This window comes from Glycine max, chromosome 1 (genome assembly GCF_000004515.6).
Source record: "Glycine max cultivar Williams 82 chromosome 1, Glycine_max_v4.0, whole genome shotgun sequence".
Taxonomy (NCBI): Eukaryota; Viridiplantae; Streptophyta; class Magnoliopsida; order Fabales; family Fabaceae; genus Glycine; species Glycine max.
In genome coordinates, this window is record NC_016088.4 from 53513136 (window position 1) to 53655790 (window position 142655).

Here is a 142655-nt window from a genome sequence, read left to right on the forward strand (position 1 = left end):
AAAAATATAATGTTATAAAATTAATTTTATCATTATTAAATATTTGTTAATTGTTGTCTGTTATTAATATTGTAAAGAATATAAATGAAAATAAAAATAATTAATATTATATTAAAAACTAAAATAATAATTATTTTATGACTATTTTTTTTTGTTTTTTACATTATAATTATTTTTTTGTCAGAACACGATAATTATTATAGAATATAAGAAATAACTTTAATTTGTTTAACCATGATAACTTTCTTTCTTTCCTATTGGCTAAGACAAGATGTTAGATGACTACGCTTCATATATTAATAGTGAAGTGTTTTCTATTGGTTGGTCAATGATGACTAAATCTAATTCATTATATGGAAAAAATTTCACCAAGTTTTTTTTTTACAACTGTTAGACTAGTATTTGATCATCTTTCTACGTTTAAATCCAAACCTACTTTTATCAGTATTTGTATTGTTTTCCAAAATACTTTTAAAATTATTGAGAATTATCATCTTATTATTTTTACTTAATTACTTTTTTTTTCAATTGATTAATATCTAAATTTTCTCTTCCAATCCTTGTAAGAAACAAAATAAAATCATCTTATTCATTTATAATATTTATTATAAAATAACTAAGAATATTTTAGTAAAAAATAATACAAAAGATAACTTAAAAATAATCTTATATTTAGAAATGAATATAATAATTTTAAGAAATATCTCTTATTTACAATGCGATTCACTTATGGATTACATAAATACTGAGTTAAATTAAATAATTTAAATAGTTATTATCTTTGTTTCTAAATATAAGATTTTTTAAACTAATTTGCATCGTTTAAAATAATTGACTAATTTAGCTACTAATATTAAATTTGTTAAAAAATTATATTATTTTTTTAAAGATCATCCTTAAAAATTTTGGGATTCATTATCTCTCTTTTCACTTAATTACAATCTGCCTAATTAATTAATATGTGCGAATATTCTTCTCCAATCCTTATAAGAGAAAAAGGCATTTATCTTTTAAATTCATAGTATTTATTGTAAAATAAATAAGGGTATTTTGATAAACAAAAAAAATTACAAAAGATAACTTAAGAAGAGTCTTACAAAAAAAGGGATAAACAAAATTAAAAAAATTCCTATATTTAAGAACAAAATATAATGTTTATAGTGTTAACAGTAATTTAAAATTATACTGAAGTTGGTTCTTTCCGAACATTGGCATATTTTTTTATCCATGCAATAATTTAAAATATTACAAAATATAATGTTTTTGACTTTATAATTTAATTTATAATAACTTATATATATATATATATATATATATATATATATATATATATATCAATTGAGATAAATTTCTTATTTTTAAAAAAACTGACATTATATGTTAAGAATTTAATTCTTAATTATGTGAGTAAAGTAATATATGTAAAGAGAAGAGTTTCTCTTTCGTATTTTAATTTTTTGGAGAGACTAATTTTTTAACTTTGAACTGTAATGATATCTTGTAAAAAAAAGATAAATTCTCTTATTGCAGCAGTATTCACTCGTGAACCCGCACTCAAGGCGAACCTGTAGTCACGGACAAGGCACGAGGCCCATGGTGACCTATATTATATATTATTATTATTATAATGATAAAAGTAGGGTTCATTTTTTTCTTAAAATCAGTAAAGAAAATGATGTATGAAGAGAAGGTCATGCAAAAAAAAAAAAAAAAAACAACAGAAGGTATCAGAGTTCAGAGGTACCAAAATACAAACCGGAAACAACCAAAAGGATATGGTAGGGTACATTGTACATTAAAAATAGGCAACGAGTCTCTCGTGCTTGAAGTTTAAAAATGTCTAATGTAATTTGGTTTTAAAATCATTTAAAAAATAATCCTTAGTGATAAAATTTTAAAAAACATTAACAAATATATTATTCTCATTAGATTTTTAATATACTGTAATCGATTGACTGAATGAGAAGAAAGTTTCTATCTATTTTTAAATTAATTAAGGCTATGTTTGATTTTTTGTTTGGAAAGTTTCAAACTCAATTTGAAGAATAAATTCATTTTATTAACATATTTGATTACTCCAAAAATAGATTTGTACATAAAGTTTTAGCTTAAAAACTCAATTTTTTTTATAGAAAAGATTTAAGTTACTTTATAAACTCAATTTAATTTGACTCAAATTCAATGTTGCAAACTTTAATTCAATGCACTACTAAGTCGAGTTTGCAAAACCAATTGATAATGGAGTAATAAGAGGCAACTAATTAAAGAAAAAAGGTTAAATAGTTACTTTGCGTCATTAATATTCACACAATATTTCTTAATGCAATTTTGTGATAGAATCAATTTTAGATTTTTGAATTATTTTTTGTGAATCCTATAATGTCACATAGAATGTAAGGATTTTTTATTTTTTTTCTCTAGTGTTAGATTTTACTTTTGAAATGTAAGCAGCTTTTGAGGAACAACCCAACTTCATTATTAAAGATTTCCTGAACATGTATAGTAGTAGATCTAGTAAAAAAAAAATTAACTCAAAAATCCCATTAAAAATACTCTAAAAGACTAAACATAGGAACTAAATAATGTTCCTCAATTCATATGTAATGCTGCTGCCTTTGAATGTTTCTTTCAACTATACACAAGCCTAAAAACCTTTCTTTCACACGCAATGCAATTGGAAGTTGCAACTGCTTTTTGTATATAGTTTCTTCTTGGTACTAACAGAGAGGATGGTGAAATTTATTATCTGACATTATGTTTAGTAATATTTTTATCTCATTGTTACATTACATGCATATTTCTCTTCAGAGACAAATATAAATATGGCTTTTGCATTGTCCAGTCAGTTCTGCGAGAGCCTCGTGGTGACCGTACATTAGCGTACTTAATGAAGAAGCATCATCCCTTTCCCTTGTGTTGTGAGTGGAAATTGTTATGGAGACGGTGTGTGATAAGAAGAAGCTGAAGGTTATTTTCCTTCCCTTCCTATCAACAAGCCATATAATTCCCATCGTAGACATAGCCAGATTGTTCGCCATGCACGACGACGTAGATGTCACCATAATCACCAGTCACCACCCCAGCAGCTGCCGCGTTGTTCCAAGATTCCACCAATCGCGATTCGTGTCGTGGTCGTTCCATCAGGATCCACACGGTGAAATTCCCTGCTTCCCAAGTTGGCCTCCCCGACGGGGTCGAGACCTTTAACGTTAGCACTCCTCCCGACATGATCTCTAAGATTGGAAAGGGCTTGTCGTTGCTCCAGGGAGAGATCGAGCAACTGTTTCAGGATCTCAAAGCTGATTGCATTGTCACCGACATGTTCTATCCTTGGACAGCGGATGCTGCGGCCAACCTCGGTATTCCCAGATTGATGTTCCTCGGGGGAAGCTACCTCTCCCACTCTGCCCAACATTCCCTCAAAAAATACGCGCCTCACCACTTGGAGATGACACGCTTGCAGGTACCGGACTGGCTTAGAGAGCCCAACGGATACACTTATTCAGTTATTTGAGGGAGATGATTAGAGATTCAGAAAAAAAAGAGCTATGGTTCGTTGTTTGATACCTTCTATGACCTTGAGGGTACTTACCAGGAGCATTACAAGACAGTCACCGGGACCAAAACATGGAGCTTAGGACCAGTTTCCTTGTGGGTCAACCAAGATGCTTCTGATAAGGCTGGAAGAGGGTATGCAAAAGAAGAAGGTTGGTTGAAATGGCTCAAATCTAAGCCTGAGAAATCTGTTCTGTACGTGAGTTTTGGGAGCATGAGCAAGTTCCCTTCTTCCCAGCTTGTTGAAATAGCCCAAGCCCTAGAAGAATCCGGTCACAGTTTCATGTGGGTAGTTAAGAATAGGGATGAAGGGGATGATCGGTTTCTGGAAGAGTTTGAGAAGAGAGTGAAAGCAAGCAATAAAGGCTATCTAATATGGGGTTGGGCACCGCAACTGCTGATACTGGAGAATTCTGCCATTGGAGGATTGGTGACTCACTGCGGATGGAACACCATCATGGAAGGTGTGACCGCAGGGTTGCCCATGGCGACGTGGCCTCTGTTTGCGGAACAGTTCTTTAACGAGAAGCCGGTGGTTGATGTGCTGAAGATTGGAGTGGCTGTGGGAGCCAAAGAATGGAGACCGTGGAACGACTTTGGGAAAGAGGTTGTGAAAAAGGAGGACATTGGAAAGGCGATTGCTTTGCTCATGGGCAGCGGAGAGGAAAGTGCAGAAATGAGGAGAAAAGCTGTTGTTCTTGCCACTGCTGCTAAGACAGCTATACAAGTTGGAGGCTCTTCTCATACTAACATGTTGGGATTGATTCAAGAGCTCAAGTCACTCAGATTTGAAGGAAACTGCCTACCATGACTTAGCCCGTGTGAGCGATGTAGTGTTTTGCAAATAATTAATGTGTTTCATTTTTTTTTGTTGTGTGTAGTTTATGCTAGAGTAACTGAATTTGTGTTTGAATTTTCAAACTTTATCAAGGAATTCAGGCCTGTTTGATTTGCTTCTCATTCTTTTCTTTTTTTGGTAAACTAAAGATACGTATTAATAGGTACCGAGATATCACAAGAAATGTTTCTCCACCAACCAACAACACCTACAAACCTTATACAAAACAAATGAGCAGCTGAGACAAAAAGAGTTAGTGCATCGACTAACTCTTGACCAGCGATAACTTTACTTTATTTATCATTTAAAGTCTATAATGTTTTAAAAACCAAAATATAGTACAAACTCACTGGGAATCCACTCAAATTCATCAAAGACATCAAACAAGCTATTTTTTTTTTTAGTTTTTGAAAAATACTATAAACAGGTTTTTTAAAAATGGAAATCAAAGACACGTTTGAAATGCTATTTTAATTTGTTTCGATATTTATCCTAAACATTCTTTTGAGAACGAAAGGAATTTTGATTTGAAACAACCAAATAGAGGTCCAAACTTGGGTATGAGGCTATTCGTTACTCTTAAAACTTCGGAGGCAGCTCGGATACGGCAAAAATGGGAAGCAAATTATTTCTTATTCCATTCTTAAAAAATGAACTGCAGTAGCAGTAAATTGTAGCATCAATCAGTAAATCAAACATATAATTTTTGAATGTCTCCTCATGAACTTAATAGATAGATAATGATGATGACACATGACGGAAAGGCCAAGTCATTTAATTCCACGGAAATGGGCAGAATTCCATTTCCTTTTAGGATCCATACATTCAGGTATCAGCACGTAAATTTACATCATACATAAGCCAACTCTACCTCTCCACTAAACCTCACATAAACGTAATGGGAAAAAAAAGTGAAAAACATATGGTATGTAACGAGTGCAAAAGTCATTCTTACACCTTAATGGATAAGCAATATTGTGAATATTCTCCCCCGCTTCTTTTGCTTGGGGGAGGAATCAAGCAGCTTTCACAGCATATGCCACTGAAGCAAATTGCCAGAAGAAAAATCTTCATCATCACCTAGGTAGCAAAATTTTCAGTGATAATTTATGCTGCCATGGGACATGGATACAGGTGTTAAATTAAAATGACAATCAATTGGCTACTAGGTCTAGGTTTGATCTCCAGAACGGAAACAACAAATTCAGAGTAGAAAAATTCCGGGGAAGGAGTCATGATATCATATGATCCATCACAGTAAATTTATCCACTCATATAGGAATGTACCAGCGAACATCAGGCATAGCAAGTGTCGCCAACAAGTATTATTGGTTGACTTTCACATTGTTATATATTAACATGTTATCCAAGACCTGAGAGTAAGCAGAAATTGTTAAAACCATGGAGTCTGCATATTATGGCAGCCAACAATCACATAACAGTTTTAAAACAGAACAAGAAATAACTGACAACAACTAACATACTATAATAGTTCCTATATTGAGCAGATATAACACTAGACAAGAGGTGGATATTGCTTTGACTGCTGTCGGACCCTTCTCTTGTACTCAGCCGCATCCTGCAGAAAGAATTATTATATAAGGACACAAGTTTGGTAATGCAAAACTAAAATCTGAATCCCCAAGATGGCATCTGAAAAGTGGAGCCTCCCCATTCTTCATGTAATATCCCAATCGAATCACTCTAGAATTAGAGGGATCCAGAGGCTGTGCAAGTATGAAATTGTACAACTAAGAATGACTTAAAAGAATTAATTAATGCTACCTATATCAACAAGATGCATCTACTTTTTAGTAGCTCATCACTTAAGAACTTCATAGTTAAGCGTGCTTAGGTTGGAGGAATTATGGGATGAGTGACCTTTTAAAAAGTTTCTTAGAAAGTGTGTGAGTGAAGATAAAACACGCTAAAAAGTCTTGTGTTGGTTTGTGGGGTTAGCCATTGATCCTAAAAATACGCAAAACTTATTTTCGAGGTCTTGGAAAGGACTACCTATGAAGGGTTCTAACTAACGAAAAGTTGAGTGAAGTGTCACCATGTAAAATGTCGTACTGTGTGAGCCACCGAGAAGTCAACAATCAAGATGTTACACTCCACTCCCCTTCTTGGGGTAATTTTGATTCCCATCCTTGTTCGAGTTACCCCATGAGTCCCCAACATTATAAAGTAATAATACAATAAAATTCAAAAAATAATAAGTGAAGGTTCAACAAATTTAAGTTTCTTTTAATAAATTCAAAATTGTAAAAAATAGTCAATGCATGAAATTATATTAAGGAAAAGATTATAAATACATTCATACACTAATTATTAAGAAAAGGATTAAAAATCATTTGTGTATATAAAATTAAGGATGGTTTTATCATTTGGGGAACCTAAGGCAGGGAGCATGGTCCCCAATTCCCTATCCACAAATGGGGCAATCCCGTAGGGATCCCCAAAGGAAGGGAAAAGTTGTCATCCACCCAATTGGGCAATAAAGACCACCATGTCTCAGTACCTATTATTCATATTGCACTATGTTCAATGACCAATGATGAACAACGAGAGTGAGTATATTAACAACTCCTAGGGAGCAGGCACTGCATATACAGAAACTTTGAAAAGTATATTACTTACTGCCACACCCCACTTTGCCTTGATTAATTATGCTAGCTGTTCTTTACTCTTTGAAAACGACTATAGTTATGAAATTTCCAATGAAAAAGTGTAGGATTTTTCAGGTTAGCTACCTGGATGAATAGATGATAACCCTCAGTCTGGGCAGGGTCAGCAGGATTTGGTTGATCAAGCAGGTCCTGGATGCCCACAAGAATTTGCTTCACTGTTATAGCTGGTCTCCATCCCTAAATGTAAAAGAATGATTCTATAAATACATCCACTCGGAAGCATGTAAAATCACATTACTAGTTTCAAGAAGTCTTGCAATTATCAAAAGAATATACTTACACTATCTTCATTAAGTATAGACAAGCAAACAGTTCCAGATGGATACACATTGGGGTGAAAGAAACCTTGAGGGAATTTGCACTTGGGAGGCTTGCTAGGGTAATCTTCACTGAAGTGCATTGTCAGTGGGAAATATCCACCCTCCCAATCAGTCTGCAACATATGACATGCAGAAAAATTACCATGAAGTAAATAACAATGTCCACTATTGAACAATTCACTCATTCATTTGCAAATCTAATACAAGGCATGAAGTCAGAGAACATGGCTCACTGAAATAAGCTCATAGTGATAGAATATTTGAGTAATTTCTATGACCTTAATTATGTTAAATGCAAAAGGTCAATCATAAGCACCTAGATGGCATTGGTTTTCCCTCCTTTCCCCCTTGTTTCCTGGGTGTATGGTTCTCATCCCAACCAGAAAAATTAATTTTAAATATCGTTTGCTGTAAAAAACTAACATATGTCAAAAGGCTCCTTGCTATCCTAAGGTATAGGGAGGTTAATTATACACAGCCTTGGTATCACACGCAAAGAGGTTGGCTTCTAGATTTCAACCCATGGCCAACTAGTCACCAAGGAACAACTTTACGATTGCACAAGGGAGCAACATTACTGTTCTACGTATTGAACTAATCCTTTGAATTTTTAACAGTCTTCATATAAACACTGGTATAAAAAATAAGGTTCATGCACAATGCACTAGCATAAAATTTAAAGTTTTAGTAAAAGTTATTACATTACTTGATTCTATACTTTCAGTCCTAGAGATTCTTTAGTAGTAATCGCATTTTCTACGGTAGTTGTAATTGGGTTTGATTTTGTTAGATAGGTGTTGATGCGTTTTATAAGTCGAAGCTTCCCTTGTGGATATAATCATAATGAAGAGGAAATAATTAAGCAAACATTAAGGCAGAGATAGCAGATGGTGAAGGGGGTTGGAAGGGGCTGTGGCAACAAAATAGCCTAAAGGAAGAGACACAGCACTCATGAGAGTGGCACTATCACACTGCAATTCTTGATATTCCAGCAACAATGAACTGCTCCGCTATGGTGGCCCATGTAGATGCCTCTCCGCTGTTATAGCACACTATTTAAATCCCTGGAGTCATATTGGAAGTAAGGGATTTAGGTGTGGGATTGACGAGGCATCGGGCACTCCATCTACAATGGCTAGATTTTGTAGTGTGGTTCTCTCAAGGTTCTTATCATGTACCTTCAAAGTTATTTATATAATATATAAGGCTTATGCCTGAAACATCACACAACTAGAACAGTTTCAAACAACTTTACCATCCTCAAACTATGTGACCGCAAAATTATAATTCTGCGGTGCCATACCATCAGTAACAGTAATAAGAAAAAAGCATCTGCCATCACATATAAGGCTCTAAAGCACACAAAACTCTTGGAGGGCAAACATCCAAAACTAACCAAATCGATTCTGTATTTACACCTGGAATCATTGGTCGTGCTGTATATTTATAAATTGACCAATAGCAAAGATCAATCCCTCTAGTTTACTTCAAATCCCTGTCATCCTCCCCAACCCCCAATCGCCAAATAGAAAATCAATAATACAGAGATATTTAAGCATCGAAGATGAAAGCGAGTGTAGACAGAAAAGAGATATGAAGAGAAAAAGAACGCACCCCAGCCTTGCCAGGAATAGTGCAATGCCAGACCATCAAATTAACGGTGGCATCAGGGAGAGTCTCGGGCTTGGCAACGAAACCCTAAATTGAGAGCAACAAGCATGGATTGTAACGAAAGAAGAAAATGAAATTGATGAAATAAAAGCAGAGAAAAAAGAGAAGGAGGGAGGGAGTGATACGAACATGAGGGTGGTTTTTGCGCCATGACTTTCGCTCCTCGGCAAGACGTCCACGGGCGATACCAGACATCTCTCTTTCTCTGGATTCTCCGCTCCTAAAATTTGAACAAGCAGAGCAGAGAGCAAATGATGAATTGACTCGTTTTCCTCACTTTATGTTCAATGACTTACCTCTCTGTAGAGGATTCAAAAACTACCTTCCCTATCTCGCGTGAGAATCACGCCATCACGTTGGAGAGTACACTACTATTTTATTTTATTTTATTAGAGAATAAATTTTTTTAAAAAAAAACATTAAGAGAAAAAAATGAGGCAATTTTTTAATAATAAAAAAAATCAAAGTAGAAAATGTTGGTGTTGTCTATTTTTACTTTAAAATTTAAATAAAAAGTAACACAGACAATCGCATTATCAATTTCAATCTTAAAAAAATATATATAGATACACATTGTTAATTTCCATGTCAAGAAAAAAAATTATTTAATAAATCAAACATGATTTCTACCTTTTTTAAAAAAAATTAAATTTTAATAAGTCCACTATGAAGATATCAATTTTTTGGGTTTGCTAGGTGCACCACACATATTGCTTGTGCATCCAACATTAAAATAAAATTTTAAAAATATCCATAAATGTTTTTTGTTTTTATAGATTATATAATTTGTATAATTCATACAAATTGCGTTATTTGTATGTATTTTTTTTAATTTTTTAATAAATTATTATTTTAATATTAAATATTTTTTTATTTATAAAAAGTATATAAATTAAATAATTCTTATGAATTATATCAAAATTAATTATCACAAAATTTATTATTTAAATTTATATGCGCATTAAATATATATATAAAAATTTTAGTATTATATATAATAATATTATTTATTTTATAACATAATTAGATTATTAACCTAAAAGTTAGGCTTATGAATTAGTTGATCTGTATTCCTTTTATAAAAGGACAAAATGAAAAAATTACAAGGGTACCGACAATTTGGCTGGGTGCAGCAATGTCCCAATTTCTGGCTCAACGTCCTCTAGTCTAAGACCCAAGAGACCTGGGGCTGCACTCTAGTCTCGTGGATCAACTCTCAACTTGGAGTGGGCAAACCAACATTTTGCAAACCACAATTCAACCCGGCTAAGCCAGAGAACTGTTTCACTATACATGGACAACGTTATATTCTCTCTCTTCTTTTTTTAATAAAGACTACACTATTGTTAATTTGTCTTATACTGAGATTGAGATTTTTATTTTTCCCCTTACATCTATTGTGAAAATAAAGAGGGAGAGGAAGGAAGAGGGTAAAAGTAATTATTTTGATAGCATAAATAAAAATTTGTGGGGCCCACAAAATATCCATGCTAAACTGCATCAAAATTGGTGGCGCCCACATGCCATAAATAGATTACGTCACTCAGCTGTTCCCCCCTTTTTTTTTACCCTATGAACTTAGTTTTGTTACACTATGGTCGATTTTGTTATACTATCCGTGCGATGGATGGATCGTATAATTTTTTTTATTTGATATATTGGAGGTTTTAAGTATTATAAAAAAAAACATATGATGGCTAGAGAGGGAGAAAATATTTTAAATACCTTCAAATAGATAATAGTTTTTTTATTTAAAAAATGTTTTATGAACATCTATTATATTATAAGACACTTAGAGATAGCAAAAAAAAAAGAATAAAATATATAAATGAATGAAATAATCCTAAAAACTAAAAGAATATATGTTGATTTTAAATTTGTAACAACATGGATATTTAATAATGCATAAAAATAAAGTACTATAACATGAATTAAAAAATATACAGGTATAATTTTAGAGTTCATGGTTAGGTTATTATAGAACAATACAATATGGTTCAGGATTTTTTTATAAGCAAAATACATTTTTAAGAATTGGTTAGATTAATATATTGAAACTAATATTCTTTCATAGTTACTTTATTTTTGACTTTTGCTAAACAATATAAGAAGCAAGTTGTAGATAGTATAAAAAAAATAGGAATGTGAAACAATTTAATTTTATCAATTTGTTTGTGATCCCTTTCAAGGAGTGTAATTCTATTTCTCTAAGTATGGGAGCAAATAAAACATTAAAACTTATGTTAGAAATTCTATTTTTAGATACTCTAGTACCACGACTTTAGAGTTTTCTCTCCTCTTAGAAACAACAAAAAGTAAGGTGTAAAAAGAAAATGAAAATAATAGATAAGAAGCAAGTTATATGTAGTATAAAAAAAAGTATAAAAAAGTAAAAATGTGAAACTGATTTAATTTTATTAATTTGATGTTATTTTTAAAGAGTATAATTCTAATTCTCAAAGCATGGGAACAAATAAAACATTGAAACTAATGTTAGAAATTCATAAGCCATGAATCAGATGAACCATAAATAAATAAAATATTTTTAAAAATGAATATGACTAAACCTTAACATGTGACTACCAAAAGCAAAGTGGATAAAATTAAAACTATGGATTCTTAAATATAGAGATAAACAGAAAGAAGAAAAAAAGAGAGCGAAGAGGTTAGGAGTTAGTATTAGTAAGTTATATTTAAGAAATTATAACTTTAATATGGTAGTCTACATCTAATGGTAGGCTGACAATGAATAAATTTAATATGATAGGGTATAACTATTGTGGAGGTATTGGAAGAAACAAATGTCTTGTACATAAAATGAATTTATATATATTAAGATTATTTAAAACAATAATAATAGCAAATAGTAAATACTAATACTAATAAATAAGTCATTTATTTAATATTAATTTCTCTTCCTTTTTTTTTTACCAAAAAATTTTATTTAAGTATTTTCCGTTACTTCATTATATTCTTGTATATTTATCCTACTTTTATTTTCTCTCTCTAATTCAATTTCACTTCTTCCCTTTCCTTTCTTACAACCAAACAAGACAATAAATAAGTTTTCCATATGCCCTAAAGCTTTAGATATAATGATATAAGAAGACCAAAAGGTCCAACACAATTAATAAATAGTTAAGTTTTTCAAACAGACTACTAGGAGCTCAATTTTTGACTATGTGAATGAAAAAAGCTTTGCCGATAAAAGATAAAATTTCCTTTAGTGATCCTTACCTCTAGAAAAGAATTAGTTTTTGGCTATCTATTATGAATTATCCTTAGCGAACAAAATAATATAACAATATGTTTGATTGTACTTAATATTTTCATTATTTTATAATATTTGCTATAATATAATACACATTAGTATATTGTATGAGAATTCACAAAAATAAAAAAGTATATTAATACGATGATATAATGTTGTATTTATTAGTATAAGAATAATATGTAACGTTATTTATTATCGTTAAGAAGGGAAACAAAAATCCCCAAAGAAAATATTTTAAAAAAACTCAAATTATATCTTTTTTTATAATTAATCATGTCATTAATATAAAATATTTATCAATTTTATTGATGATTAATTTTTAAAAAAATATAATTGATCATTTTTAATAGACTCTTCCTTCTAACTTTGTTTTTCTACTTACAAGATTTTAACTTAATATCTTTTTTTAAAAAAAGGAATTGTTGGTCAAGATTATGTATAAATATATGATATTAATCGTTAATTTTTGCAATAAATTAATTATTAAGATACTACATTTACTTTTGCTTTAACATGTAATTAATTTTAAGGCAGGCAAATTCTTTTTTGCTTTAATATTTTCGTGGTCAGTAGTGGTCAATGATGCTTTTTCTCTGACTTCCGACAAGTCTAATATAGGTTTTCATTTTTCTTGGTCATGGCTAGTTTACCCTTTTAAATCTTTGGTACAACTTCTTATTTTTCGTTGAGGCCTTGGGATTGTTCACTTAAAAATTTACAACTCACTGGACCCAGTGAATGTGAAACCTTGATTTTCCCCAAGGCCCAACACCCAATAATTTTTCTTATCGAGCCGCATTGTTTTCAACGTTTAGAAACAACGCACCCTCTTTTGTGGCTCAGAAATTTGGCCAACACAAATAAAGCACAAGGAAAAATGCAATATTTTTGTACAACTATACCTATTTTTGGTGTATTTAACCAAGTTATTTCTTCTGTACTTACAATCAGGGGTTGTGTGATATGGATAAATTATTAGGTTATTTTAAACCATGATCATGGATGACAATGGTTCTTATTAGTAATATATACATGATACATAATTAAGTTTTGTTTACAAAAATAAACTAAAACAGTTTTAACTCATTTTTAAAATAATTTTATATTTATTTTTAAACTCAAGAAAAAGAAATTTGTAAATTTATTTTTTATATTTAATAATCACTCATTCTATTATTATTATCACTATCACTAACACTCTTTTTATTATCACCATTATCATCCTTACTTTTGTCACCATTCCTATCAATATTACTATTACTATTATCAATCATTACTATAGACATGATCATTATAAATTATTATTATAGTTGTTATTATTATCACCTCACAAAAATATCCTTAAACTAATTTTAATAAGATACACTTTTAAAATAAGTTTATTTTAAAACTAAAATTAGTTTAAAAAAACTAAAACTAAAACTAAATTTAAAAACTAAAAACTGATTTTTTTTAAAAAAAAAATGAACAACTAGGTATCATTCTAAACGATCGACCTTAGATTTTAGGTGGCATAACTTAACTTAAAAACTAACTCATAAAGAAAGACTTATCTCCCACTTAGATACATTAATGTCCATAATAACTACATCCTTTAAGTAGAAATTTGCACTTTTTAAGAAAGTTGTATCTTGAAAATTAATCTTGCACTCTCGGCAACTTGAGGAATAGTCATAACAAGTGAGAAGTAGTTGCTAAAGTAGAATACTCCAAGAAAGAAGTACACATTTTTCTTTTCTTTTCTTCGGATTCTCACTATCATCAATTTATGTTATTATCAGCTGCGCCTAGCTGGAAGTTCTGCTTCCCCCAATCTGAATTATGAGTACTTTTTTCTTTGAAGTCGTTGCATAACGATACTCACAACTCACAAGTATTTGAAGGAGAGGAAACGTTCCAGCTGGTACTTAGTCCCCTTCATAGGTAGCTACTTGTTTAATAAGTTGCCAATATTCTAAAGGGGTTACTTAGAAACCATAGCTTAAATGAAGAAGGAAAAGCGACCTCCGGTTTGCAATTAGATACTGGGTCACTACAGCTATCGGCTACACCTTCTTTCTTATCTTAAGTCCAACCACCCCAGCACTGCTCTATTCCCATCTTCATCCATATTTGGTTCAGCACAAACCATCCTTCATAAATTAAACAATACATATATTAGGAATTAACTAATGCAAAATACCAACCACATAATAATGATGGATATAAGCAAAACCAAATTCAACACAACTAAAACAACTACTATTCGCTTTCATTATAACATTGTTTTCAATTGTAGAACTTGATAGGAAGGATATGGTCATTGTAGGGTCACTCTCAATAATATTTTCCCTTCCCATTGCTTACAGTCTCTCTTCTTGTAATTTAAATCAAACCTTCTACCCCAATTCTCTCTCAGAGCTCAGAATCTGCAGCTCTACCACTTCTTCCAAAACCCCTCCATTATGAAGAACGCTAACAGCAACACAAAACTAATCCTTCTCCACCCTTATATCCAAAAACAAGGAAGCTCCAATCGCCTATGGCTTTTAGCCTTCATATCCTTCTTTACATTAGCCTTCCTTGCCACCCTTATTTACACAAGAGACACAACCTCATCTTCCTCTACCACTACCTCTTCCACCCCATTATCTAGTTTCGCTAACACCCCTTTACCATCCACTGTAATCAACACCCTCCTCCACTATGCCTCCAAATCCAACGACACCTTCCACATGCCCCACTCAGACCTAAAAACCATCTCTGACGTGCTCCGAAAGTGTCCCTCACCATGCAACTTCCTCATCTTCGGCCTCACCCATGAGACCCTCCTTTGGAAAGCCCTCAACCACAACGGAAGAACCGTCTTCATCGATGAAAACCGGTACTACGCCGCGTACTTCGAAGAAAAACACCCTGAAATCGATGCCTATGACGTGCAATACACGACCAAAAGGAGCGAGTTGAAGGAGCTGATAGCTTCGACGAAAGAACAGGTGGGAAACGAGTGCAGGCCAGTGCAGAATCTTCTGTTTTCTGAGTGCAAGTTAGGGCTCAATGACCTTCCAAACCATGTTTATGAAGTGGATTGGGATGTGATATTGGTGGATGGACCGAGGGGGGATTGGCCGGAAGCTCCCGGAAGAATGTCTCCGATCTTCACCGCTGGCGTTCTTGCCCGGAGCAAGAAGGGTGGGAACCCCAAGACGCATGTGTTTGTGCATGACTTCTCAGGGAAAGTGGAGAAGGTTTCTGGGAATGAGTTTTTGTGCAAGGAAAATTTGGTCGAGGCTACTCATAGTTTGGGACACTATGTGCTGGAAAAAATGGACGATAGTAGCGTTCAGTATTGTAAGAATCATTCATCAGGATCTGCTTAGTTGGTGTCTTCAATGTTACTATATATATATATCGTCCATCTGGGTATTTAATATAGTTTCCCTGTTTACTTATTGGTTGGAGCATGTAAAAGATAATTCTTTCTTTCTTCTTTAATTTTTTTCGTTTTTCGTTTTCTGGCACCGAAAATTGTAATTTCTTCAAGGAATTCATGCTTCCAAATTTCAGTTGAGGATGTTTATTATAATGTACATTTAAGGTGGATAAATGTAGTAGATTATGCGAATAAGAAAACGGAGCTGGTTTATTATAATGTACGCCTATATATATATATATATATATATAGGCGTATCATCAGCGCCACGAATTAAGCTGGTAGAATACTTTAATTTGCTAGTGGGTGGTGAATAATTAATACGTCAGATTAAGGAGTTGGAGTAGAACGCATTAACTAATTGATGCACCACTTGAAATACGAATTTTCGTGCTTAAACTGGAATGCTGCTCCAGAAGAAAACGGCTCACACGGGGCATTAAAGTTGTCCCTCTTACATGACTGTTTTCTTTTTCTTAACCTTGGATTGATCACACTAGAAGAACTCTACTTAATTCAGAGTTTCATCCGAATAAATAAAATTTAATTAAGAATTATTTTTATTTTAAATTAAACTTAATTATTACTCGAATTAACTTTAATACACTCATGTCTAATTACTTGATTGATGGTTGTTGTGACTATTCTTACAAGAGTCTTTGTCACAAAGTGTCGTTAAAATAAGAGTATTGGTTCTTTCCATAATTTAACTTTCATGAACCTTTGAACTTTGAACATCATCCCACCCTTCTTTAATTTGGAGTGAAAGCTACTACTGTGGTCCTCAGTTTCTTAGATCTCTAGCTCTTACTATGCAGCTGGATGCATGTGGTGAGACTTTTTTGTTCAGTCTTCTCCGCTAAGAAAAGAAAAAAAATGCTAATAACATACTTCTTGTTTCTCAAAATAATAATCTTCTAATTTAGTTACACAGATAAAAATAAATAAAAATTTTATAAAAATATTCTTATATCATTATTAATTATAAATTGTATTGTCTACCATTAAAATTATAAGGAATATAATGAAAAAACATAATTAATGTTACATTAAAAAGTTAAAATAATAAGTATTTTGGAATATTTTTTTTCTATTACACCACAATTATAATAGAACAAATGAATTACTTTTTATTATTATTTGGCAAAATTACAAAATTGATTCCCCATTTTATCTCCAATTACAGATTTGGTCCCCCTATAATTTAATTCACAAATTTAGTCTCTCAATTTTATAAATCCCTGCAAAATTGGTCCTAGAAGCCCGATTTGGACGTTGATCGTTAACCTCAGACGTTGACTGTCACGTGTCAATGACACGTATTAACGTCTAAGTGGTTCCCTGTAAAGACTTCATTTTTTGTAGGTAAAATTGCACTTTTGGTCCCCCAGTTTTACTCCAATTTCGATTTTGGTCCCCTTATAATTTAATTCACACATTTAGTCCCCCAGTTTTATAAATCCCTTTATAAATTATTCCTGCAAAATTAATCTTTTGAATGGTTTAGCTACTGGTGCTAGAGAGACATGGTAGGTCTTAATAAATCTCGCACTTTTTTTTCATCGCAAGTTTTTCACTCAATTAGAACCCAGAGAAAAATCACTTTTTGTCTCTCTCCCACTTTCGGAATTGTTCAACTTGGGAAAGTGGCGCATGAATCTCAATCTGGGTCTGAAATTTTCATATCTCTTACTTTAACAGGTTCTGTAATAATTCCCCATTTTTTTTTTCTTTTTTTGCTCCCCATGTAGTATTATGTGTATAGGACTGCTTAAGTGGCCTATGTATGACAATTGTATTTTTGTTTGAAATTTAAAATACAGTTTCTTCAATACTGAAATTTGACTGAATTTATAAAAGGATTTATAAAACTAAGGGACAAAATGTGTGAATTAAATTATAAGGGGACCAATATCGAAATTGGAGTAAAACTGGGAGACTAAAAGTATAACTTTACCTACAAAAAATGAAGCCTTTACAGGAAACCACTCAGACGTTGACACGTGACATTGACATGTGGCAATCAACCATCTGAGGTTAACGGTCAACGTTCAAATCGGGCTTTCTGGACCAATTTTGCAGGGATTTATAAAATTGAGGGACCAAATTTATGAATTAAATTATAGGGGAACCAAATCCGAAATTGAAGATAAACTGAAGAACCAAAGTGTAACTTTACGTTATTATTTCAAAGAAGTTATTATTTCAAAGAAGTAAAACTTGCATTATTTTGTGAGTATCGAAAAAATTTAATTCATAATAGAAAATGTGTTTTAAAAATCTGTTAAAGGTGCTACTGCCATTTCCACTACTAATTATTAGTCATTTTGGAGAAATCTATAGAATATGGATAATTTTCGTGAGTATAAGGATGTAGGAAATTCATCATGTGCTTTAGCTAGCATTATATCAATCTCACCGGAAGAATTTGAAGGTAAAAAATGAGGATTCATTTTGGATAATGTGACTTACGATCCGTTCAGGACAAATTCAAATTATTTGACTCCTTTGTGTATATTTTTCTCTGTACCTTGCCCTCTAATAAAAAAAATTACTCTTGAATGAAAAATTAACAGGTAAGAAATAAAATATTGCTTTTCGACTCTACATCATTCATCTGTTGGAAAGATAAAAAAGAGGTTAGAAAACAAGGAATTTCCATTTCCATCCGTCATATTTAGGCAAATGAAACAGGCATTCTGAAAAACGACAATTGATGGTAATGATTTATTATTACCAATGGGCCTTACATTGCTGTTTGGTACTTTGTTGTTGTTTTTCTGTTACTTATTTTCATAATGTCTTTGGATCAAAACCAATCCAGTGGACCTCACGCTTATGGCTCATTTTACGTGTATCCTGTTTAGTGTATAATATATGTTGCTTAACATGCTTGTTGACATTGATTGATTAGTGATTAATTAGGATGACAAGTATATTTAACGGAGAAACCAATATTTATGGTTTTTAACTTGTTAGTATTTTTTTAAGAAGGTATTTGATAAAATTAGCATATAAGTTAGTGGAAGCTTGTAATCTACATGCAGTATAAGTTAAGAGTTACATGATGAAACTTTATAAGATTACTGATTGAATTAAAAATGTTTGATAAGATTGATTAATAAACTGGTTCAATAATATAAAATGACAATAAAAAAAGGATTTTCAAATAAATTAGTAAGGGATAAAAATGAAAAAAAACTAATAACTTATAACTTAAATTAATTTTACTTTTTATTAATTATATTTTGTTTTACATAGAATTTTTTTTCTTCTATTGACCTATGAGTCTCATATAAAGAGAAGTAAAAACCTATAAATCAAGTCTATAATAAGAACAAATCAAGCTTAAACTTTACATTTTATAAGCAATCAAAGTCTCATATCTATTTAAGCAAAGCCTTATTAGTCTAACCTATTTGTATCCATGCCTACCTATCACATGACCAGAATTTAAACCTAACAATGTTTTTGACTTGGACTGCGAGAAAGTATGGGAAGAAAACAAAAGACAAAATTATTGAGGAGGAGGCCACATGCATGTAAATGGTGAAACAAAATGGATGAATGAGCAAAGAAGGCTTGAAGCTATAGGCTCCACAAACCTAACGTTAAGGCAGAGGCAAAGGAAAGAAAGCAAATAAACAAATTAACAAACGAGGTAGGACCCTTCAGTGTTAGAACTTATCAACTGATTCAATTCCACACCCACCCATTTTGACTTTGACATAGGTTTTCCCACATAGGATTTCTGGATCACGAACCCCTCTCATCAAGTGTACTAAATTTCTAGCCAACCTTTATCCTAGAAGCCAAAAACGGTCCAAACAAAATTGCATTAAAAACCCTATTCATCGCTCTTTCCCTCTCCTATACCTATCACTCACCTCACCTTCATTCACTCACCATAATTTGCCGTCCCAACTACTCTCTTTTAGTCAACTGTCTTTAACACGACATGTCCGTCCTCTTCTTTGACTCCGTTTCTTTCATTGAAACTCTCCCATTAATGTTGAGAGAGATTATGATTTATGAGCATCCAAGATAAGCACCACATGTAAAGCAATCAAAAAGAAAAGAAAATAAAAAGGAATAAAGCCCCACTTCCTTCTTTTTCTCTCTTTAGATTTGAATTAAATAAAATCCGTTACCAAATTCGCCTTCTTCACCTTTAAAAAAAAGAAAAGAAAAGAAAATTCTAGTCGTGAATCGTGATGGATTCAGATTCAGAGTCGGTCCAAGTCTTTGAAGAGAGAAAAGATAAAGGAATCCAATATTGTATAGAAGATATCTGAACATGGAAACACCCCCATCAATTAATCTCCTTCGAGATAAAGCTCTGCTCGATTAAAAATTTCAATTGTACAAGCCATGAATGACATGATCAGAACATACTTTGTGATGGGAAAACGATGATTAATTAGTTAAGAGGATTCTAGGATGAGATTAGTAGCTTCGGCTGCAGAGAGTGTATGATTGTGCTCTCCTTCATAGGTGACTACCAACATAGATGGATCATCCAGAGCCCTCTCTACGTGTTTGCGCGCTGGACACCCTCTAACACTGCTGCACTTGTAATAACCTCTGCAAATTAATAATTCCAAAAACAACTCAATTCAGTGATTCATTACTACTACCATTTACTCCACCCATTCAAAATTAACTCCAAAACATCACATAAAAATAGAAAACACTCAAGGGAAAGGACAGAAAAAAGAAAAGAAAAGAAAAAAGCATGCCAGGATCTTTCTAAATTTAGCCCATACGGGAAAGAGAAAAAAGGAAACAAATTAGATGATTCAATTTAGTAAAACAAAATAAAAAATATGGGTCCATTTTGAAATTTGAAATTGAATGGTCAACGAGCAAGTTAACATATACAAAGATAAAATTATAGGTACTAGATGTGAAGGTGCTTATGATATAATTATAATGTTAAGTTGTTATGTACCTTGGATGGGGGGATCCTTTAATGGGTTTCTGTCCGTATTTCCTCCAAGAATAATCGTCTGGTGGAATATCAGCCATCTTCAAGCTTATTGCCGGTACCCTCACCACCCTCTTCTGCCTCATTTTTCTGCTGCAACAAACCAATCCAAATCAGAATACATCAGAACCACACACAACAAATATATATACATATATATATTTGACAAATTTTAAGGATAAGAAAAAGAGATTCACACACACACATATATATATATATACCTCTTCTTTGAACAATGGCATCGGCTAGAGGAACTGCCACACTTAGCAGAACCCAAGTTCTCAGAGCTACACTTCCTCTTCAACGAAGAGGACGAAAGAGGAGGCTTTCCGGCGGAGGAGACCTGAGAGAGATTCGTGATCTGAAAAGCCGTGGCCGGCGACGGCGACGACGAGCACGGTTGTTTAGTGTCGGTATCGCCAGCGGTGAGGGAGGAGACAAACGAATTTGAATAGGAGAAATTAATGGTCTTGGAAGAGTCCTTTCTCTCAATTTTGGGGATCAGAGAGTGGTCAGTGACAGAGTGAGTGTGAAGGGTGGGTGGCGGGATCTGCTGCAGCGGCGTAGCACGGTAGACTCTCGGTTCCGAAGGTGGAGGTGAAGCCACAGGCACAGGCACAGGCACAGGGGCTCTTCTAAAACGCGCGTGACCGGTTCTGGTGCGGCCCAGAAGCGAAATGACCTTCTTGAACTTAGAAACCGCGACGTCAGCGACAGCTGTGTAGTCGGTGTCGATGTTTTCCATGGAAGACTTTGAGGTTGTCTGGTATTGTTGTTGAGTATGCGACAGCAACTTGATGAGTTTCTCGACGCTCTCTAGCCCCGACGCAGCTTCACGAACCGCATTATCCTCCGCGAAAGTGTCGTTCCTGTACCCCATCATGAATTCCACGGCCATACTTGCTGAGAAAAGAAAGAGGAGGAGGTGTTAAAGAAAATAAAGAGGAGGGTCATAGGGTATTACCCCGGTCAAATGATGCAAAAGAAAATAAATATAAAAACAAGATAGTGCAGTGGCTTGTTTGGTCCACTAGGTGAATGCACTGTCACGCTAGCTAACCCTTTCCGTCAAAGTGTATGTAACACACTGAACAGGGTATTTTGGTCTCTCTCTGAACGGAGAAAATGCTTTTTTTTTTTCCGATGAGAAAAAGCATCTGGAGGTAGTGGGAGATATTGACTTTTTCTGAGTCGTGGGTCCCAAGGAGGGTTATTATTGATCTCAGCGACGTTGGGGCTTTAAAATTAGGTCAAAACCATTGTTTTAGCCGTTTGATATAGCATTTCAATTACATCAATTGTGTGAAGAAAAAAAAAAAAAAAAAGAAGTTTGTGGATCCGTTGGTTGCCAGCTTATGATCCAGTTGACTTGGATTGACACCTTACTGTGGATTCTTAATTTTTTTCTTCTTAAATTGTTTTATTTTCCCGTCATTTTGTCCCCTCTGCTTTCTCTCCACCTCTCATTCGTCAATCTTCTAGATTTTTTATTCCATTTATTTATTCTCGATGTCTTTTTCTTCAATCGGTGCTAGCTAAATTCTTTTTTTTTTTTTTTGGATAGAGATAGCTAATTTCTAAATCGCCATTATAATGCAATAAAAAGACTTCATGATAAACTTAAGGAATAAACAATTAATTTAATTAGTTAAGTATTACTTACTCTTTCTCTTTAATAATCTCTGAAACAATAATATTATATAATTTATTCCGTACATATTGAATGTCTATTAATTTAATTCTTAAACTAATAAATTTTATCAATATTTAGGGACCAGTTTAAAAGGTTCAGAGAGAAAATTAATACTGTAATATGCTAAATGTTCACTTGTATTTTTATTTATTTATCTTAGTTAATTAGAGTCTTTAGCTCTTATCTTAAATATTAATTACAAGTTTGGGTGTTTTATAAAATTATGGAACTATATTTCAATTTGAAGGTTAGTTATACTTAAATTTTGTATTCTTCTCTGGGATGTGTTATGCGATAAATTATTAGGCATGCTTCTCAGGTGCCAATGAGTTGGAAGAAAATCGATTTTGATTACATGATAAAGATAAATCTACTCTTTATTGTTGTAGGAAATTTACGTATTTTATGTGATTTTTATCCTCCATCGTGATTTTAAAAAGTATCCAAATACGTACTTATAATTCTAAATCGTCATGTGTTTTAACCGGTCTCTATACAATATGTAGTTAAAATTTTGAATTCACAATAAAAAAATTAATGACACTCAAATATTTATTATGTGAAAAATTAGTTAGAATCATGATCTAGACTATGTAATAATTTTCCATGTCAGAAGAGAATCAAATCTAAAATCTCTTTACAAGTTCAACGTATTCATTTTGCTTATATAGGTGATACTCTAAAGATACTATTAATTAAGAAATTAAAATAATTTTGTATTAAAAATATTAATGATATACTTTATCATTTTCTTGATATATTTCTAACATAAATTTTAATATAAATAATTTAACATTAGTTGTGTAATCAATGTACTGAGAACCTGTTAACAAACACCTAAATTTAATACTTCTGTAGATATCACTGAACAGTGTTACGTATTCCATTATCACCGAAATAGAAGAACGGTCAAAAGTACCTTTCATACTTACTATCATTTATTACCTGTATAAATCAATATGATCTCAGAAGTACTATTTTTTATTATTTTTGGTGAACATCTCAGAAGTACTATTATGTTTGAACTTTGAACTTAAAATATAAATAAGAAAAATATACTTGAACGCTTATATTTTGAGAAAGATAGGAAAAGAAGAAAAAAATACTTAATTTCAACTTAATAGATGGGGACTTTCAATATATTTTATCTCTTAACAAGTTTTGGTTTACACATATTTCTCATGATACCATATACTCTTTCAGGAATTTCTCATTTTTGTTGTCCACCTTGGATGAAGGAAGATCAACCACTAATAACGCCACTTTGGTGCGGCGGTGGTACGTATCTTTATCATTCATTTTAATTATTTGTGATAAATTTAGATGAAAAAATTGTTAAAAACTATTATAATTAAATAATTAGGAAAAGAAATAAAATGTACAATCCATTATAACTATTTGATAATTTTGGATTAAAAAACATGAAATGGTGTATATTAAGCAAAGAAGTTAAAATTAAAAATTAGTACACATTTATATAAAATAAAATTGTTATAAAATATAAAAAATTTATCTTATTTAAAAAATAAAAAATGCGAACAGCCAAACAATAGTACATGTTTTTCCGCTGATAATAACGTTTACTTGGTTAAATAAGGACAATATCAACGTACCACAAGAGGAAGAGGTAGTTAAGTGCATGTTTGGATCTGCTTTTTTATGATCCACGTTTTTATATATGTTTACTGTTCATGTCAAATTGGTCATACAAACATGAAAGCAAGCACTAGTTGCTTCAATTTGACACATGTCAATGGTAGAGAGACCGTTACCAAATACGCAGTAAATAATAGTGGTACGTGATTTTATTTTATTTTTGCTGAATATAATTTTTTGGTTGAATAATGGTACGTGATTTGTAGTTACTGTATCTACGGTTATAGCAGGCTGTGAACAACTGTATCCACTGTATCTCTATCCGTGATTAAAGGCCGTTGTTATTCAAAATAAATAGTAAATAAATTTCACATGGATTAGCGTTAGAAATCAAGATATTGAAATTAGACTTGTCTCGATTTAAACAACAACATTATACAAAAGGAACAGGTGATTAAAATTTTTGCAAGATTGTGCAAAAACACCACATGTGCCACTGGCGAAAGAAAAGTCTGCCAAAGTCAACAGACGAAAATTTTGACATTTTCTTCACAGGCGAAAGGAATATGACATTCGTCATGTGGTCTTTTTTTTATTATTATTATTTGTTATCTATCGTTATTTTTAAATAATAAAATAAAAAACATATTTGTTAATATACATTTTTAAGAAATACGTATTGACATAATAATCTCTTTTTACAAAATGCAATATATTTATAAATAAATTAAAAGTCTATTCAATATCATAAATTTTGACAGGTATTGTTCTGGTGAACCGTGAACAATAAGGATCAGGATACCTTCAAGTTTCAATTGGATGAGTGGGTCATTTGTTTGGTGAATGGTGATTGTGAAACTCCTGTGACGTTCCACAAGGAGTGAGTGATTATCTTTCAATACAATCAAATGAGTTATTTGTTTGTTATTTTTTAAGTGATCTTTTGTAATAATTATTTTTTTATTAAAATATCTTTAATTATTTTATATTAAATTATACAAATTCATTTTCTCTCTTACGAGGATTATAGAAAATGACTAGCATACATTAATTAATCATGTAAAAAATAATTAAATGAAAAGAATAAGATAACGAGTCTTAATAATTTTAAGGAAGATTTTGAAAGAAAAATAATATAAATTGTTAATAATTTTAATGTTATCAACTAAATTAATTAATTTTTTAAAAAAAACTAGTTAGTTAAAATAATCTTATATTTAATAACTGTTGAAATATTATAAAATTCAATTAAACAACTTTATATCATTTTTGGTCTTATGTGTTAAGTAGTTGAAAATCTATAATGAAGTATTGAGAGTGGTAGTATAACTAACCATCATCTATGTTTTGATCTGTATAAAAGGAATTGTGTTGTAACACATATGAGAAAATCTCCAATAATACACTATACTCTTATTAGTCTTTCTTTCTCCCCAAGGATGTTCAAACCATATGACTGGTTATAGGGATTGGTAGATTGAGTTTGATCCAAGCAAGAAGACTCAGATCAAACTTGCTGATAGCAGATCACTAATGGCAGAAGGCATGGGAAAATTTGTAATTCGGAGAAAAAATAGCAAGGCTTCAATGATTGAGGAAGTTTTGTTTGTACTAGGTATGAAGTGTAACCTGATGGGTATTGGTCAGTTGATAGAAAAAGGGTTTTTAGTAGTGATGAAGGAGAGTGACTTGCAATTGTTTGACTCAAGGCAAAGGTTGATATTGAAGTCTCCACTGTCCAGAAACAGGACCTTCCAAACATCAATCAAACCTGCACAAGTGGAGTACCTAGCCGCTAGAACTAATGAAGGTTAGCTCTGGCATATCAGGTTTGTTAACCTAAACTTTAGAAGTTTGAGTCAGTTACATAATGATGAAATGGTGATAGGTCTTCCTAGAATCACAACACCTGATAAATCATGTGAATCATGCATACTTGGTAAACAAGCAAGGTCAAGTTTCAATTCCTACTTACCTATGAGAGCTACAAGTTTATTACATGTTGTTTATTATGATATTTGTGGACCTTTTAAGACTCATTAATTAGGGAGAAACCTGTACTTTGTGACATTTGTGGATGAGTACAATAGAATGATGTGGCTCTACATGATCAAGTGCAAGAGTGATGTGTTTGAGATTCTTTAGAAGTTCAAAACTATGGCTGAAAGACAAAGTGAGAAGAAATTGAAGATCCTTGGGACAGATGGTGGAGAAGAATAAACATCCAAAGAAGTTGAACTTTTTTGTTAGAAAATAGGCATTCAATATGAAGTGACTACACCTTATGCTCCTGATAACTCCGAAATATGAGTTAATATGATAGTCAATTTTGGCTAATAAATGTGTAATTTTTTTTACTTTATTATTGTTTTTAATGAAATAATGAAGAAATTAACATCTTTGCTATTTTTGATCGGTAGAAGTCAATAGAAGAAGAATTCAAGTGCTTTAAAAGGAAATTAAGGCAAAAAGTGGAAGAAAAAGCCTTGAAGAAAAAAGTGAAGATGCAGACAGCTCACTTAGCGCGTGCCCGCGCTTAGCGCACAACTCAAACTTAGCACGCGAAAAAGCCCACAACGAAGTCCAAATGAATGCTTAGTGCGAGAATTCGCGCTAAGCGCGAAGTCAACATGAAAATTAAGCTACCTAAAGCCTATATAAGGAGGAAGAAGCAAAAGACAAAGACACATCGAGTCTCAGAGCTCTCCAGTGAAGAAATCCAAAATCTGAGTCTCTCCTTTAGGGGAAACCTTCTTTTCTTAGTCATTCCCTTTTTTCTTGCTATTAGTCATCCAAACCCTTCTTCTATTAGTCTCTAAAGTGTAAAGCCTCTCATAGCTATGAAAGGCTAAACCCTCTCTGTTGGGAGCCTAGCCGCCAATGCCCTTGTAATGTAACTGCTCATTTTATCTATTAATGCAATTTCAATTTCTATTGTCTCTTTTTTGCTTTTCATTTCTATTGTGTGGTTTGACCATCAATGCATTTGTTTTTAGGGGTTATACATTGAAAAATGATAATATCTAAAGAACTAAGAAAGAGCATCTCATTAATGCATTAATAGGGATAAAGTCACTTTGTTATGCATATCGTGTAACTTCTTTTTCGTACTAAATAGCAGTACTGATAAGATAATGTGAAGCACGTCTTTTCTACCATCTATATGGATCTACTTTTTGTAGCTTGTAGATGAAAATGTAATGTGTGAACGTACAATAATAAAATTAAATTCTAACTTAATAATTGATAAATAAAATGGAGAGATATATATATATATTAACTGAGGTAAAAGTGTACATAGTTAGTCCTAGGGTGTTCATCAGTTGGACGGGGTTGGTTTTAACTAAATCCATTATTATCGGATTAAAATTTTACATCTTGGGTTAGTTTGTTAAATTTTTATCATAGATTCAATTTGATTATAAACATGTTGAATTGGGTTGATTAATTTGGTCTAAATATTTAAATAATATTTTTAGAACAATAATTTGTTGTTGTTTAAAGTTTCTTAAGTATATAATGATTAAAAATACTTAAAAGAAATTAAATTAATAAAATATTTGATTGATATAATTAATAATTTTAATGTTAATATAATATTTTTGTTTTAAATAGAAATAAAATATAACATTAACATGTGAAAATATAAATAAAATTGAAATAGAAAAAATAAAAAAACTTAAAAATAAAAAATCACGAGCGACTTAATTTAATAATTTAATAAATGATGTAAACTAAAAACTACTAATATGTTTTGTATTAATAATTAACTTATATATATAATAAATTAAATTATATGATATAGTTTAGATTGAGTTCAAAAAATAAAATTTATCATCAAATCCGTTCATGATTAGATCTTAATTAAATTAGGTGAAATTTGATTAAACTTTAAAAATTCAACGTGATTAAATCGCGGTTAATTTGGATTAATAAACACCCCTAGTTGACCCAGAAACCATCTGATCCTTCTTTTCGACGAGAAAAAAGTTTGTTAGCGGAATAATTGCACCAAATCAGATACATTTTAGACTTGAGGCACAGCTTATCAACTTATCTGATTTTTTTAAAATAAAAAGTAATTGTAATTAGAATTTTTTCTAAAAATTAATTACAATCATTATGTAAATTTAAAAAACTAAAATAAACTATTATTCGTGGTTTTAAGAAATAAAAAATAATAGCTTCAGGGTAATCTAAAACAATTATTTTCCAAAACCACTTTTTAAATAGACATTTTCAAGTAAACATTTTATTGTGAAACAAGATAAATAGTTAGTAGTACATGTCAGCTAACTATTTTATTAGTGGAAGAATTACTGTGCCGTTGGATGATTAGAGCCCACACATTATATATATATATATATATATATATATATATATATATATATAATTTTGATAATATTATATTATTCTATTTTAACTAAAATAAAAATTCTTTTACATAAATCATATATAAAACTTATACTAATTCAAAATCATTTACTGTCTTATTTATATATTAAAATTGACATAATATAAATATTTAAAAATATACTAAAATATAAATTATTTGATTATTTATTTATTTTTCAATTTTAATAAAATTTAGCATATATATATATACTAAATACACATCTAATAAGATGGCTGCATGAACAGACAGTATTCTATACTATCGTTGGCTTCACGTAGTGAGTATCACTGACCCACTTTTGTTTGAAGTACTATCAAAATAATTATACGAAACAATACTTGAAAAAGTGATAATAATAATTAATAACTAAGAAGAATTATTAAATTGTACGTAAAATTGTGGATTCAAGGTGGCAAGATGCACGAGGCACGTATTCTCTCTATTTTGGATTGTGGGCAACAAGCGGAGGCCCATTTTGGCCCACGGGCCGTTACTAAACTTACCCAACAAACAACAACAAACCAATAGTCCGGACTCCGGAATAAGCTGGCTTAGGTAGTTTTTTTTTAATTGTAATTTTAATCTTCCTAATTTTTTAAATCCATAATTTTGGTTTTCTAATTTTTAATTATAAAATTTGATATCCTTAGTTTTATGAATTAACTACTTTGATTCATCTGTTAGATTATTATCTAATAATTATAATTACTAGAGTTATTAAGTTAATTATAAAAATAAGTTTTTTTTAGTAATTAATGATTTTTAATTCTTAAATTTGGTAAAATAAAATTTAATAGACTAATAGTAGTTAAATCAAAATATTTGTAATTTTGTATTCGAACCTTTGTTTGGATAAAATTATATTTAATTGAAAAACTAAAAAATCATTACAAAAATGTAAGTTAAAAAACAGATTCTTAGCATCAGTTCTTACGTGATTTTGGTCTGTTCTTCACTATCTTTTAATTGATTTCTTTCTGTCAATTTCTTTAATTTTTACAATTGATTCTAGGTCCAATTGTCAATTGATCAAATTAAACAAGTTTAGTGTAACTTTAAAAAAAGGTTCGGTAGTCTATTTGTATATGGACGTGTGTGCCTGTTTTGGTTGAGTCCATGTATAGATGTGTTATGTGTATGAAACAGGGAATTGATATTCTCACGTTACGTTTTCAAAAGTAGAGGAAATAAATAAAAGTTTCTTTCTTGTGGTTTTTCTCTCACTTCTTCTTTCTTCTTTTTCCATTCTTTTTACCTTGTTTTCTTTTTCTTCAAGATCTCTCTCTTCATCTCTTTTTTCCCTTCCCCTCTCATACCTCTTCTTCTCCCTCTCCTTCTTTCTCAACCCTTGTACCTTGCTCTCTCCCATTCAGTATTCTTGACAAGTTTTTTTTCTTCATTTTTTTATACAAAACAAAAATATGATTTCATTTATTTTAGTTTGAGAATCACAACAGGACCGTATTTCAATTATGTGTTTTTTAAAAAACACCACAATAAAAGTATGATTTGAGATTCTCAACCTAGAATTCAATGAAATCACATTTTTATTGTATTATTAAAAAAAAAACAACTCAATGAAACTATAATTTCATTGTATTTGATGAATAACACAACAGAGCTATATTTTTGTTGCGGTGTTTTTTAAAACAAAAAAAAATCATAAAGGAAATATAATTTTGTTTTGTTATTGGATGAATAACATAACATAGTTGAATTTTCATTATTCACTGAAGGGTGAAAGTAAAATAACATAATAGAATCATGATTATGATATATTATTTGGGGGAGGAATCAAATAATTCAATTGAATTATGATTATGTTGTGTTAACTCGAATGTAAAAAAAATTACACAACAAGAGTCATGTTTTCATTGTGTTATTGGGATGAAAAAAAATTAACAACAAAAATAAGATTCCATTTGGAGAAGTACTTCCATTGTAGTTGATTATCAAGTTGCTTTTGAAAAAAAAAATCAATTATTTAGTAAGTTAAAAAGTTGAATTGAATTCATCGGTTGTATTGGATGCAATAATGGCAAGGGGGTAATGGAGTGAACGTGTAATTGGAGTTTGGGTGAATGTGCGCTTATAAGGATAATTTAGGATTTTAAAGAGAGAAGGGAAGTGTTTAAGTAAAGAGGGAAGTGAAAATAACAGTTATCTTGTTCTAAGGTCCATTGAGACCCCTTTGTTTGATATTCACATAGTTTGTTTTCTTAATGTGATTTTTGTATTAAAATATTTTTAATAAAAATTAATTTGGTCAAAATATTTAACATGGACAATTTTTGTTGAATACCACACTCAATTTTAAACTAAATTATCAATTTTAAAAAAATACTTGAACACAAATAAATTTTTAATAAATTAATGTGCAGATCCCTAAATTGTTTGACAATCTTTAATTAGATATTTGAACTAATTTTCTATTAAATTAACTTTAAACTTGTATTTATTTTTAAAGGATATATTTAATAATATTGAAGGTATACACAGAAGTTATCGCAAAATTTTAATAATGTAATATATATATATATATATATATATATATATATATATATATATATATATATATATATATATATTGACAAATTATTTGAAAATTATTTTTTCTTATTTTTAATGTAAAACTAGTTATTCAATATAACTTTGTTTATTATTTATTTTTTATAAAATACCTTGCTAACATTGTGTTTTACCTCAGTATTTGTGCTCATTTTTAATATCATTTTATATTGTGTGGATTATTAAAGTGAAATTATAATTTTAATTTAAAAAACACTATAAACATTTATCCGTTTCTGGCACTTAAATTTTGATCAATCTTTTCTTTCCTCTACTTGGTTAGAGGGAAACAAATTAAAGTGATGAAAAATAAATAAATTTAAAACTAAAGAAAAAAAATTAGAAAGAAGAAAAACGTACTAAAACTAAAACTTATTTTTTAGGGTAATTTTTTGTCTCATTTTTTTTCTTATTTTTTTGTCAATTAAATTAAATAAAAAAAAGCATTTTTATTTCTTTTTCTTTCCTTTCTATTTTTTTTTTCTGATTCAAAGACACCACAATTAAAGGAACATATTACGGCATAAATCAGCTCTTGGGTAGCCAGAACAGAGCCTAATACATGCATTAATGGTGGAATGTAGCAATCAAGCGAGGCAACAGTCTCTATACCTAATAAGAAAACATCACAAAGCACGTCTCAGTCATTAGAGTTCCGGGTTTTATTTATATCACGAGTATGAAGAATTTCTTTGTTTGCAAGCATGTGGCGCTGGCAACCAATGATTTTGACATATCACAACTTACCAACCGCATTTCTTCTTTCATCTTCGAATTTTGAAAGCAAATTAAACGTCATCATTGCATGTTTATGTAACTACCAATTTACCTAGAGAAAAAAAAAAAACCCAGATGTTTTCTGCAGTAAAAATATTTGTTCCTTGTGCAAACATTTCAATGGTGCTGGTAATGATAAGTTGGAGGAATTTGGAAGCGAAGACGACCATATTTTATTGTAGTATATGCATAGCTAGCCACATTCTCAAGGAACCCTTTGGTCATATATTGGTTTGGATGCATTTTGTGACTGAAGCAACTCACCAACCCATTTCGCTTTTGCACTCTCTACCTAATATCATAGGCATGGCAAAGAGAAAAACTCTTGTTATTTGCAGCAAATAATTTAGTACACCACAAAACTTTTTTGTAGGTGATGCATGAGTAAAACCTGTCATCTAGGCGAATGGATATGTATCACTGTCGCTCTCATCAAGAATTGACACAAAAATTGCCGTAGTAAAAGGCCAGTATAAAGAAGTTTGTAAAGGTCTTATGAGTAGTTGATGATTTTACAGCCAGAGATAGAGATAGAGAAGGAAGTTTGAACAAGGTCAAATAGTGTCAATTATTTGTAATAGCATTAGAAGGAAAAGTTAGGCGTATCGAATAATTATTGGAGGTTTCAGAACGGACAAAGCATACCAACATGGAAAACATAGAGAGACACGACATAATCGTTTCAATTTAAATATCTAACCGCAATAGCTTTAGGAGATTTTGACAGTTTACTGCTTTTCTTCCCAATTCAATTAGCACTTTAGTATAATCATATCACTCCTAATTATAGAAAACGATTACAATTTACATGTATATCGTGAATTAGGAAAAAAGCAAAAAAAATACGGAAATTTCCACAACAGTTGTAAATTGTAATTGTAAGAAATGGAAATTAAGTAAAAGCGTAGGAAAGTGTTGGACACAAATTAAGCAAGAAAACAAATGAGATCAAAGAAAAGAAAAGACAAGACAAAAAGTTCCAAATGTTTTGGTTCGAAGAAAAAAAGGAAATAAAAAGCAACTAAGTAACTTCGATATCGTCACATGTTAGTATTATTTTTTATCTAGAAAACGAAAATCCGATCATTTATAGGATGGAAGGAAATCAAATTACAAAGACTCACTTATAACGTTGACCTTAGTATTCCGCTATTCATGACCTTCATAGCGTATATGTCTCTTGACGCAATTAATATTATTATTTATTAGCCGTAAATGCGGAATTACCAAAGAAAGAGTGTATTGTATATTTCTGTGTTTTTGAATTATCCGTAAACCCAAAGAAATGTTGGATGATTAAATCACAGCACCAGCAACCTAAAGCTACTACCACCAGCTCCAATCTTTCTCTTCAAATTCAAAACTCTATCTATCATGCTACGAACTACATACAATTCTCAAATCAAAATTCAAACATATAATAGTAGTATCAGGCATTAGCACACTTCAACTCACAAACCTTACGCACATTTTTTGAAACAGAAAATGAAGCTCTCCGCGTTGCAGCAGACTTATCTCACGCGCCGGGCGAACAGCTTCAGAGGATCGGCGCAGTTGGATTCGTCCGGCGACGGCTCTGTGAAGTCGCCGGCGGCGATTTTCTGGCTGGTAATCCACGGCGTCTGCTGCCTCATCAGCTTGGTTCTCGGCTTCCGCTTCTCGCGCCTCGTCTTCTTCTTCCTCTTCTCCACCAGCCTCTACACCGCGCCTTTCCGGCGCGGTTCGGAAATCGCGGCTCCGCGTGAGGTGCCTCCGGCGGTGAACCGGACGGCGACGTCGGTGGCGAGCACGGCGAGCCGCGTGGTGGTCGGGCGGCACGGGATCCGAATCCGGCCGTGGCCGCATCCGGATCCCGTGGAGGTGATGAAGGCGCACCGCATAATCGAGAGAGTCCAGAGAGAGCAGAGGGCTCTGTTCGGAGTGAAAAACCCTAGGACGGTGATCGCTGTGACGCCGACGCACGTGCGCACGTTCCAGACGCTGCACTTGACCGGTGTGATGCACACGCTGATGCTGGTGCCGTACGATCTGGTTTGGATCGTGGTGGAGGCCGGTGGAGTCACAAACGAAACCGCTTCGATTATTGCCAAGTCAGGCCTCAGAACAATCCACGTTGGCTTTTCTCAACGATTGCCGAATTCGTGGGAAGCTAGACATAAACTCGAGTCTCGGATGCGACTTCATGCTTTGAGGTTAACTTTTTTACTACCTCCTTTTTACTCGATTATTATTATGCTTAGTGTAGAAGATTTATGGAGTACTGTTTCTGTTAGTGCGCAAGACATAATCACAGAATACAGTGAAAATGCTTCATGATGACTTGCTTACGTTTCGTTAATTTTGAACAGAATTGTGAGAAAAGAGAAGCTGGATGGAGTTGTGGTGTTTGCTGATGATAGTAATATGCATAGTATGGAGTTGTTTGATGAGGCGCAAAATGTGAAATGGATTGGGGCTGTTTCGGTTGGAATATTGCTTCATTCGGATGAATCTTCGTATATGGTTCAAAGTGAGGAGGAGGGTGCTTCTATGCCTGTCCAAGGTCCTGCTTGCAATGCTACGGATAAGTTGGTTGGGTGGCATACTTTCAATTCGTTGCGGTATACAGGGAGGAGTGCGGTTTATATTGACGACAGGGCGCCTGTGCTGCCCAGAAAGCTTGAGTGGTCTGGATTTGTGTTGAATTCCTGGTTGGTTTGGAAGGATGCGGATGGTAAGCCAGAGTGGGTTAAGGATCTTGATGAATTGGATGGGGTTGATGAAGAGATAGAGAGTCCATTGTCCTTGCTCAAGAGCACCTCTGTGGTAGAGCCGCTTGGGAATTGTGGACGGCAAGTTTTGCTTTGGTGGCTGCGGGTTGAAGCTCGCACGGACAGTAAATTTCCTTCTCGGTCAGTCCTCTCCTTAATTTTCAAAATTTTCATTTGTGACGGCCTTAAATTTCATTTTTCCAAGTGATGTCTGACTTTTGTTATAATTTGTTGCCTGATATTTGGGATATTTAAAAAATTTGAATATTAGCAAGATTTAAATGTGTTTGATACAACTGCAAACCCAAAGAACACTCACCAATTACCAGTTCTGTGGTTAATGTGAACCTATATTGTTGTAGTCCACAGAACTATCCTATTAGGAATAGCTGCATCTTGCATTGATATTTGTGCATCGTGTGATGTGGACTTATTTTCTAGGATGATTTGTAGTTTTCCGGCTTAATTTAGTTCAAATGAATCGCCAACTAAGATTATCTAGATCAAACTTAGCTAAGCAGAATGTAGCTTAGAAAGTAAACTGCTGCCAACTTGGTGCAGAATTTTATAGATAGAACCAAAATGATCTTGAGGAGGTTGGAGTGCAAGGAAGCCAAAATCTCTAATTGTTTGTTTGGTTAATATGTCTAATTGGATATAATGGTGCTAGGGACATCACTGGCACCCTAGCTCAGGATTCATTGAAGTCCTTGTGTTACAAACGAGATCAATGATAATAACTTGATCATAAATTAATGCTTAGTTGGCCTGTTCAATAGCTCCTCTACAACAGGTGCCTTTATCTCCCTGAAGTGGTGGTTTTCATTTCCATTTAAATGTCAGAAGTTACATATGTCATGCCAGTTTCTGTCATTAGATGGTCTTGCTAGAATAAAGGCCAAATAACACCAAACTGTACGTGCGGGTGTGTTAGATTGAAATTGTTGGTTAATGTCTAATAGCTTGATCACTTGTCAATGACATCCCAAGGATTTGTTGTGAATGTTTTGATCGAGATCTTTGCATCCTTATCAATAAAATATCTTGTTACATTTTAAGAAGTTTCCAAAGGTTAAATTTAAGAGCTGGAAAAGGGACATTGGGACCTTACTTTCACCATTAGCTCAATCTCATAACATTTCAGGACATCCCAGGCAAGCAATTAGGTGTGTTGTTTAAGGTTGCCACCTGTTTTCCTTGGCTTCTTTTCTTTATCAACTTTTGCTAACTGCAAATTTTCTGGCTTCTGAAATTTGTAGTTTGGGATAGCTTTCTGTTTTTATTTACTGTTTTAAAAAATAATTACAAAAATGTATCATTGTTGTTTTCACTGTTACAGAAAACATGGTAAAAATAACACGGCATTATGTAATTATCAAGAAACAAAAACAGAAAATGTATTGCCAAACCAGTTCGACCAAAAATTTTCTCCGGAAGTCATGGAGTTAATATTGGCTCATATCAGGCAGATTTTTGTGCTTGTAATTTGTGATGTGGCATCAATAGAGAGTTCATGAATTCATGTATCCTGAAAACTATTATTAGGACATTTATATCCATATGACCATATCCCTGACTATATGATTCTATTATTTTATGCAGATGGATAATTGATCCTCCTTTGGACATCACTATCCCATCAAAACGCACACCATGGCCAGATGCTCCTCCTGAGCTCCCATTCAATGAAAAAATTTTAACTGGCACACAAGAGCAGACAAACAAGCCCTCTACAAGGACCAAATCACCCAGATCCCGGCGCAGTAGAAGCAAGAGAAAGCATGACACCAAAGTGATAGGTGTGCAAGTCTCAACACATTCCGAACAAAACTGAGATGATTTTAGTATTTCTGAGGAATTTGCTGCCCTGTGGATACTTGACTGCTGCGGGCCTTCAGCAACAAGAATTTGGATTGCTCAAACGGGAAAGAAAGCTGACGCATTACTGCTACATACGTCGGTGGCATAACTTTTATGGGAGCCTGGCCAGCAATGTGCATCCGAGTCTGATTTCACCCATTTTTTTTAATTGATTTTTCTTGTCTTCTTTTTATTGGAGTTCGTTCGTTCGAATGAAAGTTTGAAAGGTAATATCAACTTGGTTTTGCAATGCAGCACTTGCTGCGTTTCAGGAAGCCTGTATTCAATTTTATTCCATGTTAATACATATTCTTCTCGATAGGATTATACAATTGTCATGTATTCTTGCACAGACACTTTTCCTTACTTACAGAATAACAATGTCCCCAAGTTCTTGATCTAACAATGACATTCACCCAGCCCTTAAAGGGAAAAGAGGAAAATTTTAAGAAAAAGACTGATATATGTAATTGACTAAAAGCTATTTTTTCAAAAAGATTTTATTTTGTAAAGTATGGCAACATAACTATTCTACTCTTAAAAATGAAGATTTTATTTTGTAATATAAAATTACTTAAACTAGTAAGCTTCTTGTAAGTTGTACACTATTTTTAAAATTTTAATGAAATTTTAAAATACAAAAAAAATTAACATATGCAAAATATACAAATATGAGATTGCATATTTTAAGAAAGTAAAGAGGATGTTAAGATAAACTTTTATTGTTAATAATGAAGTGATAATTTTAAAAATAAATAATTTATATTTAAACATGTCATTTTCATAATTATTAATTTGATATGATGTAGTTTAAGGTTTAGACTCAAATGTAATTTTGGTCATTTTATTTTAAAATAAAGATATTTAATTTTTTTTAATTTAGTTTATTATATTCACAATATTTAAACTTGAGACCTTAATAAGAAAATTAAGTTCAATATTAATTAATTTAATGACTTGTTGATATAAAAAATATTATATGAAATTTAGTTAGTATGTATTGATAGTATAAAGATATTTTTAGACTATCAATCAATTATAAATTTGACATTGATAAATTTTTTGATTTTTATGTTAATTATCTTAAAATTTAGAATATCATAAATTATGTTTGATTTATTGAAAAACTGTACGCTGACAATATACTACAGTTTACTACAATTAAACTCGTACGTTTGTGGGTCAGGTGTTTTGATAAAAGTTAAATAAATATTAAAATAAAGGTAGAGATTGTTTATTTTAGGTCGTTATCCTTCTGTAATTCTGTTTGGTACTATTATTTCGGCCCAACTCCAGAAAGGCACAAGAGTGAAGGGCCCATTGACTATTATAACCAGTATTTTAGTATATTTTACTTGCAATGCATATGATAAAGGTTTATTTTATTTAATTAAAATTTATAATAAATAAATAATTTTACATATATAATTATATTATAATAAATAATTAGTTTTAAATATATAAATTATATTATAATTAAAATTTGTAATAAAGATGTTTTTAAATATATAAAATATATTTGAGATTTATGATAAACAATTTATATTCCAAATCATTTATTAAAATTAAATTTGTACAGATAACATTTCTTTAATGAAATTATGCGTGTTTATATTCACATATTTCTTTAATTATTTTACAAATCATTAAACTTTGACGGGTAGAGATTGACCTTCTGTTGGAATGTTATAGTTGGAACTTGGATGCATAAGGTCACGTGAAATGACGCAAAACAACCAAAAATAAGAAAAGAAAAAGGCTTGTATTTTTTTGTTCCAACAAGGTTAGCGCATGCTAGTTTCCAAGATAAAGGTTCGTGGATTGAAGCTTATGATAAAGTACATCCATGGAGATAAAATTCTTAGAAATTATGTCTCTGAAGAGCAAGATGAAATAAGTGAAGAACTAATATCTTCATTTCGAGCACAGAATCAACTATTTGTTGCTTGTGTTGTATTGACCCTTGATCAAGTGCTTGTGTTGTACTATTGACTAGACAAGGTTTGGATATCTTGCTAGGTCCAATTTTTTATTCGAATTATTTAATTTTAAATAAATTAGTTCAGTTTTAACTTTTCAGCTCTTCTAATTAATACGATGGACTCAGAATATACTGAGTGAAATTTTATTTACACAAGTTTGAAAGAAAAAAGAAAACCCTTACACAAAGAGACTGTTTCTGGATTCGAACCCATGACCAACAAGTCACCAAGACACAACTTTACCGCTGCACCAGGACTCGCTCTCTAGGTCTATCAATTTACTTAACAAACATTTTTTTTCTCAAAAAAATAAACTAACAAAGAAATCAACCAGATGAATTTAGTAAGAGCCTAAGCTGGTTATCATATCGGTGACCCGCTAAGAACTTGGTAAGAGTAGTATTAGCTCATCAGAAATAAATAGAGCACTTGCACAATATCATTGTATCCTTTTCAAATCAATCAATTCCATTATGAGTTACTTTTATGGTATTCCTCTCTTGTTCGTTGAGTTCTATGATTTCATACATGCTACATCAAAAGGATAGTCAAAGATAAAAAGGATAGTGCTATATAAAAATAGAAAAAAGAAAAGAAAAAAAGGATAGAGGAAATATAGAAGGGAGATTGTTTGTTGTGAGTAGACATTAACCTTTTTTATTTTCCCTTCATAGTATTTCAACAAGGGCTACAGTTAGCACTACAAGAAGCTGGCGAGTGCTTTCTTAATTATGGTAATGACCACAGCAAATACACTCTTATCATTCATAAACCTTAATTAAAGGGAAGTGGGGTTAGTTATCATGTTTCATGTGATTTAATTAATTGGCAATATATTATGCAAAAGTCTAAATTATTTTCCTTTTTTTTTAAACATGATATTGTCAACGTTAGAAAGAATAGATGTTCTAACTTCCAATTTGATGAGCCTACGCTTCTGCTTTCCTCCCTGACCTTAAGGTATTTTCATTTAATTTCATCAATAGTTCACGCTGGAGATTGTTAGCTATTGACCAAGATCTTTTAATTTTCTTAGAAAAAAGTCACATGTCTAAAAATTAAAGCAGAAAGTGCTTTGAAATGAAAATAAAAGAACCTGACCAGATTAAAAGAAGAACACACATTTTAAGTTTTAGAGCTGAGGTGATTTGCTCATCCTGGCATTGATAATTATGCTCATATTTAAAGTACTAGTTTTTTGCTGTAAAGGTGAGCATGCGGTTGAAGCAATCAAAGTTTGCTTGCTTTTTTGAGGTAACATTATATTTTAAGCTATATTGGATAGCAATTTAAGATCTGTCTCCTCTCTCACTTACTTATAGACAATCAGGAAGCATGTAGTGCTTTCGAGTAATTTTATTTGCTTTGCAAAAAATTTTAATAGATTACAACACTCTCATAAATAAAATTAATCACATCACAAAAAGATCATGAAAACACAACAAAGATTACATCATATTAAAAATAATAACAAATACAAGAATTTAACATAATTCAACACCTTTTGTCTACAACCACGGAACTATCCCAAAATATTTCACTATCACATAAATGGTTACAAGATTGTAACCTATCCCAAAATAGTGTATCACTCTACAAAATTCGAGTATTACAAGAAATGATAGCACTTTTACACAAAGATATTTTTCTCTCAACAAAGTGACTTTGTTTCACAATCTTTCTTCTCACACACTTTTTCTTCATATGTTGGATTTCTTCACTAATTCTCTTCTCTATTTATAGTGAAGATTGACACCAACTATAATAAATAAGCTCTCTTAGAAGTTGAAATAATTTTTTTTTTCCAATGTATCTATTTAACTAAAGTTCATTTAGTAAAATGCAATATTTCACTTTACATTTAAATCACTTTTACCTTAGTGATAAAAATTTAATTATCAATGTGCATGCATTAAGAAAAAAGATGGAATAAAAACATTCTAAGCTTTTTAATTTATTTAATGAATAGGTATATTAGTAAGAAGATTTTGTATAAAGATTTAGAATTGTATATTCATTGTTTCAGTTGTAATGTCATTTAAATGAATAGTTAAGATTTTAAGATTGGGACGTGCTCCAATTCTTGATCAACAGGGTGACGCATCGCAAATTTTGATTTCTTTCACGTTTCCTCCACTTTTGTGCCTGGCCATCAGCCTCACCCCCACCTTACTTCTTTCATACAACTTTGCCAAGAAGTGATTTTTCACATTTTGTAACATAATTGACGTGATTTTTAGTTTTCTAACGGGTTTTCAAACAGATATTTAGTGTATGTTTGGATATGTGTTTATAAAATTAATTTTGAAAACATAATTTTATATAATTTATTTTAAGTGAATATGAGTATGTACTAGCATAATTTTTGTTTGGACAGTAGATATTAAAAAATTGATTTTATCAACAATATTGTTAAGAAGTTTGTAATTAAAATTGATTTTGGATGTATAATTACTAAAATGTGTTTTGTCTTATCATTCATTGAGACATTATTAACTTCAAATCGGAGTATATTTGGAATAAATTATGACTTTAAGTCAAGCCTGATGCAAAAGTTACTTTTAAATGTTACAGTGAGACTTGAGTTTAAAATTTAAAATCATGTTAGCAATACACATCCAAACATCTTGATGAATGCAAAAGATTATGTTTGACTTTGACTCATCCTAAACCAAGTCATGCCTTTCAAATGCTAGTTCAAACATGTTTTAAGTGATCAGTTTTTTTTATCAGTATATTTAGTGATCCATTATTGCTTCATTTGTTCTTCTTCATTATCGATATACTTAATATCTTAATCTATATTTAAATTATTTTTTAACATTTTCATATAGACATAATTGAAAAATTATTAATTTTTTTAATTTCCAAATAAAAACAATTTTCTTTAAAAAAATAATATAAAACAAGCAGGGGCAATGAGGAGACAATCCTTGCATTAATATTACAGATGTGCATTGTGCAGAATTGCTATTATTCACGTGGTTGGCGTATCGCGATTCAATCCCGGAAGCTCTGTTTCATTATACAATAAGATTACACAATAATAATTTATATAACACTCTTTTTTACATCTCTTTGTATCGTGTTCCTCATTATACTTTATATTTTTTATTTCTCTTTATTTATAAAAGAAGTTGTATGAAATTATTGTATAAATAAATTTTCTCTTTGAATAATGTTATGGGCTGACAATATGATTTAGAAAGTTAATCTACCAACAAATAGTAATTAAGGCTTCGTGTAAACAAGCAGTAAAGTTGAAAAGGTAAAAGCGACCATATCATATCTAAAGTTTTAAGTGCATCAAATACCACAGTTTATCATAATTCTGAACATGTTCAAGCCACTTTTATCCATTGTCTGATGCTATACGCATATTTTAAGGTAAGGGTCTTTTCCAAAATAATTTGGCGTGCTACAGATTATATATAAAGAATAAGAATAAAGATTAGAATATAACACTAGCGCGGTTGGAAGTTGGAAGTTATCAGGAAAGTGATGATATTAGACAAAAGGGTCCCATATGAGCTGCACAATTTGTTAGAGTCAATTATAACATCCTATTAAGAAATGTGAATGTCATTTCAGGCCATAATTCACAATAGACTCGACACCTTTAATCACAAACTATACAGTTGCATTTGTTTATGAATTGGGCAGCACCATTCAGGCAATTGACAAGAAACAGAACAACATTCCCTTGAAGAAAATGGTAGCTGTATTCAACAAAGAGCTTTTGAGCTGGTACCTCATCACCCTTAAACTCAAAGAAACCTTAGAATCTGGGATACCGTCTTCTCCTAATTCGGGTAACCGATCAACTGAGTTTCCCCAGCAGCAGCAGGAACCTACAGAAGCATTTATAAAATATTTATAACTATACTTGTATTAATTTTCCTTAAAAAACTCACCAACATCTGAATGGGTGGTAACCATCAAGGAAAAACTAGATGAAGCGGGTCAAGAGGATGTGGCAAGTTCATGGTCCAAGCTATCAATCTACAAAATCCCTCACTACCTTAGAGATGGTAGTGGCGATGACAAATCTTTTGCACCCCAGATTGTGTCCATAGGTCCTTACCATCATGGCAAAAAACGCCTTCGCCAAATGGATCGCCATAAATGGCGTTCCCTTAACCATGTCCTCAAGCGTACCAAGCATGACATTAGGCTCTATCTCAATTCCATGAAGGAGATTGAAGAAAGAGCTCGCTCCTGTTATGAAGGACCAATCAGTCTAAGCAGCAATGAGTTTGCGGAAATGCTTGTCCTTGATGGTTGTTTTGTGCTGGAGCTATTCAGAGGAGCCACCGAGGGGTTCAAGCAACTTGGATATTCCAGGAATGATCCTGTTTTCGCAATGCGTGGATCAATGCACTCTATTCAGAGAGATATGATCATGTTAGAAAACCAGCTTCCCTTGTTTGTTCTAGACAGACTTCTGGGAACTCAATTGGGAAAACCAGACCTGAAAGGACTAGTTGCAAGTCTATCACTCAGGTTCTTCGACCCTTTAATGCCAACAGACGAACCGTTGACAAAAAGTGACAGGAACAAATTGGAATCATCTCTTGGAGGCACTAACACCTTTGACCCTTTGTCTGATCAAGAAGGTCTTCACTGCTTGGATGTGTTCAGGAGAAGTCTTTTGCGCTCAGGACCTCAACCAGTACCTAGAATATGGATCAAACGCCGGTCAAATGCTCAAAGAGTTGCCGACAAACGGAGGCAGCAACTGATACATTGCGTCACAGAGCTTAAAGAGGCTGGAATCAAGTTCAAGAAGAGAAAGACCGATCGCTTCTGGGACATCAAATTTAAGGATGGCAAACTGCGAATACCACGGCTCTTGATCCACGACGGTACCAAGTCTTTGTTCCTCAACCTGATTGCCTTTGAGCAGTGTCATCTTGATTGCAGCAATGACATTACATCCTATGTTATCTTCATGGACAACTTGATTAACTCCCCAGAGGATGTGGGGTACCTTCATTATCGTGGCATAATTGAGCATTGGCTTGGTAGTGATGCTGAAGTTGCAGACCTTTTCAACCGCTTATGCCAAGAGGTTGTGTTTGACATCAATAACAGTTACCTTTCCCCATTGTCTGAGGATGTGAATCGGTACTACAACCATAGATGGAATACTTGGTGTGCAAGCTTGAGACACAATTACTTCAGTAATCCTTGGGCCATTATCTCTTTGGTTGCTGCTGTTGTCTTGTTACTACTTACTCTTGCACAGACCTATTACGGTATATATGGATATTACAGACCAGCCAGGTAACTTACCTGCAGGGTCTTGCATTTCCTACTTATCAACATATTTTCTAGTATTGACCCTTTTCAAGTCTTGAGATATTGATGTGTTTGCGTTGGTTTCAATAATCAAGCCTAGAAAAGAGCTTGCAAGGCTGGAATTTGATTAATTCATTTATTTAGGCACAGAAGGTATTGGTATTGGCTAGATGCTATTGCTGTAGTTCAACTTCCTTTTGTAATGCAAATGATTGCATAACAAATTTGGCTTGATTGCATTAACAATCTTTCCTTTCATATTCTGAAAGAGATTTAAATTGTAAAGAAGAAAACAAAATCCTCTTAATCTTAGGACGGGAGTAAATTAGTTTTGAACTGTAATATGTACAAATTTAAAAGATTCTGTTAAAATAGAAGTGAATGTGAATGATGAACCTTCGTTTTTATTTAACCTTTCGTTATACATTTGTCTTATAAAACAATTTATATATAAAAAAAAAAGTACATTAAATAGGAATTTCGTTTCTGTAGTAACTACGGTAAAGAATTGAAGACCAAAAGTAAGCCAAGGCAATACTAAAGCCAAATGACAGCCACTCAAACATCCAATGTCTTGGATACCAAAAAATTAGCATTCTCGTGAGTGAAGCATTCATTTTAACAAAATCTTTTTTTTAGGGAATATAGGTTGTCCAGTTCTAATGTCAAGGCAGGTTATAACACTATCAAAATGTTAGTATTTGACCTACAAAATATATCGCAGGAAAGAAATGCTTTTTGTTATTTCAGACATTGTAAAAGGTTCATTTTGAAGTATAGTCCAATTCACTTGGAATAAAAATGCATTTAAAAGTGTGTTATTCACCTTGCACTGGGGTATGGGATACAGTCAAAGTCCAATGAATTACCAAATAACAATCACACCTCAAAAAACTAGACGGTGGTCGCACTATAAATAACAATTCACCTTGCATTAGATTATGGGAAAATGTACATAATAAAATTTTCCGTTGTTTCTAATGAGAGATGCACATCAAGATCAACGGAAAAATTTCCTGAACAAATGGAATAGCAAGAAACCCTATTGCAAAGGAAAAAAGTCCCATGAGGCCATGACCAACCAGACCAAGTGATCACTTAATCAAAATAGTCATTGCGCAAATACATCATGAACCAAGTAAAAAAAAAGTTTATTCCCGCCAAACAAAGTTGGCCTTACACGTAAATCGGTTCAGTTTAAATGAACAATAGACAGATACTTAGTCTAAAAAATATTACTTGAGCTTGAAGACATTCTGCGATAGAGTTTTGACCCGTGAAAACCCTTGTGAAGAAGAGAGGCTTTAATATCTCGATGGAATGTCAGTCATAAATCCCAAAAGTGTGGAGAAATCTCATTCAGAAAATAAATAAATAAAGGTCCAGACATTCCAAATGAACTCGTCACAACAATACCAAGAAAACCTCAAGGAGGTAATAGTATTATATGGGCAAATCTATATAAAAAAAAATTAAGTTCATGAGAATCACATGATTAAAATGAAGAAAAAAAAAATACAATGGAAAAGACAGATCGTTAATACCCCCATTGCAAATAATGAAGGGGATTCCTTCTGCACAGGCTTCTTAAAATTCTCGTTATTTAACTATGAATTTAACAATAAGAGTTTGGCATTTGCCCACCTATTTAGAAAAAAGAAAATAAAGAAAAATGATTTTACTAGAAGGGGGATGTAAAGAGAGAGCCCTCAACATCTCCCCAAAGCTAAAGCTTCTACCACTACCAGGGCATAGAAACAATGATGATGTCCAAACAGTTGCTCAATTGGGAATTGAACATCCAGATGTATACGCCCATACTAGACCTCAAAGAATCTTCTTCAGCCAATGATATCAAGCCACATGCGGGGTTGTGACTTAAAAAATGTGGCAAATAAAGTTCAATTAAGCTGAAAATTTCAGTCCATGGTCGGGCTTGTGCCTTCTGCTGCTCTCTTTCCATCATAGCGCTAAAAGTAAAACAGAAAATTTAAGCTTACTATTAGCAACAAGGATGTAATCCTGATAAAAACACCATTAATGAATTAATAACCAACATTTGTCACAACATTGTGAATGGAAAAAAATATATTAAACCTACCAGTTTCCCAAATGAGAATGGTACATATTTGTATTTGATCATGTGTGATATTTGTCTCCTCATTGTAAGTGTGAATAGAACCACCCAGTAGAAAAGGAGTATTGGCCAGAATACTGGAACATCAAATGCACTAAAGAAAGTCATCACAAATGCAATGCAAAAAGCCTTTGTGATCGAGTACCTGCCCACAAAGAAAAATTAAGCAGCTTTTAGTAAAAACAACCATCTGAACATCAAATGTGCTTTCTAAGTGAACAAGAAATATACTTCCACAACTTAAAGCAATAAAACCAAACAGAATATTCTTGTCTAAAATGACTCCTACTTAATATAGTGGAAATACAATACAAGAAGGGTGAGGCACTGAGAAAGAGCCTAACTGAGAAACTTATGGGAATAGATTCTACTTGTCAATATCTTTTTTGGAGCTCGTAATAGTCACAGATATAACATAGATGCTATTATGACCTGTGGAGGGGTTGGCATTTTGAATATGCATAATCCATAATTTGCTTGAACGAAAATCCAGATTCTTCTCAGGATAGGAGCAGACAGATCAAGTAGTCAATCAGTCCATTCCACATGGATATCATAACCCTATAAGTTCTTTTTTTTTTGACAGAACAGAACTGCGTAAATAAATAACAAAACATTACTAACTCCACAAATGGGAATTCCAACAAAGCACGTCATCAAAGCTCATAAATGAAGATTGATCTCCTCTGAAGCCAAATCATAGACTTAGAATTGAAAACAGCAATATAATATAAAATCTAATACAATATTGGTTTTCAAAGTCCATAAAAGTCACAGGTATAACACGGAAGCCAGTAGGATCTGCTGAGTGTGGCATTTTCAATATCCATATTTTGTTACTAACGAAAATCTAGACTCTTCTCAGTGCAGGAACCAACAGATCAAGCACAATACAATAGTCTATCATAACCCTATAATGTCTTTTTTTTTTTACAGAACACAACTTATTAAATAACAAAAGAATTATGAGCATCAATTTGGATAAAGTAAATCAAACTTCTCCTCATGTAACCTTTCCATAAGCCCAGGCTAACTCGATTGTGATACATGCAATTTATGCAAGAAGTAGAATTCATTTTTCCTTCTATATTAATTTTCCTAAAAATTCTTACGCAATTCGAAATCAAATTCGGACTCACAATAGAAAACAGTAAAATATAATATAATAAAACTACGTGGTGGATTACGAAACCCTAGAAGTAGAAGGGGGAATTAGGGAAAGGGAAATTCGTACCAGAACTTGAACTCGGGGAGGCGTCGAACGAAAGGGCGGAACTCGTCGGATCCTCGGGTGGGGAGGGTGGGGCCGTCGCTAATCTCGGGATCGACCTGAGGGGAGAGGAAGCCGATGAGGAGGTTGAGGATGTAAATGCCGAGGGCGTAGGAGACGATGTAGAAGCCTTGGACCAAGTACACGCGGAGCACGTACACGGCGGCAACCACCAGGCACCCGATCCACCGCCGGAGAACGTGCGGCGTCGTTTTGTCCAGCATGTGCTGGTACTGCTGCGACACCGCGAATTTCCACCGCGATATGACGGCTTCCGGGGAATGATCGTCGCCGGCTCCTACGTCCATCGCTGCCTGTGCCTACCTGGGTGAGTGGGTAGTTTTGACTTTTCGGTAGGAGAAATGTGGAAACTACGATGGAAGGGTTAGATGATGAGATTAGAAAATGGTACTAACACAATACAAACAAGCCTAACAACACAACGCTCCTCTTTTCGGCTCTCTTGTCCTTCTCAAGATCTCGCTCCGGTTCGCATCTTATTGAACCGGGTCAAAGGATTTAAGAATGAATCCATGTAATGCACGATTTAAATCTTTTAAAAACAAAAACAAAATACAATAAAAAAAAACAAAAAAAGTGCAAATTATTCCGCTGTTTGACACGTGATAACGGTGAGACTGTTTATATATATATATATATATATATATATATATATATATATATATATATATATATATATATATATATATATATATATTAGTAAAAACAAGTGAAAAAGACAAAATGATAGAATAAAATGTTTAAATTTTTTAAAAACAAAAATAAAATACATTTAGAAAAACAAAAAAGAATAAATTACCTGACCATTGACACGTGGTGAGAACTTGATAATTTATATATATATATATATATATATATAACATATCATACCATTACATAACATAATATTAAAATAATATTTTCTTAATAAATTATTTTTATGATGATGAAGTTATACAATTTTGTTTTTCTATCATTACATAAACGTCTTAAATATTGTTACATTGTCATCAAGCACACCAATCAGTATAATATTTCACAATTTAAGTACAAGTTCATCTTCACATAGACTTATTTATACTAAACTATTAGTGCAAATCGTGATGTTATTTTTAAGGTAAAAGTTCATAAATTAAAATTTGAGTTCTAAAGTAAAAAGTTAAAGTCAAGATAAAATTGAAGCGAGCAAAAGATAAAAGAGTTGGTATGCAACATTTACAAACAATAACATCAACAAAAGTTTTTCTTTGTTATCTAGTTATTGATACGAAATGTCCATTAACTTTGTTGAAGTTAATTTGTGTCGAATAACCTGGCTGAGTACTTTTAATAAGATTCTTTTCTTTTAATCATGTTTTTCATTCACAAAATCGAATCTAGTATCAGTCGAACCAATGACTTGTTGGTAACAACAAACAATAAATGGTTTTGGTGATACTAGACAAACAACTGCAACTCAATAACATAAATGATGTTTCTCCACTTAATGAAAACCTTGGTGTTATGTCAATCCACTTAAGTCCTCTAACCTTGATTCTGTAAGTGAAAAAATGTAACTTTCATGATTGTCGACTTTTCGGCGGCTTACACTCTACGACACTTCACTCAACTTCTTTGTTGGTCAAAACCCTCTATAGATAGTCTTTTTTGAGACCTCGACAACCTTTTTCGGTTGCTTTTAGGATCAATGACAGCCCCCATAAATCAACAAGAGACTTTCAACATATTTTATCCTCACTCACACACTTTGTGGAAAACTTTCCAGAAGGTCACCCCATCCTATAATTGCTCCAAATCAAGCACGTTTAACTGTGGAATTCTTAAGTGATGAGTTACCAAAAGTATATACATCTTGTTGGTTTAGGTAGTATCAAATAATTCATTTAAGTCATCTTCAACTATACACTCTCACATCTGCACTATCTTTGGATCTCTTTCATTTTAGTGTGATTTGTTTGGGGTGTTACATGCCCGTCAGTTTCTGCCTGGTTCATCCTCAAATCACATCGTACTGGAAGAGAAGTCGACTCTGATATCATTTGTAACATCCGTGATTGTTGACTTCTCAATGACTCACATTATACGATAGTTCACTCAATTTTCTCATTGGTCAAAACCTTTCATCGGTTAGAACCCTCCATAGATAGTCTTTTTAGAGACCTTTACAATATTCTCCACTTGCTTTCAAGATCAATGAGTATCCCCACAAATCAACACGTGACTTTTTAGCTTATTTTATCCTCACTCACACGCTTTCTAGGAATCTTCCTAGATGGTCACCAATCCCATAATTGCTCCAAGCTAAACATGCTTAATTTTGGAATTCTTAAGTGACAAGCTATTGAAAAGTAGAAGTATCTTGTTTGTATAGATAATATCAATTAATTTCATTAAATCATCATCGACTGTACAATCCATACCTACACAACTTTTGGATCCCTCTCATTTCGGTGTGATTCATTCAGAATGTTACAAAAAGGGCTAAATCACTTAATTCTATTTCTAATTCCTTAGCAAGTGAAGTTAAATGACTTGTTTAAAGAACATGGATCATTACAAGGCTAACAAACATCACCCTATTCATGGATGAGACACTCATTAGACAATTCTCAAATCTCATTTTTCAATGACAATAAAAACGCATAAATAGTATAATGGGTGATTAAGCCAATAACAAGCATAAAAAATAGAGAAATAAAATTAGCATTAGATAATCATTAAATAACTCCACTGTCATGAGAAGCCACCAAAATTATAAAGGAAAGCACGAGAATGGAAGAAAAATAGTGTAGGAATGAAGATTTGTAGTAAGTGAGAGCTTCAGTCGCAAAACACACAACCCTTGTTTGATTACGCAATGACCATAGTGAAAAAATGTTTTAAATAGGTGGATAATTTTTATGTTTTGTCTTTTCTGCACAAAAGAAAATTGGCTTAGTGAACAACAATTCACTAAGAGTGCGTTTGGATAGAGAATTTTGACTGAGGAAAGTAATTTATCAGAGAATTTAAATTTTTGTAATCTAAAATTCATAGTTTGGATATTTTTTTATGAAGAATTTAAATTTTTGGAATTTTAAAATAGATTTTTAAACAACTAAAAATGTGAAATTTTAATTTCCTTCTAAAAGGTGAGAAATTGAAATTCTCTTCTTGATAGAAGAATCTTCTAAAATGTTCGTGTATTTCCTTTATAACCTTTATCCTCTCTTCCACCTGAAAAGTTCTCGAAATCCCGTTCTCGAGCTCGCGACTCTTCCCTCACACCGATGATCCTCTTCTTCAAGAAATACTGTCTGAGCTCGTGAAGCATTGATCGAATGTGGGCGTAGGGGGACACATAGAACTACACCTGCTAGTCAGGGAAGCAACTGTCACTATCCATCATGTGGCAGAGGTGTATGCCGATGCGGAGGGCCTGGGTCATGCCTTGCGCCGTTGACTGAATGTTGTGGTCGGGTGTGGTGGGCTACACCGTTGTATATTGATTCTCCTGCGACTTCCTATGTCGCATTGGTGTTCTTCTCTTTAGAAGCACACCAACCAGATTTTCTCTTTTCTTTGGCTTCATTTTCTTTTACCCTCACAATTTTTTTTTATCCAAACACAAAATTTTGAAAATAAAAGAATTTCAATTGAAGTATTTAAAATTCTTAGAATTTAAAATTTTTCAGAATTTTAAATTTTCTCATCCAAACACACTCTAAGTGAATTACACTTTAATTCAATTTTTTTCCTTTGACAAATAAGACATGGCATCTTTAAATGCAATCTCACTAAGTGAACATATATTCCGGCTTAGCTTTCAACTTGTCACATGTCCCCTTTGGAACAAGCTTCCTCGCCAAGCGACCATTCCAACTTAGTATATGAACATTCTTCAACTTCAACCCTTTAGCTTTTCTTTAAGGTGCATTAGGACTATGCAAAAACACATAAAAACCTAATAAAATTTCCTAAATTTAACTACATGCAGTTTAACTCCTAAAAGAAGTAAATTCTAGCTAAATGGGACAAACATGACAGTTATTATGAAGAAAGTGAGATAATTATTGCAAAAATTAAGTGCTAACATGAGTATGCACAATAATTATCAATTGTCTAAAACATATTACACTAACACTCTCTATAAATTACAATCATCATCCTCAAAAATATTTATGCAAGGGAATTCTTTTAACAGTTAAAAAAATAAGTGTTTATATAATTTTACAAAATTCTAAGATGATTAGTGTAATTTACTATATATTTCTTAATCATGATATTAGTATAAATTTTTTATAAAAATTTTTAATTTTTTTAAAAACATATGACTCGCCATTTTTAGTGAGACATCTAGTTCCACTTTTAATCATGTTTTTTTAATCTATAAGACTTCAACATCGATTTTAGTAACTTAAAATGATTAATTTTGTCTCATATGTGAGGTTATTAAAACATGTAATGATGATTAACTTTGTTTAATAATTAGTCCATCGTGTTATCACATAATTAAAATATCTAATAATAATTAATCATTCATAACCACAACAAGTGAACAATAAAAAAATACTCAATTTGAAACTCAAACAAACAAGAACCTTCTTTTAACTTAAATAGGCACTTTGAGGGATACTATTTTTTCTTTGAGTAAATTATATTTGTATCTCGTATGTTTTTCTAAAATTGCACTCAACATTCTTTCCTTTTTTTTTACATTACTTTTATCTTCATTCTGTTAATGTCGTTAATTAACGTCATTTGAAATATGTGAGTAGATGAAATTGTTCTTACATCTTTGTTACACTCGCACCCACACACATGATGAGTGCAGTGTGAGGAAGAAGATGATGGTATTTTAGACATAAATTTTAATTAAACGTCATGTTATTAACTTGTGCCTACTTTCTGCTAAATTATTTAACGGTGTTTATAAGGGAGGAGGTCTTATTGTAATACGAATTAAATAATTAATTTTTTTTTTATAGGATGAAAAAAAGAATGGATATCAAATACAATTTGAAAAAAAAACATAGGAGGTATAAGTGCAATTTACTCTTTTATTTTCTCAAATTACAAAATTTAAGATCATCTATATGCTTCTTAAATTATACATAACCAACACATTATTTTTTTTTTCTAAATTGCAAATTGATTCCTCTTTAATTTTTTATACATGGTTTTATTTTCTCTTTTTTTTCATGATTTTATTTTTCACATTTTAAAAAATTTAAAATCTACAATTTTAGTCAAATATTTAATTTTATATTTATTTTTTATATTTTAATTAATTAAATTATTTTTTAATGGTGCCTTAAACCAATATGTATTTTTTTATTTACCTTCATTATGGAAAAAATAATGTTAAGTTTAATCATTTAAGATTAATTGGAACATAATAAAAAAATCAAATGTATGTAAAATTATGGTTTTGTTAAATTTAGAGAGTAAAATCGAAAAAAATAAGAGAATTTAACAAATTTTTTTTCTTTATCACTCCTAATCTTAGTTCGATGATAAAATCGTGAATTGTGAAATAAGTAATAACGGTCTACCAGATGATATGAATCTTTCATTTTCCACCGACGAGCTATTTATTTCATTCTCCCATGGGATTTCCAATGTCAAATTTCCGATGACTCCAATCAACCTGCATTGATCTAAATCCCAAACTTGCAAATCACGTGTTTCTCCTTCGCAAAACCATTGTTCCTTGCGAAACAGACCGAATAGTGTGCATCGCCACCGATTCACATCACAGGTAAGTGATCCACTTCTCTTGCATTTTTCATTCTTTGTATTTACGATGTGAACATGCTTATTCATTGTTTACACATTACAATTATTGCTCGTGTTCAATCGCAAATCTGCTCAATCTGTATCAGTGAAGCTTCCATTTTCAGATCCCTCTGTTTATATTCCCGACGCCAACGTTTTTGGACTGTTTTAATTCAATATATGTTATAATCCAGTTAATTTATGAGAGAATGGTTTCGATTCTGCAATTAATTAGCTTGTGTGAAGTAGATGTTTCAAATTTAGGTGTTCTTTTGGCATTATCATATATTAATTTTACCACCAACATTCTATGGTGTATATTTATTTTATTTAGTTAATTTGTTGTTAGCTGCTTAAAGTTAAACTGCTCATGAATTAGATTGGTTTTCCATTCTGCAGAACTGCATTTGAGTGACTCATGGAACCAGCTTCAGCTGATTCTTCATCTCAACCTACTCCTCCAGCTTCTAATACTGAAGAACAACACTCAACCAAAGTGTCTGGACAACCTGGCAATGCACATGATTCGCAATTGTCGTCACCCACTTCTGGCATATCATCCTGGGCAAGAAATCTGAAATTCCCACAGGCCCTTGGGCTTGGAGCACAACAGAACTCCCAGACCGAAAATGCTGGCATGTCAGCTTTTGCTCGCCTGACTGGAGGGCTTGGATTGCGAACGCCATCAAATGAAACTGCTCCAGTCAAGTCAGGAGCCGAGCAATCTAACTTGATTGAATCCGTCACCAAAGGGTTGGTGGACTCTTCCAAGAGTGCAGTAAAGGCAGTGCAGGTCAAAGCACGCCATATTGTCTCTCAAAATAAACGTAGATACCAGGTCAGTTGAGTACCAAATTTTACACCTGGCTTGGTTTTACCTCTTCTATGTCCATACCATGGGATAAATTGTATAACTGATGTATGTTATCATGTCCAAATCTGCTGGTTAAGGCACTTGCAGTTGTGTGAAGTGTGAACTCAAGTTCAATACCTGCATGGTTTGTTTTTGTCACCTGTTCCTCTCGAATAAGTTGATTAACAAAATGAACCCTTATAGTTAGTTATTTACTTGTTTTCTGTTGATATGTTTTCTGCATCAGGGTTATGTCATCATTTATCTGCATTGGCAGCAAATTTAGTTTAAAATTGGTTATAATTATATGAATAGGTACACGACCTGAATGATACTACTAATGCTGCTGCCAACCATGTTATTCCCTGCTATATTGCATTTATGAAATATCTCACATGTATCAGTTACAACAAATCTTATAACATCATTATTTTTTTTTTTTGCTTGTTAATCTTTGCACTTCTTTTCCTAAAAATATACTGATGGGTAAGCTATGAGTCATTCATTAAAAACATTTAAAAAGAAAAAAAAAATTTATGTGGTTTCTTCCTTTTGGCATGTTCTTATTTTGTTACATTATACAAGAGGATATGATGATCGTTTTGTATTTTGTATTTTGCAAGTGATATACCTAATTGTTAAAACCACATATCCTCTTGGCTACTGTATAATAGTTGTGGACAATTTTGATAGCTATTCAAAATGGTAATACACTAATACCCAAAAATGTTCCTTAACAGCATGCATCCCATCAAGTTAAATATGCTGGATTTTGATCTCAACCTCATCACTTCACAATGCTTTTATCAATCAAATAGTTCACACAATCTACCAAAACTTTAGGCATGTTCTGTGTTTTCAGTTCACAAATGGATAAGAAACAAGCTCTAGAAAAACATCTTATAGGAGTTTATGAAATTATGTACAAAAACTATTGTTGCAAAAATTTTAGAAGAGCATGTACTCAAAATATTGTATTTTCCAAGTATCTTCCTGGAATCTTAGGTTTATTACCTCCTATAAAAGAGTTGTTCTGTCTCCTAACATTCTTAATAAGAAAAATATGTTGATTTTCCCACCATGCAAAAAGCATCATGACAAAAATGGTCACTATCTCGAATTTGTCTGTTGAAGAATCTAATTGGCATTGACTGCTTAGTTAATGCATCATACTCTTGTGTATCTGATGCTCTCTCTGGTACAAGTTGACATAGTTTACCCTTTTTTTTTTTAAAGAATTGACTCACCTTCCTTGTTGATTTCATTTTTTCTTGTACTTTAATATTTCAACTCTTATTCTCTGTAACAGGAAGGTGGATTTGATTTGGACATGACATACATCACTGAAAATATAATTGCTATGGGATTTCCGGGTGGTGATTTTAGCTCTGGAATTTTTGGATACATTGAGGTATACTTATAGACAGTCAGTTTGTCTCATGTTTAAGCCAAGCTCAGTCATCATTCAATTTTGTTTTAAGGGGGAGCTGTGTTGCAGGGGTTCTATCGCAATCACATGGATGAAGTGATCAAGTTTTTTGAAACGCATCATAAGGTAACATAATATCTATTGCAGTCCTGGGATCCTATTTTCTTCTCATCCTGTAGCACTCGAGAGAAATTGGGAGCATATGAGACTTGAGTTCTGTGTTGGAAGTATGGGATTCTCATATATGGAAGTATGAGACTTTGGGCTCTCTAACTGCAGTGGCTAACTTGTTGTGTAGATCTCCCGAGGTTCTTATCAAAAGGATGGTCAAAGAAATCTAGAACAGAAACAAAGAGTACTTATCTTCTGGTTAACAGCTAAGGAATATAGAAGAAAACAATTTATAAGAAAATGTGAACTATCCCCTGTTAAACCCATTAAAATTAAATCCCTTCATATATCATAGAATCCCTTAGTTAAAAAATCCTAACCCGCAGAATAGATAACATCCAATCTATCTAAAGTAAAATAAAAAGAAACTGAAAGGTATTCGTAAAGTATAAGCTTCATTGCATTTTTAGTTCCCGTGCTTTAGTCTATGTGTGGTTTTGGTCCTCTTAATTTTAATTGCTCCTGTTTAGTCGTCATATTTTCCTATTTGTTCAAATTAATTTTTGTTTCATTTTATAAATTTTATTTTTTATTGTTATTTAAATATTTTATACATTTTTTCTTTGCTAATTTATACGAATTATTGATATGCCATATCTCTATTACATTTCTATTATTTATTGGATAACATTTTGAGGTGAGGAACTTACTTTGAACTATTACGAAACTAACAGGGCCAAATGCGAGCAATTAAAATTAGGAGGACTAAAATCGCTTATAGGCTAAAGAATGGGAACAAAAAGTGTAACTATGCCAAACATATAAAATAACACTGCTACAACACTTGGATTAATGGTATCATATACAACACTCATCTACAGTAGCCCAAACAGCAACCCAACATTTAATTATAATTGACAGTGATCTTGAACTCTTCTGCTAGATGTAAAGAGGTACTTTGAGTACCTGAAGATCTTGAAATTCTCCCAAGCTCCAACTTCCTCTATGAATTTGAGCAATTACTATCCACTTTTCTTGTTTCACTAAATGGTTTGCTAGGACAATTAATTTCTCCTAGTATCTTGATATACCGAGTGTTGTTGACAATTTATCTATGATCTTCTGACAATTTTGTTCTCTTGAAACCTTGATGTGCAGGGAAAATACAAAGTATACAATCTTTGTTCAGAAAGGTTATATGACGGATCATTATTCCAGGGGAAGGTGCGATTTTCATCTTTATTTTCATTTCAGAAATCTATTTGATATAGTGGTATAGATGGGCAATAATTTTGACGGTTACCTATCATTTACCTTTCTAGTCTACTGGACACAGCACTTGTCCTTTATATTCAGTGCACTTGTTCTTTATGTTCAACTTCAAGTTGAAAATTGGAGTCAACTTGCCAGGATGATTTGCAGTGTAGCTACTGTAGAGTTTGGTAGAAAAATTTGAGCAAAAAAAAAGTTTGTTATTTTTACTTGTTTTAAATGAATATGATGGTAACTCTTGCTCCAAAACACTCGGAAAGACAGGGAAATAGCATTTTCTTTCCTCTTAAATTATCCCATGGGGCCCTGGTAAAGATAAATGATAAGGCAAAAAAATAGAAGTATTCTAAATTTTATACTTTTACAAATAGACATCCTAAACTTTAATTTGGTCTCAATTAATCCTTAGACTTCATGTATTAAATTAATATATCTTTCTGTTACTGCTATTAAATTATAAGGAAACTAATCCTAACCTTTAATATTTTTTAATCTAAACCATTCAATAATTTTAAATTAAGAAATCATAAAATATTTTCATAGGAATTTTATGAAATGATTAGGAAAAATAGACAAAACCATGATGGTATGCTAGTTGTTCCTCTTGTTGGACCCCCCCAACCTCTCCTTTGCTCAAACAATACAAGACTACATTCCAATGAGAACTCCTTTTATTGGGAAAAGCTTGGAGATATGACAAGGTAATAATGGTAACATAAAATAGGAGCCCAGGACTGTATATGTTTCTAGGTTGTCTAACTTTGATGGTCGATATCAGTTATAGTAGGACAATACCTTGCATATCCTCATCACAAGTATTCAGAAGATCCTATTGACAAATTTTCCATTGTCATTCCTAGGAACCCTTACAATATTTTAGAGTGTATGAAAACATCACATAGGAACATACAAATATTGGATATAAATGTGGAGAGATAATTATTTTACCTTTTAATTGCAGTTTGGTTTGGCAGATGTCCAAAATAGAATTAAGGAATGGACCACAATATTTTAATCAAATTATTGTAATATTCTTGTTTGTCCCATTAACCTATTGGGATTGTTTTCAGGTTGCAACTTTCCCATTTAGTGATCATAATTGCCCTCCTATTCAACTTATAGCATCATTTTGTCAAAGTGCATATTCATGGTTGAAGGAGGATATTCAAAATGTCGTGGTTGTTCATTGTAAAGCTGGTATGGGGAGGACTGGACTGATGATATGTAGTCTTCTTTTGTTTCTTAAGGCAAGTTATGATAATCAACTTCAAAGACTTTGGAATGTCAGTTGTGCACTTTTGTCTTTGAATTTTGCAATTTTTGACTGTCAATATCTTTTTGCAGTTCTTCCCAACTGCAGAGGAAGCCATTGATTACTTTAACCATAAAAGATGTGTAGATGGAAAGGCTTTAGTCCTCCCTAGTCAGATTGTCAGTCATTAATTTTGGTTTATTGTTTTATTTAAAGATGTAATATTCTGGACATATTCTTCTAAAATAATTTATTTCTGTAATTTTTTAGAGATATGTAAAATACTTTGAACGGACTTTAACACACTTCAATGGAGAAGTCCAACCAGGACGAAGGTAAGATGTAATTTTGTCACAATGTACCAAAATTGAAAAAGGATCCTATAAATTTGGACTTTGACAGGTGCATGCTAAGAGGGTTTCGGCTTCACAAATGCCCTTATTGGGTTAGACCATCTATTACAATTTCTGATCATACGGGTAAGTAGCAAAGGTTATTGCTTTCTCTTCATGTCGTTTGAATTTCAGTAATATTCTAAGTTATGTAGGAAAATACTCCATAAAAAGGTCTTTTCCCTTCTATATCTATAGTGTGAATTTCAACACATGGTTTTTGAGCAAAACTAAAATTAAAAGCACTTACATTCCAAGTTTTGCATGGGGAGAAAAGGAAAAATGTATAATGGTCCAACTATAAAAATAAAAATTGTATGCAGTCAACAAATGTTGTAACTGATAAAGGAGTAAATGGAAGAATGGACATAAAATGAGATGACAGCTAAAAAGAAGTCCTCAATATTCTCTCATTTAAGTATAGCTCAAGAAATTTGAGCATTCATCTGGGGGTCTGGTTCAGAACTTCAGATATACTACTATGTACCTTCAATAGGGTTGCACTTTTTAACCTGAAAGTGCCTGCATCTTTCCCAATTGAATTTAAACCAAATTAATCGATATGCATTTCTACTTCTGCAAGATTCTAGTCTGTACTGTACTTTTTCATGCAACTGATATTTTAATCTACAAAGCCTGACATTTTAACTTATTCTCAGGAATTCTTTTTACCACAAGAAAGCATCCCAAAACAAAGGATCTAATGGTACACACTATTTTTTAGGCCATCTTTTCTGAGTATTGATTCTTTCCTAAAGCCTCAATGCTAATATATGGATTTGAATTTGATTACTGAATTTACTTTCTAAACTCATTTGCAGCCAGAAGATTTCTGGATCAGTGTACCAAAGAAAGGAATTGTGGTTTTTGCCCTACCAGGAGAGCCTGGTCTAGCAGAGTTGGTAGGAGACTTCAAAATTCAGTTTCAAGATCGACAGGGAGATTTCTACTGGTTTGTTCAGAACACCTATTTCTTTTGGTCACCCTTTATTTCTGCTTTTCAATCACTTATCAGAATCATTATGATTGTATTGTGGCTTATATAGTGATTTTATCAGAATCTTTTTGATACGAAGGCCTAAATGTTGTATGATGAAGAATAGTTTCATTCCCTTTTCCACTATACATTAAAGATTTGTTCTCTTCAAAATTGTGTATAGTATGAAACAGTTTGTTTACATAGATTAGCAGCTTTCTTGATGTACCACTTTCTTCTTGGCAGTTGGATGAATACAACGATGACAGAAAACCGAAAATTTTTGGATGGTTCAGATTTTGATGGTTTCGACAAGGTAAAATATGCACTTTTTTTCAATGTTATTTTGCATGCGGGTAAATCTTATTATCTTACGGTGATTCTACCCCAAGGTACCTCTATTGGTTTATTCTCTGAACCTGACGATAATTTAAACTTATGATTGCACCCTTCAGAGAAAGATCCCTGCTCCAGGATTCAAGGTGGAAGTTGTGATGATAGACTATAATGGCACCCTGCCTGCAAATACAAAATCAAATCCTGCCAGCAAAGGATCTGATGGAAACACAAGCAATGCCCTACCTGGTCCAAAGTCTACTACATCTAATTCAAGTGAGAGTAAAGTCCCTAGAAACGGAGATGATGATGTATTCTCAGACAGCGACGAAGAGGAGACCCGGGATACACAAAGCAATAAAGCTGCAGCTGAGTACAAATTTATGGCACCTCATCAAGTATCTGAGGCAACAAATGACCATGTAGGGATGTTGACACAGAAATCGGATCAGTTGTCACTGCAGCATGAGGAATGCAAGCAAAACGATGCTTCTGAAGAATCACCTACAGATAAACTTCATAAAAATCATACAGGCAATAAGAGTACAAACATGGGATCTGTAGGGGCAAGTGACATCAAGGCAATCGCAGCAGATGCTTCAGTTTTTTCCTTTGGAGATGAAGATTTTGACAGTGATTGAGAGGATGTGGGATGAACTATTGATTGATTTCAATACTACTCAGGAAAGACATTAGGCATTACGGAATTCATTGGTTTGCCCCCAATTTGTTGTCAAAAGGACTATTCTGTATTTTATTATTTAAACTCTGTATATTTTAAAGGTTACATTTTTACATGATTTTTTCAAGTATTCTACATGATATGCTTCACCATCCTCAACGGCCTATGGAGAATTCTAAAAATCATTGTGAGTTGAATCAAAAGGTAGCAAATACAAGAGACCGACATTTCTTTACAAAATGACAATGCTATTGCTGGGTAACAAATCCAACACCGAATATGTGTTTGATTTTACTTTATTATTATTATTATTATTATCAATTTGTTGATATCAAACGAGTCTAATACAGTTAGTTAAATGCGTGAATTATTATAAATCTCTTACTATTTGTCAAACATAAAACTTAAATTCTTTTGCTGGCTGCTAACAGAAACAGATGAAAGTAACACATTTTCCTATCTCAAGTAACTAGTTGTGCATTTTGAGTTAATGATTTATATATTGGTATTATTATTAATAGATTTTCACCATCAGATGCAATTTTAATTAAAATTAAAGGTTAAAATTAGAGTTGCATAATAATAATGTTAATATAAACTTTTATTAAGGGAGTTATTGAGATAAAACTTTAATACTACATTAATTAAAGAATACCACTCCAAATGCTACAGCTGAGTATTGTTTCTGTACCCTGTGAGTTAATGAAGCATTTTAATGTTTCCCAACTTCCGGTGATTATATTTTGTTTCTATCTAAATCGTACCGTATAAAGTTTGCAGACCCAACTTATGGCCTGTTTCTGTACCATGAGTTAATGAAGCATTTTAATGTTCATTCAATTAAAAGTGGTTCCCAACTTCCTGTGATTATATTGGCTACGTACATACAATACACACGCCAACAGTAGTAGTAACAAGTATATCAAGAGGGAACGAGATTTTCTGCAGTTTTTATCTTCTGTTTTTTTTTTTTTTTGTCAACTCTGCAGTTTTTGTTTTATCAAAAACTGCACTAATAGGAAATAAAACAGACTTTTTACTAAGGTGATATAACCAGAAATGCTGACAAATCAATGAGGGTGACCGACAAATCTAGTCAACAAAAGAAATGCTGCTGCTATCAGCTACTCAGGCAAAAACAAAAAGTCACATAGCAACCCTGCAAAGAACAGGCAATCGACATGAGAACTATTATAGATATATTGGGGAATGCGAACATGGCAAGACTGTGTTTGCGCTTTCTTACTAACATCATCCAAAACTGCTACTGGAGACATTATCACTGTTAGACCACCTTCTGAAGGCACCCGGTACTAAATTTCTACCAGCCAAAAACCCAAACCTTGATCTTAACATTGTCATTCGGTTGTTATTATTACTTGAAGAAGCCTCAGCCTCGGCCACGGTAGTTTGGTTGATGATGTTTGGTAGAAACTCTACCGTATTATCCTGAGCTCCCCCAACCCCATCACTTGCACCCCCATCCAAAGCTTCAAATTCACTATCATCATAATTAAACGCCAAAGAAACCCTCTGTTCTCTCACCCACTCTACCCCTTTACCAGTAATCCTTTTGCACTTCTTCACCTTAAGCTTAACCAAATTGGGACACCCCGAAGCTAGAGCCCCAATCCCAGCATTAGACACAGGGCACCCTTTAATGCAAAGCTTCCTGAGTGCAACACACTTATCAGCAATGCACTCAATCTCCGCATCACCAACGGTTCCAATCCCACAAAGGGCCAACCTCTCCAGATTCCCGCAATTAGACGCAATCGCCGCCAAGCTCGAAAAAGTGGGATAAACACCGATCAACACAAGCTCCTGCAAGTTAAGACAGTGTTTGGCAATCGCAACCAACCCATCATCACCAATCCTATTAGTCCTCCACCCATCAATGTGAACCTTCCTCAATAACTTACACCTCTCAGCAACCGCACAAAGCCCCACGTCGGAGCACTCAGCGGTCTTCACAACGTGCAAAGTGTCCAACCCTAAACATTTAGACACGGCAACAAGCCCTACATCGGTAACCTGAAGCTTCTCCAAGTGAACCTCAACCAACCCATTGTTGGAACATCCAACCCTAACCAGAGTCTCATCCCAATCCCCCGTGCACCCAATAACCTTCAACGTTCGAAGCTTCTTCGAACCAATCAAAAGCGGCGCAAAGCTTTGCCCGTTAACGAGCTCCTTCAGGCATATAGATTTCAACGAAGCCGCGGCACCAACCGCCATGTCGCCGATGTGGTGGACCCCACGTAGCCGCTTTAGCGTTAGATCTTCCAAAGTAAAGCATCGATCGAGCACCGCCGCGATTCCCTTCGCGCCGAACATGCACGACGCGCACGATAGCTTCTTCAGCGCCTTGCAGTTGTCGCCTACGCCGGCCATTCCGAGTTCCGTTATGTCACGGCACCCGCGCAGCTTCAGGCGCGTGAGGTTCCTGCACCGCAGCGAGATCAGAACCAAAGCCTCGTCGTTTATGCTCGCGCACTTTCGGTCGCATCGTAGAGCGAGTTTCGTGACCGAGTCGAAGCGGTTAAATAGGGAAGGGACGAAGTCTAGTAATTCCGGCTGTGCGTTCAGGGAGAGCCGGTGCCGCCTCTGGCCGTCGACAAGGCGCCACCGGAGGCATACCAGAGAGCACCGTTTCCGATCGGCGGTGTTCAGGAAATGAAAGATTGCGGCCAAGCAATCGTCGGAGAGACGCAGGGTGTAATCGGTGGAATCAGAATCGGTGTTTGGGTGTAACTGAGCAATTTGGAGGCGGTTGAGGTCCGGCGGAGGCGCGGCGGAGGTGGACGGTGACTGTCCCATGGAGAAGGGAGGGTTTGTGCAGGAAGTGGCGGAGAGGTATGGAAGGATTTTAAAACGTAAAAGAAAGCAGCGCGTGGAACTTAAGGGTGGAGGCGCGTGTGTTACTCGCGCAACCACAGGGGCGTGGCCGGGATTTGCGTATGGATTCATGCATCAGAGTCAGCCCAAGTACGTGATAATGGGCTTGCGTGTCCGTGTCATCTTGGACCTGGCCCCTTCTACTTTGCTTTTTTTCTTCTTCTTTCCACTTTTCTATTTTTCTCTCTCTTTAATATGCACCAGGGAGTGTCACTTTACATTTTTAAAAAAAATAAAAAGAAGAGAAAAAGATAGAAAATGGAGGTTGATTAAATAGAAAATAAGAGTACGCAGTTAATTCAATTCCATATGGTTTACAATTCAACGTTTCAGGTCAGTTTTCTTTTTCTATTTCCATTAAAATACATGGACCTTTAAATTTCTAGTAGACTTTCTCGTGATGTTTCCGTCTTGTGAAATGTGAGTTTTCGGAAATTTCACAGGTCTTACTTTTACCCAACAAGTCTATATCTGTTCCGCCACATTAGTAAAGTTGAAACAGAATAAAGGGAAGTAAAATGAAATACTAGTACCTTAGTTACGTAGAACAGAGCGATTGGAGGTTGTTGCTCCAATATGATTGACTCGTAAAACCTCTCTTCTGCAAGAAAATGTGCACATCAGTTGCCTTCCCTCCGATAACACAATCAATCATGAAAAGTTGATAAATATAAAATTATTTGTTGTTACTGAGTCACTCACTGAATTTAACAAAAAGTTATATTATTTACATCACATTTTTTTTAAAGGAATAAACTCATATTATTTTATTATTGATAATGTCAACAATACAATGTAGGACATAATGATAAATGTATGGACTATCATTAGTAATAGCCACTCTAGCAAGAGTATAAGCAGCTGCATTAGCTTGCCTTCTAATCAACTCAATTCTAAAATGAGGGAATTGAGATAGGATGGTTTTACAATCACTTATGGTTAAACCAGCTTCAGAGCGATCCTGCCAGTGGTCGTGAATCGTGTCAACAACGTTCTTGCAATCCACTTCAAAAACTACGTGGGACATATAATATATTCAAATCAGCAACCCATTGCACTGCATCCAATAATCCCAGTATAACATTCTTTTACAACACTAGCAAAAATAAGTATAACAAAAGTAATAATGAGCTAGTATAAAGCAAAAACCGGTATTATTATTAGGTAAAATTGTAAATTTGGTCATCCTATTTGTTTCAGAATTCGATTTTGATTCTTTTATAATTTAATTTACAAATTTAGTCCCACATTTTTTTTCAATCTCGTTATTTCAGTTCTCAACCCCAAAATTGAACATTGAATGTTAATTGCTTACACTAAATGTCGTGTGTCGCGCTTTTATTGAACATTAACAGCCATGTATTGTAATTTTATTGGAGATTGATATTAATTAGGTGCACGAAATTATCGTGACGGTTAATGTCTAATCTGTGCAGGTATTCAGCTATCTCATTTGGCTTTTGCATATGATATTATGCTTCTATCTAAAGGAGATATCCCTTCCGTGTCAACTATGTTTGCCACGCTTCAGCACTTCTATAGGGTTTCAGGGCTTTTCATCAGCTCTGATAAATCTGCCATATATTCAGTCGGTATTAGGCCTCATGAGCTTTCTCATATTCAACAGCTTACTGGATTTAACTTGGGTGACTTCCCTTTTAGATACTTGGGTGTTCCCCTTTTATCATCTAGATTAAATGTATGTCACTATGCTCCCTTACTTTCCAAGATTACTGGCCTGATTTAGGGATGGAGCAGGAAGTCTTTATCTTATGCAGGTAAACTAGAGTTGATCAGACAGTTATTCAAGGAATTGTGAATTTCTAGATGGGGATTTTTCCTTTGCCTCAATCTGTTCTGGACCGGATCAACGCTTCGTGTCGTAATTTTCTGTGGGGCAAAGCGGATATTGACAAAAACAAACCCTTGGTTGTTTGGTCAGTAGTTTGTTCTCCGAAAAAAGAAGGGGGTTTTGGCTCCTTTTCGCATGCGTTTCACTTCTTTGTAGTGCATACTGACTCTTTAATTAGGGGCAGATCCACATCAGGTGTTCAAGGAAAATTTTGTTGTCTGGCTATAGCAATTACAGTCTACTGCATCTGACTGTCTATGAACAAACTGATTTTTAAGATTATCAATTTTATGTAGTAGAAGTTATTAGTAATATTAAGTTTCTTTTGTATAGACAAGCGCACATGTTGTATTTGTTTTAGCATCTTGATATAGACCTTCTTGTATTATGGAGATTTTTTATTTTCTCTAACTGCAAGGTATGTCCCATTTATTGTTGTATCATTTTAAGTTTAATATAATTTACATTTTTCAAAAAAAATACGATATATATGACCATCAACATGCAAGGTCGAAGTTAGGGACTAAAATAAGAAATTTGGGGCTACACATTATTGGCGAGTGGAATGAAAATAATGGTCACTTATTGTTCTTTCATTTGCATCCAAATGATCCAACACAGCACGAGAACTTTTGAAGCTCCTTTGGTGACTCATATCATATATAGCAAAATCATCCATTTCACATCATGGTTTACACTTGGCCGGATGTTTAATTGTCACATTCAACTTAGCTTAAACAAAATATTTGCCTTTTAATAACTTTTTATAAGAGTTTTTAAATCACATAATCATCATTTTCAAAAGTCAACTTAAAGTAAATAAATTTATGTTAACTTATAGCACCGTGCAGCTAATGGTATGTTTGATTTAGGGGAAAAATTAAAAGAAAGAAAATAAAAGAAATAGAAAATGAAATGATTGTATAGGTTAGTTTCCCATTTCTCATATATATAACGAAAAATGGAAAATTATTTGGTTTATTTTTTATTTTTTTGGAGATGGAAATTCTTAATTTTTTCAAATTAAATTACACTTGTAATAAATAAATAAGTAAACATTTCAGCTTTTTAATTCATGTTATTAGTCTTTAGATTATAGGTTTTAATGTAAGTGATTTTTTAAGAAGTAAATGGGATTTTTTTTTCTTAAAGTAAAAAGCTATTATTTTTCAAATAGGAATAATTTAGATAACTACACTAAAAAAAGAAAAAAAAAATATTTATTTTATTAATATAAATACTTATTTCAATAAATAAGTTTAAAGAAAAAGACGATTAAAAAAAAACAGCACTAACAATTATCAAAAACATTTTAAGGAATTAGGAAAGGCGGGAAGAATGTGACAGACAGGAAGCAAAAGGAGAAGGTGGGTGGAAAAGAAAAAGACAGAGCATAGATTTATTTGTTTGTTTTGGGTACTGACTCTGAGTATGTAAATGGCTTCCTCTCTATCATAAACCAATTATCTCTATTCTCTTCCCTTCTTTTCTTTGAACCACCAACACCATGCCTCAACCACATTCTCCCTCTTTCCTCCTCTGTCAACAACACTACTCTTTCTCTTTCCAACAACATTCTCAAACTCTCACCCCACCTTCACCTTTCACTTTTCCCGACAACCACCAACACGACCACCTTCTCTCTCTACTCTCCAAACAGCGCGCCACGCATTCCTCTTTCTCCCCTCGCCACGACGTCGTTCGTTGGATTTCCACAGTCTCCGACTTCCACGCCTTCGCTCCTCTCACCACCGTTCTCGCCGTTAACTACTTCGACAGGTTCGTCACCACCCTAAGGTTTCAGAGCGAACAAAAACCATGGATGACTCACCTGGCAGCACTTGCTTGCGTCTCTCTCGCCGCCAAAGTGGAGGAGACACGAGTGCCACTTCTTTTTGACTTCCAAGTACGTTTTCCAATATCGCTCTTTGCTAGTGTCCCATGTTGTTTGTTTCTCGTGTTTCAACGTGGAAGCTTCCTTTTTTTTTCGAATTTTGATTAGGTGGGGGAATCGAAATTCTTGTTTGAAGCAAAGACTATACAGAAAATGGAGCTCCTAGTGTTGTCCACTCTCGAATGGAAAATGAACCCTGTCACCCCAATTTCTTTCTTCCAACACTTCCTCGCTAGGCTTGGTTTAAAGCGCCACTTGCATTCGGAGTTTCTGTGTAGGTGCCAACGTCTTCTTCTCTCTGTCATTGCGGGTAAGTAATAGACTAATAGTAATGTTAATAAATGAGATACATATAAAACAAGACATTCATATTAAAGTGAAATTTACCGGGTTCGATTTTTTTATATTTTTATTTTTCAGATTCAAGGGTTATGAGTTATCTTCCTTCTACACTGGCTGCTGCTATAATGATCCACATTATTAAAGAGATTGAACCATTGAATGCTACGGAGTACCAAAATCAGCTTCCTGGTTTACTTAAAACTAGTGAGGTGTGTCACTTTAGCTTCAATTGTTCAAATCTGCCACGGATTTTATTGGCTAATTGGAAGATTTTGGTGGCTATATGTTACAGGAACAAGTGAATGAGTGCTACAAACTGATTCTGGGACTTTACGTTTGCAGCAACGGCATTCACAATTTGAGGCGCAAGCGTTTGTCCGAACCTAGTAGTAGCCCAGATGGGGTCATTGATGCATCTTTCAGTTGTGACAGTTCAAATGATTCATGGACAGTTGCATCACCTTCAGTTGAGCCAGTGTTTAAGAGGAGAAAACCTCAGGACCAGCAGATGCGGTTGCCTTCAGTGAATCGAGTGGTTATTGATGTTCTAAATACTCCTCGTTAATAACATATCTTAGTGTTCCTTAAAGAACAAAACTTATATACAGTTTCTTATTGCTGATTTTCAATCAGAATTGAAGTTTCACCTAGGTAGTCTCCTACCAGTGTAACCTCTAAATTTGATTGAACAACAACACCTACAGTATCTAAGGAACTGCATTTAAGTTTTGTCCATCCTTAAAACATGGTAGGTTTATTTGGAACCGCATGAAGATATCCGGGAGTTATGTTATGGAGGTGAACTGCATTATGTTCTTAGTTTTAAGGTAGCTGGGTGAACATTTGAAAATGAACAAGGCAGAGAGACTCCATTCCTTCACTTTGTTGTTTAAGTGGAACAAGGATCTGATACCGAGTAGAAACATGAATGTAGTTTTACCTGTGTTAAGTGTCCAGTGCAAGTTCTGTTACACGCCAATAAGCACAGTCAAGAGATTTCCTTTGTTTCTTTGTTATCTTCCAATCTCCCCCTGTTAGTACAGAACAGGAGCTACACATGGAGGTTAACAGATAAACAAAGATGGGCGTAATGTCTTTACTCTTTAGTGATGCATTAGATAAATAAATGAAACTCTTGTAAGTGGTCAAACTAGACCCGATATCAAGTCTTATTTGTATTCCTCCGGGAGATACTCATGGTTTCTACAATGAATACGTATGGGGAACCCTATTTTCCCTATAGCATACCAAATTTACCAATCTATTTATGCTTTCAGTTATCTCAATATGCGGGAATCATTTCCTTTTTCTGAATTAGATACTAAGCCTATGCTCTGAATTGAAAAGCTTTGATTGCAACTCCTTGGTCAGCGCTTTTTGTTGGCTTGGTCGAAATTCATATATGGACAACACTAACCATTGGAATGGATATAGTATAATTTGGTTCCATTTGAGTCATCCCGATTTCTGGACATTTGGACTGATTTTTTCGTTACTAAACTGGGCTCTCAGTTCTACATTCTATATCGTGAATATATAGCTATTTTCTTGTCAATTATTGGAGGAAAAAATTACAATTCAAAATGTATGGATGTTTCAATAGTCATATCAAACTTCTTTTTTTCCTGTTTGACATTAAGTATGAAAATGGGACTTTTAACAACTTTCATTTCTACATTCTATTTCATGAATATATAGCTCTTTTCTAGTTAACTACTGGAGGAAAAAGTTACAATTCAAACTGTATGAATGTTTCAACAGTCAGATCCAACTTCCCCCCCCCCCCCCCCCCCCCCTGTTTGACATTAAGTATGAACATGGGACTTTAAGCAATTAAGTGTCTGTGGTTGCATATTTAATGCAATGTTTGCTGTCACTACCATATTAAAGTAGTAACTGCAAATGCAAAGTCCATATTATGAACACTATGTCTGTTGTCTTATCAAGAGTTATTTTCTTCTGGTTAACTAAAAATTGGTTGTTGAAATTTAATCATGCCTGTTTTGAGCACTTGTTACTATAAGGTAAATAGATCAAAATAGAAAATGCATTTTGCACGCTATGTATAGGAAAAGAGTGAATTGAATAATCAATAATTATGAAGATGAACTTTATAGCTGCTACGAGCAAGACCTATAGGTTATGGGTGAAACGTGTTGGAGAAATTTTTGGAAAGATGAATTCTCTCTCTCTCTCTCTCTCTCTCTGAGCTTTTAGGAGTTGTGTCTGACTTTTATGTTTGAAAAGTGATAGAGCTATGCAGTGATAATATAGGTATTGCATTGCACAGAACAAGAGAAAGCATGCACGCAAAAAAAGGTAAAATGATCAAGGGAAGACCGGTCATCAGAGGAAGAAATATTTGAAAATGACAAACTTTTGACATAGGGGGAGAGGGCGTGGCTTTGTTACCCCTGCGGTGCCGTTTCTTTACCTTTTTTAACTGAGTTATGGTCACTGGTCAATTATATGTTGCGGTTGCATCATGCCATAGTTATGATGGTTTTTAATCCACGGCATAAGATTTTCAAAGTGACAGCTATATCGCGGCCGAACAATAATTCTAGGAGACATGATGAATCTGTTTCAGATTGAAATTTGGCAATTGCAATACATGCAGTGTTTTCTTAAACTTTGGAGAAGCTAGGAAACCATAAACTTAGGTTGTCTTGATCAATCGATAACATAATTTCCTTAGGGTGCAGGGTTCATACTTAATAGTTTCGTAAATAGAGTTCTTTTTTTCAGATTTGTTACCATACCAGAAACAAGAAGATTGTGACATGGTTGTACTCTATTTGGGAGCTACTATAGTATAATTTTGTATATAGTCTATTAACTTGTTTATGTTATGTCATTCTCGCGGCTTAGTAGTAAAGTTGTATGGTGTAGGGACCACAGGTATGACCGTGGCTTGCGAAATTAAAAAGATTCTGATGTACCAAGAGACAGAAGATGTGCACAATGATATCAAATTAAAGTTGCTACCTAGCATCAAAAGCTAATAAGGAGCCAGCATGCTCTTCATGCAAATAATATTAGGTGCGTTGTGATTTTGGTAAAAAGTGCCAAATTTATGTAAACCAATTTTGTTTGCGCAGTCATAATCTACCTCTTTTAGGGCATTTGCCGTCTTAGCTTTGCATGCTATTTGTAGTAGATGTGTAGTCTAGCGGCTTAATTATCAGGCTAAGCTATAGGGAAATGAACACGGCAAGAATCACTTTTACAGCAAGCTATTAGTTTGCTTATATAAAGTAAATTATCAAAATCTACACGGTAACCATGTCACCTTTAAGTTATTATTACCATTTTCCATATAAATCTTTACAAATAAGAAATAAAGTAAGAGTATGATGACATTTTTACAATTATTTTTAAAATAAAATGAAAACAGTTCATATTTTCGTAAATCAAACAAATTTTTAACTGAAAATTGAAAGGCCAACAGGATCTTGTTCTTAATATTAGTCTCTGTTAGATCAATTATGTAAAGGCTAAAGTTATCACAATCTAATTATAATGTTTGGGTAAATAATTTAATTAAACACTTAGTTAATAAGCTTATCACATGATCAGAGCTTGTATTGTAAGTTTCACAAGGAATCTTCGTGAAATATAGGCTAAAAAAGTGTATATGATGTTAGTCATTAATAATTTTCAAGATGCTTTTTTTAGGGACCACAAAAATCTTAAGTTAAACGAAGACACGTCATGAATGATTTGTTACATCTTTAACAAACCCTAGCACACAAGAGCCCCGCTAGCTGCGAAGCCTAAATAATGCAAATGTCCTTCTATCGCGCTGATATTGAGTTTTTGTTAAAATAGTGAAGGCTAGCTATTAGGTAAAAACACGTGAATGATTTCATATTATCCTTAACAAAAATACGATGTTCAAGCTAAAGTCGTGTTATTTATATTTCATTCCAAATTTATGCATGGGACTGTTGTTGAAATCTATATATTTCGTTGGCAAGGCTTTCCGCCAGAGAAACTCTGTAAGAGACAAACAAAATAAATATAAGTTTCTTGTTTTTTTCTTAATTACATTGTCATAATTTTTCATGCTTGCCTTTTACACTAGAGTAGTATACATTTGCTGCTCTATACATACATGAACCATTTAATAATAAAGAAGTACTAGCGGCACACTCCTCTTATCACATATTTTTCTATTGATTAAAAGTTATTAAAAACTAAAGAAATGAGGAGAGAGACATTAAATGAGAGGTAACACCCACATAAATTTATGATTTTCAATAATTAATAAAAAATAATGTGTTCAAAATAGCATGTTAAAGAATATACTGGTAACATTTCTCTTAATATTATTAAATACTGAAAGCGGGGTGTAACGTGTACATAATACTCCTCAGAGTTTATATACTTATATCATAGTTATTGATATTTTTATAGATGGTTCAAACTTCAAATAACAGATACCACTCATTTATGCCTATAAACAAACGAGATATTGTACATAATATATATAACAGTCTCAGTATTCAATCGAAGATCAGAAACGCAATCAGAGCTTGGTTCATCTTGTCTTGTTAGTTATGTGACTAGATAACCAATCTAGCCCCTCATAGAGTCCTTGGCCGGACGTAGCACAAGTTGGCTGGATGTACCTTCATCAACCAAAAAATAGCTAGAATAAGTTAGACATTAATTATTTTCACGACGTTAATACTTATTTGTCGAGATATAAGGTAAATAGCTCATTGAGGGTATCTTGAACTCAAAATCTCAAATCAAGATTGTTATGTGTTTTAATTATAAATCAATGTCTTAGGTGACACTTGGTCTGACTGTTTTTAATTTTATTTTTAAAGAAAATAAAATAAAAGATTGAAAATACGTTTGTTTAAAATTAAAAAAACATTTTCTTTAAAAAATATTTTACAAAATAGACTTAAAATCGAAAATAACATTTTAATGTTTCTAGTCTTTATTGAAGAAGTAAAAACACCATTACACCTTAAAATATTTTATTTTCGATACATATTGAAGAAGTAAAAACATATTAATGTTTTTAGTCTTTATTGAAGGAGTAAAAACAAAAATAAACACTGAAATGTGACATACCAGCGACGCAGGCGGAGTGAATGTAAACCGAGTTTATCTGTAATTTCCGCAACACTTAAAGCATTTGGAAGATCTTGCTTATTGGCAAATACCAATACTGTAGCGTCACGAAGTTCATCCTGCAATGCTCATGATTATCAAGATGATTGCAACATTATTTTACCTTTATGTCGAAAGCCAAAGCTTTATTTTTTTTCAATTTGGAGTGCACAGTGGATAAAAATTTAACCATGATTCAAAGTCTATGGATATTAAAAAATTACTAAATATGAAAAATTACTAACCTCACTCAACATTCTATGTAACTCATCCCTGGCTTCTAAAATTCTTTCCCTATCGTTACTATCTACCACAAAGATAAGACCTTGTGTATTCTGGAAGTAGTGTCTCCACAATGGTCGAATCTGCACAGAATTTGGCATATAATCAGATTAAAGTAGTTTGAGTAGCATCTGCATGAATGTTATCATATACTAATGTACCCATATATAATACTCTAGCAAATAAATCTGTAAAGCAACGGATTTCAAATGGAGCTCAAATACTTAACAAGCAGACACTCAAAGCTTCATCCCTAATTAATAAATTAAGATGTGGCCAGAAAATCACAAATACCTTGTCCTGTCCTCCAACATCCCAGACGGTGAAGCTGACATTTTTGTACTCAACAGTCTCCACATTGAAGCCTAATCCATCGAAGGTATATGTACAAAATTTCAATCATTTTCATTTGGCACTCGTATTGTACAAAATAATCATATTGGAATCATTAAAATTAAAAGATAACTATATATATATAGGTTTTTTAAATAATCATGTGACCACTAACTGTACAAGTACAAGATTAGAGTCCTAATCTGCGTAGAAGACACATGATAATATAACTAGTACGAATTCAAGTAGCACCACGCAGAACTTCCAAAATTCAATACATTTAATGCCGAGAGAGTTAGGAACTGCTTATAAACGAAAACGATGGTTTAAAGAACGCATGGAAAAACACGGTGACAAGTTGGAACCTATTGTGGGTATTGTAGTGACGATTTCTCCAAGTTTCAGTTTGTAGAGTATTGTTGTTTTCCCAGCAGCATCAAGACCCACCATCAGAATCCTCATTTCTTTCCTTGCATAAAACAATCTCAATAGCCGTGACACCGTCAAACCCATTGTTGCCTCTGGTTCAACCAATATTTAAGCTGAAAAAACAACCTAAAAGTAAAACCGTGGAAAATGAAAAAGAAAATTTACTTGTTTTTTCATACCAAAAAATAGAAACCTTGGAATTCTTTTCTGGTTTTTCTTTTTTCAAACTGTGATGAAAGAAGAGGAAGCTATGACTACCTGAAAAAATGTAATTTTTTTGTTGAGAAGCAGGGGAAACTTAAAACTGAATCTGTTGTTGGTACATGTAACCAGAAAATAACACCAGGCATCAATACTGCACTAATAGAAAGTGAGAATAGGATTCACATGTTGATTGCTGAGAGAATAAAATGATTGATGGGCATGCCATTTGAAAACATGGGCAATAAAAAGGGAATTAGAGGGTTATAAGATTGATTTGGTGATAAAAGTAAAAAAAGATAGAAGAAAAAAGTATTTTTTTTTTATAAAATATTAACAATTAACTACTAACATTTGTTCATGAAAAAATAAAAAGGAAATTATGATTTTCTCACACTCCTCCATGCAAAAGTGATCATGTGATGTGATATGAATTTTCTTGTCCCTTATGTAAGATTCGGATCGCACGGTACAGAAGTTACATTAGCGTCAAACCAAAGCAATCGAATATGTAGCAAAACAATTTTCACTTCATGCTGCGGAGACGCAAAGCAAAAGCACAACCCACTACTTTTTTAATACCTGTTTTGTTAATTTGGATATTTTATGGCGAAGTTAAGGGAGATGAAAGAAGGAATTTGAAGAATCAGCCTTTTCTATTACAAAAGTAAAAACAAGGATTTATGCGATCAATTCGATGATTAATACATCATTGACACTGGTTTGTCCATGTCTTTGTGCCTATAGGACAACTAGCAATAGCAATATAAGAAAATTACATTATTGGCAAAACCTATATGTCCTTGGCTAAACAAATTGATCAAAGAACATAATAAAATTACATTATTTTTTGGAGATGGCATCCTTCGCTGACTGTAGAGTGGATGCAACAGCAGCAGCAGCACCAGCAAGTACACCACCACTGGTGTTGGTGGAATGGGGCTGGTGAATTACCTGCACGTTCCTCTCTTCTTGCCTTTGCCCTGCTGAAGATCGATAATCCACAGTTTCCACCTTCTTTTCCATGCCATTTTGTGCATTCACAATCTCATTCTGACACAAGAGTTCATACAGATTCACTAATAAATAAATAACAATGTAGGGAAATGAATGGCTGGAGTTACACTTACCTTCTTAGCCTGTTCGTTCATGTTAACCAAGCAAGTTAGAAAATGTGATTACTTCCCCTGAGCCTGAGGTGATTTGTAATCGAAATTAGACAGTATAATCAAGCTCTTTTTCTAGTTTTTCTCTCTACCCGGCAAACACGAAATTTACGTGTTTTTAAGGAGAGTCGAGGATTATAGACCAAGTCTAGGAGAAATGACGACAACGTAGGCGGAGGAAAAGGGCCTCTAATAACCACACACCCCGCATGTCACCGCATCACATGCCCTCCCATTCCAAGTAATAATAAACATTTGGGATAATTTTAACACTTTGAGGGATTAAATATGTTTTTATCATCAGAAAATCCATTACATTAAATTTTATTTTTCTTGGTTTTGTTCCGCTAATTTTTAAACTAGACGAAATTGGTTTACATCAAGGACTAAAACTAAGTTTTTTTAAAATAAAATATCCATTTTGACTAAATATTAATGACCAAAACCATATAGTTTCAATAATGCAAGAACTAAGGCTAATTTTGACCAAATTTTCATGGACCAAAAACACATTTCACTGTAATAATAAAGATTACAGGAATTCTTCAAGAAAATCATATTAAAAAATTGTTTTTTGTTTTTGAACACTTGCTCGATATAGAAAAAAAATTGACAAATGCATCAGTGGCCAGCCTTATTCTCTGTATTTTTAAAACCGTAGTTTTGTTCCTTGAAGATTTGATCAAAATTAGTAGTCGTCTTTTAACACTTATTTAAAAAAAAAAAAAGATATGGTTTTGGTCTTGGTCTTGATGCCAAATCATGTTTTCAACTCATAAATTAATTAGGAGTCCGATATGTAATTTTCCCTGAACTGTAAATGATTTGGTCATCACATGAAAAAAACGCAGAAAATGGAATAGTGCTAATCATCAAAGCACAAGCCAGAAATTACATGACTGGAATCAGAAACATGACTTCAATCCAGGAATTAATTACAAATTCCGATATGTAATTATCCCTGAATTGTAAATGATTTGATTTGATTTTATCATCACATAATTAAAAATGCTGAAAATGAAATAAATCAAAGCACTAGCAGCAAATTCTATAAAGGCAAAACATATCTGGTTACATTTTTCTGGGCTGATACTGATACTTTATAACAGAATAGTCTCCCTAAAAACCCCTAATCATTATGAATATCGCGGTCAATTCACACATGAAACAGGAATTACTGTGACCAAAAACAGTTTTAACAAGTTGCTAATTGAATTAACAACAGAACGTGATCCCTAACAAGTCATAAGAGGTGACTCGCTACAATGAACATCTGAAACATCAGAAAGCCTCTGTCTGGGAGACAACGTTGCAAGCCCAGCAACATCAAAATCAATATTGGCAATATTCTTTCTCTTGTGAGTTTCTGAACTGCTCTTCTCCTCCGAAACCTCAGCAATGGGGCTCAATCCCTCTATTTCCTTACGACCAACAGAAATCATAGCTTGAGCTTCAGCCACAGCCGTTCCATTGTCATCTGTAGCATATAATATCTTCTGTATCGCAGCAACAATCTGACACACAAACAACCAATCAAATCGCATAAGATCAATACCTAATACTAATAGATACTAATAGTATTACCAATTAATGGGTTTCACTAATCAAATTAAATCAAAGTAAAAACTCTGAAAGCATAGTACCGGTGAGTGTTCTATCTCAGGAGTCTGGCACAGTATCTCAATATCTCTCAGCTTTGCAAAGTAGAAATCCCGTTCCTTCTCAAGGCTATCAATCGACAACTTCAACTCTGTTATCTGCATCAACTTCAACTGTAAGAGCAATATACTTCCATTATTCATTTGATAATTCTTTCGACGGGAAAACAAAAATACCTTTTCTTCATAGGCAGGGTTTCCGGCAGAAGGTGCTGCTCTCGCAACCTTTGCAGCTTGATTTGTAGGGTTAGCATTAGAAACCTCATTTCTTCGAGAATTATGAGAAGACTGAGGTCTCTGTGCAGTAGAACCCTTCGTTGAGGCTTGCGAGTTTGCAGATTTCTTGCTCGTTTCTCTTCCACCTTTGCTAACCTCTCTCCTCTCCAGAGGATTATAACTACAACCATTCAGCATCCAATATTTAATCAAAAAATTACTCATCACCAATATCAAATTCATAAAATTACACTACAGAATTCAAAGGTCACAAGATTTTCTTTATGACGTTTGAATTTCAATCTTAAACCCTAACTTCCAACCGAAAACAACTATTCAACGCGAAAAAGTCAATTTCAGAGAATTTTAAAACAAAGAGAAATCTACAACGACAAATGTATGCGAATGAAATGAAATTAAATTAGGATTAATAATATTACTTGTGCTGAAGGCCGGAATTGACAGAATCGCAGTATCGTTTCATCCATTGCATGAACTCGAGGTTATCCAGTGGCCTTCCTTTCACCAGCTTGCTGACCTCGATGTGCTGAGAAACACAACGAGCAATTCAGTAATTGAATTCAAGATCGTCCAAAATTAAAATACAGAGGGAGAGTGTTACCTTGGTGATTTTGAGTTTATTGAAGACATCTTGAAGGACCTTGTAGTTCTGAATCATCTCATACTCGCTCTTGGCGTCGAAATTGACCTTGTGCATAGGCACGATCCCTGGATGAGCGGCATCGAGAAGCTGGCAGTGAACCGCGCCGGAACATGCCTGAGAGTATAACGATCCAAGAAAATAGAAGATCTAGTAAGAAATCAACGATCGGAAATTAAACCTAAATGGAGAAATAGGATCGAAATAACCTCTTCGACTTTGGAGAGATTGAGTTGCAGAGTTGAGTTGATCCAAGAAAGAATCTCAGATCTGCCGACGAAGTAAGCCGCATCCATGATCCCAATGTTGGTCGCCATTTCCTTCTTGCTCTGTCGTTTCTTCTTCTTCGCCTTCTGGATTCTCTGATAACGGGTCTCTCACAAAGAAAAAGGGTTCGCAAATATATGGAGACGGGAGCGGGAGTATTTCAAATTCAAAATCTCTTGTTTGGGGATTAACGTGTGAAAATTGTCTTAATAAGGAATCGTCGCAACGTTCGGCTAAGTGGAATGTGATACTAATTCTTTGGGTTGGGCTTCCCTTAGGCATTCATGTAGCGCAGTGGGCTTTGCAGATAAAAATGTAAACTGGGGCTTTGATATCTGACATCTGACATATTAATAAAAATAGAAACAGAAATGCTTTAAAAAGTTTTTGAGTTACGTAAGTTAACGTTTTTTATTTATTTTTAGTTCCTTGATTTATTTTTTTAATTTTAGTCCTTGTAAGTAAATATATTTTTTAATTTTGATTCTTGTAACATATTTTATTTATTTTTAGTTTCTGTAAATTTATTTTTTTTAAAAAAAAATTAGTTCCTATAAGTGTATACTTATGAAAATTATGAATGAAAAAATTAATTTTAAAAAAATACAAACTTCAGATACTAAAAATGAGAAAAAAAAAACTTACATGAATTAAAATTAAAAAAAATGTTAACTTATAGAGATAAAAAAACATATTGAAGCTAAATAGAAATATACACAACACATCAAGTATTCGCCCCTAATTATCTAGCCATTCTTTTTTTACCTTAATTAAAAAATGAATAAATCAGTATTCAGATTCTAATAAAAAAAATAAAATGAAAAATTATTTAAATTAACGAAGAAACTTTTTTATAATTTGAATATAGTTCTTCTTAATAAAAAAAATATTTTATTCTTTTCCTTAGTATCTACAATTTGGTGGGATCAAAATTATTTTAATTATTTTTTATGATTTTAATTAATATTTCAAAGTATTAGTTAACAATTAAGTGTTTATATTATTTTTTGAATTTAATTTTTCTGTGGTGGTAGGTCAAATATCAGAGTGATTCTTCAGCTAAATAAATTATTATCACTTATGAATATAACAAAACTTTACATCATTGTATCAATCCTTTAGATTTTTTAGTTCAATTTATACATATTAAGTGACATTTAATGAGAAACCACCACTTACTTGGATTTTAAGATTATTATTGTAAAAGTTAATAAACTTATTTTGTGATTAGATAATAATGTAAAATTTTAATCCAAAATTTGGATATAGCTAACGCTTTATTGTTTCCTTGGCAGGACATGTATAAATGTATGTTAAATTACTTCAAAAAAGTATTAGGCTACGTTTTTAATTAGGTCTATGAAGTTTTCTTTTCAATTGGGTTGTTGATTTTTTTTAAAAAAAAAATAGAGGGTTCTTCAACTTGTATGTGCTTTTAATTGGTAATTCTTTTAACTGTATTCTTCATTCAAAATCGAAATTTTATTTTGGTAACTCGTCTAATAAAAATTAACATTAGAAATCAGTATTGATTATAAGAGAGAAGCTTCTAATTATAGTTAAAAAGTAAAGAAAATATTGTACTTAAGTTTTACCAATAAAATAAAATAATATAAATTTGATTCTTAGGATATGTGTCAGCACGGCTAGCTTCGTGACTAATAATCATATTAGATTGTTGAATGTCACGCTGCTTCGGCGGTTATGATGATTGAGTTAATGGGAAATGAACAGTCCCTTAAAAGTTAAAACCATTTCTTGCTACAATCTATCTCCACTTGTTTCACTTTCGCCATATGGATATTGATTTGATATGCATAGATGCAAGCTTAAACGGATGTTATTCATCCAATAGATCAACTTGGCAGACTTTTTTATATATATTTTTGAACATGGGTGCAATCTAATTGGTTCTAGTATATATGAGTGGAACATAGATTACACAGCATTGCTTCCTTGTTTTTGTTAGTTAAAACCCTCTGAAAACGACACTAGCACCCAGCATTGCTTCCTTGTTTTGTTTGGTACATTATTTCTTATTCGCTTTTTGTCTATACTTATACGTGTTCTGGGTATTTTTATATTTTAATAAATTTTGTTCATGCAAATGTCCCATAAGACTAAATTATGAGTTACAACAAGAATCTCCTGTTCCACACCAAACAAGAGAGGAGCATCCGAGTCCGTGCATTTAAGAATGAAATTTAACACGTTTTTTCAGTCATATATTTTCGGTCAAACGTTCTTGAAACTTTTAAAAAACATGTAAATTGATTTTTTCTTCTTCTTAAATTTGAAGAACATGGTGATTTTTTAAAAATGAATGAATGAATCCACATATTTTGATCAATATTTAACTTTAAAGTCTAAGGAACAAATTAATTTCATCAATATGAAAATATAAGAATTTTGATCATGTTGGGTTGTAGGCATAGAGAGAGACTAAAAATTTATTCTCCTCCCCACAGAAATATTAACATTAATTAATAACAAAAAAATTATGTCGTTATTAAAAATTTGTCACTAAACATTTGTCATTAAACTTTTGTGACGCTAATATCAATGACGAAAAGGGAATTTTTGTTACTAAATTTTGTGAATAATACATTAATTTCTTGTATAATTGATTCGTTGACTACGCTAAAAATTAAAATGGAGGCACATCTTTATGTCAGAATAGATGTTTGGAGCATTTTAAAGATTATAATTCCACGAGAGCTAAAGTTTAGGCGGGTTAACATTCACTTTACATTTTGAAGCATTTTAAAGATTATAATTCCATGGTGAATAACTTTACATTTTGATAGATTGAATAAGATGTTAATTGGATCATTCAAGCAAGTTTTTAGGCTCCAGTGTTGTGGTTAAAAAAAATGTGGAGAATAGAGGAAATTCAACTAAAGTTATCTAATCATGATTTTTTATAATAAAGTGAATCAATATTTCATATATATAATATAATAAAAAAATGTCATGTTTTTGTTTTCTTTTGTATCTCTTAACTTGAAAGAAATTACTTCCTAGAAAGAGAAAACGGCGTACAGGACATGAAATTGAGGTTGAGTTGGTGAGGTCTTTTATTTTATTTTTTTTCAAGTCAAACTTTCCATTCGAGAGGAAAACGAGGTCAGAGGCCTTACATCATCAGCTAAAATGGATAGCAATTGGTAAGTTTGTGAGCTTCAATTGAGGCTGAAGTTGAATTTGCATGAGATACGTTAGCTGGTGTACTACACAACCTTAAGTCCGATTGTTATACTCAACTAGTAGCTAGTTTTCAGTTTTCTTGCTTTCCTGAAGAGACAGCGTTATGTATCTGGTGCTTTTGTCATGTTTGATGCTGATGTATTGGAGGTTTCCAATATTATTTGTAATAAGCAAGAAAAGAAATTTCACATTCTCCACTATCGATCAACTTGGGATCTTCTGCATTTATTTCCTAACTTATTCGTTGTTATAGAGTATAGACTCGTTTTTAGATGAATTGGATGCAAGTTTCGCGGCCCATGGTTTTTTTTCCACCTAAGATCGTATCCAGCCTATCTGATTAACTGAAATTCTTCAGATGTATTTTTTTTTTCCTTAGACTTTCTCGATTAAAAAGTCAAATTAAATCTCAATTTATTTAAACTAAGTCAGGTGAGATAAAAACTCTTTCCAAGTACGTTATTTCAATGAATTTCATTTGTTTTTTAAAAAAATCATATACTATAAAAATATTTACTATGTATTTTATTTATGAGCAACTAAAATATTCATTAGCGGAAGAGTGGACATGGACAGGGTTAGGCTAGATCATATCTAAGCCTGGTATGATCTATTTAATATTTTTATGGCCCAAGCGTGAACTTGTTACAAGTCTATTTTTTGGCCGTAGTTCGGCCTTTATATACGTCTGTATGTATCGTTGACCCATTTAAAAGCTTGTTTCATTAAGAGGTGTAAAAAAAATAATCATTCTAAAAGTTTTCATTAAAATATACAAGACAACTTTAAACAACAAGATGGATCTAAAATTAAATTTATCTACAAACATTACACATGATAAACTACCAAAATCTTTAAAGCTCTTGTTCTTATTACTCATTTATACTTATAGGAATTAACTCATTTCAAACATTAAAATGATTTAAATAATCAACCCACTAAAATAATTTTATAATTTTATTAAAATAATTTTAATATTATATCTCAGATTAATAATAATATATTTATTAAAAATATTGTTGTTAAATGAATCAGATGGTCAAGCTTAATAAATTTTTCGTTAAGACTCCTGACCTAATTTATTTAATTAAAAAGATTTTTAAAATTTGTTTAATATTTTAAACCAATTGAGTCAAACCAAACCTTAAATAGATTGGGCCATAGGCTCCAACAAACTACCCGCCTCACTTTCACCCTTAATTAAGAAGATATGGGTACAAGCAATTCTCATCCTAAAAAAAAAATCCTCTCCTCTTCAACCCAATTTAAGAAACATAAAACATAAAAAAGTTTTTTCAAATAACTGTTTGTTTGTGTACACTCCCCTGACTTTATACAGAGATAATTCATGGGTAAAGATAACACTAATTCATCGATGAGTAAGACTTAAAATAAAATTAAAAAAGATACATTTTACTTTAAATGTGATAGTGATATAATAAATCTTTTTTTGTCAAGATACATGAATTTTTCATTAGCGTATGAGATCTCTTTAGTTTATAAAAATTAATAATAGATAAATTTTCATTAATGGACTCAAAGTTTAAATTTTAGTTGTTTTAGTTTTGAACCGGTCCTGTATACACAAACACTTTATTTACTGTGTATTATTATAGAATCAAATAAAATAAACGTGGTATTGAATAAAAGTATAAATATTTATTACTCAACAATTATAAAACATTCTTTTTGTCTAACCTACAACACTATGTAAAAATAAAAATATTTATCAATTTAGCATAATCCCATGGACATCTCTGAATAAAAAAAATCCCATCGACTGCTTCTGTTAAAAAACAGAGAAAAACGGCAAGCCTGATTGGACATGTACCAGTCTAATATCGTGTTTCATCATCTCTAAAATTAGTTGAGGTGTGTGTGCCAAACATAAGAAAAGTTCTATTTTAAAAAAAACATAAGAAAAGTTATACTAACTCTTAACATTGTATATTATACTGTTTTGCTATGAGTGTTAAAATGGTTCGACTTTGATTAACCCAATATAAAATATGGCTGAACTAGTAAAATTTAGATTCAAAATTATATCGGTTGAACCCAAACCAGTCTAGTTCGAAAATTTAATTACTGACCAAACACAAGCTAGTACTTCATGTAAGTTGTTGTTCTTGATATTTAATGTGCTCAGAGCGAAATTATAGATATAGATCCTTTATATATAAATGTTCTATAATATAAATATATATTATATTAAAAATTATATATTTTTCATATAAAATATTTTTTCTACTTACAAATACATAAAACAGAAAATGTTACATGCAAATAAGTGTTTAAATATATATTCTATAATATAAAAATATATTTTTTTATAAATTAAAATTTTGTTAAGCCAATTACACCATCACCATCATTATCGATCATAATTATTATTGTTATCATTATTTTTTACGTTACTATTATATTATTCATATCATCATAATAATATAATAGTGATCATAAAAAATCATAACAATAGTCATGACACGAAATGATAATTATAATAATGATGATAATTATACAACTAAAAAACTACATGATATTTCGTTGCATGAACAGCTCCTTTTTGTTTTTAGCTATGGCATGTTTAAGATATACATAAATGACTTCTAATAATGTAAAATTTTGATCACGTGATAATTATAAGAATAACACCTAATTTACAGAATTGAATAGTTGAATTAATAAGATTTACTTCTAACAATAGAAAGTTATTAGAAGTAAACAAACATATATTTTCTAAGGTGACTCCTTGAAGCAGCATGGTGGGGGAATGAATATAAACAAGAAACAACTTAACAGTTAGTAGTCATTATCAAGAATATTAAACTGAACAACACATAAAAAAAGGACTCCAATAATTTATGTTGGGAATCACAGGGTCCCAGGAGCAAGAAAATGAGGAGGGATGAGCCAGCCTATCTATTAACTAATATAGGCATTTAGAATTAGACCCTACATTCCGAACAGATCAAAACAGGTAGACTACGAAGACCCTAAACTTTATCTTCCCATTCACATTCGGCTACCCATGTCCCACGCGACCAAACCTAACGTCCAACAATTCAAAGTTTAAATTTTTTACCATTACTCAGTTGGACGGCTTCTTTAATTGGGTTGTTGCCATCAATTTGTTTGATTGCTAGGAGTGTTCTGTAAGTGGAAGGAAAAAAAAATTACACTATAACTCATCTTTGGTATGATCTGTAAAGTAAGTCATCATTATCAAAGTTAAAAGCTTACTACATGGTGATTTTTAATTGGATTGCAGTATTAAAAAACTTTCATATATAGTATGATAATCTAAGGGAATTTTTTTTTTTTAGCACGAATGTTATATTCGTGTAACCGCACGAACGTTCATGTGTAACAAATCCTGTGTTACGTGTTTCCAATTTTTTTAATTAATATTGATTATAAAAAAAATAAGCACCATTTTTTTTTTTGTTTTCGTGCAATTCGTGCCTGATAATTTTCTACGTAGCAATGCTCATAATCTAATAAAATGATATACTAATGTTATCTTTAGGACTTGTTAATTGTCTAAGCTCCTAGTACTTGTTGGAGCCCAAATGGCCCATTTAATATATTCTACGCATAAATGCATTTTTTTGTTTATGTAATTTACTGTTTTTTTTCATTTTAATCCTTGTAAAATATGTTTATTTTATTTTTCGTTTTTTAAGTACTTATGTTTTCTAAAGTAATTTGAATAGTAAAAAATGTTATTTGAAATGTTTCAAGAACGAAAAAAATTACATCTTGCAAGGATAACCAAAAAAAAATTAAAAACAAAAATAAAAGAACACTAAATTACAAAAACAAAAAACATATTTAAACTTACATTTTATAACTGTAAAATGTCGATCTGATAGAACCGTTCAAGTCATTGAAAAGGGAAAAGAAAAGAAAGAGAATAAATTTAGAACTCATGGAAGTGAAGTATATTGAATTGAGTTAGTACTTAGTTCATTGATGGCAACTTTGAATGAACTAAATAGGTAGAAATTAAATAACACACTATTATAGAGGGGTTTGGATATGGTTTGTTTCCAAAAGAACAGCTTTAATTTGGTAATCATGATATTCGAACTTAGAATATTGTCATACAAACTCTTATGACTACTTTTTGTTGATGTATGTGGGTAGTGGTTGTTTTAACAGTTTAGATAAAACTGAATAATGACCAACTAAGTTCCCAAAATTGAAAGGATGGAGACCCCCCACCAAACCACACCACCTAAGACAGGGAAGACTGGGCTCCACCCTTTGACAAAAAATCCATATTATTGGAGGAGCATGATGTCTCTACATTCTACACTAAATATGTTTCTTTAACAGTTTTATTAAAATTAATTTTTAGAGATTTAAAAATTATGAATAATTTTATTTAAAATATTAATTACATGACAATATAATAGATATATTTTTTTCGTAAATTTTTTTACCACTTATGAATGTTTTAAAATGATGAGTTTTTATAAGTTAATGTCAATCCTGCATAGACTTTAGTCAGATTCAGTTTTCTTAACTACATTAGGAATTGCATTTAATGCATATTTAATTATTTATATTTTATAAGCTAGAAAATTATTAGATAATTTTGATCATTATTTATTTAATATTCTGATTAATCTTTACGTGACACATATTTAAGTTTTTATGTAAGAAAAAATAATTAATAACAATTAACTATATGCCATATAAATATTGATAAAAATATAAATTTAATAATAATTTAAGATCACTTAATAATTTGTCTGAATTTCAGGGTGTTCTTTATTTTTTTATGTTCCTTTATTTTCTTTGGTTATGCGTCTATAATTAGCTCCACATCCACTAACATGTGTGCCGTATCAAAAATGATATCTTCATTTTAATATCCACCGTTTTAGTTCGATGGTGTCCGTGATGGTCCCTCTTCTTTGAGTAATGATTGTATATTTGAGGGTTTAATTTTCATCTCCTGCATCCGGTTGCATCTTTCATCCACAAGAATAAAAAATCTTGAGAAAAAATTTTGGTCTTTAGCAACAGATTTCTTCAAGTCCAGGCTTTGTATCACGGCACAGTTAATTTTTTTTAAGGCAAACACTTAAATTTTTTTTTGAGATATGAAAATATGTTATAAATGAAAAAGTAAGAAAGGAGGCTGGTATGGCTTGCTGCTTAATTAGATTCTACTTGATTTTAAGAGAGAGAAAATAACCTCTTATTTTGAGAAATGAAGTGATGGAAGAAAAATATCAAGTGGCTAGTAATTGACAAAAGTAAACACTGAATATTATTTAGTGTATGTAGATCTATAGTATTATCGCTGCAAAGTGCATTACATCAATCATAGTAAGGTTTTACTAATCATAAACTTCATATAATAATTTAAAGAACAAGACTATTGATGTGTTTGGAAGCGAGTAGAGAAATAAGAGTGAAAAGAAATTTTATACTTTTTTTTAATTTATATTTTTATATTCTATTTAATTTTTAAAAAATGTATTTCTATTTTTTATATTTTTTTCTCTAACCCAAATACATCCTATATATGTTGGTGCCCTTAATGCTTTTTTATTTAAACTTTAATTTTTATTTTAGTGAGTCTCGTATTAAAAAAATTAAGATTAAATTCCAACATATGTTATTAAAATAAAAATTTATTTGTAATCAAAATATAACATTACCAATACTTATAATATTGTTATTAGTTTAATTTAATAAATTAATTATTGAAGAAAAATTCGATCAAAATGTGATTAATTTACTGAAAAGGGCTTGATGGTGTTTTATTGGCATGTTTTTGGGGGAGTCAAAGGCAATTATTTGCGTTTGTGATAATAATATGTGCCGAGTTGCCAATTGTTTAAGGGGAGACACAAAAATGATTTTCCTTTTAATAAACAAAGAGAGCCTTACTCCTTAAGCAGGAGAAAAGTGGAAAAGTAAACGTGGTAAAATATCAGAAGCAAAAGGAGATTCCCGACATCAAGATTGAAGGCGATACTACAACAAAACGATGCCGGATGAGGGCACAGTGGGCTTTTACGACGATAGATAGATAGCGGGAATCATGGGATATGAATACGAGGGTGTCAGCCTCAGTGTCACTTATCATCAGACTATTCTACTCTTCAACTCCCCAAACAAAATAATAAAAATATTTGCATAAGGAAACAAGTTATTGGCTTTGCGATATAGCTGGCAAGGTGGCCCATGACGTTGCCAATATCATTGACGGTTCGAAAGCGGACAGAGAAACAGTTTCCACCATAAAAAGCCAATTAAGCTCTCATCACGTATGCCCAGACAACTTCAACAACAAATAATAATAGTAGCCTAAAATCTATAAAATGGCATCTTATGATATTATGAGATATGTGTTAATTTTATATCTCAGTCTTAACATAGTCTTAACATAGGAGTACGCACATTTTATAAACCCATAAGTTATCTCTAATATCTTATTATTTAAATATATTGTAACATTTTTATTTCTTGACAATTGATTAATTATCTATAAAATCATACATTATCTATAAGGTACAATTATTTATTAACTTTTATCTCTAAACTATATATTATCTCTAATATTATTTATAAGCTATCAACTATTATCTACAAATAAGGATCTAGAACTTTATTCCACTCCTATAACATTGTTGTGCATTCACACTACACACACTTACTTGTATGCCCTCTTATATATTTTTGTTTATTTTCTTAACTCATATACTTATTTGAACGTCAGAGTCTTTTATTTTACATATCTCTCTTTTATTCTCCTAAGAAAGATTACTCTCAACCAATGTGCGAAATTCAAAAGTTCACCTTAATCATGTTTATCCTAACATGTGCTAGTTCTAGATTTTAGTAAGTACAAGTAGTAAATGGCAAACCATTACCTTACTTGAGGCTCATAAACATATTGGTGTTGACTTGTAAAGCGAACTGAAGTATGTCCATAGACTTGTAAATTTAAACCAACCCCACCCCTACCAGATTACTAGGAGTGTGATGTGATTGCAAAGTAGTTAAATATTTTGTTTTAATATTTTTTGGTCTGATCAAAGTCTTTGTATTTTCATATGATATCATGGTTTTAAATTGCGGTATAATTGCACCAATAATATTGTTAATGCAGGGTGCTGATAGCCACATCAGCCCACAATTGTGGTGTGGTTTTAAATCACATGACAAGCCGTAACTCATAATGCATTTGCAACGTAGTTGGGAACCATATTGGAGCCGTTACGGAACGCCATTGTATTCTACTTTTTTGTAAATAAAATTTAGCTTTTAATCTTCAAAGTGTCTAAAGTCGAACAATATGCCAATATACAATGTCAGGGGAGATCTTAAAATGAACAAAAAGTTATGTTGTCTTATAAATAAAGGCAAAATTGCACTTTTGATCCCCAAATTTTACTTCAATTTCACATTTGGTCCCCCGATAATTTAATTCACAATTTTGGTCCTCCTATTTTATAAATTCCTGCAATTTTGGTCTTGGACGCCCCAAATAGACGTTGACCGTTAACCTCAAACATTGACTGCCATGTGTCAACGCCTAAGAGATTCCCTGGAAAGGCTTTCATTTTTTTTACCTGGTATTGAACTTCTATTCCTTAGTGGTATTTTTTTTTTATTCTCAAAGAAACCCTAAAAGCAAATCCCCAATTGCAAGGGCCGTCATTCTCAGCACTCTCTCTCCGCCTCCTCTCCCCTTCCACCTCCTACCCCCACCTCTCTCCCCTCGCCTCATAGCTTTACACAGGAATCAGCCAAGCCCCATGGTTCACCTGGAACCCCACCACCGTCGCCAAACTCGCCGCCCTCCTCCACAGTCTCGACCACCACTCCCAATCCGAATCCCTCATTTCCGACGCCAGCTCCAGGTTACAGCCACGCCAATGCGACCTCGTTCTTTTCTATGGCAAACTCATCGATTCACACTCCAAGCAAAACTCCCACATCGCCTTCAACGCCGCTTTTGGTTACCTCTATAACCTTGTTTGCACTTCCTCCTCCCTTCACGTGAAACGCATGACCTACCAGTACATGGTGAGCGGCTTATGTTTAATGGATAGACCTTGTGAGGCCGAGGATTTGGTTCTTGGGCTTTAACCTTCGGGCTTCATTGTAAGGGTGTGGGGTATAAGGGTTAGGGTCTGTTAAGCTGTGACTCTATTTTGTATTCATTGTTGTTCTTGTGTTCATAGTTGTTGGTGGGTATAAGGGTTAGGGTCGCGAGCGAAATTAGTGAAGGTGGCTTGGTGCGTGCTGGTGGGGGTTAGAATGAGTTTTTTGGTTTTTAATAATATTTAAAATAAATTAAAGATAATTAATTAGGGTTAGGGATTTGCTTTTATGGTTTCTTTCAGTAAAAAAAATTACCATTGAGGGTAAAAAATCATAAACTGTTTCACGTGTCTATTAGACGTTGACACATCACAGTCAATGTTACTGCTTAACGGTCAACGTCCAATTGAAGCTTTTAGGGATCAACATTACATGATTTTATAAAAAGGGAGACCAAATTTGTGAATTAAATTATCGGGGGACAAAATGCAAAATTGAAATAAAAGTGGGGGACCAAAAATGTAATTTTGCCATAAATAAAAGATACACCAATATTAAAAAAATTATAAAATTATATTTTTACATTAAGTGCAAACAGATAATAATTTCGCGTTGTAATAGTCACAATCCGCATCACACTGGCTGTAATGCAGCAACCGCAATTTAGAAGCATGTTTTATATTAATAAATTTGTTCACCAGAATAAAAAATATATATATATTTAATTTCTTTTAACTTGAAAATATGATAGATTTTTAGGGGGAAAAGACTATATTCGCATAAATTTAAAATTTTGAGGATCAAATTTATCCCTTAGAAGATATAGAAACATGTGATCACAATCAACTGAAACTGTGAAGATTAAAAACATATATTTTTCTATTAGATATTTAAAAGTTTTGATTTAATAATATTAATCATATAAAATGTAAAATATAAATAAATAAAATAAAGTATTTTAATTTTAATTGCTTAAAATAAATTTCAAAAATCAATGTTGACGAAGTTTTTAAAAATATTTAATCTTTATATTTAACTTAATAGTACGATATAACCAATAAACTCTAACACATTTAATAAACTAATAGGTTTGTCACTAAGGCCATGTTAGTTGAAAAGAAAGAAAATCAATAAGATTAAAGAATGTGATATTTTCTAATAAAAATATTTTTCTCTTTCCATTTTATTTATTATTTAAATTTAAAAAACTCCTCTCCCAAATTATTTTTTCCTCTGGACCTAATAGAACAGAAATAGTATATCAATTAAGGTTTAGAATTTTTTTAATGCCAGCAAGGTTTAGGTTTTGTTCATATGAAAATATTTTAATTAAAGAGGTAACTGGCAGTCTGAAAATTTCGTTATATATATATATATAGTCTTGATATTAATTAATAATTATTTAATTTTGGGACCGTTCCATTGTCTGAGGTTGCACTATCAATTCAGGTACATACGTGGCATGGATGAGGGAGGAACACATACTTGGGGGAGCCATCGTAACAACTGTCGTCCTTGTCCGTTAGGCAATAGTCACTGACCCTGACACCAATACCGTTGTTTTTCACGTGCCATAAATATTATTCATCATATACTTTTATTAGAATACGAGTTCCTATTTTTATTTTTATATATCATTTTTCTTATTTTATATTTACAAAAAAATTCATTATATAGGTAAACATGAAGAGATGTGAGAAAGATATGGAAAACTAATGATCCATTTGCTTTGACCGAAAATCGACATTAGAAGGAGACAATCGCAGGAAAAGTACCTTTATTCGAATTGAGTTTTGTCTTTGGTAATATTCTTATTTACCCCCAATAAAATTTTTTTAGTAAAGATTTTTTGGGTTATATTATTGTTAATATCAACATTTTTCAATTACTAAAAAATTATCTTTGATGAAATATTAAGAAATAGTTTTTTAATAGATTATTTTGACTAAGTGTTAAAATATAATTTTTTGGTTAATTGTATGATGACAGAAGAAATAAAGATTTAGAAGATAAAAGTCATGGACAATGAAAATTGAAGATAAAATCATTAATTATAGAGATTGAAGACTAAAGTTATTCATGGTGAAAATTTAATGAAAGTTTACCGCGGTTAGAGATAGTTATTATCTATACTCTATAGATATAAAACTTGTATATTGTAACAAGGGTTGAAACATGTAACACTGACATATCCTTTCAAGCCCACACGACTTTTACATGTTAAGGGGTTAAGACAATATTTTCAACCAATATTTCAATTTGAGTTTTTATTTTCCTTTAAATCCTTTTATTTTTTTCAATCTTTATTTCTTCTAAAAATCTTACTTTTTTTTTATCTATATTTCTTCTCAAAACTTTTATTATTTAAATCCCTACTTCTTATTATTATCAAAAAATTTGTTAGAATTATTATCAAAATACTATTATAATTATCATTGGAGTTAATGTTATCAAAATTCTCTACTCTTTAGTTTATATTTTGTCGTGATTCATATTTGATATTGATAAAAGTTTAATATATGGAACCATTGCGAATGACTTATTAGGAGGTAAAAAGGCCTCCAAAATAAAAAATTATTTTCTTCCTCAAATATGCTATGAAATTATGTTTGTTAATGAAAATAAATACAAATTGTTAACAATTATATATCAATAAAACAAAATAATGAATTAAGAAGTGTATGAGTTTCACTGGTATAACATTCCACCAAAACTTCAAGAGAAAGGAGGGTTGATGTAGAAAAGATATCAAAATAGTCTTACTTTTATTTTTTTATTAGAAATATCTATGTCATTTTATATACATATTTTTTTCTTTCACTTTCTACATAATTAAATGAAATGATATATATATATATATATATATATATATATATATATATATATATATATATATATATATATCATTTCCTCTTCCATATTAAACAACTTAAAAAAGTCACTTCATTTATCACAAATAAAGTAATGAGTGATTTCTAGCAGTTAAAGAATAAATAGGTCTAAAAAAGGAAACAAAACTTGAGTATTGCCTTTATTAAATGTATATATAAATAAAAAAATAGTAATTAAAAATATTAGTTTTTTAATTTTATTTGAAAATAAAATTTAACATTTTAAACTACTCTTCATACTAATTGGTAAAATATTTTAATATTACGAAAATTCATTCTAAATAGAATATTTTGTGTTTCCATTTTGAAAGCCACGTAATTGATATAACAAGATTAAAAGAAGTACTTACAAGTAAAATCTGAAGTAAACAAAAAATATTTTAACTAGCATTAATTCCATTTAATAGGATAAAATTGGTTAAAAATTCTTTACATTTTAAACCATTATGTCAGAGTTCAAGTTTTCTTATATTTAAATAAAAAATATGTTGTAAATTTATACAGATATTAAAAGAAATGTTTCCAATACTTATGGCACAAAAAATATTTCCATTACTGTATACTTTTTTTAAAACTTCTCTCCCCTTTAACTGATACAAACTAAACCCTAAACCCTGTTATTGTATTTAAACCGCTCTCTTCAATTATTTATTTTTCTCGCTATTTTTTTTTTACCATTCTCATTAAACTTTTCTAATATTAAAAAATAAAATATAGAAAGACAGACACTGCGACTAGCAACAAATAAGGCTTTGTTAGAGATGCTTACCTTAAAATTGGGCGGATGAAATTCGTGGGCCTTCCCGTCCGCTCAGCTTACATTGTGGCAGATTCAATCAACCATTTCCTGCTTTTGACAAAAAAAAAGAATAACTAAAATCTACTAATATATAAGGATGTTCATAATCCAATTAAATTATTTGCAAACCATCACATCGATAAAAAAAACTAAAAATAATGTAAACTGAAAATCACAAAAACAAAAATAAAAACAAATAAATCGTATATATTTTTGTGGTTTAGTTCGATTTTTAGATTTTGTTAAATTGTGTATTATTATATTAATTTTCACTGTGATGATAAATAGTAAGTATTAAATAATTTATTTTTTCCTTTGTTTTATAATCAAAATGTATATTTTAGTTTCATATATTATAAAAGATGTACTAATATTATTATAAAATAGTATTAAATATCAAGTAATATACAAAATATTATTATGTAAAAAAAAATAGTTGATGATATAATTTTACATTAATGCTAAATATAAGTGAAAATAATAATTTCAACTAAAAATGTTAAACAAATTTTAATAAAAAAATAAAATTTATTTTTAAAATAATATAACATGATAATTATATAAATTTAGTCGATAGATTTTAAATTATGATAATAGATAAGAAATCAAAAATCACTTAAGTGAACCAAACAAAATCCAAACAGATTGGTTTGGTTTGGTGTTACATTTAATTCAAATCAAGCTGAATCATATCTTTATTTATTTTTTGTTCCAATAAATTTTTTATCTAAATATTAAATCAAATCATACCAAACACTCCTAAGTGTAATATCTAAATAAAATTATAGTTTGATATAATTATAAATTATTGTTGGAAAAATAGATTATGCAATGAGAATATAAAATATTTTTACATCATCTTTCAATTATAACTCATAATGAATGATAAGTTTGATAATATTTATAATAATTATTTTAAAACTCATATGAATAATAATTTGTAATTGGATAATATTATAAAATTATTTTATTCCTGTAAGTACATAACCATTGTCAAGAGAGGAACAAATCTCAGATACACATTGAACACCAAAACATTAAATTTTTGTAGTGAAATTGTGTATGTTATACAATTTTATGTTTTTTTATATCATGTTAATCACAATTTTTTTTTACAAAAAGTACTTCCTCTAATTTTTCATATAAGAGATAAATAATTGTGTTTTTATAATTTTAAGAAATGTATACACATTTTCATATGCATCAATTACTATTTTTCTTGTATATCCATAATAATTTGTTGTGACGTTTATTGATAAGACAAACGCTCATTCTCTATGCAAGTAACTCTATTTATTAACATATTTACAATATATCTTAGACTTGTCAGTGGAAAGAAATATCTTTTAATTTATCAGTATTGTGATTAACTATAATTATCATTTAAATCATTTAATTTTATGGGTATTTATATAATAAAAATTAATTTATGACATTATTAATTAAAATTGGAAATCTGACTATTTTTATTTATCTTGATGAATTATTTATTTATTTTATTATATAAAAGATAAAAGTGAGTATTTCATTTTCTAAAATATAAAATAATTTGTATTCTTATATTTTTATAGAAGAAATTAATTCATAACAGGTATTTTAAATTTATATTTAATAATAATAATAATGGTACATTAGTTGTTGAAAATAAAGAAATACTCCATTTTTTAACAACAACAAAATAATTATAATAAAATGTTTTGTAAATATTTGAAGAAATTGAATTTAGATTTTTTTTTTACATTTATATCTTTATATAATATCAAATTACAACTACTTTGGTCCCAAAATAAGTTTTAAAAATTTGATAAAAAAAATTTAAATAAGTTTTATTTTAGGTTTTTAATGTAATATTAATAATAAGACTAGTTACTTAATTTTTAAAATTACTATTATTTTCATCTATTTATTATTTTTGTAGTCTCTATAAGATCATTTAAGACCAAACTTGTTTTGAGATGAAGAGAAACAAGTAAATTATACACTAAGATGAGCACTTCACACCATTTCATGTATTGAATTTTGATTCAAAATGTTTACCTGAGAACACCTCAGTAAAATATTTCATTTTGAGGTCTTAAAAATATTTTTTGGTGAATTCTAAAGTATCACATTACACTCAAAATCTCTTCATTTTTTTACTCTAATAGTGTATCTCATTTTGAGATCCTAAACCATTTTTTTTTAAGTACCACAAAGGACCCACCTTCTGAAATTTATTTACAATTTATTTTAAAATAATTAATTATATGTTTTTTAATTTTAAAAAATTAATTCAAAAATTCAAAGTTTATTAATAATTAGAAGGTTTATTTATTAATTTAATTTAAACTTACAATAATACATAAAATTGATTAAAAAATAAAAACATTGACACTGAGCAACAAAAATTAAATTTCATCAATATTGTGATCGAAACATTCACAAATGTGCTTCATCAAGTTTGATTGAAGTTGTTGATAAACTCCTCTTTTATGAATATAACATCTTGTCTCCAAGTATGCAACAAAGTGACAATGAACATCACAAGATACATCAATATTTTCAAATCTCTTCGTTGACATGCTTATAATCACCATCAATGTTACAATTGTTGGTATCTCGATCGTTTTCAACAATCATGTTATACAATATAATACATGTTAAGATTATGTTCCTCATGGTACCTATTTTTCAATTACGTGATGATCCACATATAATTACAAAATGAGATTTGAGCACATCAAATACTCTCTACATGTAGAGAAATGATACTTGTACCACAACTTATACAACAAAGAGGGAGACAAGGGAAGAAAGGTAAGAGAAGAGATGAAATTTTGAAATGTAATAAATGAAATGGTAGAGAGAGATAAACACGTAAAATGATGTTATATAAATTGTTATAAAAATTATTGTACATGTATCATATCTCTTATAATTGTTATGCGTAATCAAATAGTAGAAGAAAGGATCACATAAGAAATTACATTGTTGTCATCATCATCATCAAATAGGCAAACATACTATGTTAAACATGGTTTAACAATTGAAGTATAATAAACAAGTTTAAGCACCGCACCTACAAAACCTAAAAATTCAAAAACTAAAACTATTGTAGCATAGTTTAAAATTTTTAAATGTTCACAAATAGTCAAATGAGTAGTGCAACTAAAACTTCAACTATATATAAAATAATTTGAACAATTTAAAAAACAAAATAGATGTTCCATAACCAACTAGGAGTTGAATCATAATTTTGTGAGAGTGACTGAGTGAAATCGTGAGAACGGAAAAAAAAAGAGACAATCTCACTCTTAGTCACTAAGTTTGGTAATAATAATAAAATTGATTTTTTAAACTTAAAAACATATAATAATAATTTAATACAAATTAAGGGGTGAATGAGTGTGGTTAGTGGTAAGCGAATCCTAAGGTTAAAACCCGTGATCTAATCCAAAATTCAACGGATTTGAATGAGGTTGGTAAAGTTTAACCAAAACACAATAAAACACTCAACTCAACTCAAAATTCTCGTGTTATCAAAATTCTTGTGTTAGTTTGAGCCAATTTGAGTTTGTGGGTGAGTCATACCCGCAAACACCTCTAACAACAATACATGCAATCTCTTGAGTCATGATCATCCATCCATCAGTGTGACCTTTTCTCATGAAATCGTGAATAACTAGTGAATTATCCTCCTTTTGCATTACGCATCTCGTTTTAGATTGCATTTTGTTATTCTTTGACTCTCTAACAAAGGTAATTCAATTAATTATTTTATACTAAATTATAATTAGGAAATATATTTTTAGTCTTTATATTTTTGTTGAATTTTGTTTTTAATTCTTGAATTTTATAGTTTATATAATCTAATTTAGATGTTGAACTTTATAAAAAAACGTGTTTTTAGTTATTGTGCTTACTCCTCAATTTATGCATGTGTTGTTTACTCCAAGTTATGAGGAGTGATTAAAATCATATATATTTTTTTATAAAGTTTAGGAATTAAATTCTACTATATGAAAGTTTGAGAACTAAAAATAAGATTCAATAAAAATTTAAGAACTAAAATTTATATTTTACCAGTTATAATTTTTTGATCTTTTAATTTCTATCTGCATTTTTTATCTTTGAATTTTTGTTTGCAATTTTGGCTACGGTATATTGTGAAGAATCTGTAATTTTAGTTCAATTCTTAATTTTTTTTTTTCATGTTTATCTGTTTTTATTTTTTTGTTACCTTAACAAGCATGATAGGTGTAAGGTTCAATTGTGGAAAAATAAAATAAAAAATAAAATGTATGTAAAATGGAGAAGTAAACAAAAATAATGAATTTTTTTTAAAATAAAGGGGCAAAAGTTGTGAAAAAGAGAAGTCTAAAATCGTGAACTAAGAAGTAAAGGGATCTAAAATTGAAATTTAACATATTTTTAATATATTTTTTTAGTATAACTTTGTAGTGTTTCTTTTAATTATAAAATGGTGTGTCTATTTCTATTATTAGGATTATATCAAATTTTCTTATTTAGTCTACACTAAAAGCACACAGACGTCATTAATAGGTGCAGCATGTCCTAGAGAATACCAAACTTACACTTAGAGGTAAGAATAGGTCAAATCATTGGACCTATTTAAAATATTGTTTGACCTGACGTGTTTAATAAAAAAGTTAGAGTAACACTTAAAAAAAACTTGTTTAATTAAGCAGACTAGGCATGAGAATATGATAACTTCACTCATTGTTCTATTGGCTCGCACAAGTTTTGATTTGATCGTTGGAGTTGGTGTCATTATTGGAATTATCTATCAAGGATCATCACAAATCTTCCTGTCTCTGGCCAGAACTTTATTCCTTATAATATAAACACCACACAACAATTTCACTTAATTATTTTCAATCATAGTTATTTCTTTTTTACTTATTTGGAAAAAGTAGAGAAGACAATTGCAAGGCGTTATCCCTCAAGGCGAGGGTAGATAAATGAGGGAAAGGATTATACCAAGTACAAAAAAGGAATAGGATGACTAGCTCCAATGTTGGCAAGTAGGGGTGAAAATAATCTGTTTAGATTTTGCATAAATAGTTTTGGCCTATTATAAAAATTTAAGGATTGGATGTGGCCTATTATTCTATTTAAATGTCTTTTTATTGTAAATATTTTATTTTATTTTATTTATGATATAAGATTATTAATTTATTAAATATTAAATATAAAATATAATCCTTCAGAAAAAATATAATAGATACATATACTAATTTTTTATTATATTTAAATGAATAAATAGACCAACTTATTAGACTTAATATGATTTTTTTATAATTTCAAGCCTAATTTATTTGGCTAAATGAAAAGATGTATATATTCCTATCATTGAGTTAATCATAAATTTTTTAGCTTATATTTATTTTTGTTCTTATTTTATTAATTTCCATTTGAATATATAATAATACAGTCAAATGTTATAACCATATTCCTATAACTATAAGCGTAGGCACGGATACTTAATTAGTTTGAAATAATGGTAGAGGATTTGGGGCGGAGGAAACTCAACTAATAGAAATATCACGAAGACGGGGCATTTTGGTATTTTTGTGCAGTATAACTTGTTGTATTGCCTCTTCAAGGGGCGCAGGTACCACGTGTGTCTGCTTTGCTCGATGCTCAAGCACGTGATCAAGTTCTAACCACGTGTAAAAGGATTAACAAATAAAATCACTGGAGCAGTGGAGTGTGATCTGTGAAGATGAATCAATGATGTCTTCTTTTTCCCCTTTTTTAACGTTTCTAAAAGTGACTCAGTTAATATCACTAAATAATTTAATTGATTGGTAGAAAATTATTTTAATTTAATTAAAGATTTCAAATTTAAATTCTGAAGAAGAATTATTTTTAGTAAAAGATATCCCTGAACTGTGATCTAGAAAAAAAGTGATTGGATTAATAGTTAATATCCTTAATTACAGCAGTCCCCACTCAACGGTTTCAATGCTGCCAAAGTACAATTCTTCGTATTCGCTTTTCTTATTTTAGGAAAAGAATGCTTTGTTTGCTGAGTTAAAAACGGTTCTGGCTTTTCCTTTAAAATTATATAATTTTGATGATTTTTAAAATTAAATCTTATTAATAAATATTAATATAAGTATGTTATTTTCATGAAGCAACACAGGAATAGTCAGAAAAGCCAAATTCGTTAAAAACCTGTTGGGCAATCCATCTCGCGGTTACTGTCTCAGTTTTCCTTGGGTGAATACAGCTGCAAAGCAAAATACAGATATAATAAAATTATGGTTACTGTGATCAATGATGACCCAACCATTTCATTTATGACTCCACTTCTAATTCTACCGCCCCCTACATCTCCCTATTGGGATTTTCTTGACCACTTAAAACGACAGATTTGGTATATCATAGTTATTAACTCATGCTATTTCCGCATACCACACATGTACTCTAGTAAATTTGAATTATAATTTTTACGGATTAAGAATTCTACGTGTGATTAGAATATGTACTACCTTTGGTTTAGTTTTTTTGTGTACGAAAGAGTCTTTTTGTGTGTACATGAAAGAGTTATTTGGGAGTGTAGAGTTCAATGTAGAGAGACAAATAAAAGAAGAGGATCACGCGGTGGTGGATAGTATATGTACGACGTACGAGTAACAGAAATGGATACGGATCTGTTTGGTCATAATAATGAAATCTTTCGTTTCCCATTTGAATACCTGATCCTATCCGACAATCTTCTCTCTCGCCCTTTCCCCATACCTTTCTTTAATCCATCCCCTAATCTTCCACTTTCCGATAATCAATTAATTAACATTTTCTAACTGACAAATACGTGGGCTTCATAATATAAAAAAATACCGGTTCAACAATTTGCAAGGATTGAAAATTTTTTAATTATACATTTGGGGGGGTGAAGGGCATAATATATGGATTGGGAGAAGGGCAGAAAAAGAATTGAGGAAAACGAGAGGAAAGTGGCCAGGCTTGGGGGAGTGTGTGAGAGAGAACCGGTTCCGTACAGAGATGCAGGTGTTGTTTAAAAAGGAGAAAATGCAAGTGACCGGCACGTGTGAGGAGATAGAACAGGCCGTTATTGGATGATATGGTGGTGGGGGTGGCAGGTATAGAATACAGGCTGGACTGACAGAAAAGCAGTAATGATTCGCCTTCTGATTCGGCGACCAATCTTGTCGTTTTTTGCCAGCTCAGCCTTGCGGTGGGGCCCTGATACTATTTTTCCCTAGAAAAGGACGAAACTTAAAAATCCCACACGAAATGCTCTACAGCCTGGAGCCCTCAGTCAAACTGAAACCAAAGCAGAAGGAACTTCACCCAACCGTTATCATAGTTATCTCATTCTTTGTTTCCCCCGCTTTTATATTTTATTTTATTTATTCTCTAAAATGTAGTAACTTCTAAAACCGTTCTATTCATATAATCTATATTTAACGGCTACAATAAGCTAAATGCGTAAATACAGAGATTTTCTGGCCGCAGGAAATTCAAATCCCTATTCTATCAAAATTAATTTTATTAAATTAACCGAAAACATGGGCTACCTGTAAAATTTGATTTCGGATATTTTTAACCGGGAATTAATCTGATTTCCGGAGTATTAGGCTATATTTTATTATACATGATATCACGTGATGTATAAGAAAACCCTAAAAAGAATGTCTTGAGGTGTTGTAATAATATCTTTGAGTATTCACCCAAAAAAAGGTCCTGAGTAGGTAATTACGCAATAAAATCTGGAAGTAATTGATGTGGGCAGTATATATTTGAGTTTTTATAATAAATTTAAATTTTGACTCTTTTATGATAAAAAAAATCATTTAATTTTTCATATAAGTTATAAAAAAGACAGATAAAAATAGGGTGAAAAAACTGCTAGTCCTCCATAAATAATAAAACTCTAGTTGAAATAACAAAAATAATGCAATAATAGAAGTGAATGGTAGAGGTGAAGGGCTCTCCTCCCCAGGCAAAGGTGGAAGGTATAATTAAGTGGAGCGTTGTGTGTGTAATAGACGCGCTCCTGGAGTTGAATGGGGAAATAATTTGCGTGTCTTTTTAATTGAGTTTCTTTCGATTGTAAATTTGAAAGGATATAAAAAAGAAAGAAAAGAAAAACTGAAGAAGGGAGGTGAGTTGTGTAAATGGGAGCAGCTGAGAAGTGACGCGTGTCCTATGACAGCTGTATCCCAAATCCCAAGCCAACCGCTTCCCTGGAAGAAGCGGTACCGATTGCCCATAACGCTCGCTGACAAGTCCAAAACCTAACTTGCCAAACCGGTGTCCTCACACCCTCTCCCTCTCAGATATAAGCGAGCAAACCATTCCAATGCTCCACACCACTACGCCACAGGAGGAGCTTCCTGTTTCCATTTCCTCTCACAAAAATCACTTATTATGAACACACGAAAAGACATGGACCGGATCAAAGGCCCATGGAGCCCGGAGGAGGACGAGGCTCTGCAGAAGCTGGTGGAGAAACACGGGCCCAGGAACTGGTCCCTCATCAGCAAGTCCATCCCGGGCCGCTCCGGCAAGTCCTGCAGGCTCCGCTGGTGCAACCAGCTGTCCCCCCAGGTGGAGCACCGGGCCTTCACCCACGAAGAGGACGACACCATTATCCGGGCCCATGCCCGCTTCGGCAACAAGTGGGCCACCATAGCCCGCCTCCTCCACGGCAGAACTGACAACGCCATCAAAAACCACTGGAACTCCACCTTGAAGCGCAAGTGCACTTCAACCATGATTGACGACGACAACACTCCCCCGCTCAAAAGATCCCTCAGTGCCGGCGCTGCTATTCCAGTCTCCACTGGACTCTACATGAACCCTCCCACTCCTGGTAGCCCCTCTGGATCAGATGTGAGTGAGTCCAGCGTACTGGTTGCATCCTCCTCACATGTTTTCCGACCCGTGCCTAGAACAGGCGCGGTTCTACCACCCGTAGAAACAACAACGACTTTGTCTTCCAATGACCCTCCAACTTCACTTTCCCTATCCCTCCCCGGTGTTGACTCATCCGAAGTTTCCAATCGAACAACTGAGCCGATTCATGCCGCACCTCCTCCGCCGCCACAGCCACAGCCACAGCCGTTGAATACTATCCCTTTGCTCCCAATGATGACGGTGCCCTCGGTTTCTCCGACGGGGATGGCGCCGTTTAATTTTAGCGCAGAGTTTCTGGCGGTGATGCAGGAAATGATAAGGAAGGAGGTGAGGAGTTATATGGAGTTGCACAATCAGAAGAATGGGATGTGTTTTCAGGCTGCGGTGAATGATGGGTTTAGGAACGCTTCGGTGAAGCGTATTGGAATTAGCAGGGTTGATTCGTAAATATTATCATCGAAGAATGGAACAACACAAGTAGAGATGAGGAAAAAAACTAAGAACCTGTTTTTTTCCCTGTTTTTTTTTAATCAATGTTCTTAGGCAATAATTTTGGTTGATGTACAGCGAGACAGAACTCTCGATCCCTAAAGAGGCTGAATGGAAATTGGAACGAAAGAGGGAGATAGATGTTACCCATTAGATAAAATCTGAAATCTCTGTTGTAACTTTTTTTATCCTCTCTATTGGTCCTGTTCTCTTTTGAAAACAAAAAGAAAAAATAATCTTGGAATAAACAAATTCCTCCAAATCTCCTTGTAATAATAAATCTATTTTCTTCTTTCTAAACATAAATTTCAATCTCGAATTGGTTCGGATTAAAAGAAATTTAGGCTCATGATGTTTCACGCTGCAGGGTAACTGACTAGCAGAATTTGAAAGTAGATAAAACAGATTAGCGAAGGGAATATTACTGATTTGGTGCTGGTTTCAGTTTTTATGCAGTTTCTGTGTCGGGACCCAAAATAGACGGATTTAATTTTAGTGTTTTTATTCGTGACTTGAGCTTTTATTCGTTGAATGAGTAAAAAATTGAACAAATACAAATATAAATCTTCGTCAATACAAGAATAGTCCTTAATCCCTTGTTATGCTGATGATTAAAGATAAAAAAAAAAAAAAGTGATGGTTCAGCGAGGAACAATTTAGTAGAGCGTGGCCCCCATGTGTTTTGAGAGATAAGATTGAGTTGGTGGTACAGTGCTTAGAACAGCCGGAGAAGAAATCTTTCTCATGCATCAAGCGTTGAAATATTGGGTTATAAAGCTCATCATTGCTGCTTTCAAATGTATTAGTAGTTGAAAGACTCGTTGTAACGGAAGGGGGTTATAAAATTCAAGTGACCCAGGAACAGGAACATAAACAAATAAATTAATAAGGGATGATGCGCTAATGCATTTAGTTATAACGGTTTCGAAGAATGTAGAAGCCGGACCAGTATATTCAGTATATATTCAAAGTATATACAATTGCTAAGGCCATTCTAAACCACTAGTTTCTTTCATGATTTGCAATTCCATTCCATTTTAAAATTCAAGCAAATTAATGACATTGATATCCAATTTAGTGTAAAATTTCATATCTCCATTGCCGTCTACAGGGATCGTGATACAGGAAAAGAGTGAAACTGACTCTCCCAACCATGAGCAAAGAATACTGTGCCTGATGTTGCCATGGCATGGGTAGTTTACAACTAACGGAATAACGGACAGACAATCTAATTGTTTAACGTCCAAGGTAAACCACCCGTTTCAAAAGTTTCAAACATGTATAAAATTATTTTAGTTTAATTCAATCCTAAGTATGCAATAATATTAAAAAAAATTACATATGATCTAAAAAAAGATATTGTTTTGGATATTAAAATTTTATTTGTTGTCAAAAACACTAATGTACCATCAAATTCACAAAGTAATTAGTGTGAGATTATTCAACTTAAATAATAATCTCATGTTTGAATTCCGAGTATGTATTTTTATTTTATTTTTTTATAAAATTTAGCGAAACTTGAGTAACTTTAAACTAAACGTAGACTAAGTTACAAGTACCCATTGTGAAACTGCCTTATTATTATTACTAGAGGTAGGTCCAACATTTCGCTCTCTTATTATGGCAAAGAATTAACGAAAGCAAAAGATAGTTGCTGAGACATCATATGCTGAATTTTATTACAACATTGGGAAAAAAAATGTTGTGCAATACTAGAAAATTAAATTAAGAATTAGTTTATATTACAATAATAATTAGATAACTGTTCTGGATTTTCGGGGAAAAGATGATATTGCCAATATGCAAGCTAGTTGGTACTTGTTAGAGAATACAAGAAATGAGGTAGACCAAGATTCAGATCATCACGTGTTCAGAAAAAAAGAAAGTAATCCTGCATTTTGTAACAGAGTACTGTCGGTAAGCAATGAAATTTCGTTTGTGATTTGGAATAAACTAAAAAACTGATTGTTGTTTTTAAAAATTTCAAAACACCTAAAAAAAATCTCAAATGGGAACTAAATAAATGGCTAGGAGCTGAAGGTGTGCCTTTTTTGGGTTCACTCATTTTCTAAAATATAGACATTGCATCGGTTTAAGGTCATTAGTGATTACTATGGACACCTCTAAATTTGCTATTAAAAACCACCATTTTTCAGAAATCTATTTTTTTTTATAACAATAATGACCATGAAATTTTATATCTTGAATCACAATGGAAACAAGTTTTTATTGTGTATTTTAATCAAACTTTATTAAAATATAGAACAGAAGTATCTTTTCATTGTTTTGTGAGGACTTTTATTTATAAATGGGATTCGGAGATAAGTATCAAGGAGTTTAGAGTAATTCATGTATCCTGCTCACCCAAATAAGTTAGAATCTATTAGTTTGTGAGGAGTGTCAAATATCAGGAGTATCTTTGTTAAAAATAATTTTCCTAAAAGCTGAGGGGTTTTAATAGCAATTTGGAAGCGCCAATAGTAATGCCTTGGTGTCATTGTTCTATAACCTAATGTCTCTTTTGAACTGGGCTGGGCCCGTATTGAGTGATATCCCCTAAGTTCAGCCTATGAAACAAACCTCTAAAGAAAGTCTCACGAAAAAATCTCGTATTCGTGACCCAATGTCAAAATCGTAAAATACGAGACGGGTTTGAATCACTGTTGATTTTTCAACTGCACGAAATCAAAATCTAAACCCTTAATTTCACATTTTATAATTAAAGTTTAATATATATGATGAAAATATATTTGATGAACCTTAAGACTATGGGTATACCTGCACTAATTCCTAAATTCTCATTTATCTTCTTCCAAGTCTGCTTTAGATATAGTAATTATTAATACCTTTTGCATTATTGACCAAGTAAAGGCTTTAAGCCAAAAAGGTGGAACATATCATTGCAATTAGAGGGAAATCGAAAAATAGAGTAGTGAAGAAAGAGGCTGCATCATCAAAAATTAAGATTAGAAAGAAATTGAAAAGTGGAAAAACAGAAAAGAAGGGTGTACCGTGTTGAATTGACGTAATAATACGTGAAAGCAGAGATTAGAGGGATCAAATTAAAAGAGGGGAAGAAGGTCACGTGATTCACTCACTTTAAGTGAAATTATTAGAACCTTCAAGGGCATTTCTTAAAGGAGAAGTTTTTGGTTTTCTGAAATAAACTTAGTTTCACATGTTTCTTATGTATTTTAAATAAATAACATTTCTAAAATCAAATGTTTAATCAGTTTTACACAAAAATTTTATCATGAGAATCTTATTTTTTCTTTTATTACAGTAAAAATCTCATATCATTCTTCATAAAATTCTTTAATGTGATAAATAATTGATAAAAAAATATATAACTATTGGATTATTAAGAAATTTATCTAAACATTTTTAATGATGAATCAAATAATTTTTATTTATTTCTATCAAACATGATTTATGGACTTAAATTTCTCATGAAACGTTCCCCTTAGATTAAAATATATTCGAGGAATGAGAATGAGAGTAATTCTCAAGTGTAATTTGATCTTCCTCTTATACAATTCCTATTTATTTGTATATAAATGCATTTATTATTTTAAATAAATAAATAATTAGCAGGATAAATAACTAAATTTAAGTGAGAAAAAAAAGTTAGAGATATCGTTGTCATAGTTCAAACATTTTAAAATTATAAAGGTTTTGCGTTCAGTAAACAAAAAGTGAGATCAAACTAGTTATAGTTGACTATTAATTTTTGAGAAAATATTCATTTTAATAAGATAGTAATCAAAATAATCTTATTAGATTAATTATTATCAATATATACTGATAGGATAATCAATTAATTTTTTATAATCTTTATATTTTAGGACTTTTTAATAAAATATTATTTTTAATATTTTCACTTTGTATTATATTTTAGAATGAAAGTTAGTTACAATGTTATAAGCTAGGTTATGAGTCAAGGACAATCTCTTAAGTATACTCGTGGTATTGATCTTCTTTGGCTTAAACTAATTTTAGTTTATTTAAATTTTTATTTTATTTTTCAAGTATAAATACTTACGAATAAGTTTGTCTAAACGGACCTTAAAAATTTACATATTAAATTAATAAATAATTCATTAATTTAGTCTCAAATTAAATATTACTTCCTTTTCTTAAAATAATAAATTTATATAAATAATTTCTCAAATATTGAACATTCATTAATTTATTTACTAAGTTGATATATTTTACTAACATTCAGGGTGAAATTTAAAAGATTTTTCAATTCTTAAAGTACTACTTAACATGATTTACAATACTTTGAGAATTATTAATATAAATTTTTATTCAAGGGTTATTTGAGAGAGAGGGCAATATTTGAGAGATAGAATTGATGATTAATTTTAAATTTAACTGCATTGGTTTTCATTGTTGATTTTCTTATTTGTGGAATTAATTTTGTGACTTTTTTTTTAAGATTCACCTCAATGATGAATCTTTTGTTAAATAATATACAAAATTCTGATAACTTTTATTGCAAGTAAAATAAAGTTTTGGGGAGAAATATATGTTCCTCTCTTTCTGTCAAAGAAAGTGAGATTTTGAAATATGATTAGAGATCACCAATTCAGGATTCTAGTTCTCCCGAACTTGGATGCACCATTTTGTCATCCCTCAATTATGACAAGTGAAAACGGAATAAATAAGCGCACAAACTATAGATTGCTATACAAAAGTATGTTTTCACGCCATAGTTTTGGAAGAAGAAATAGATAAAAAATAGGAAGCAAAGAAAGAAAATAACAACTGTGATGAATGAACAAAAATAAAATAGAAATATATGTGGGTGTAAAAATTTAAGGTTGTGTGTTATGATTAGAGGAATAAAAAAGTTTATATTTTATTTTTGACAAAAAAAATTATATTTTATAGAATATATTTAATGAACTTAATTACACTTCAATTTTGCTAATATATTTGTGATTTTAAAACTAAAAAATTACTTGTATTTAATTTTAATAAGGTTTTCACTCTAAATTTTGTATTTCTGTTCAATAGCTAATACGTATGTATGTATCATATAAATAGTTTATACGAATGTAATCAAAATATGACGTGGCGTTGATTTACATAGGTTAACAAAGAATATATATATAATATTTCAATAAGTTAAAAAAAAAACAAAAATAATGCCAAAAACAATACATTGAAGTCAGTTGCGTTTTAAATTTAATTATTTAAATATTTGTATATACGAATGTATCATCTATTGCATTTTTTTGTTAGCTATTTTTATCTGTAAAGCTCTCAATATGGATCAATCAACATTGAAGATGTAAAAAATGTGTCTGGTTAATTTGTCCAAATTTCTTATAGGCGACACTTTTGGCTTGGGTCGTTGCCTTTTCTAGCTAAACAAAATTGACATTTTTTCAACAAAAAAAAAGGTTTAACAATTAGTAATATTTCAAATAAGATTGTTTTAAGAAAGTGCTGAAAGAAAATATATATGAAATAAAAGACATGAAAATTTAAATATTAAAAATTGGGATCTGAATAAATTTGCATTAATTCTGGTGAATATCTGAAACTCTATTCATCCAATTTATTATAAATAAAAAAAATTAAATGTATTTTTGGTATTTATAATATGTTGTATTTTTTAAAATATTTTTTTGTCCTTATAAGATTGTTTTTTAAATGATCTTTGAAAAATTATTTCTTTTTTTTATGTTTATTATTTTGTTTGAAGTTTCTAATATATCTTTTTTTTTTTTTCATTTTTATCTCTACAATATCTAGTTCCCTATCAATTAGATTTTTTTTTTAATATCTCATGGAGACTAAAAGCAAACACTCTTTATATTACAAGGACACAAATGAAAAAAAAAATATTACAAGGACTAAAATAAAAAATTAATTATAAGATTATTTTTAAAAAATACAATATATTTATTTGTTTATCATGGTATTTTTATCCACACTATTTGAATCCAAAATATTATTTAAGAAAAACAAATTCAATATCTCTGACGAATGATTTATTGGTAACTAAAAAGATATTTGAATAGATTGTACATTTTTATTTTATTTTACCCGATACCTCTATTCTTTGGAGACCTTAAAAAACCTCTTAATTTTTTAAAACATTATAATGACAATCCTTACACATTATATGAACTTTCTTTAATAATTTGAAAAAACATACATGCTATATCATTATAAAGTGGTTATCGTAAACGTAAAAAATATAATAATAGCATGTGCAATCCGAAATAATTTGAAAAAACATACATGATATATCATTATAAAGTGGTTATCGTAAACGTAAAAAATATAATAATAGCATGTGCAATCCGAAAAAAACCCTGCAAAGATGTTAGTGTAACTTACTCAATGTATTTAAACCTAAAATATGCATCACTAAAAAAAAAAAAAATCACACTTAAATATTTAAAGACATGAGAGCCGGTGAAATTTGATCTACAACTTGGCATCCACGTGAGAAAAATAACTGAGAATCTTGCAATCTTTCTTGATAGTTGGGGGAATGTGAACCCAAATACAAATACTCTGCTTACTAATGACCCAAGCACAATGATTCCACGTTCACTTTTGCATCTGGTACTCACTCAGTCACTTTCCACCCTAAACATTTGCACTAAAATCTTGGAACGCAATATCCTCTTTGTTTCCCAGACAAGTAGAAATATTCTGCTGTCAAACTTTAGGTATTGTCAAAGGTTAAAGTTAGGGGCACCGGAGACTTCTATAATAATCCAATTAAGGGTTTGAAAAAAGTTGAATTAATTAAAATAATTTTTGGGCCACTTAAAAAGCTTTTAAATCTAACAAGTAGACCATCACTTATTTATTTACAATTAATTTTATTTGTTTATTGAAAAGATTTTACAACAAAGCTTTTAAATAGATTTTCAATTTTTCCATTATTTTTTTATGAGTGTCGATTTTTTTATTTTTTTTGACGATGAGTGTTGATTTGTTGATATTCCAAATAGTGTAATGTTTACTTAACACGCACATTTTCTTTTTTTTCTATCTCATTCTTCTTGTTATTCCATCACACCGTCAATTTTATTAATTATTTGATATGTCTTCGATCTTTTCCTATCTCTTCTTGAATATCTAAACTCTTGAATGTCAATGAATAATTTTTCTTTTTCTATTCAAAAACTCTTCATCCACCCAAACATCCCTTAATAGGTCCCACCCCAACAAAGCCCTCAACCGTTCATTAAGTGTAAAAGTAAAGACCATTGGTTCGGCTTGGTCGTTCGAGATGCCAAAAGTAATATTTTGGGCCCCACGGGCCCTTTATTTGGGTATAAACACGCATGGCACATACGAATAGGGTTGAAGGCAACAGAAGAAGAATAATGAGACGCTCTATTTCACTTGTAGTGGTCCTCATGGTGCTGGCTGTGACAATGCCAAGCCTTGTAAATTGTAGATTCCTTGCATCACAAGAAAAGGCTACTCATGAACCCGTGAAAGAGAAGGCAAGCACTCAGGATAATATAAGCACCCGAGTTTTGATTAGTAGCAAAATCAACACGATGTCTTCAGGGCCAAGCAGAAGAGGTTCAGGTCATTAACATTATGTGTTTCATCAGTTAATGATTGCTGGAGTTAATTTCCTTACCCATTTACATTACAGATCAGCTTGTACATTTAAATGATGAAAACTGTGTAAAATTTGTCTATATGATATTTGGATGTTGATATTTTCTCAGAGCAAAAATATGAAGTACATATCCTCGATTCTTTTAAATTTTTCTTTTTTGGAAAGGACCCTCAATTCTCTTTTTTGCACATAAAATAACTTGTAAGCTTGTAATAAATAAATAAAAACAAAGCACTTCACAAGTCTTCACTTAAAACGGAACAAGGAATTAAAGAATGCCCAAGCTTGATTACACACACTCCCTAATTGTTTTGTTTGTTGTTCCTATAATTAGATCATGTCTTACAAAAAGGAGATCTAATTTAAGAGCATTTAAATACAAAAGTGTCATCTCTTACTTTTTATCTCTAGTATGTGTTATATAATAACATCATATTTATGTCTAATTATTTGACATTCGAATTAATAAACTTTAAATACAAAGAAATTTAAAGTGGTATGGACGATCACACCACAGAAATATGTAATCCTTTAACTTCAAATCAGTAAGCATGAAAAAATCTAAAATAACAAGATTGGTTAGTATACTGAAAAGATACTATTATAATCGTTAAAGTGAACTAATCAATATTTATAAATACGAGTTTTCATTTTAGAACATATCTTATTATATTTTATCTTTGTGATAAGTGTGACTTTATCATTATTTAATATATTAAAACTTTAAAGTTAATCAATATTATTTTACATTATTATCTCCACAATATACTATTCTAATTTTTTATATGGAAAAAATTTCTCTAAAATCTTAGCTATTTATACTTCTAAATTAATTCCATTTAAGTTGTAACAAAATAGTTCAATTTGCTCGTTTGTTCTAGCTAAGGATTCCTTGGAAGCATAAGATTTGTATCAATGGCTGATCTCACCCGCAGAACACTTCCAGAAAGACTAGCCAAACAAATAGACATTAAGCAGAGTTTTTGGTCAATTAATTGAAAGTTCATACTATGTAATCACACTCAGTAAAGATATAAATACATAAGTGTCTGCTGAAGTAAGGAGAGGTTTGGATATATCGTTGGAATCAGGAAACCGACCGTGGATGGTACAAAATTCATTTGTGCCTAAGTTCATATATGCATACTTTTAGGAAGCAGGAACCAAGCTCTCAACATGCCACTGTGAGAACACGCATCAACAACCCAAACGTAGGAGCAACCCACCCAAGCACTTGCTGGGTTACATCTAACTGAATCTGTTAGAAGCGCTGAGTTGGCAGGTCCTTATTGGTGGAAGGAACCATGCTGTCTCCTGCTTGTGTCCATCTTCTTTGTCGCCCCATGCATTCTGTTATTTCATTTCGTGTATTCCTTATCTCAGCATTCTTGTATGATGCTTATAAATACCACCTAGTATGTAGGAGATGAATAAAAAAATCTTTTTTCTCTCTTTCTTTCTTTCTTTGGGAGGTGCTAGTCCTCAAATTCTAACATTATCCTTTGCTGTGTTCATAACACATACATACTTCAAGAAAGCTTTAAACGACTCATTGTAAATCATAAATTCTGTAGAATTCTCTGTCTTATTAATTTCTGTGTGATATAAAAGCTCTTCGACCACAATATATACATTCTTGCACATTTTTTTTTAATTTATCACTCTATTTATTTTTTCTGTCGTTAACTTTTCATTTCTTTCTTTTATATTTTTCTTAAATTTTTTACATTTCAAATTTCATTTTTTATCGTTATTTTATAAATTTTTGAACTAAATAAAATCAATGGTGCATTAATTTTCAATAGATTAGAAAATACATATTCTATATCATATTAATGTGAAGAAAAAAAGAAACAAAATTGAACTATATCACGTTTGTTGCTAAATCGTAATTTTGGAGAATGGAGAGGAGAGCATTGTTAAATGTCAGCTGGAATTCATGAAACTGATAAAAGGCAACTTTTGAAGAGAATAGAGGGATTCATCATTTATGGATGAAAATAAAATCATAAAAATATAACTAATTAAGTAAATAAAAACAAACTGGGAATTTAATATTCTTTTATAAAGAAAATTTGCAATTGCTACGGGATTAACATGACGACACTCATGCATGTCAATGTGTTTGTATGAGAGCATTTTTGAGGCCCATTCAAAGCACGACAACATTCTGCTGCAAAACCGCGGCTGCAAGCAAGGCCCATGATTTCATTTTCCTGCTATCCATATCATATTATTGTGTCACTGTCTTCATTCACCAATCCCATTGTCCTTTCTGCCCCCACTCTCTCTCTCTCTCCATGTATAAATACTATATCCTTTCGTCTGGTTATTAGATGATTTTAATTAATTAATATTTTTAAAAAATAATTAATTTAATTAACCACATTAAATTTATTAATTATTTATATCATTAGTTTTTATTTATTTATTTTTCTCATCAATATTTAGAAAGAAAATAATTAAGTAAAAATATATTAAAAAATAATTAATTCATTTAAAAATAAAAAAAATCTTATAAAAAACGAGAAACAAATTTGCGAAAATAATGATATAATTAAGAACAGAGTGTGTAGTAGTTACCGGCCAATTACGCGTTCTGTTCTGTTCGGTAGAGAGAGAGAGAGAGAGGAAAGGGAAAGTGAAACGACATGATGGTGGGACAGTTGACGGCGACGAAGCCGAGCCGGAGCGATGAGGTTTTGGATGCTGAGGAGCAACTGAGAATCGCTAATGAGATCAGAGCCCAATTCGATGCCTTGGAACCCAAGCGACCCATCAAGCCCAACAGAAGCGAACCCGACGCCGTTTTGCAATACCCCGTCGCAGCCGCTTCTGTCAACAATATACCTGAGCTTCACAAGTTTCAATCCCTTCAATCTCCCTCTCATGTCTATACTATCTCAACTACTTGGTTTTAAAAAAATAAGAATTATTTTTGTTGTGCTGCTCTGATAACCGTTAAAACTGGCAGGCTATAATTTCATCGGCGGGGTTTGTGGATGCACAGGATGAGTTTGTGGAGACGCAGTACTATAAAGAATTGGCATCCATTGACAAACAGCATCACACGGTTCGTGATCATTCCCTTTCTGATTTATTATTATTAATTAATTGAATCAAATTGGACTCTCTGATTTTCATTTTGTGTTTTTTTCTTTTCCTTTGCGGTTTTGTTTTTTGGGTGATTGAACGAACAGACAGGGAGTGGGTTCATAAAGGCGGCGAGAGAAGGAGGGGAAGGTGAATATGAGATTCAGTTGCCCAATAATCATGTTAATGCTGCTGAAACCCAACCCAGGTCCTATAAAAGCAACCCTGCCACTAACGATTGGGTTCCTAACTCTGATGAACATCAGGTAAAGAGAAAAGAGATTTCAATAGATACTAGTATATACTATGTATGTATAATGTTAAACTAAATAGCCTTATGTTCTATTATGTTGCAAGTTTTAACAGGTTTTTGTCTCCTCCAAGCCAAATAGGAGCGAGAGTACTTGAAGATATGCTAGGTGAAAAATTGGAAATGGGTTATCTTGTACCAGCTTTTTCTTATTACTGTTTATGTCTATTTGGTGTTTACAAATTACGGGAGGTGGGGTGGGGTGGTACAACTGTTGTTGTATAATACTATAGTCTAGAAGAGAAAGTAGTTTCAGAATGCTACAATTTCCCGTGATATGATTTCCTTCTCAACACCTAACCTAAATCACCTTTCTTCTACATTGTTCTATTTCATTTTCACAACTTCTATATGATTAAATAATCGGTTAGATAATTTCTTAAATTCAAGCCCTACCAATATACAGACGCAAATTTATATATACAACACAAAGAAATCATTGATGTAGTTGAGTAGTTGACCTTTACCAATAGTAATATTCATCTCCGGTGCCAACTATATAGGTGAAGTGGCCCCTCGAAGTCGAAGGAAGAACCCTGTGTTAGGCTAGTCTTTTCTTTTTTCTTTTCGTTTTTTTCTGACGCGAAATTATGGAATTCAATTAACTTGTATTGTGATAAGTTAAAATAAAAACCGTCTTTGGAAGCTTTTTAAAAGCTGTTATTTTAGCATTTGAAAAACATTAAAATTACTTTTCTTGATTTTGTTTTTTCAAAGATTATATAATCATAAAAAAAGTTTTGAATATATTCTTTGGAAAAGGAATATTTTTCCTTAAAGAAAAAAAAAACATAAACTCACAAAGCTAGTGCTATGATGCTTTCTCACCACCGTAATGAGCTGGAATGCAAACGTGAATCCGATATGCTGCTTTTATTTTGCTATGGTCAAATATATGCTATCGAATCAATCAGTCCATGTCTATTTTTTTTTATATTATTGTTAAAAATATACCCAACAAAGCACAAAAAGATGTGCAGAATTGGGAATAAAAGGCTAATACATAGTTTGATATCATTATATATATATATATATATATATATATATATATATATATATATATACACTAATGTTTACAAAAATTATGTATAAAAAGTCGACTCGAGTCCTTTTTCATTGAAAATTTACGCATACTAACAATGCTCACATATTAATACAAATTCACACTTCAACGTGATTATCTGATCGTTCATATAACAGTTGAGATAAAATCAGAAAATCTTGCTGATGATTGGACGCGTTTTGCATTGAGCCTCCAATGGAATGACATTGGCAGAAGAGTTCCCCGTCCATTAGCAAGTACAATTAAAATAAACTAATTTTATTTTCTAGTTTTAAGTTAGAGAGAGACCCTTCTACTTCTACACACATCGATCTATGTCAAACTAACGAACAACGTATTACTATTTTGTATTAAACAATCACATACTTTTTTAAAATCACAATCCTTACAATTGAAATTAAAGATAATGTATTCTCTACTAATTGATTTTCCCTGCATAATTTGTTATCCATAAAAAAATTGCACAAGTCTCTTTTATTAAAACACATAAACATTATTTTTAAAGGTGTCCAAATCTAAATTGATTTAAAATAAAAATAAAAAACCGCTCAAAAAAATAAAAAACTCGATCAAATCGATTCTTTTTTTATTTGTTTGAATGATTTTTTTCTCAAATCAATAGGTTTGATTTGGTTTATGTTTTTTAAACCAAATTAAACTACAACATTTATATTATTTTAGTGTTATGTGTATATCAATTAGTTTCATAGTGCTATGTATATAAAATTTATATAATATATATCATTTTGTTTTTTCATACAACTTTTATAAGATATGTTTGGTTTATAATAAAAGAAAATTTAAAATTTTTATTGTACAAGATTTAAAAGTTTCATAGAGTGCTATAATTTTTTTTTCATATAATTTAATTTAAAAGATGAAAAGAAAGTATATAAAATTTAATGATATAATATTTTAGAAAAAATTCCAAAAATCAAACTGAACCAAATCATAATACAAAATCTTGGTTTGTTTTGGTTTAAATTGTATTTTAAATAAAAATCAAATTAAATCAGATTGCATATATTTAATTTTATAAGTTCAATTCGAATAACTCTTCCGATGGAAAATTGAATCAATCACAAACACTACTTCTATTTTTCTACCGATAAAAAAAAAGCTCATACACACTAAAAAAGCTTGTAAGTTTCTAAAGTATAAATATAAAATAAGTACTATAAATAAACAAGCTGTCATACTCATAATGCTTCTAATTAATTCAACATGATAATTTGAATGTTGACAGTTGACAGAAAATAAAAAAATCTTGTTGATGATTGAACGAGCTTTGCATTGGGCCTCCAATGGAATGACCTTCAGCCAAGTCAACTTGTTCCTCGCCAATCCTTTTCCACTCGAAGCATTGAATCTATGAACCTAAAGTGAACCCCAAAGTTCTTTGAGCCATGCCTCCACCCGGACACGCCCTCCTCGATCCCCAACCCAAAAGGTATTAGCTTGTGGGTGTCAACTGGACCATTCTCAAACCTCTCGTGCTTAAAACTCGTTGGCTCAATCCACAACTCTGGGTCTCTATGAATAGTCCATGCATTCACAAATAACATCGTGTTATGTGACACTTCATAACCTCCCACCGTGCAATCTTCAAATGAGAAATGGGGCAACAGCAACGGCGCTGGTGGATGCAATCGCAAAGTTTCAGAGATTATATTATGAAGGTATTGTAATTTGGTAACATCAGCTTCCTCTATCAAACGCTCTTGCCCAATTTGTGTGTCCAATTCAATCCTTGCTTTCTCCAACACTTCTGGATTATTCAACAAATTTGACATCGCCCACTCTAACGCTATAGCAGAAGTCTCCATTCCCGCCACAATCAAAACCTGCAAAACAATAATAACGCCTCACTTTTTTATTTACAATCAAATGTTATGTATCCTGCAAACGAATCAATCTAAGAGGAAATTAATCCCATACCATAATAAGGCCTTTGATAATTTCGTCAGTGTAATACTCAGGCTGTGAGTCTTGTAAAGAAAGCAAATGGTCTATCATGTTAGTATTTGAATTTTCTTCGTTCTTATTCCGATGCTCGTCAATGAGTCCTTGAAATAGCGCGTTCATCCTCTCCCCGGATTTTCGTAACTTCTTGCGGCCACCACAAAATCTCTGTGGTGCGATCCCAAACCGAACTGCGCCACCTCGTTCATGATGTCTCTAAACTTGTTAGCCTCCTCAGCGATGGTCACATCGTTTTCCTCGCCATAATAGCGTTTACCGCACACCATTCTCATGATAATGTTAAACGTCAGATCCTGGAATATGGACCTGAATTCCACTTTATTAGAAGCCCTTGCCAGATTTCGGAGCAGGTTGAGGGTCTCGTCGTTTCGGATTTCCAAAAAGGAGTTGAGGCGGTGAGTGGAGAGGATCTCGGGTGAGCTGATACGTCGCAGGTTGCGCCACTGGTCGCGGTAGGATGCTACCAAAAGAATGGTGTTGTTGTAGCCAAGGTACTTGGTCTTGATGGAGGGGAAACGATTCGCGAATACGATGTCGTTTGTGGTGAAACATTCTTCGGCGGCGGACGCAGATGAAACGACGAGCACTGGTTGGGAGCCGAACCGGAGAGAGAAAATAGGGCCGTATTTGTGTGAGGGGGCGTGCAAGATGCGGTGAAGTGGCTGTTTCAGCTGGTGGAGGTTGCCGATCACCGGAAGAGACGGTGGACTTGGTGGTGGGTTTTTATCTCTTTTTCTGAAGAATAATAGTTTTAAAATAATAAGAAAAAGAAGGAGGTAAAGGATGTTGAAAATGTTGTCTTCCATCATTTTCATATTTAGCAAAGTTTGGCAAGAAGTACAAGTTAGAACATATAGATAGATACATATACTCCTATCATATGTATATACCTGTCCGTGGGGATTGTGCATGTTAGTTTCCTTTATTGGCTAACTAATCATTTTGTTTTGTGTCTACTTTCGAAATATTTGACGTGTCTAAAGTCATGATATTTAATGGTCGTAAAGTTTGCCAATCGTGTTCACATGGAACATACATTGTGAATCACATCTTCCATTGCATCTGCATGGTGCGTCCTCGTTCACTTGTAAATTCAACTGAAAACTATCGCGGTTTAATGCAGATTCGAACGCCGAACCAAAGATACTCATATACTCTCAACAATTCAATCTTGATCCAACATTATAAACAACTCCTGGACCAAAAAATTAGCACAACTTCAACTCTGACTACAGATGATAACTAACCAACAAAATCCACTTACATTATAAATACTCCAGTGCAATTAAACGTCGACAGTTGAGAGAAAATCACCAGTGACCAATTCAACTCTTGCAAAAGTTCTATATATCAATTACAACTAACCAATAACCAATTCAAACTTTCATGTTTTTAAAAATGATGTTGGATACAATAGCTGCACATCACCGATATCATGTTATGAAGAACACCTTAATTTTTGTGCAACAAGTTGCAATGTTGTGTAGGCAAACTAGTACCGCCTCATGCAGCTATACCCTATATGGGGCAATACCCCTATCCAAGTAGCAATATTCTAGGGTACAGAATCTAGCTATGGACCACTCTTTTGGCCTTTGAAGTTGTTCCCGATGTTGGAAGAAGAAGAAGATTTTATTTCATTTGGCACACCAAATACAAGAGTATGATCCCCTATTTATACTAAAATAGAGTGACTACTCACATAATTTGTTTATTCAAGAATACTAAATGCTCACATAATTGCTTATTCAAGACTTTGTAACTCACAACCTTACAACTTTCATCTTCCATAATTTAAGGTTCATAACCTTGTTATTATTATTTTTCTAATTAATATCTAACACCCGATGCATAATTCAGAGCAATTGAAGCCCATTCCTCTTGGATTCCCTAAAAAAACATAATATTGATTAATTATATTGAGACAAACCATTTGTTCATATAACTATGCAACTGACACACAAGAAAAACAAAAACTGCACAATTTTAGCATCTTGGTTAAAAATCTCAGTCGTTACCAAAAGGAAACTAAGTTCAGTATATATGCAGAGAGAACATAAGGAAGGAGAATCAGATTTGGTTATACACACTAATGCACGTGTAGAGTACCAGACAATGAGGGCAAGATAATGGAGAAAAATAATAGCTGCTGAAGCGTGCACGGAAGATGGGAGGAGAAAATAGTTTGCCTTTTGTCCGTGGTTGAAGTGGACTTGATTCACATGGTGCAAAGTGTCGCATGGGGTACAGCAAAGCAAATGCACAGCTGGAGGGAGCATATAGCTTAACACATTTCCTTCCGTGCGTTCTTTCTTTTCCTCTAGCAAGCGACTTCTTTCTTCTTTTGATATTTCTCACTGCCTTATTAGTGGTGTTATTTGCAAAACAAAATTGAATATGTTTCGGGTTCTCCTGTTCCATGTTTATATTTTCCTAATTATTGTCATACAACTCATAAATTAGCATGATATTCCCTCGTAAGCATGGAGCAAATGTTCATAAATATTTGTTTTATAATTTGAAATTTATAAAAATATATTACTCATTAATTTTATTTTTATAAAATAAATTATTTGTTTTAGAATGATATGTAAAGTTAGATTTTTTATTTTTTCTTGAGATTTTGCTTTTAGTTGATTTTGTTGTTGAATAAAGGAGTTTATATATATATATATATATATATATATATATATATATATATATATATATATATATATATATATATATTATTTTTTGAGGTAAGTTGGAATAAGGAGGGTGATAAGATCGCTGCCTGTTTAGCCAATAATACAGTTTGTGTTTTGGATTTCTGAATGTAAGATCCTGAGAAGCACCACTTTTGATAAGATCGGTGGAAGTGTATTTCCCCTATTTTGGTTGGATAGGTTTCCCATGGTTCTTGGATCCTGCTGTGATTTCTTGCTATGAATCATTAGTAAGAGGTAGCTTGCAGGAGTATATTCTTGATTAAAACAATGTATAGATTTAGTTGTACTACATCGTTAAAAACCATACTACCGGCAACATCCTCTGCCAGCTGCTTGGTTGTACCTGGGTATTCTCTCTATTATTGACTACGAAGGTGTCCAAATAACTTTTTACATGGTTTATTTGAGTTTATCTTGTTACATAATTATTTAAATTAACATTTTGAAGTGTTTAGTTAAACATTAGAAAGGAGCTTATGACTTTCGTATTATCTCTTTTGTTAATAAATTTCATGGTGAAATTTATCTAAAAAAGTTTATAAAGTTAAGTTTTTTTGACAAGTTATTATATGATAAAATATTATTGATTAAATGTTAAGTTGTTTAATTATGTACTCCCTATCTTATTTTGTAATGCAGTCAATGCTATTCAGCCTTTGGCGAAAAGCATTGAGTGTAACACTTAACACATCTTTCATATTAGCTGAAATTAATTTGGAAATGAGACTTAGCAAACGGCCGGAGGATGAGATTCACATAATTCATAGAATTTAGACGAATTTTATCTAATAAAAAATGATGTGAGTCGTGAGTGTCAAAATTTCATATAATATAAGATGTAAATTGTGATGTAAAATATAAGTAAATAACTACTATTACATTACGTAGTTTTGAAAGTTAAGATTGTGAAATGGTTTATTTACATCATTGAGATAATAATAATGTCTGAAGTATTTAATATTTACCCCTATTGTGTTATATATTCAAAAATAATGAAAACATTTTAGTGCGTTTCATTAGGAGACAAATCAAAGACGTTTATTTCTCAGTAAGTAAGAGTGTCTAGATTTTTTACTAGTCATGTTTGAGTGCATCTTATTATTGATCTTATTTTAGGTAAAATGATATGAGATTATTTTCTCTAAAAAAAATAATGAAAACGTTCAACATAAAACTGGATTAATTACCACAAATCTTGTAATTTAATCGATGATTGTTTCACAGAAATCTTCCATAACTTTCGAAACTTAACTCTACCATTGCTAATATCGTTTCATATCATTGAGCAAAATCCATAGCAAGCAAGAAAAAAGTGAGCAAGACTAGGTTCAAACAAGTTGTCTCCCACATTCTTTTGGGCATGGCTGCTGCAATGAAGAAATACCACTTTGTTATACTCTTAAAGGATGGGGAAGATCTTCAAACTACACAAAAAACTTGAAATGTGACTCACTATTGATCCAGGAATTCCTCCCACAGCAGATTCTTGGGTAAATGCATTGGGCTTCAATTTTTCCAGGGAAAGATTTGCATACAAGACCAGGGGTTAATTTTGGAAATGGATTGTTTACGATTTGATTAAACATGATTTGCATGATCAGCGAATAGATAGATTAACTTATTTTTAAATTTCTGATTTCTGTTTACTCTCAAATCAGCAGTTATTACAATTTGGTTATGCACGATCTACGAATAAATAGATCAATTTGATTTTTAAACTTGATATTTCTCTTAACCCAAAAGTTGTTAAGCCTTGCTGCTAATAGAGCATATATGCTTGTCAACATGTCAAGCTATCGCTGGCCGGGACTTCAGCCGACCTGGTAGACCCGGACCAGGTAATAATTTCTCAAATAGAAGGGTGTGAAGAAGGGGAGTCTCGGAGTGAATAAAATAAAATAAAAATCTGAGGGGTACTTTAGGAATTTAGCTTTATTATAAATTTAAAGGAGTGGTAAGCTGAGATATGTGGGTTGCATAAAGAAAGGCCCTCTACTTAAACACATGGTGTCCAAAAGGGCCTTTGCACAATCTCTGGGCCAGAGTCCAATCCAATGTGGGCTGGGTGCTCTGACAAGTGACAACAACCATACTAGGTTTAGCTTCTTCGTCACACGCTGCCTAAACCCCTAATTGGTGGGTTCCATCTGTGCGCAGAGCAAAACCAAAAACATGGCGTGGCGCTGCGGATCTCTCTCTCGGTCGGTGCTCTCGGCCGCGAGAACCATTCCAACTCGTTCCTCCATTTCTCCACTCTCGCCTTCCCTTCGCTCTCATCTTCTCCACTCTCGCCGCCCCCTCAATACACTCCCTAGGTAAGGTAACTTGTGTTTATTTATTCCCTTTCTTACCTATTTTTCATAATCATTCATTTTTTTATTATCTAAATCTATTTTTTTTTCTCTCACAAGGACTGTGGGAATTCTCGTGTGCACGCATTCGCTGATGCCTCTGCACAGCGCTGACGCCTCCGCTCGTCTCACTTCTCACATTTCCGTCGAATCGCGCGCTTGCTGCGAATTGTCTCAGGGTACTCAAATTCCTATTTCTTACACTTAATGTGGCATTCTTTCTGTCATTATTATGATGTGTTTTCATTGTTATATTTATTTAAATGTTTTTGTGTGTTCAACAGGTACTTGAATAGACTTTACAATCAGCATCAGTTGTGATTACGTTTGGCATGATGTGAAAATGGTGGCTAATGCTTTGTAGCAGGAGGCTTGTGGAGGTTTGGTAGTGCATTTGAGAAAGATAAATATTATAAGCAGTTGTGATTATAAGTGTTTTTATCTTTTTTATAAAAGATAAACAAGTATATCTATTCTTCTTCTGTTAGAATCTTTTCAGGCTAATTGAACGTCATCAACATTGTTTTTCTTTGTATCAGATAATAATAGCAGTGTTCAAGACTTAAAGTTATGTTGAAATTAAGTGTTGTATAGGTGTTAGCTGGTAGCATGGATGCTCTTTTGTTCAAGTAGTTTAATTGCACTGGTTTTGTTTTGTTCTTGCATAAAATTAGACTGTTTTATAATGCTAGTTGAATCAGTGTTTCTGCTTAATATTATGAGGTTGTCTCCTACTTAAAAATCCATTCTACGTTAATAGTATAATAGTGTTATACCCAACCATATATCTTGGGACCCTATGCAGCATGGTTAGTGGAGGTTGCATCTGTACTGTAACCTCTTGGTTTATCCAAGCAGGAGTTAATTCAATGCATTTTTAACTACTACAGTTTTGCTTCCTTTTCTGCAATACCCAGTTCCAATTATGATATTGAGTTGATGATAGGACTAATCTCAATTTCTCAATTTGTGCATTGAGCGATTACGTAGTTACTAGTTAAAGACATATTTGGGTTGGGTTTCTCTAAATGATTACAATTAGAGACAATTTCTGAACACCTAGTTTTCGGTAATTTCGTTGCTTTCTATAAATGACTGCATTGTTATTAGTTAGAGGCATTTTTGGTTTAGGTAGCGGTGCTCCCTCAACTTATTGGTGACACTGTCAATTTAGTCTTATCTTTTATTAAAGTTGATTGGTGTCATGAGTGACATTAATCGAATACTAGCGATATGGATAAGGCATAGGTCACGAGAGAATAAAAACTCGTGTTATTTAACTGCAGTCTCTAACAGGTACAACAAAATTTGATGTAGCTTCACTTAAGCTTGCCATATATCTTTGAGCACGAGTGTTAGGACCAACCATGTTTTTGTACTGCTACCTTAGAGAACAGTGCACTAGCATGTAGCTAGAGCTGTTGAAAAAATTATGAATTGAACCACACTGTAAACTGTACCACAGTCGGAGCCCAAAATGCCAAACCTAAACAAAGAGCCTTTTTCAGTGCATCTCCTATAAAACAGTTCACCAACCTGAACCAGTTCTTTATAATTTGGTGCACGTATTCTACCTGAACCTTTTAATGCAAACAGAAAACACTGCAGTTCACAAATTAAAACTCAAAAAACACTGCAGCTCACAAATTAAAACTCAAAATCCATTTCTATTTGGTGTGTCATTGCGGTTTGCCGGAGCAGCAGTTGTGTAAAGAATTGGAATACAGAAGCCAAGCATTACTCATTAGGGGAGATCAGAGAGTATAGTCAGGGATTCCATGGATAAGTAAATTGCCACAACAAATGTCATTGTCGACTGTCAGAGTAATTGAGGTGGTGGATGAGGTCTTGGTGGTGTTGGCAGAGTGGTTGCCTACTCATTAGGTGGTTTGAGTTATGATTGCACAAGAACAATTGAGAACCTTGAGATAGATGTGCCTCATCCTTACTGCCTTGAGCACATCCTCAAAGAAATCTGTCACCTGCTATTGTAATTTGTTGCTATTCAAATAGTAGGGTTGGGTTCAAACTCAAATTCAATGGTAGTTCACAATTCAATATAGGTTTGTAAAATTTAGTGCGCCGAAACAAATAATCAGTTTTGTTTGGTTTTGCCAAAGTAAAGAGGTTGAATCGTATTTTCGGTTCAATTTAGTATGGCGCAGACGGCGTGCAGTTTCCAGTGGAGTTAAATGTATGAGTAAAATTTTTGAGGGGCCCATTCTTTATTAACATCTTATTAACATAACCAGTCCTATGTTAGTAATAAATATTGAATAAAAAGTAGGATTCACAAAATTGTTTTTTTTTTTATAAATTTTTGTCAGTACTGTATATTAAAAAGTCTTTAAAAGTATGTATTGACATTTTTCAATTTTTAAAGGGAGAGCCACACAAATAAAAATCCAAGCCAGTTTTAACTTGAAAATCAGTGAACTGTGAAGGTGTTTGGTCCATTTAGCTCCGAAAAATTGGCTAATCACAAAATTGGTGGATAACCTATCGAAAACCAGTATGAACAGTTATTTTGTTCAATCATGTAGGAATACTAGTTTTTGTAATGTGGTTTTTCGGTTTTTCCCCCTCAAATCTTTTGAAAACTAGTTTTGGTATTGTAAAAATGCGGGTGTAAATTTTTACAATATGGAAACTAGTCCCTGTAAATTCCTACATTTTTTTTCTCATTCTTTTCTCACCTCTTTTTTCCCCTTTTCTTCGCCTTACCCCACCACCCACTGCTTTCCTCATTTTGTTTTTCTCTTTCTCCCTCTTCACCATATTTCCAATTCTCTTGCTCGCTCTTCCTCCATCACTGGAGTGTCCACATATGGCCTTGTGCAGCTGTTGTGCTGCCCCCATTCACTTTAATTTTTTTCATTTATGTGCGACATAACAAGGTTCGCGGGGATGGTGAATCTTCAGATGATGGATGGTACGATGGTGGAGAGAAGGGTATTTTAGGTATTTAAAAATGTCTAGAAAATTGGGGGATGTCAGGGGTAAAAAAAAGGAGGTGTAAATAGCAATCCCTTTAGCTCGTCATCGTTGCTTGCACATGTAGGCTTACAGTTAGTCCTGATAACTTGTTAGGTTGGCCGACAGGTTTGAATCTTTGAAGTTGGAAGTTTGAACAAATTATGGAATAGGATGTCATTTTTGTTCTTTTGGAATCTTTTAAAAATGTGATTCGGACAAAAGTTTCTAACAATAAACTTTTCCCCAAACTGTGAACTTTTCAAAATGGAAATCAATGCCTTGTAAAAAATAGTTATTTAAATTCTTTGTCGTGTTTTTAATTAAGGATTTAGATTTTACTTGACCAATTCACTATTTTTTATGAAATCATCTGAACCATACAATACAAGGGAAAAAAATGCAAGTTAAATACACTAGCATTAGTATACAGTCCAATTTTTCCAAGAGGGATTTTACGAGGCTCTGAAATCTCAAGCAATGTAATATAAAATACGTTTAATTCATAAAATATCGACAGCAAAAGTTAGAATTTAGTTACTACTTTGATGCACAAGTGATTCCTTGGCAATGTCTTTGCACTATAATGTAAGGATGTAATTAATTAAGTTGATAAAAAATAGAAATATAAAAAATTGAAAAAAAAACTATTTTTATTCGGCCTCCATTGGATTCCAGATTCCTTATGCCTTTTTCACATAATACAATCCTGCCTGTTGGACCCGTAGACGGAATTGTTTTCCTCTCTCTATCTCTGCTACAGTATTTTTTTATGGACCAATACACTTTTCTCTTTAACTAATTAGTTTCAGTTGATTAAGTAAAATATATAAATTATTATAAATTCATTCTACATGTCTTTGAATTTAGGGACAAATAAAAATTTATTTTCCTACTGTCTAAACACATCGTGAGTTATACGAAAATGTTTTTGTATTAGATAACAATGATGTTTTGTTTTATTATACAAGCCCACAATACTTGGATTGGCATATGCTGTAAAGATTTTTAATTTTTAATGGCGTCTAATCATTGATTTTTTTTATAATTATTTTTTAAAATTGTGATTCCGGATAAGCTCGTGTCCAATTCACCTAAGATTTCGAAAGCGCCCCCTTTAATTGCATTGCATTGTAAAATAAAGTATAAAACTTGTACTTAATTTAAATGAAAGAGACAATCGTATTAATTATATCCCCATATAGGACGTGCTTTCTATATATTCATGGCTTATATTCCTTTCATTGTTTCCGACAAAAATTGACAATTGTTGGAGAGAAAATTAATGTGGACAAATTAAATGCCGCAGTAAATCTTAGGGGCTAACAAGAATATTCATCCCTAACCTATATGTGAATATTGAAATATAACTTGTCTTTGAAAGCCAATAATTTGTGAAGTGATAAAATAGAATAGAGAGATATTTGTTGTTGAAATGTAATAATAAATTTCAGCTCTCTGGCTTTGATCTCTATTTAATTATGAAAAACTAGAATTAATATTCAACTTTCAGAAATCATGACACAAATATTAAGCAATACCTATAGATGAGGCAAGTGAAATCTCACACAGTCACGGGAATAACCAGCCTATAATTCCGGTGTGTGTATTGTGCTGCATGTGAAACATTTAAAGATATGATTGTTTGAAAGTTGAGTGGAATTAAATCAATTTCAATTAATTTTAAATTAATAATTAAACGTAATTCAAATGTGAATTTAAATCAATTTTAACGATAAATTTTATGCTAAAAACTATTAATTATAATATATATATATATATATATATATATATATATATATATATAAATTATAGGAGATGATGTCATCTCATAACTTTATATTCATTTTTATAAAAAAATATTAAATAAAATTATTTTATTTTGATTCAAACAAATATGATTAAAAATTAAATACAATCAATTAACATTAATATACTAGATTTATGCTAATAAATTTATTAATCAATAGATTTATTCTACATGTAACTTCCCTCTCTCTCTCTCTCTTATTTTTTTTAGTTTTATTCACATTTTATAAAAAATTATCCATAAAAAATTTAGTAAAATTATATAATCAATATTTATTGTAATTAAATATGCATCTTAAATGTTAAATTTTCATAACTTTTAAAATTCCTTATTATAATAAATTAAAATCTCAATAGAATAATATCACTATCAATTTAATATATAATATTTTCTAATGTTTTTATTTATGCTCAATCATTTAATTAAAAAATTTAGAAAATATATTTTATCATTTAGTTAAAAATACTATGAATAATAAATATATAGTAAATTGTTTAATATTTAGTTAAAAATAGTATGCACAACTGCGAACAACAAAGAAATTCATATCCACGTATATTTGCAGATAAAATTTACAATATATCTTTAGTGGGTACTCCTAAATAATGGGTAAAGTCGTGCATGTATTTTCACTACCTATGGATACGAAGGTGAAAATCACGATACTTGTACCTATGAATACGTACTACCTATTAATATTAAAATATTCTTTTTTTACTAAACTTAAATACGTAAATATTTTTTATAAATATTTTCTTATTTGTACAGTATAATTTTATTTAGACTTATATTTTAGTGTATTTTTACTTGAATTTATATGTTAGTGTAGACCCTATAATATTTGAATAATTTTAGTTGTAACAACTAAAATTATTTTTTGAAGAAAATATTAAAATAGATAAAAAAATTATAATAAAAATGTTTGTTAAAATATTTTTAAATTATTTTTTTTGTATTTTTGCAAAAATATCCATGAATACCTTCGAATATCCCGAATATTAAAAAAAATCCATAACGGGCACCATGCAAGTAACGAGAAAACACATGGTGAATATTTATTTATTGAGGCGGATAAAGGATGACTACTACTTTCGTCTGTCTCACCCATTTTCATCTCTATGCATAATTTCATATGCATTTTTTTTTTCAATAAAACACTTACAATTTAAAACTATTTGAATATATATTAAATTGGTACCTTCCCATAGCTATGTCACACATAATGTATATATACAAGGAAGAATAATTGTTTCTATTTGTACTCAGCTTTTTGTTTAGTTCGGGCACCTCTTGTGCTTTGAACTACATTTCAACTGTCTTTTTTTTAAAAAAGAAGAAGAAGAAGAATCATTGTTTAAAAAACATTTTTTCCTCGTTTATTACATATATTAAAGTTTAACTTAGGCTAGCAGATCGACTCTCCTTTACCACGTCCACGACCCAATACAATGTATATATACTACATTTTGATTCAACACACCAAAGTTGTGAAAAGCCAATTCTTAGTACTAACAGACAAAAATTACTGATGCAATAATCCCTGTATCTTTTCTGTCACTATTCTTAATGATAAAGTTAATAATGCCCCCATCATCATCACGCGTGACATTTGTCCTTGACTCTGTTTTCGCCAAGTTGTTTACTTCACTAATTCAAAACCCTAGTCTTTTAACCTAGACGCGAGGTTTCGAAGATTGACAGATTTGGCAAAACATACATTAGTTGTCACGGACATAAAGATGGGTTGTTGGTTCTCACTCTCACTACTTTAACGCCGGAACACCCCCCACTATCATATTTACCATGTACTGTTTTACGCGGAATCCATCAACTTGGCCCATTACATGCCCAAAGGCACAATTTTAGAAGAAAATATATGAATGATATTATATCACATATTTATTTTGCCTTCTCATCATGTAAAAGTCCTTTACTAATGAATGGTTTAAACCTTAAACAACTAGGTCAAATTTTCTATATTGCACATTTAATAGTGATTCATATATTTTTGAACTTATTTACGTTGTTTCTTTGTTTCTAAACTTATTTAATTATACGCTTTCATTTGTTCATCAATCTCAATGCATGTGAGGCTTCTGCTTTTTGGTAATGGCAAGTGCTGACCTTCCACGCACTTGCTTTGCTATATACGCTGAAGCCATTATGCAGCAAGAGCTAAATATTGTGCCATTTTTATTAATTACATATTTGCATGAGAAAGTCACATCATTGAATATTTGTGTGTGTGCGCGCGTGTGTAGCCACATCAGATTCGCTTCCAAAATTTCAAGACTGAACTAGAAACGTGTGTGGAACAACGGTGAATGAATGTGTGTGAGTGAAGTTTGAATGGTCTAGCGTAACAACTCATCATTTGTCAAAGAGAGACACAATGATGGTTATGGAAATGGTCGTGTGGAAGAACTGGTCCAATTAATATATTTTATGACAGAAGTTTATTCAAACTAGGTTTCTTGACGGCACCACACTCTGTACTCTGTAGTACTACGTAATTAATGTTTCACGTAAGAAATCCAGTCAACAATATTCTAGAGCCAGTTGGGTTTGACCATTTTTTTTTATATATTTAAGAAACTATGTTTCTTTTGTTGCTCAAAGGGAAGTTAAGTCCGGTTAATGTTATGTAATTGTACGACAAGAGGTTTCCCAGGGTGGAAACTTGGTAGGATTAACTAATTAATTATTTATTAATTCTTAGTTGTTTATAGCTGATTTTTTTGAAGCATGGGGTGGTTGCTGCACCTTGCACGGTTGCAACTCAAATTATTTGCTGCCCTCAAAATATCTCCGATTGCGACTGCGGACCATGACATGTGGTTATGCTAATGAGAATGATCACTTTATGTTCAGTGTTATACTAAGAAGAGACTTTCCAAATCAACGTTAATTAGAAATTGCAGCAGAAAAGGGATTCAAAATTGGCGCATGCATGGTATCTTATCCTGCCCATACCTTTCCTCTTTATTTCACTTAGATCGTAATGTTATTGTTATACACTTCGAAATCTTTCCGCGAAGTTTCCCACAGACTAGGTGGAAGTGAGTAAATTATTGGTTCAAAGCTTCTGTCGGTGGCTTACTGAGAGTAATAAGGGGTAGGATAAGATGTTGGTGAAGGAAGAGTAACCGGTATTTCCCATTCTGAGTGCAAGCATTCAAACATGTACGAATTGCAAAGTTGTTGTGCGGTCATGACCAAGAAATTTTCTTTCTATTAATGCCTAATCATTATGACATGCGTGCACTTGGAGATTATTTTGATCAGAAAATGTAGGGCATTGTTCACTCATAAAAACATGAGAAATAAATAATAATGTTTGGAATAAATGTACTGATAATATCCTTAAAAACTTGAACATCATATAGTTTGAAAAGGCCCATGATCTATTCCAAAAAGGCAAATTAAAAAGCCAAAGAAAGGTACAATATTTCATTCTAATTAGCTAGGACAGTACTTTTTTAATTTTAATAAGTGATTCTCTGGTTTGATTTTTTTTTTACAAACATTTTTTTTAAAAAAATTGTTAGTTTTAACTTATGAAAAAGTATTAAAATAGTTTTTTTAATTTTTTTAACAAATGTTTTCCTAATTATATTTTAAATATTATTTTTAATTAAAATGTACTTTTCTACAAAAAGAATAACTCAAACAAACGGCTCTTAATCTCCAGGAACTTAGCATAGAATGTTGGTAATCTTGTCATGGTGGCGAGTGGCGACCCTGTTTGTGCAGAGTGCAGAGGCAGCTAGCTTTTAATTAGTTTTAACAATAAAAATGGGATATTGCATTGCTTCGTGTAATGCCGCAGTGCCAGTACGAGAATACACGGCGTAGCTGTCTTCACAGCAGTGTCCACTGTATGTCTTTGGAAGTTTAGCTTGCTAGAAAACCATCTCAGTAAATATAACTAACAAGCATGAGTTTATTATAATACAGTGATAAATAGTTATTATATTATCATGAGCCAGTTTATTACAACTAAAAAAGTGAGTATGGTGTAAAATAATCTAGTTATTATTTTAAAGACTTTTAAAAAAAAAAATAAGCATAAGGTACTTTATGTTTATTTTACAGTCGTTAAAATCACCTTTAGAAAAACAACTGACTTTTTTGAAGAGTTATTCAAAATAAATTTTAATTTTAATCATATTTTAGATTCTTTTAGTTTTAAATTGTTTGAAAAGATTAAAAAAAATCAGAGAAAAGTAAAAAAGAAATTTTGTTTTTAATAAGTGATTATTTTAAAAAAGATTATAACAAACAGTTCATATACATATGTGTGTGTGAAATGATATAATTTTAGTCTTATTTTGGCTCTAAATTCGTGTCTTTGAGCTAACAATATGAATATAGTCATTTGCGAATTTTTGAATCGAATTATATTTGAGCTAAAAAATAAATTCATGTGAAGATCAAGTCAAGTATCAAGCTAGCGGAATCAGTTATTACTATTAAGTTAGGTCGAGCTAAGCTAGGTTAGACTGGGTTCGTTTTCAACTCTAATTACATATGATATAATGACTCCACCCTTAACATAAAAAGTAAGTATTATCATTTCACTTTTGTAAACTCCGATACATTATTGGCTGGTTGTAAAATTTCAAAATAAGATAGCTAGCAATGATTTTTAGTAGAAGTGTAATAGTTCGAATTATTTTTTAAAGCTAACGAAATAAATTAAAATTTAAAAATGTATTTAATTACTCAAATGAGTCAACATCGCATTTTATAGGTTAGAAAATAATAAATTGTGAATATTTTGTATGTGTATTGCCTAAGTATCTATAAGTGTTTGTTTGATTCACTGAATTTAGCATATAATTAGGAATTGAAATTTACAAATATTGCACGCATTTAACAATGATACACTTTAGAAAAAAAACTACAGTAATTTTTATCATTAAAGATACTTAGGCATTTTTACTTCATTTTCTAACATGAAAGTGCATGCTAAATATTACATTAACAAACAAACTTTTTTTTTAAAATGATAAAAAAAGTAATTATTTATAACTCAATTATGAGATGAGTTATATATTTTATTAAGATAAGTTCAAACAAAATTTTTAAATACAAGTTCAAACAAAGGTTAGGTGAATGGTTTGGATTATTTCCCTTTTCCAATATCATGACTTATGATGACGTTGTTCTCTTCGCCATCTTTGAGGAATCATTAATTAATTATCATAGTATTATATATTATATATTACTTATAAGGTATAATGACGATCGATGGATTATAAAATGAAGGCAATCTAAATATTGTTTACGTCGTTATCGAAAGAATCCTAAGAAACTTTTGTGAAACCATACTAACACCTAGAGTCTAAATAAACCTCAATGGAGTCCAAAACTTTAAGTTTAATTTTAATCTACAAATAAAAAAATTGTTCAAACCTTGTGTATTAACCACATACACCTCTAAAAACAACCATATACACAAAGTCCCTTTGGGGCCACTTGAAACAATAAAAAAAATATTTTAAAAAAATATGAAATTAGGAATGTTTGGTTTATTATTTAAAAATAACATTTTCAAGAAATAATATTTTTTTAAAATGTTTTTATATTTGATTCTTACGGAATGGTTCTCGTGGAGGGCATAAAAATATAATTTTTTCGAGTTAGAAAAAAGGTTTATTACAATAAAAATGTGGTGTTCACTCTTATTAAATTATTTATTATGATAAATTATTAATTTTTTGGGAAATTCCAATTAAATTAAAGGTAAAAAATTTCGATTTAATTTTCAATAATATATAAATATTTTTAAAAACAGTTATGATCAATGAAATTGATTTTAGTAATTAATAAGAATTATATTCATATGATTGATAATTTTCAAGGACATAAAAAATTTCCATACTACTTAATGGACCCTAAAAGTAAATTAGTAAAATAAAAAATAGCATGAACATGTTTAATTTTTTAAACAAGAATGTAAGTATAAGTAACACAAATCTTTAGAGAAATTAATGTAATTATCCCTTGCCAATAGTTTCCATTATTTTGGATTTTTGGTGTATTTGTGATGATCTCTTCATCTATCATACAGATCATTTGACTTTTTAATAAATATATTTTGATGTCAACTGAATTTTGTTGAAGTGACAATATTTAATCATAGTCAAAGTATGAACCATGCGGTCTTTCATTAGAACTTTATGGTATCATAAATGAAAATATTCCTCCATATCTAGCATATACTTTTCCAGATAAAAAAATTACTTCCCAACTTAATCTTTCAACACAATCCAAATTTGTGTCCTTCATAAAATAAAAAGAAACTTAATCGTTTAATTTTGCTGCATAAATAAAAATAGTATAATTTTATCATAATAATTTAGACACTAATATGATTTTAAGTAAATTGTTTATCCATGTGAATTAAGTGAGAGATTCCCTACTTTCTTTTATATATAGTTTAAAGTTATATATCATGTTGGATAAACTACATCTTTGGTTGCTTCATGCAAACTTCGGGTGATCAAATTAATTATATATATAGTTCATGTATGATAACACAATTATATGATATTTGTTTTCGTGATTTCATAATGGTGGATTCCTAACGAGGAGAAAAATTATGTCTGCTTCATGCAAATTTTAGGTGACCAAATTAATTACATAATTCATGTATGATATATAACACAATTGGGTGGTATTTGTCCCCGTGATTGATCGTAATGATGGATTCTTAATGGGAGCAAAAATCATGATTCCTACGTGTAAATTTCAGGTGACCAAATTAATTACACAATTTGATGATATTTACTATTCTTAATGGGGACAAAAATGGTTTATTACTGCTCTTAATTATAAGTTTTGGGTTGTCTCTTACTGAAGCAAATGGGCTACAAGAGGGTTTAAGGCCGGCGGCCCCATCGCTTTCGGAGGCCAACAAACCCTGCAAGGAAATGGCCGCGTGGTTTGGCTGACGCGTAGGCTCGTCCAATTTTATGCTGACGTGGCGATAAATTGGGCCCCAGCTGTCGGCCATGAGGCCCTATCCTTACGTGTTCCCTGGCCCACATGTCCTCCCAGCCAAGTCTACAACAGAAGTTGTTTTAATCTTTTGTCCCCTCAGGGTCCTTCTAAAACAAAACTACTATTTGCTCCTCCTTGTCAACGTGGCTACCCATGACATGCACAAACCCTTTTGCCGCTATAAATAGTACCCAGGGCCCCTCCCTCTCTCATTTCCCTTCATTCTCTCTATCTTAATTCTTCCCTCTCTTATCATGGCTCTTCAGTTCATCGAGCAAGTTACCAAAAACACTGACTCCGTCCAGGAGAGAGTCCTTTCCGAGATTCTCACCCAAAACGCCGAGACAGAATACCTCAAACGCTTCGCTCTCAACGGTGCCACCGACCGTGACACTTTCAAGTCCAAGGTTCCCGTCGTCACTTACGAGGATCTGCAACCTGATATTGAGCGCATTGCAAATGGTGACCGCTCTCCCATCTTGTGCGCTCACCCAATCTCCGAGTTTCTCACCAGGTACGATTTCTTAATATTTCAGGCGTATAGTATGAATGAATGTCCTTTGTATTTTACTGATCGTGCTTGAATGAATGAATTAAAATTACAGTTCTGGAACATCTGCTGGCGAGAGAAAGTTGATGCCAACAATTCATGAAGAGATGGACCGTCGTCAGTTACTGTACAGCCTGCTCATGCCTGTGATGAACCAGTATGTTAGCTTCTTCTTCTTTTTTTCTTTCATTAACTGATACTAAGTGACGTATTAGTTGATGGCAATTATGGTGGTAGTAACTTTGAAGTTATGAATTTTGTTTGTTTCCTCCTCCGATTGCGCAGATACGTGTCCGATTTGGACAAAGGCAAGGCGCTTCACTTCCTGTTCATTAAGGCAGAGGCCAAGACACCCGGCGGGTTAATGGCGCGTCCGGTGCTGACGAGCTACTACAAGAGCGAGCAATTCAGGAAAAGACCATTCGACCCTTACAACGTCCTCACAAGCCCCAACGAAGCCATCCTTTGCCCTGATTCCTTCCAGAGCATGTATACTCAGATGCTCTGTGGCCTCATCATGCGCCACGAGGTTCTCCGCGTCGGAGCCGTTTTCGCCTCTGGCCTTCTCCGAGCCATAAGGTTCCTTCAGCTCAATTGGGAACAACTTTCCCATGATATCCTCACCGGAACCCTAAACCCCAAGATCACTGAACCTTCCATCAAGGAACGCATGTCCAAGATCTTGAAACCTGACCCCGAACTCGCCGCTTTCATTAAAAGCGAATGCTCCGGAGAAAACTGGGAGCGTATAATCGTGAGGATTTGGCCCAACACAAAGTACCTTGACGTTATCGTCACGGGTGCCATGGCTCAATATATTCCCACACTCGATTACTACAGCGGTGGCCTACCTAAGCCTTGTACCATGTACGCTTCTTCTGAGTGTTTTTTCGGCCTCAACCTCAAACCCATGTCCGAACCCTCTGACGTGTCTTACACCATTTTACCCAACATGGGTTACTTCGAGTTTTTACCGCATGATGATTCCTCTCCTATTACTCTCTCCAAGGACTCACCTCCTCGCTTGGTGGAACTCGCTGACGTGGAACTTGGTAAATACTATGAACTCATTATCACCACCTATGCAGGTCTTTGCCGTTACAGGGTCGGTGACATACTCCAAGTAACCGGTTTCCACAACTCAGACCCGCAATTCCGTTTCGTGAGGCGCAAGAACGTTTTGTTGAGCATTGACTCGGACAAAACCGACGAATCCGAACTGCAAAAGGCCGTTGAGAATGCCTCGGAGTTGCTGAAGGAGTTCAATACCAGCGTGGCGGAGTACACAAGCTTCGCTGACACGAAATCCATTCCTGGGCATTACGTGATTTACTGGGAGCTCATGATGAAGGACTCGTCTCACCCTCCAACGAACCAAGTTCTGAACCAGTGCTGCTTGGTGATGGAAGAGTCGCTGAACTCCGTCTATAGACAAGGGAGAGTTGCCGATAACTCTATTGGGCCGTTGGAGATACGAGTGGTGAAGAATGGAACGTTTGAGGAGTTGATGGACTACGCTATCTCGCGTGGTGCGTCGATAAACCAGTACAAAGTGCCAAGGTGCGTGAGCTTCACGCCCATAATGGAGCTACTTGACTCTAGGGTGCTTTCTTTTCATTTTAGCCCAGCTGCACCGCACTGGACCCCAGAACGACGTCGTTGAAGGAAGGGTAGCAACGTACAGCAACAACATTCAGTAGTCATGCATAAGAATATCTAGTAGTAGTATAATAAAGAGAAAAAAAAAACGGGTTGTTCATTATTGTTGTTATTATCCCTGCCGAACCCGAAAGTGTCTGTATTTGTTGATTTGATATTTCTAACGTGCTTGTTTTTTCTCTTCTTTCCTTCTATTCTTTATTATGTCTTTTTTTTTCTCTTCCCTTTTGGCCGTTCTTTTGTTAAACAGTCATGCCCTTTTAACTTTTTTTTGTCTGTGAAATATAAGTTCAATTTCAAATGGGTGCGCTAGATACGTAAGTAATTGTCATGTTTAAATGCTTGTTTAGCCCAAGTATGGAAACCATGTTTACACACCCTGTATTTTGGCGATTTGAAAAGACGTCGAAAGCTCAGATGATGGAAAACGTTCATGTTTAGTGGCTGGATTTGGTATGAATTGAACTTGTGATGTGATCAATTCCAAATTTGAAGTTATCTCTTTCAATAGGCACTATGCGGGTGTACTTTTGTGCACGTGCTACATATTCTGTCTGTTGCACTAGGTTGGTGTTGGTTTATAATTCGCAGGAAAGTGAATTGTGAAATGTGTCGAGTGCGAACCCGTAGTTTTGGCTTTAAGCTTTTAATAAATAAATTTTTTTGTTTGAGGCATTATGTTCTTGGAAGCATCTCACAAGACCTTTATACCGCACTGATGCGGGCGGTTTAGTGCGTGGCTGCGTGATGGAGCTTATTACTGTCACAATTGACAGCCTTAATTTCGATGAATTTTTAATTACTTTAGATTAAATTTGGTATCCTTTCTAACTAACATCTTTGACTCTCTTTATCCCATCTGATTTAAGGAGAGAAGGAAAGAAGAAAAGGTTCAAACACACTCTTTCTGCGTTTCTACAGAATTTGAAAGTGTGGCCAACTGGAATTGGAATATGCTTTGAAAATGAAAACAAGAATGTCAAATTCCTTATAAAGTGGTTTTTACATTTTAGCTAGTTAGTTAACATATTTGACCGTCTTTAGCATATTTAACTAATTAATAGTAATATGCAACACGAGTTGTATTGCTATGCACATTGCTACAAAAGTGGCAGTTATGATTCAATATTGTACTTGAATGCCCTTTAAAGAAACCAAAAGAAAAGGGAACAAAAGAATACTTATATTTAAATATTAAAATCATGAGTGAAGATTAAATTATTTGGAGAGTAACTCTCTTTAACACTATTTTGTTTGATAACTTTACAGAGAGAGATTATTTCCTTAAAAAAGAGAGAGAGACATTATTTTAAAAATAACTTATAACAAGAATTATTCTTAAAAAAGAGGGAGAGACATGTAGCGGTTTGAACACTGGCTGAAGAGAAATAGTACTATATATATTCCAACAAGCTTAATATGACTTCCTTGATGAATTCCGTTAAATCTCTCTTATGGTATGTTTCAGAAAGCAAAATCAATAAATTTGAGTGTATTATTGTCAAATTGGTAAATAAGATTGCCATAACTAGGTGACTTTGAGTTGGGGGAGTACATATATAACATCAGCATTACGCATTGTCATATTTTCATTGTTATACTGGGGCAGGATTTTATCACATTTGTATTTTTTTAATTTACCAATTTGAGATGCTGAGTTGAGTATTAATAAAAATAAATATATAGGCAAACATGAAAAATATATGGTTGCCTCATTATATATGTCAAGTTTAATTTGGATCGGACGAGTTGCATGACTTTGTGACTATAATTTATCGTTTAAAATATAGGAATCTTAAACATTTATTCAATTTTGAAATCTTTTATGTAATTTTTTTCATTAATTATTTCCTTCCAAACATATATATTAGGCTCGAAATCGATAAATATTTGAAGTGATATATGCATGCAGTAAAAATGTTAAAATGTCAGGTTAGTAAAATAAAATTGGAATAAAAAAATAGTGAAAATTAGAATTTAATTTGCATTGTATACTATGGGTTCAGATGCTTCTGTGTATAACCTTTAGCTTTAAACGGGAAGGCTTCACACAAGTCATGTTTAATTGAATAACGGCGAATGAAATACACTGTAGTAAAAACGAGATCATGATGACTACCATGATAATAATAGTAGTTTTATTATCCTCGAAACTCTGTCTCTCCCTGTGACTGTAGTTTTATTTTTCTTACAACTTTTTTATAATTAAAAGATACATAAAATTAAAAAGAAAAATTAAATTAAAATAAATGATATGATAAAAAGAAATTAAACAGCAAGTTATAAAATAACAATCTATTAAACATGAATACAAATAATGCAACTCTTTTTAAACTATCTTGTCACACCCTCCCCCCTCCCCCAAATGAGGGGAAAAATAGGTTGTCTGAAAGTGAGGCAAAAACATCTCACAAAATGCTAGCTTTTTTAAGTTAATTGAATAGAACAGCAGGCAACCCTAAATGCAGTTGTTGGTGGTCGGAATAAGGTTTTAAAGTGGTAGGAAGCTGTTAAAGTAAAATCTTTGAATGTCTTCCTGTCTGGTGATGCTCATCAGTAATCTCTGGCCGTTTTCAATCATAGGTTTGAATCTAAAACCAGCAAAGTTCTCACAATAATAAAATAAAAAACATAAAGTAAATAAAAGTATAGCATAAAGTTGATTGAAGTTAATAGTTATGAGAAAGAGTTTAATTTTGATTTATTATAAAGAAGCTACTGATCAATAAATACATTTAGGACATTAGGAAGCTGGAAAATGAAAAATTATGATAGTGAATTGAGTTTCCTGGAGTATATTCTACTCCAATATTGTATGCCAGTGTCCTATCTGATGGATATTAAACAACCATATCAATAAACTTTAGGGATAACATAACATGCATCATAATGGTAGTGAAATTCTTTTTTTTCGGCAGCAGGGTAGTTTGCATGCTTTGGAGTAATTAGGAGCCCAGAAAGCTCGTGCAGGGCTTGAATAATAGAGATGTCAACTGGGTTGGGCTAAAGCAATTAGATTGTTAGATTCATTAAATTTCAGCTCAGGCTTTGTACAAAGACAAAAATGGACCACGTGCATTATTGTCCTTTACTGGAACTTTTATCCACCTCTCTGTGTTCTTTGCTTTGTTTGTCCACTGCTTTGCCTCAGACAGCGTCACCTCTTACCTCTTTTCCTTTAAGGGCTTGTCTCTTCTTTACATTTATGCAAACAGGGCTCTGTATCTCTCTCTCGATCTAGAAGCATAGAAAGAATTATGGAGGGCTTTATTATTCGATTCTGTCACTTTTGTAATGTTGTAATGCCGAAATGGTTGGACCACGTTACACATGATGCAAGTTTCTGGTAACCCTTAATTTTATGCTTGTGCTTTGGACTATTGCAATAGTTCATTCGTTTGTGTATAATGACTTTGGTTAGTGGATATATCATATATATTTTCATTCTTTCCTCCGCCTGATGATATATATTTTTCATTTTTTACGAGGAAATTGCATTTCCTTCTTACAATACTTAAACTACACTCATGCTTTTTCTTATTTGAATATATATACTCCTTTTTGTTTTTTCTAAGGAGATCAATATGGGTTACATGAGTTTAATTTAATGCAAATGAATATTATAGAGACTTTTTCTTGAATACTAATTTTCAGTATGATTAAAAGCTAGTTTTTTTAGCATTTATTTTTTATTTTTTTAATCTTGGAATATAAAATAATTAAAGATTTTAGATGAAATTTCAAAGTCAATAATAAAATATTTTAAATTTATTTTGTTTTCTAAAATAGAATAATGGATAATAACATACTCAAAATTAGTTATTGGACTAAGATTATAGGAAAAAAAATGTTATTAAGAGACATTCACTGTTACTAGTATTACTTATTCAAATTTACACTATTTATATAAAGTCCATCACATTTTTTTTATTAAACTCTCTAATTAAATTGATAACATGTAAATATTTATCTTAAATTTTCATAAAAAATATTATGTGTCTTCATTTGAATGAAAAAAAAATTTAAAAATACAAGAAATTTATTTAAATTTTGTAAAACAGACATTCAACAGTTTGCAATTTTGCATAATTTGGAATAAGAGGGACGGGAGAAGGTATTAGTTAATAATATCGGCCCGTGTTATACTCTTGTTGGGCCTGACTCATGAAATATTACTTCCGGCACTGTAGTGCAAAAAAGTTGGGTATTAGTATTGGTCCTACTAAAATTATTTCTGGCCCCTACTTAGAGGAGAAAAGTCTATTCTACCCCATTTCAAATTGTGAACCCCTCCCTCAACCCCTATGTGACACCCCTCTTCTCCTTTCTCCTTCTTCCTTCTTGAGTTCCTTCTTATCCTTCCCTTCTCCTCACCAACCCCAACGAATCATTCCCTTATGCTTCCCCAACCTACTCCTCAACCCTTCCCTTCTCACTTCTTCGTGCAACCCATCCCTTCCCTAACCTTCTGTTAATTTTTTTTTTGGGTTATGGTTGACAATAGAATCATAATTTTGTTGATTTTTTTTTTGTTTCAAAAAGAAAACGAAATCATAATTCCACTATAGATTTTTCTACAACAGAATCGCAATTCAAATACTATTTTTTTGAGGGTTTGAAATACACAAAACGGAATCATGATTTTGTTGTTGATTTTGCTAGTACACACAATGGAATCACGATTCTGTTGTACGTTTTGTATAACAAAATCTTGATTTCATGGGGAGGGTGTTTTTGGAATAAAAAAAGTCTCAGCCCCTTGAGCCAAGAGCAATTATCATGGAGCCAATAGTAACTCCCAATAAGTTACATACATGCTTCGGGACTTGGATTTGAATACCACACCTCCCAAATTTTGAAAAATTTCAAATTATCCTTTTCATATTATACCATTTTGGAATAGATATTTCGTAACATTAAAAATTAGTTTCTAAAATAGGTGTTCCATACCAACAAAAAAAATAACTTTGTCTTTTGGAATATATATTTCATAACAGTAAAAAAATATCTTACGGAAAAAGTGTTTCATAAAAGTAAAAAAAAGTTTTACTTTCAAAAAATGATATTTTATAACAATAAAAAATAATTTTTAGAATAGATGTTTCATAACATTAAAATGATAGTTTATATTTTCAAACAAAAATAGAAAATGCAAAATACACATACGGGAGTCATCCCCGGGACATTGGATAGGTTATGCAAATACGGAATATGCACTGTATGGACTTATATCCGATTCAAACGGCATTTGCAAGGGCCTTACTATTCTCCCATCTCGTTCTGCTCTTCTCAACCCATCATGTGTTTGTGTTTTTTGAATAATTACTACTTGATTTTTTTAGCAATATTTAAGCTGATTATTAGTTTAGAATAAAGAGAGTATTTATAATTATACTTTTTTCTTTGATCATCTCATATGTGAAATAGGTGAGAAAAAGAAAAAGAAATAACAAGTAGACGAATACGACGTTAAAAGAAGGAACTAACTGGAACTCCTACAGTTCAAATTAAACTGCACAAGATGCAGCCTCCATCTAATGGTGATTAATTTTCGAATTTCGAAAGTAGATTTTATGCTTCATTTCAATACAAAATAAAAATATTTCTGATGTATTAAAAACTACAAAATAAAATATTTTGATGGGATGAGATTTGTGTAGTTAAAAACTTTAATTGTAGGAGAGCAAGACCATAAAACAGTTCATACAATCATGCCAAGAAAAAAAATCATAAAACAGTCGTACGTGGTCAGTGTTCATGCAAGAAAAAAAAGATCATAAAACAAATAGAAAAAAAAGATCATATATATATATATATATAAAGAATGAAAAAAATGAAGATATACCTTGATGATTTTGGTGCCAGACATGTCATGTCAGCTCAGACAGTCGTACGTGTTCACGCAAGAAACCTTGTTCTCTTGGAAGAATAACGATAAATAGACATAGCGGGAGACGTAAAAAAAAAATAAAAAAAGCAACTGAATTTCCAATCCTGAGACCGCAAGGAAATATAACTCAAAACCTTATTCTTCAGTGTCGCTTTTACCAAAACGCCAAAATCGCCCTGTAGACTGTACACTGAGACTGGTTTTAAAGCAACGCCACTTGTTCCAGCCATGCCTCCTCAAGAGACCCAACAACCTCTGTTATCGGAGGAGCAAGAAGAGACAGCCTACGATTCCTCGGAGAAGGTTGTGGTGGTCGGAATCGACGAGCACGACGGCGACTTGGAGGCGCCGCCGTTCTCATGGCGGAAGCTGTGGCTCTTCACCGGGCCCGGGTTTCTGATGAGCATCGCTTTTCTGGATCCCGGGAACCTCGAGGGGGATCTTCAGTCCGGTGCCATTGCTGGGTACTCGCTCCTGTGGCTCCTCATGTGGGCCACGGCTATGGGCCTTCTTATCCAGCTTCTATCGGCTCGGCTCGGCGTGGCTACGGGGAGACACTTAGCCGAACTCTGCAGGGAAGAGTATCCCACATGGGCTAGGATTGTTCTGTGGTTGATGACTGAGGTTGCTCTTATTGGCGCTGACATACAAGAGGTTATTGGGAGCGCTATTGCTATCAGGATTCTCAGTAACGGCGTCGTTCCGCTCTGGGCCGGGGTCGTCATTACAGCTTTTGATTGGTGAAATTTTCATTCTTTTTCTTAAACTATGTATGGTAGTATTTCAAATTAAGCAAGTAATTGACTTCTTTCTCTTTGATTGATTTTTTTAGTTTTATTTTTCTCTTTCTTGAGAACTATGGTGTGAGGAAACTGGAAGCGTTTTTCGGTGTTCTTATTGGTGTAATGGCTCTCTCATTTGCTTGGATGTTTGGTGAAGCTAAGCCCAATGGTGTTGATGTTCTTGTTGGTAAGTTTCTTTTCGGTTTAACTGTTCACTTCGACCCTATATACTCGTTCTCGTTTAAAGTTTTAGTCTCTGTATAAGAAGATTGTACGTTTTAGTTTCTACAGTTTTTTTGTAACTGTTTATAACCGTAGAAAGTTTTTGTAGCGGCTTTACACCGCCAGGAATTCTTTTTTTATGCATACTTAGGGACAAAACTTACAATTTCCTCGTATAGGGACTACAACAAAAAATGAAGATAATTACATGGACCAGATGAATAATTTAACGTGCTTCATTTCTGATATATTCTTCAATCTTATCTATGTAGGTATTTTGGTTCCTAAACTTAGCTCCAGAACTATACAACAAGCTGTTGGAGTTGTGGGTTGCGTTATTATGCCTCACAATGTTTACTTGCATTCTGCGCTTGTTCAATCAAGAAGGGTTGACCCCAGCAAGAAAGGCCGTGTTCAGGAAGCTCTTAATTACTACTCCATAGAGTCCACCATCGCCCTTATAGTGTCCTTTGTCATTAATATATTTGTCACAACTGTGTTTGCTAAGGGCTTTTATGGTACTGAAATAGCAAATAGCATTGGTCTTGTAAATGCAGGGCAGTACCTTCAGGAGAAGTATGGGGGTGGACTATTCCCAATCCTGTATATATGGGGTATTGGGTTGTTAGCAGCCGGCCAGAGTAGCACAATTACTGGTACATATGCTGGACAGTTTATCATGGGGGGTTTTCTGAATTTAAGGTTGAAAAAGTGGATGAGGGCATTGATAACACGAAGTTTTGCCATCATCCCAACCATGATAGTTGCTCTTATATTTGATACCTCAGAGGAATCATTAGATGTTCTGAATGAATGGCTTAATGTTCTCCAGT

At 32.3% G+C, this 142655-nt stretch overlaps 17 protein-coding genes and 2 pseudogenes across 25 annotated transcripts in view; 11 read left to right on the plus strand and 8 right to left on the minus strand.

The window, feature by feature from the left end:
• The first annotated feature begins 2536 nt into the window (after positions 1–2536).
• On the plus strand, positions 2537–4515 carry LOC100800004 (soyasapogenol B glucuronide galactosyltransferase-like; annotated as a pseudogene).
• A 1118-nt stretch (positions 4516–5633) lies between these two features.
• On the minus strand, positions 5634–9364 carry LOC100803022 (SUMO-conjugating enzyme SCE1). Its single transcript, XM_006573583.4, has 6 exons — positions 9204–9364; positions 9018–9101; positions 7364–7516; positions 7147–7260; positions 5878–5972; positions 5634–5766 (listed from the first exon to the last, which is right to left on the minus strand). The coding sequence occupies exons 1-5, from the start codon at positions 9267–9269 to the stop codon at positions 5910–5912; spliced, it is 480 nt and encodes a 159-aa protein (XP_006573646.1). The 5' UTR covers positions 9270–9364; the 3' UTR covers positions 5634–5766; positions 5878–5909.
• A 5220-nt stretch (positions 9365–14584) lies between these two features.
• On the plus strand, positions 14585–15896 carry LOC100803555 (protein IRREGULAR XYLEM 15). The gene has a single exon (XM_003517267.5). It carries the CDS (start codon positions 14793–14795, stop codon positions 15705–15707), a length of 915 nt encoding a protein of 304 aa, XP_003517315.1. The 5' UTR covers positions 14585–14792; the 3' UTR covers positions 15708–15896.
• A 4156-nt stretch (positions 15897–20052) lies between these two features.
• Positions 20053–22003, minus strand: LOC100804089 (probable WRKY transcription factor 15). Of its 2 annotated transcripts, none has more exons than XM_006573584.4 (3): positions 20969–22003; positions 20712–20837; positions 20053–20344 (listed from the first exon to the last, which is right to left on the minus strand). In XM_006573584.4, the coding sequence occupies exons 1-3, from the start codon at positions 21643–21645 to the stop codon at positions 20185–20187; spliced, it is 963 nt and encodes a 320-aa protein (XP_006573647.1). In that variant the 5' UTR covers positions 21646–22003; the 3' UTR covers positions 20053–20184. The 2 variants fall into 2 exon arrangements, with proteins under 2 accessions (XP_006573647.1, XP_003517316.1); XM_003517268.5 differs by having other exon boundaries at positions 20712–20840; positions 20969–22000.
• An 11005-nt stretch (positions 22004–33008) lies between these two features.
• On the plus strand, positions 33009–36706 carry LOC100804618 (beta-1,4-xylosyltransferase IRX14). Its single transcript, XM_003517269.5, has 3 exons — positions 33009–33969; positions 34126–34668; positions 36130–36706. Exons 1-3 carry the CDS (start codon positions 33263–33265, stop codon positions 36359–36361), a joined length of 1482 nt encoding a protein of 493 aa, XP_003517317.1. The 5' UTR covers positions 33009–33262; the 3' UTR covers positions 36362–36706.
• A 5218-nt stretch (positions 36707–41924) lies between these two features.
• On the plus strand, positions 41925–44056 carry LOC100801075 (UPF0481 protein At3g47200-like). Its single transcript, XM_014776184.3, is given in 1 exon segment — positions 41925–44056. A coding segment is annotated over 1 exon segment (1578 nt). The 5' UTR covers positions 41925–42081; the 3' UTR covers positions 43660–44056.
• A 1062-nt stretch (positions 44057–45118) lies between these two features.
• LOC100805147 (protein RER1A) lies at positions 45119–47605 on the minus strand. Its single transcript, XM_041016587.1, has 3 exons — positions 47042–47605; positions 45772–45952; positions 45119–45640 (listed from the first exon to the last, which is right to left on the minus strand). Exons 1-3 carry the CDS (start codon positions 47383–47385, stop codon positions 45590–45592), a joined length of 576 nt encoding a protein of 191 aa, XP_040872521.1. The 5' UTR covers positions 47386–47605; the 3' UTR covers positions 45119–45589.
• A 4972-nt stretch (positions 47606–52577) lies between these two features.
• On the plus strand, positions 52578–60250 carry LOC100801622 (phosphatidylinositol 3,4,5-trisphosphate 3-phosphatase and protein-tyrosine-phosphatase PTEN2A). Its single transcript, XM_003516560.5, has 13 exons — positions 52578–52817; positions 53234–53672; positions 54997–55098; positions 55186–55242; positions 56386–56451; positions 57570–57746; positions 57844–57930; positions 58022–58086; positions 58154–58230; positions 58803–58849; positions 58965–59095; positions 59366–59435; positions 59575–60250. The coding sequence occupies exons 2-13, from the start codon at positions 53253–53255 to the stop codon at positions 60094–60096; spliced, it is 1821 nt and encodes a 606-aa protein (XP_003516608.1). The 5' UTR covers positions 52578–52817; positions 53234–53252; the 3' UTR covers positions 60097–60250.
• A 903-nt stretch (positions 60251–61153) lies between these two features.
• Positions 61154–63326, minus strand: LOC100802150 (F-box protein SKIP2). The gene is made up of 2 exons (XM_006573585.4): positions 61388–63326; positions 61154–61296 (listed from the first exon to the last, which is right to left on the minus strand). Exon 1 carries the CDS (start codon positions 63105–63107, stop codon positions 61389–61391), a length of 1719 nt encoding a protein of 572 aa, XP_006573648.1. The 5' UTR covers positions 63108–63326; the 3' UTR covers positions 61154–61296; position 61388.
• Positions 63327–66197: 2871 nt separating this feature from the next.
• Positions 66198–68379, plus strand: LOC100802683 (cyclin-D3-2). Its single transcript, XM_003516562.4, has 4 exons — positions 66198–66793; positions 66890–67091; positions 67202–67332; positions 67416–68379. The coding sequence occupies exons 1-4, from the start codon at positions 66395–66397 to the stop codon at positions 67686–67688; spliced, it is 1005 nt and encodes a 334-aa protein (XP_003516610.1). The 5' UTR covers positions 66198–66394; the 3' UTR covers positions 67689–68379.
• Positions 68380–71431: 3052 nt separating this feature from the next.
• Positions 71432–73792, minus strand: LOC100305887 (ADP-ribosylation factor A1E-like protein). 6 transcript variants are annotated; one of them, XM_006572737.4, is made up of 6 exons: positions 73556–73792; positions 73234–73389; positions 72830–72900; positions 72499–72618; positions 72215–72333; positions 71432–71757 (listed from the first exon to the last, which is right to left on the minus strand). In XM_006572737.4, the coding sequence occupies exons 2-6, from the start codon at positions 73379–73381 to the stop codon at positions 71667–71669; spliced, it is 549 nt and encodes a 182-aa protein (XP_006572800.1). In that variant the 5' UTR covers positions 73382–73389; positions 73556–73792; the 3' UTR covers positions 71432–71666. The 6 variants fall into 6 exon arrangements, with proteins under 6 accessions (XP_006572800.1, XP_014634552.1, XP_014634170.1 ...); XM_014779066.3 differs by having other exon boundaries at positions 73477–73791; XM_014778684.3 differs by having other exon boundaries at positions 73234–73410; positions 73477–73784.
• Positions 73793–74134: 342 nt separating this feature from the next.
• LOC100803203 (uncharacterized) lies at positions 74135–74892 on the minus strand. Its single transcript, XM_003516563.5, has 2 exons — positions 74629–74892; positions 74135–74551 (listed from the first exon to the last, which is right to left on the minus strand). The coding sequence occupies exons 1-2, from the start codon at positions 74647–74649 to the stop codon at positions 74342–74344; spliced, it is 231 nt and encodes a 76-aa protein (XP_003516611.1). The 5' UTR covers positions 74650–74892; the 3' UTR covers positions 74135–74341.
• Positions 74893–75687: 795 nt separating this feature from the next.
• Positions 75688–77669, minus strand: LOC100805687 (microtubule-associated protein RP/EB family member 1C). Of its 2 annotated transcripts, XM_003517271.5 has the most exons (6): positions 77409–77669; positions 77161–77316; positions 76979–77085; positions 76500–76719; positions 76308–76421; positions 75688–76178 (listed from the first exon to the last, which is right to left on the minus strand). In XM_003517271.5, exons 1-6 carry the CDS (start codon positions 77514–77516, stop codon positions 75900–75902), a joined length of 984 nt encoding a protein of 327 aa, XP_003517319.1. In that variant the 5' UTR covers positions 77517–77669; the 3' UTR covers positions 75688–75899. The 2 variants fall into 2 exon arrangements, with proteins under 2 accessions (XP_003517319.1, XP_025984576.1); XM_026128791.2 differs by having other exon boundaries at positions 76308–76719.
• Positions 77670–100784: 23115 nt separating this feature from the next.
• On the plus strand, positions 100785–102382 carry MYB112 (MYB transcription factor MYB112). Its single transcript, NM_001248213.4, has one exon. It carries the CDS (start codon positions 100834–100836, stop codon positions 101767–101769), a length of 936 nt encoding a protein of 311 aa, NP_001235142.2. The 5' UTR covers positions 100785–100833; the 3' UTR covers positions 101770–102382.
• Positions 102383–112001: 9619 nt separating this feature from the next.
• On the plus strand, positions 112002–113210 carry LOC100806219 (uncharacterized). Of its 2 annotated transcripts, none has more exons than NM_001361468.1 (4): positions 112002–112311; positions 112395–112493; positions 112621–112779; positions 112871–113210. In NM_001361468.1, the coding sequence occupies exons 1-4, from the start codon at positions 112072–112074 to the stop codon at positions 112874–112876; spliced, it is 504 nt and encodes a 167-aa protein (NP_001348397.1). In that variant the 5' UTR covers positions 112002–112071; the 3' UTR covers positions 112877–113210. The 2 variants fall into 2 exon arrangements, with proteins under 2 accessions (NP_001348397.1, NP_001240035.1); NM_001253106.2 differs by having other exon boundaries at positions 112880–113210.
• Positions 113211–115095: 1885 nt separating this feature from the next.
• On the minus strand, positions 115096–117419 carry LOC100806752 (cytochrome P450 81E8-like; annotated as a pseudogene).
• A 3264-nt stretch (positions 117420–120683) lies between these two features.
• On the plus strand, positions 120684–121598 carry LOC100807280 (protein NONRESPONDING TO OXYLIPINS 2, mitochondrial). The gene is made up of 3 exons (XM_003517274.5): positions 120684–120892; positions 120989–121107; positions 121213–121598. The coding sequence occupies exons 1-3, from the start codon at positions 120750–120752 to the stop codon at positions 121218–121220; spliced, it is 270 nt and encodes an 89-aa protein (XP_003517322.1). The 5' UTR covers positions 120684–120749; the 3' UTR covers positions 121221–121598.
• An 11323-nt stretch (positions 121599–132921) lies between these two features.
• LOC100803737 (probable indole-3-acetic acid-amido synthetase GH3.1) lies at positions 132922–135112 on the plus strand. The gene is made up of 3 exons (XM_006573586.4): positions 132922–133233; positions 133325–133426; positions 133555–135112. Exons 1-3 carry the CDS (start codon positions 132974–132976, stop codon positions 134930–134932), a joined length of 1740 nt encoding a protein of 579 aa, XP_006573649.1. The 5' UTR covers positions 132922–132973; the 3' UTR covers positions 134933–135112.
• A 5781-nt stretch (positions 135113–140893) lies between these two features.
• NRAMP1A (divalent metal ion transporter NRAMP1a) overlaps positions 140894–142655 on the plus strand; it is a 3488-nt gene continuing 1726 nt past the window's right edge. The window contains exons 1-3 of the mRNA NM_001357773.1: positions 140894–141558; positions 141651–141787; positions 142095–142655. The exon at positions 142095–142655 is cut by the window's right edge and continues 92 nt beyond it. Coding sequence (NP_001344702.1) covers positions 141047–141558; positions 141651–141787; positions 142095–142655 — 1210 coding nt within the window. The 5' untranslated portion in view covers positions 140894–141046. The remainder of the gene's footprint in view (positions 141559–141650; positions 141788–142094) is intronic.

Coding starts and splice junctions, on each gene's coding strand:
- LOC100803022 (XM_006573583.4), bottom strand. CDS start 9,269: ATGTCTGGTATCGCCCGTGGACGTCTTGCCGAGGAGCGAAAGTCATGG. Junction 9,102..9,203: donor GGCGCAAAAACCACCCTCAT/GTTCGTATCACT, acceptor CTCTCAATTTAG/GGTTTCGTTGCCAAGCCCGA. Junction 7,517..9,017: donor CTATTCCTGGCAAGGCTGGG/GTGCGTTCTTTT, acceptor CATATGTTGCAG/ACTGATTGGGAGGGTGGATA.
- LOC100803555 (XM_003517267.5), top strand. CDS start 14,793: ATGAAGAACGCTAACAGCAACACAAAACTAATCCTTCTCCACCCTTAT.
- LOC100804089 (XM_003517268.5), bottom strand. CDS start 21,645: ATGGCCGTGGAATTCATGATGGGGTACAGGAACGACACTTTCGCGGAG. Junction 20,841..20,968: donor TGCCATTGTTCAAAGAAGAG/GTATATATATAT, acceptor GGTTTGTTGCAG/CAGAAAAATGAGGCAGAAGA. Junction 20,345..20,711: donor AAAGGATCCCCCCATCCAAG/GTACATAACAAC, acceptor ATTAATTTGCAG/AGGTTATTACAAGTGCAGCA.
- LOC100804618 (XM_003517269.5), top strand. CDS start 33,263: ATGAAGCTCTCCGCGTTGCAGCAGACTTATCTCACGCGCCGGGCGAAC. Junction 33,970..34,125: donor ATGCGACTTCATGCTTTGAG/GTTAACTTTTTT, acceptor AATTTTGAACAG/AATTGTGAGAAAAGAGAAGC. Junction 34,669..36,129: donor GACAGTAAATTTCCTTCTCG/GTCAGTCCTCTC, acceptor TATTTTATGCAG/ATGGATAATTGATCCTCCTT.
- LOC100805147 (XM_041016587.1), bottom strand. CDS start 47,385: ATGGACGTAGGAGCCGGCGACGATCATTCCCCGGAAGCCGTCATATCG. Junction 45,953..47,041: donor CTCCCCGAGTTCAAGTTCTG/GTACGAATTTCC, acceptor CTTTGTGGGCAG/GTACTCGATCACAAAGGCTT. Junction 45,641..45,771: donor CATTCTCATTTGGGAAACTG/GTAGGTTTAATA, acceptor TTTTACTTTTAG/CGCTATGATGGAAAGAGAGC.
- LOC100801622 (XM_003516560.5), top strand. CDS start 53,253: ATGGAACCAGCTTCAGCTGATTCTTCATCTCAACCTACTCCTCCAGCT. Junction 57,747..57,843: donor GTCTTCTTTTGTTTCTTAAG/GCAAGTTATGAT, acceptor ATCTTTTTGCAG/TTCTTCCCAACTGCAGAGGA. Junction 59,096..59,365: donor CGACAGGGAGATTTCTACTG/GTTTGTTCAGAA, acceptor TCTTCTTGGCAG/TTGGATGAATACAACGATGA.
- LOC100802150 (XM_006573585.4), bottom strand. CDS start 63,107: ATGAATCCATACGCAAATCCCGGCCACGCCCCTGTGGTTGCGCGAGTA.
- LOC100802683 (XM_003516562.4), top strand. CDS start 66,395: ATGCCTCAACCACATTCTCCCTCTTTCCTCCTCTGTCAACAACACTAC. Junction 67,092..67,201: donor TCTTCTCTCTGTCATTGCGG/GTAAGTAATAGA, acceptor TTTATTTTTCAG/ATTCAAGGGTTATGAGTTAT. Junction 67,333..67,415: donor GTTTACTTAAAACTAGTGAG/GTGTGTCACTTT, acceptor TATATGTTACAG/GAACAAGTGAATGAGTGCTA.
- LOC100305887 (XM_006572737.4), bottom strand. CDS start 73,381: ATGGGTTTGACGGTGTCACGGCTATTGAGATTGTTTTATGCAAGGAAA. Junction 72,901..73,233: donor CACTACAATACCCACAATAG/GTTCCAACTTGT, acceptor TCGATGGATTAG/GCTTCAATGTGGAGACTGTT. Junction 72,334..72,498: donor TACATAGAATGTTGAGTGAG/GTTAGTAATTTT, acceptor TGAGCATTGCAG/GATGAACTTCGTGACGCTAC.
- LOC100803203 (XM_003516563.5), bottom strand. CDS start 74,649: ATGAACGAACAGGCTAAGAAG. Junction 74,552..74,628: donor TGAACGAACAGGCTAAGAAG/GTAAGTGTAACT, acceptor CTCTTGTGTCAG/AATGAGATTGTGAATGCACA.
- LOC100805687 (XM_026128791.2), bottom strand. CDS start 77,516: ATGGCGACCAACATTGGGATCATGGATGCGGCTTACTTCGTCGGCAGA. Junction 77,317..77,408: donor ATCTCTCCAAAGTCGAAGAG/GTTATTTCGATC, acceptor TTATACTCTCAG/GCATGTTCCGGCGCGGTTCA. Junction 76,179..76,307: donor CTGAGATAGAACACTCACCG/GTACTATGCTTT, acceptor TTTGTGTGTCAG/ATTGTTGCTGCGATACAGAA.
- MYB112 (NM_001248213.4), top strand. CDS start 100,834: ATGAACACACGAAAAGACATGGACCGGATCAAAGGCCCATGGAGCCCG.
- LOC100806219 (NM_001253106.2), top strand. CDS start 112,072: ATGATGGTGGGACAGTTGACGGCGACGAAGCCGAGCCGGAGCGATGAG. Junction 112,312..112,394: donor CCCTTCAATCTCCCTCTCAT/GTCTATACTATC, acceptor TAAAACTGGCAG/GCTATAATTTCATCGGCGGG. Junction 112,494..112,620: donor TTGACAAACAGCATCACACG/GTTCGTGATCAT, acceptor TTGAACGAACAG/ACAGGGAGTGGGTTCATAAA.
- LOC100807280 (XM_003517274.5), top strand. CDS start 120,750: ATGGCGTGGCGCTGCGGATCTCTCTCTCGGTCGGTGCTCTCGGCCGCG. Junction 120,893..120,988: donor CCCCTCAATACACTCCCTAG/GTAAGGTAACTT, acceptor TTCTCTCACAAG/GACTGTGGGAATTCTCGTGT.
- LOC100803737 (XM_006573586.4), top strand. CDS start 132,974: ATGGCTCTTCAGTTCATCGAGCAAGTTACCAAAAACACTGACTCCGTC. Junction 133,234..133,324: donor ATCTCCGAGTTTCTCACCAG/GTACGATTTCTT, acceptor TTAAAATTACAG/TTCTGGAACATCTGCTGGCG. Junction 133,427..133,554: donor CTCATGCCTGTGATGAACCA/GTATGTTAGCTT, acceptor CCGATTGCGCAG/ATACGTGTCCGATTTGGACA.